The sequence below is a fragment of the Podarcis filfolensis genome, assembly GCF_964270895.1.
Source record: "Podarcis filfolensis genome assembly, chromosome: 18".
NCBI lineage: Eukaryota > Metazoa > Chordata > Lepidosauria > Squamata > Lacertidae > Podarcis > Podarcis filfolensis.
In genome coordinates this window covers 8,560,984-8,701,096 of record NC_139622.1, presented here as the reverse complement: position 1 = coordinate 8,701,096, position 140,113 = coordinate 8,560,984, and the positions used below count along the sequence as shown (strand labels likewise).

Below are 140,113 nucleotides of genomic sequence, written 5' to 3'. Positions count from 1 at the left end.
GGGTTAAAACTCATTCTCCCTCTCTAGCCCATTAAGGGTTAAGCGACGCCCTTTGGCCCTTTTAAGGGTTAAAACTCCTTCTCCCTCACTGGCCCTTTAAGGGTTAAGCGACACCCTCTGGCCCTTTTAAGGGTTAAAACTCATTCTCCCTCACTGGCCCTTTAAGGGTTAAAATTTCTCCCTCACTGGCCCTTTAAGGGTTAAGCGACGCCCTCTGGCCCTTTTAAGGGTTAAAACTCCTTCTCCCTCACTAGCCCTTTAAGGGTTAAGCGACGCCCTTTGGCCCTTTAAGGGTTAAGCGACGCCCTTTGGCCCTTTTAAGGGTTAAAACTCATTCTCCCCTATGGGGAAAAAAAATCTCCCTCTCCTCCGCCTTTGAAGGGTTAAACCCATTTCCACCTTTTCCCCCTCCGGCCTTTTACGGGTTAATCCAATTTTCTCCTCTCCCGTCGCTCCGAGTCCTCCGAAAGGGTTAACCAAAAAAATCTCTTTCTCTCTCCACACTCCCCCCTCCTCCCCCGCCTCTTGGCTACGCCGCGTCCTTCCAGATTGACACATTTTCTCCGGGCGGCCGCCTCGGACCAATCGGAAGCCCTCTCTCCCCGCCCCACGTGGGGACCGAGCGCTTCCCCTTCCATCCTCGCTTCCCGATTGGCTGCGGCGCGCCGGACTGTAGCGAAAGAGAAGCAGCCAGACCCCACGTGGAGCTTGGCGCTCGTTCATTGATCGCCCTCCCCCGCAAGGCTGCTGTGTGGGGGGTGGCGGGGGGGGGGGGAGGAAGAGAGAGAGGAAGAGAGAGAGAGGGGGGGGTTTTTTCTCACACCCATTCAAAGCAACGGGCCTGCGTCCCACCCACCCACCTCCCTAGGATCCTGGGGGGGCCCGATCCTGGCTTGCAGTGGTTTGGTGAGTGCCTTTATCGGGGGGGGGGGCGCTGAGGTTTGATGGGGGGGTCGTTAGCCGAGAGGAAGAAGGCCTTTTCCTGATGCCTGATTCCCCCCCCCTCTCTCTTCCTACCTGCTAGTAAAAGGAGACCCTTTTGTTCGGCCTGGGAGATTATCAATGAAGACGGGGTGGGGGGGATTTTTTTGGCGAGGGTGGGGGGCGCGGTGAGAGGGAGGACTGCAAGCCACCCGAGGAGGAAATGGGATCTATTCTCCTTCTTTTTTTGGGGGGGGGGTAATGAGAGTTTCTTGGGGAGTTCAAAAGAGAGAGACTCAAAACGGGCATCTGGTGGGGGGGGGGAGAACTTGCGGGGGGTGGGGGTTACTTTAAGCAGAGTATTTGGGGGTTTTGTTGAGGGGGGGAGAAGTTTTCTCCCTAGTTGTGGTCTAATTGTCCTTTCCTAGGGCCTTATGCTGGTTTCTGCCTCCCCCCCCCAAAAAAATACCCATTTGCGTCTATTTGATTTCCCCCTCTTCTCTGCCCCCACACCTGCCAACTCACCTGTATTTCCCCGAGGATGAGGACCACCTAGGTGCAGGGGGGGCGCTCATTTTTTCTTGGGAGCCACCCCCCCCAAAAAAACCAACCACTGCCAACCGCTACCCAGGGTCTTAAACTTCTATTTAACCTCCTTCCTTCCTTGCTGCCCCCTCCCAAGCCGAAGGAATTAAGAGGCTGCACCTGAGCATGTGCAAAGTGCATTCACATCACTTGCCCTTGAGCATGCGCAAAGTGCATTCCCATCGCTTGCCCTTGAGCATGTGCAAAGTGCATTCCCATCGCTTGCCCTTGAGCATGTGCAAAGTACATTCCCATCCCCCATGCTATTAGAGGGAAGGAAGTGTCAAAAAGGGCATTTTCCCTGCTTGGAGATCTGATACTATTTTCCAGTGGGAAGATCCCCCCCCCAAGAGTCATTTAGCGCGTGAACCGCAAAGAAAGATAGCTCAGTCGGTTAGAGCTCGGTGCTGATAAACGCCAAGGTTGCAGGTTCGATTCCCCGTAAGGGACAGAACTCTGCATATTCCTGCCTCCATTGGGAAAGGACTTATTGGGAATAAAAAACACAGCAAACGTGCAAATCTGGGTGGCTATTGGGGGTGTATATATCTGGGACACGGGTGGTGCTGTGGGTTGAACCACGGAGCCTAGGACTTGCCGGTCGGCGGTTCGAATCCCCGCAATGACGGGGTGAGCTCCTGTTGCTCGGTCCCTGCTCCTGCCAACCTAGCAGTTCGAAAGCACATCAAAGTGCAAGTAGATAAACAGGTACCACTCTGGCGGGAAGGTAAACAGCGTTTCTGTGCGTTGCTCTGGTTCGCCAGAAGCGGCTCAGTCCTGCTGGCCACATGACCCAGAAGCTGTACGCCGGCTCCCTCGGCCAGTAAAGCGAGATGAGCGCCGCAACCCCAGAGTCGGCCACGACTGGACCTAGTGGTCAGGGGTCCCTTTACCTTATATCTGGGCGTACATTAGGGCCAGTGGGACTGTCCCAACTGGGCACCAGACAACACCACTGGTTGGTTGGGAATGTAATGGGGTTTCTTTACAGAGGGGCCCCCAAGTCTTTGCCTGACCACAAATTCCCCCCAAAATCCCAAGTGGGTTTGAAGATGCCCAGGTAGTCCAGGTATGCTGATCTAAGTTGTATGGGATCGACGACAAAATCCAGTGCCCCAAAGCATCCCTTCCTCTCTGGGTGCCCCATTTCTCCAATACAGGGCCAGCAGGAGATCCACCTTTCATTTTATGGTCTTTCCCCGCAATCCCCACTCCTTGCAAAGGTGAGGTTGCAATTCTGCGTCCAGGGCAGCTGTCTACCAGCTCCATCTGGTATGCAGGATGAGATCCTATCTACCTGCAGACTGTCTGGCCAGAGTGGTGCATGCTCTGGTTATCTCCCGCTTGGACTACTGCCATGCGCTCTATGTGGGGCTACCTTTGAAGGTGACCCGGAAACTACAACTAATCCAGAATGCGGCAGCCAGACTGAGGACTGGGAGTGGCTGCCGAGACCACATAACACCGGTCCTGAAAGACCTACATTGGCTCCCGGGATGTTTCCGAGCACAATTCAAAGTGTAGGTGTTGACCTTTAAAGCCCTAAACGGCCTCGGTCCAGTATACCTGAAGGAGCGTCTCCACCCCCATCGTCCAGCCCGGACACCGAGGTCCAGCTCCGAGGGCCTTCTGGCAGTTCCCTCCCTGCGAGAAGCGAGGTTACAGGGAACCAGGCAGAGGGCCTTCTCGGTGGTGGCGCCCTCCCTGTGGAACGCCCTCCCATCAGATGTCAAGGAAAAAAACAATCTGACTTATAGACATCTGAAGGCAGCCCTGTTGAGGGAAGTTTTAAATGTTGTGTTTTAATATTACATTGGCCTCTTTTTTTCAACAATGAGGACTGGAATCTTACATGATCTTTAGGAGAAGGACAGTGGCTCCAGTGCATTGGAGACTGGGGGTCCCAGATTCAGTTCCCTGAGGCGGCCCTGCAAGCCAGAATACGCAATATTGTGCTATATGGACCAAGGACCCGATTCTCGGCACCCTGAGTCCTTTGTCTGAGGCAGCCCTCTTCCGGCCGAGCTGCCGGTTCTGAGTTCGAATCCCCCCCAAACCAGGAATTCAAACACCTACTGTGTGGTTTTGGCTTCGATCTGGCCACAATCCTGCACCCTGTTTACTAGGGAGTGAGTTCCCCTGAACGCACAGGTCATTTCTCAGTCATCCTGCCTGGGATTGGCTCTCTTTTAACCCGTTCCTCTGAGCTTCTTCTTCCGTACGCGGGGAAAGCAAACCTTTCTCGGTTTTTGCTAAAAAGCCTGCCAGCAAAATACTCTCGCTCCTTCCTCTCTGTCAGCCCCAGACTGTGCAGGGGTAACGAAAACTATATTCCACACTGAGCATGCTCCAGCAGAGACGATTTCCCTCTTAAGTAGAACACCCACCTGCAGGAGCAGTCTATCTTTATATACCACCTGGTGGCAAGAGAGGGAAAACAACCAGTAAGGGGGACTTTTTCCCTCTGTGGGCTGCTCATGGTTTGAAACTGGATAATGTTGGGAGCCGCCCAGAGTGGGCGGGGTATAATTAATTAATTAATTAATTATAATAATAATTTATTAGTTCCCCGCCCATCTGGCTGGGTTTCCCCAGCCACTCTGGGCAGCTTCCACAGAGACCAAAAATACACTAAAATGTCACACACTAAAAACTTCCCTGAACAGGGCTGCCTTAAGATGTCTTCTGAATGTCAGGTAGTTGTTTATCTCTTTGACATCTGGTGGGAGGGCGTTCCACAGGGAGGGAGCCACCACCGAGAAGGCCCTCTGCCTGGTTCCCTGCAGCTTTGCTTCTCGCAGTGAGGGAACTGCCAGAAGGCCCTCGGCGCTGGATCTCAGCATCCGGGCAGAACGATGGGGGTGGAGACGCTCCTTCAGGTCTACTGGGCCGAGGCCTTTTAGGGCTTCAAAGGTTGGTGCCAACACTTTGAATTGTGCTCGGAAATGTCCTGGGAGCCAGTGTAGGTCTTTCAAGACCGGTATTATGTGGTCTTGGCAGCCATTCCCAGTCACCAGTCTAGCTGCCACATTCTGGATTAGTTGTAGTTTCCGGGTCACCTTCAAAGGTAGCCCCACGTAGAGCGCATGGCAGTAGTCCAAGCGGGAGATAACTAGAGCATGCACCACTCTGGTGAGACAGTCTGTGGGCAGGGAGTGTCTCATCCTGCGTACCAGATGGAGCTGGTAGACATCTGTCCTGGACACAGAATAGACCTGCGCCTCCATGGACAGCTGTGAGTCCAGAATGACTCCCAGGCTGTGCGCCTGGTCCTTCAGGGGCACAGTTACCCCATTCAGGACCAGGGGGTCCCTACACCAGCCCGCCCCCTGTCCCCCCAAAACAGTACTTCTGTCCCACAACCTTGGCAACATCAGCACCACGCGCTAACCAAAGCGAGTGGAATTGGCATGCTTCGGTTCTGCGATTTGGTGGGTGCTGTTGGCGCCACTGAAGGGAGCAATAAAACTGCAGAATTTGGGGTGGAGGTCTGCCACCTGTCCCAAAATGCGAGCTTGTAAGACCCCTACCCAAATGCCCAATTTAATCTCCATGAAGTCTGCCTCGCTGATCTGGCCTCCCCCAGGCTTGAGAAAAGATACACTTTACATGCCCAGAGGCGCTCTTGTCCTATTAAAATATTTTAACTGAAGTGTGTGGGGGGGGTTTATGCATGGAGAGAAAAAATTCTAGGATTGGAGCCCTGATTCAGCCCCCCCCTTCTGCAACCCCCCCACACGGACAGGAGGAGAAATTAGCTCACCTTGCAAGGTGCATTCGCTCAGTATGGGGTTAATAATGCCGGCCTACATGGGTGGCACTGTGGGTTAAACCACAGAGCCTAGGACTTGCCGATCAGAAGGTCGGCGGCTCGAATCCCCGCAACGGGGTGAGCTCCCGTTGCTCAGTCCCTGCTCCTGCCAACCTAGCAGTTCGAAAGTACGTCCAAAGCGCAAGTAGATAAATAGGTACCACTCTGGCGGGAAGGTAAACGGCGTTTCCGTGTGCTGCTCTGGTTCGCCAGAAGCGGCTTAGTCATGCTGGCCACATGACCCGGAAGCTGGACGCCAGCTCCCTCGGCCAGTAAAGCGAGATGAGCGCCGCAACCCCAGAGTCGGCCACGACTGGACCTAATGGTCAGGGGTCCCTTTACCTTTTTTACTCTTGAGTAAGGCTTAACCAGTTGCAACCCATCGGTTCCCAGTTCCCAGTTTGCTTCCCAACAGGTGACCAGGGTTTGGTTCGTCGCAGAAAAACAGGATCGAGAGTGAAATTGCAGAAACAACATTCCTATGGTTTTGCTCGAAGGATGTTCCCTCAAAACCGGCCACCGGTGAGTTTATCCCTGATTTAAAGGTCCCGTGGAAAATGTCTGTTTCCTAATTCTTTGGAAAGGGAGGAGGCCGCCAAACCGTCTTAAACATAGTCCGTTTTGAACTGATTTTCGCCTTTCAAAATGCTAACGACCAACAAATTTCACATGCTGCCAACTTGCACAGTTACCGTATTTTTCACTCTATAAGACGCACCAGACCACAAGACGCACCTAGTTTTTGGAGGAGGAAAACAAGAGAAAAAATCTTCTGAATCTCAGAAGCCAGAACAGCAAGAGGGATCGCTGCGCAGCGAAAGCAGCAATCCCTCTTGCTGTTCTGGCTTCTGGGATAGCTGCGCAGCCTGCATTCGCTCCATAAGATGCACACACATTTCCCCTTACTTTTTAGGAGGGGAAAAGTGAGTCTTATAGAGCAAAAAATACGGTAACTTTTTTTTTGTGTGTGTGTGGTGAGGAGAGGTTTTGTAAAGGCCTTTTTTTGGACAGTACTCTGCCCTCCTCAAACCAGGGATATTCCTTTCTTTTTTTGTAATAAAACAACAGAGTGAAAAGAGATCTAGCTATATATTTCTGCCCCCCCCAAAAAAAGATAAAAATAAACAAGTGTCGGTCACTGGTTCTGTGTTTTATGATTTTTTAATTTTTTTATTGTTTATATTGATATCAATATCCATGTTGTTACATATATATAAATATATAAAGGAGTTGTTGGTTTAGAAATACTTTGATCTATAAACAAAACAGCTTCAATCTGCAAACAGCATGTTTCCTTAATTGTTTTGCAATAAAACCTCAGAATGGTTTATATTAATCAAGGGATCAGCCGTCTCCCTGTAAGTAAAGAGGGGCCGTCTTCCCAGGGGAGTTAAATCTGGCGGGGGCCGCACCCCAAAGTTTCTGCCCCCTCCCATTCTCTCATTCCCTGCCTAGCAGGCTGAAGCAGCCAGGCCGTAGCTCATCAGGTATAGCTAGGTCGCAGGTCGCTGTGATTTTTAGCTCTAGGTGATCAGGCAACAAGGGACGCGGGTGGCGCTGTGGGTTAAACCACAGAGCCTAGGGCTTGCCAATCAGAAGGTCGGCGGTTCAAATCCCCGCAATGACAGGGTGAGCTCCCGTTGCTCGGTCCCTGCTCCTGCCCACTTAGCAGTTCGAAAGCACGTCAAAGTGCAAGTAGATAAATAGGTACCGCTCCGGCGGGAAGGTAAACGGCGTTTCCGTGCGCTGCTCTGGTTCGCCAGAAGCGGCTTAGTCCTGCTGGCCACATGACCCGGAAGCTGTACGCCAGCTCCCTCGGCCAGTAAAGCGAGATGAGCGCCGCAACCCCAGAGTCGGCCACGACTGGACCTAATGGTCCGGGGTCCCTTTACCTTATACCATTCAAGTGATCCATCATTGCATCCATCAAAACTTATTTACACTGTTGAATTTATCTTAAGGCTGCCGGCGTTTTCAGCTGTACAAAATTATTCCCCCCCCATACATTCAATATTTCCAATCTTCTCTAAACGTATGTTCTTCTTGTTCTCTTATTCTATATGTTAAGTCTGCGAGTTGTGCATATTCCGTCAACTGAAGTTGCCATTCTCCTTTCGCTCGTTTTACATTTTTTTGGCTAACGAAACACGGGGGCGCAGTAGCGGCATACATAAATCACCTTTTTTGACAACCTGGGAATCAGGGTGCGCCAATCTCTCTCTGAGGTTGGGTGACCGCTTGTTGTGGTGGGGTTGGTCTGGATGTCCTCTGGGGGGCCCTCCGGCTCCGCTGCACTGTGAACACTCCGAAGACCCGGCGAGCTCCTGTTTCCTTCCGGTCCGACGTCGGTGGTGATTGGCCTTTTCACTACCTGTCTCTCTCAGGGTCACCTGCAGGCAGCGCCCGTGGTCACGGCCGCTGCGACCAGCGTCGTCTCGACGGCCCCCCAATCCTTGAAGCTGACTTACCCGGAGATTTTGGACCGGATCAAGGAGGAATTCCAGTTCTTGCAAAACCAGTACCACAGGTAAAAAGGCCAGGTTCTTTTTTGGGGTGGGTGGGGTTCATAATCAGTGGGACGTGGGTGACGCTGTGGGTTAAACCACAGAGCCTAGGGCTTGCTGATCAGAAGGTTGGCGGTTCGAATCCCCGCAACGGGGTGAGCTCCCGTTGCTCGGTCCCTGCTCCTGCCAACCTAGCAGTTCGAAAGCACGTCAAAGTGCAAGTAGATAAATAGGTACCACTCCAGCGGGAAGGTAAACGGCGTTTCCGTGTGCTGCCCTGGTTCGCCAGAAGCGGCTTTGTCCTGCTGGCCGCATGACCCGGAAGCTGTACGCCGTCTCCCTCAGCCAGTAAAGCGAGATGAGCGCCGCAACCCCAGAGTCAGTCACGACTGGACCTAATGGTCAGGGGTCCCTTTACCTTTACTGGGGTTCATAATGACCTGTCTTATGTATTTCTAATAATATAACCCAGGAGTCGGCAAGGGGTCGGATCCTCCGTGGGCCGGACTGGTGCCGCCCGACGCCAGAAATTGCGTCTGCGCATGCCCAGACGCTGAAAATTACACCTGCACAGAAGCGATTTCCAGCACCGCGTACATGCGCAGACGCGATTTCCGGTGCCGTGGACATGCGCAGAAACGGCTTCCGGCACTGCGGACATGTGCAGATGCGATTTCCAGCGTCTGGGCATGCGCAGAAGCGATTTCCGGCGCCTGGGCATGCGCAGAAGCGATTTCGGACGCTACAGACACGCGCAGAAGCGATTTCCGGCATCTGGGCATGCGCAGAAGCGATTTCCGGTGCCATGGACATGCGCAGACATGATTTCTGACATCTGGGCATGCGCAGAAGCGATTTCTGGAGCCGCAGAAGAGAGTCCCCGCGCCACGCTGCGCTGGTTTAGCACAGCGCATGGGGACTCGCTGAGCGGGGGGCTCAGTTGGGGGGAGGTTCGTGGGCCAGTTAAACAGCCTCTGTGGCCGCTTCCAGCCCATGGGCCTTAGGTTGCTGACCTCTGGTATAACCAGATCGGTAATTTTTGATACGATTTTTGATCTTCCCATGTCCGTTCCCTTCTCTTTGCAGCTTGAAACTGGAATGTGAGAAACTCGCCACGGAAAAAACAGAAATCCAGAGGCATTATGTCATGGTAAGCGCTCTACAGGGGCAAATGTGGGGTTTCGGGGGCGGGGTGGGGAAGGCTTGGATGGTGATGTAAAGAGGGTCCACCTAAGCCGTGACATGGGTGGCGCTGTGGGTTAAACCACAGAGCCTAGGACTTGCCGATCAGAACGTCGGCGGTTCGAATCCCCGTGACGGGGTGAGCTCCCGTTGCTCGGTCCCTGCTCCTGCCAACCTAGCAGTTCGAAAACACGTCAAAGTGCAAGTAGATAAATAGGTACCACTCCAGCGGGAAGGTAAACAGCATTTCCGTGCACTGCTCTGGTTCGCCAGAAGCGGCTTAGTCCTGCTGGCCACATGATCCGGAAGCTGTATGCCGGCTCCCTCGGCCAGTAAAGCAAGATGAGCGCCGCAACCCCAGAGTCGGCCACGACTGGACCTAATGGTCAGGGGTCCCTTTACCTTTACCTTTACCTTTAAGCCGTGACTTACCACACTCTTATATGCACAGGATCTGTTCTCTTGCTTCAGAAAAATAAAATAAAAATCTTTGTTTTGCAGTACTACGAAATGTCCTACGGTTTGAACATCGAAATGCACAAACAGGTACATTTATTTATATATGTGTTTATTTATAGATGTGTTTGTGTATGTATGTGTTTGGCTCTGATCTGACAAGGCCCCTCCATGTGTTGTTGTTGTTTAGTCGTTTAGTCGTGTCCACCTCTTCGTGACCCCCTGGACCAGAGCATGCCAGGCACTCCTGTCTTCCACTGCCTCCCGCAGTTTGGTCAAACTCATGTTGGCTGCTTTGAGAACACTGTCCCACCATCTTGTCCTCTGTCGTCCCCTTCTCCTTGTGCCCTCAATCTTTCCCAACATCAGGGTCTTTTCCAGGGAGACTTCTCTTCTCCTGAGGTGGCCAAAGTCTTGGAGCCTCAGCTTCAGGATCTGTCCTTCCAGTGAGCACTCAGGGCTGATTTCCTTAGGAATGGAGAGGTTTGATCTTCTTGCAGTCCATGGGACTCTCAAGAGTCTCCTCCAGCACCGGAATTCAAAAGCATCCATTCTTCGGCGATCAGCCTCCGTGTGTAGGGGGAAGCAAAATCACGCAGGGTCTCTGCCCCCAAGATCCTCCAATCTAGACAGCAAGCGAGCCTTGCTGAAAATAGCAATTTCTGGCGTCTGCTTCCGAGCCTCACAACCTTGAGGACACTTGAAGGGGGATGTACAAATGTAACGAACAATGGCAATCGATCAATATTCAAGGAAAGGCTGTGGGGCCTGCTCTGTTTCCTAGGGCTGCCGTACGCCCCGTGTTTTCCCGGGAATTGGATAGCATAATGGCGCCCGGCCATATTTTATCTCTCATTTTCCAAACAAATTTACGCATCCGGTTAAAGTTACCAAATAAGAATATCAAACCCCTTCTCCTTGCCTCTCCGTAGTTGCTTATGCCCGATATCGCCGCATATCCGATTTAAATCTATTTATTATTTGTCCTTTTCCGCTCAGTTCAAATTATTAGTTGGCTGCTTGTTTTAAATCCACCCCTGCTGGCGTTTTAAAGCTGTTTACAGTTTTCTCGGGCCTGCCAACCGTAGAAGCGTGGCGTGTGTTGTGCGAGAGAGCAGGGCCTTTTCGGTGGCTGCCCCCAGATTGCAGCATCGCTTCCTGAGAGAGGATAAGACTGGCGACCTCTTTGCTGTGCTTTCTATGGCCTCGAACAGCTACAAAGCAAGCTTGGGCAAATTCTGGGAGGAGGAGGCTACAAACAATGCCTGCGTTCTCTCTCCACCGTTCAGAGGCAGCAATTGCCTCTCAATGCTCCTCTTCCGACCTTTCCCAGAGGCATTAATGTGTTGCATTTGTGGCCCACCTACAAGGAGCCCCAGGTGATATCCACACCTCTCCCCCCCTTGCAATTTCATCCAAAAACAGCCCTGCCAGGTAGTCAGCCTGAGAGAGAGTCAGCCATTGGCCCCGTACGGCTACTCACAACATAGCTGTCAACTTACAGATTTGAAAATAAGGGACCAGCAGCCTCGAAAATAAGGGATCAGCAGCCAAAATAAGGAATTTTCCAAGCACAGGTATGTTCGACTTCTAAGCCCCTCCGAGCCAAAGGCAGAAAGCCCAGCCAGCAGCCAAACGAAGCCTCAAGCGGAGGTTCCCACAGCGCAGCAACCCGGCAAAGGGGATGCAGCAAGGAAAACCACCATCACCTCTCCGCTGGGAAGCGCTGAGCAAAGGCGAGTCCCCAGGCAACGCGGCTGATTTGATCGGCACAAGGCATGCAAGCTCCACCCCCCAGTCATCCTTAGACTCCTTATTGAGTGAGCAACGCAGCCAAGCAACAGAGTTGGAGCCTCCCTCCTCCCTGGCCGGCAGGGAGGGAGGGAGAGGAGCTGCTTCCTTTGAAACCCGGGAAATTTAAGGGACATCATCAATAAGGGACAGCAGCGGGACACGGCGCTGGGATAAGGGACTTTCCCGCCAAATAAGGGACGGTTGACCGCTATGCTCACAAGGGACCGAGCCATAGCTGTCAACTTTCCCCTTTTCTTGTGAGTAATCCTATTGGGAATAAGGGAATTTCCCTTTAAAAAAGGGAAAGTTGACAGCTATGGGGGACCGAGCGGGTTAGGATTCGAACCCTGCTCCCCGTCCCCCCGATGCTCTCAAACAGGGGTCAGCAAATTTTTCAGCAGGGGGCCGGTCCACTGTCCCTCAGACCTTGGGGTGGGGGCAGACCATATTTTGGAAAGGGAAAAAATTGAACGAGTTCCTATGCCCCGCAAATAACCCAGAGATGCATTTTAAATAAAAGAGCACATTCTACTTGTGTGAAAACACCAGGCAGGCCCCGCAAATAACCCAGAGATGCATTTTAAATAAAACCACACATTTTAATATTTTAATGTTTCAATATTTTAATGTTGTATTTCAATTTTGTTTTTAAGTTGTATTCATTCAACTTGTTTTTATTACTGCTTGTGAGCCCGGCCCTGAGGCCGGGGAGGGCGGGGTATAAATAAAAATTATTATTATTATTATTATTATTACTCATGTGAAAACACCAGGCAGGCCCCACAAGTAACCCAGAGATGCATTTTAAATCAGAGGACACATTCTACTCGTGTAAAAACACGCTGATTCCCGGACCGTCTGGGGGCCGGATTGAGAAGGCGATTGGGCCGGATTTGGCCCCCGGGGCCTTAGTTTGCCTACCTGTGCTCTTAAACCACCTGGCACCTGGTGCCTGCCCAGAAGAGGGTGTGTGTGTGTGTGTGTGTGTGTGTGTGTGTAGGAAGACCCCGTCCGTCCGATCTGGGCAGAAGCCTATGCATGGCTCAGGACCATCTGGCAGAACCTCCATCTGGTCTTTTTTCCAACTCGTCGTCCTCCCCACACGCTTCGTCCTTTTAATTTCGCTCCCGCTTGGAATTCTCCTACTGCCAGCTCTCTCCACAACCACTGCCCCCCCCCTTGTTCATTTCCTCTGGCAAGATTTACAGCTGACTTCAGGTGCCGCTGGCCGGCTGCCAACAGCCTGTATGCGCTCCTTGGGGGGGGGGGTTCCCCCTCCTTCTCGCTCTCCCCCCAAACCCTCACCTTTTAACAAGGGCTCGTAACTCTAGGCTCTTGACAGCCCCTGCGTGACAAATAGGAGCTGGGCTTTTGCGGGGATGGCCGCTTTAGGAGTTATCGCCTTGGCCGTGCCGACGGATCCTTCTTGCTCACCTCCAACCCACAAACTTCTTTTTTCCCCATTTTTTTTAATTAATTTTCCCAAAAAAATTAAAAACAAACATACATACATCCTAAGGTAAAGGTAAAGGGACCCCTGACCATTAGGTCCAGTTGTGGCCGACTCTGGGGTTGCGGCGCTCATCTCGCTTTACTGGCCGAGGGAGCCGGCGTACAGCTTCCGGGTCATGTGGCCAGCAGGACTAAGCCGCTTCTGGCGAACCAGAGCAGCGCACGGAAACGCCGTTTACCTTCCTGCCGGAGCGGTACCTATTTATCTACTTTCCCTGGTGTGCTTTCGAACTGCTAGGTGGGCAGGAGCTGGGACCGAGCAACGGGAGCTCACCCCGTCATTGTGGGGATTGAAACCGCCGACCTTCTGATCAGCAAGTCCTAGGCTCTGTGGTTTAACCCACAGCGCCACCCGCGTCCCTACAGATTAATTTTACCTGTAGCCTAAGTATTATTATTATTATTTTGGAGAGGGGGCATGCAACGAAATGCTTTGCTGTGGTTTTGCAAAGAAGCCAAACTCTGGTTAATCGCTCTTGCCTTTTGGGCGAAGGCGGGAGAGCGATTTCTGCGTGCAGAAGCAGGCTGTCGATAAATATATATATATATTTTCCCCGCAGGAAAGGGGAGAGGTCTCTGGGAGAGGAAGCTGTGGGGGCTGCGGAGAACCAGGGGTGGGGCGGGGGGAAAGCCTGCCGAGTCGGCCCTGATCGTTTTTCATACCCCAAGCGTTAAAGTGCCACTAAATTGAACATTAACGAGCGCGAGTGAATTGGAGGCTGGCTCTTTCCCCCAGGAGCCAACCCTGCCCATCGGTGCATTAAGGAGGGAGAATCCATTACTGCCAGCCCCGGGAGAGAATTAAATCTTTCCCAGAAAGTACCTGCTGGCGGTGCCTCGATTCCTCTATTTCTGCCTCGGTTTCCCCCCGCGTGCCCCTCTCCCTGTGTTTGGCGGATGTGCGATCGAGCATCTGGTCTCTCTGCCGCGAGGTTTTCGTTTCCCGCGAAGCGGCGTAGAAACGGGAGACTTCTAAGCACCCATGGGTTGCATTTATAGGAATGTGCAGCCAGACTGCAGCAGAGACATCACCTTGCCGACAAAGGTCCGTATAGTTAAAGCTATGGTTTTCCCAGTAGTGATGTATGGAAGTGAGAGCTGGACCATCAAGAAGGCTGATCGCCGAAGAATTGATGCTTTTGAATTCTGGTGCTGGAGGAGACTCTTGAGAGTCCCATGGACTGCAAGAAGATCAAACCTCTCCATTCTGAAGGAAATCAGCCCTGAGTGCTCACTGGAAGGACAGATCCTGAAGCTGAGGCTCCAAGACTTTGGCCACCTCATGAGAAGAGAAGACTCCCTGGAAAAGACCCTGATGTTGGGAAAGATGGAGGGCACAAGGAGAAGGGGACGACGGAGGACGAGATGGTGGGACAGTGTTCTCGAAGCTACCAGCATGAGTCTGACCAAACTGCGGGAGGCAGTGGAAGACAGGAGTGCCTGGCGTGCTCTGGTCCAGGGGGTCACGAAGAGGCGGACACGACTAAACAACAACAACAATGCAGCTGGACTAGGGTGTCTGTGGCCTGGTGGGGAGGAATCACGAGGGCCAGTTGAAAGCGTTGGGGGGCCGGCCACACGAGGCTCCTCGTCCCTACTCTGAATGAAGGTGCCGCTGCGACAAGTGGGAAGGTAGTGGCGCCTAGTGGTTGTGTGAGGAAAACGGGGAGAAGCGAGGCCGGTTGCTCTTTTATTTATCTAAGTGTATACTTCACAAACGGGACGCGGGTGGCACAGTGGGTTAAACCACAGAGCCTAGGGCTTGCCAATCAGAAGGTGGGCGGTTCAAATCCCCGCGATGGGGTGAGCTCCCGTTGCTCGGTCCCTGCTCCTGCCAACCTAGCAGTTCGAAAGCACGTCAAAGTGCAAGTAGATAAATAGGTACCACTCCGGCGGGAAGGTAAATGGCGTTTCCGTGCGCTGGTTCGCCAGAAGCGGCTTAGTCCTGCTGGCCACATGACCCGGAAGCTGTCTTCAAACAAACGCCAGCTCCCTTGGCCTGTAGAGCGAGATGAGCGCCGCAACCGCAGAGTCGTCCACGACTGGACTTAACGGTCAGGGATCCCTTTACCTTTACCTTTACCTTTTATACTCCACAAAGAAGACAATGGAGAAAACAATAAAATTATCCACTAAAGAAAATTACCTACGATAATTTAAGTTTTATAAAAAAGGGAACAATTGATTAAAACTGAGCCTCTGGGGAGGCTTGTCTCAGGAAGAATGTTTTTAGCAGGGACCACAAAAGAGAATGGTGCCTGCTTGTCGTCAAGTGGCAGGGAGTTCCAAAGGCACTTGCAAATTCTTGCAAATTCAGAGCAGGTGTTAACCTGCCACGGATCGAAGTGGCCAAATGGGAATTGAGGGAGGGGAGAAGGTCTCAACTGATCCCAAGCCGTTAAGGGGATTTATATGGCCCCCGATTTAACTGTTTGCCACCACCTGCCCAGCTGTGTTTTCTGTCTAAGCCTGCCATCTTCCTTTTCCTCTCTTGTCTCTCCTCCTTGCCTTTGCAGACGGAGATTGCCAAGCGACTCAACGTCATCTGTGCTCAGCTCATCCCATTTTTGTCCCAGGAGGTGAGTGTCTCGTCTTCACACATGCTCTTCTAAATATGCCAGCCATGCCCTTTCGCCATTGACTCCATTCCTTCTCCTTCCTGGTTTTCCATCCTCCTTCAACAGATGCAAGGGGACTGCTAGCCAGAACATTCATTAGTCTTGCTATTGTTACAAGCGAAGCCTTCAAACTGAACTTTGCAGTGCGGGGTACTTGGCTCGGGATGCCAGCCATGCCCTTTCGCAATCGACTCCATTCCCTCTTCCCAATTTTCCTTCCTCTACAGCAGATGCTCAGCATGCTGTAGATGTGAGGGCCTGATACTATTAGTGGCAGGATGTGTAGACGGTTGCAAGTGAGACACTCAACCGAAGTTTACAGCAGTGGGGTACTTTGGCTCTGGATGCCCGCCGGCCATGCCCTTCTAGAAGGCACTCCATTCCATCCCCCTCAGCACCAACACTTTGAATTGTGCTCGGAAACGTCCTGGGAGCCAATGAAGGACCGGTGTTATGCGGTCTCGGCGGCCGCTCCCAGTCCCCAGTCTAGCTGCCGCATTCTGGATTAATTGCAGTTTCTGGGTCACCTTCAAAGGTAGCCCCACATAGAGCGCATGGCAGTAGTCCAAGCGGGAGATAACCAGAGCATGCACCACTCTGGTGAGACAGTCTGCGGGCAGGGAGGGTCTTCAGATGTCTTCTAAAAGTCAGGTAGCTGTTTACTTCTTTGGCATCTGGTGGAAGGGCGTTCCTCAGGGAGGGTGCCACCACCAAGAAGGCCCTCTGCCTGGTTCCCTGCAACCTTGCTTCTCGCAGGGAGGGAACCGCCAGAAGACCCTCGGGAGATGGACCCCGGTGTCTGGGCAGAAGGATGGGGGTGGAGACGCCCCTTCAGGTCTACTGGGCTGTTTAGGGCTTTCAAGGTCTGCGCCAACACTTTGAATTGTGCTCGGAAACATCCTGGGAGCCACTGCAGATCTCTCAGGACCGGCGTTACGTGTTCCTGGCAGCTGCTCCCAGTCCCCAGTCTAGCTGCCACATTCTGGATTAGTTGTAGTTTCTGGGTCACCTTCAAAGGTAGCCCCACGTAGAGCGCATTGCAGTAGTCCAAGCAGGAGATAACCAGAGCATGCACCACTCTGGCCAGACAGTGCGCAGGCAGGGAGGATCTCATCCTGCGTCCCAGATGGAGCTGCCCTGGACGCAGAACTGACCTGCGCCTCCATGGACAGCTGTGGGTCCAAAATGACTCCCAGGCTGCGCACCTGGTCCTTCGGGGGCACAGTTAACACATTCAGGACCAGGGAGTGTCCCACACCTGCCCGCCAGCCTTTGATGGCCCCCCGAGCTTCTGTTTTTATTTTCTGATGCACTCGTTAAATTATCCTTCCCTCCCTTTTTTCCTCCAGCATCAACAACAAGTGGTGCAAGCGGTCGAACGAGCCAAGCAGGTGACTATGGAAGAAGTGAATGTTTCAATCGGGGTATGTGGACCCCCACTTCCCTCCCACACTCTTGGGGGAGCCCAAAGCCTTCCTCTCCTCCCCACCCCACCCCACCCCATACCCTTTAACTATGGGGTTGCGTGGCTTTGAGCTTCTGGGTGTTGCTGAACTAGAACTCCCATCCGTGTCCCTCGAAATGGGGAAAAAACGGTTCACGAAAAGAACGCTTCCTCTGCAGCGTTGGGGAGCTTTTTAGTTTATAATAATAATAATAATTTATTATTTGTACCCCGCCCATCTGGCCGGGTTTCCCCAGCCACTCTGGGCGGCTTCCACAGAGACCAAAAATACACTAAAATGTCACACATTAAAAACTTCCCTGAGCAGGGCTGCCTTAAGATGTCTTCTGAATGTCAGGTAGTTGTTTATCGCTTTGACATCCGGTGGGAGGGTGTTCCACAGGGAGGGAGCCACCACCGAGAAGGCCCTCTGCCTGGTTCCCTCTAGCTTTGCTTCTCGCAATGAGGGAACCGCCAGAAGGCCCTCGGAGCTGGACCTCAGTGTCCGGGCAGAACGATGGGGGTGGAGACGCTCCTTCAGGTATACTGGGCTGAGGCCGTTTAGGGCTTTAAAGGTCAACACCAATTGTGCTCCGAAACGTACTGGGAGCCAATGCAGGTCTTTCAGGACCTGTGTTATGTGGTCTCGGCGGCCACCCCAGTCCCCAATCTAGCTGCCGCATTTTGGATTAGTTGTAGTTTCCAGGTGACTTTCAAAGGTAGCCCCACAGAGAGCGCATTGCAGTAGTTTATAAAAATTATGCATGGGGGATAGAGCAGGGGTTTTCAACCTTTTCAAGTCCACGGCTCCCTCTACCAACTACAGTGGTACTTCGGATTACATACGCTTCAGGTTACATATGCTTCAGGTTACAGACTCCGCTAACCCAGAAATAGTGCTTCAGGTTAAGAACTTTGCTTCAGGATGAGAACAGAAATCGTGCTCCAACGGCGCGGCGGCAGCAGGAGGCCCCATTAGCTAAAGTGGTCTTCAGGTTAAGAACAGTTTCAGGTTAAGAACGGACCTCTGGAACGGATTAAGTACTTAACCCGAGGTACCACTGTATGTCGTGGGACGCGGGTGGCGCTGTGGGTAAAACCTCAGTGCCTAGGACTTGCCGATCGTATGGTCGGCAGTTCGAATCCCCACGGTGGGGTGAGCTCACGTCGTTCGGTCCCAGCTCCTGCCCACCTAGCAGTTCGAAAGCACCCTTAAATGCAAGTAGATAAATAGGGACCGCTTTATAGCGGGAAGGTAAACGGCGTTTCCGTGCACTGCGCTGGTGGTGGCTCGCCAGAGCAGCTTCGTCACGCTGGCCACGTGACCCGGAAGTGTCTCTGGACAGCGCTGGCCCCCGGCCTCTTAAGTGAGATGGGCGCACAACCCTAGAGTCGGACACGACTGGCCCGTACGGACAGGGGTACCTTTACCTTTACCACTGTATGTCATTTCTGCGGCACCCGTGGGGGGCTCAGGAGACCAGTTATGACCGCAGAGATGGCAGCCCCTCACTCCTTTTCGAACACCCTCCCTTGTGGAGCGTTCCCCCAGCCTCCCCTCTTCTCCCCTCTCCTGGGGAGTCCTCTGGGCAGCCGCTGCCGCCCCCCCCCCCAGTCTCTGAGCTGCCACCCCCGCCCCAAAGAGAGGTGCCTCCTCAAACTGCCCCATAGGGGCCTGGGACTTGCCTGCCCGTTCCCAACAGCAAGGGCTGGCGGACTGGGCTCCCTTGCCCGCTTGCTTGCTTAATCCGAGGCCAGCTCAGATCCTGGCGCCCAGCACCCCCTGGCCAGCCCCAGGGGCACCATTCGCACGGGGAGCTTGCAGCCGGGGCTGCTGCAACAAACAGCTGTGCAAGCCTTTGGGAGGCAGAGACGCCAGAGGGCATCAGAGGAAGGAAAGAGGGACAGAGGCCCGTGTTGACCGCATCACCCCTGACCATCATTCTAGGCACCCCACCGAAAACCACTGGCTAGAGAAAATCTAGGACCGAGGGAACTGACCGCTGGGCGATTCAGGGCAGAGAAAATAAAGGCCCTTCTTCCTTTAGCTTAAAAGTTAGACCGTGGGAACTCGATTCGCCACAAGGCAGCGATGGCCGCCAACTTGGGATGGCTTCAAAAAAGGATTAGGCAAATTCGCCAAGCAGGGGGCTTTCGCAGTTGTAGCCGGGAAGGCTTCCAGAAACCATTTTTGGGAGGGGGGCGGGAAAGTGGTCTTCCGTTTGGGTCTTGCGGAAAAGGATGCTGCGCCAGACGGTCTGATCCGAGACGCTGCCCTGGAGTTTTTATGGTTCTTAAGAGGACTGGTGAGATTTGTAGCTTGGGAGGGGGGGAGCTCCTCCCGATCTAAGAAACCTGCCCCCCTTTCTGCTCTCCAGGAGAACGAGTCACCTTGAGGCTAGCCATACAAGTGTTCTCTTAAGCTGGAGCAGACACACGGGGTATCACTGCTATAGAAAGTTTCGCAATGATGTCGACAGGCTCTTTCTATTTATGCACTGAAAGGTTTTTTCCCCAGTCGAAACCCCCCCTTTTTCTTCTCCATCGCGCTGGGCAAATCGATGGCCAGCCTGAGACCCGTGGCCAAATATTTTTCAGGTTGGAATATTTAACACACACACACACCCCCAGCACAAAACACCTCTGCTCGATGCAAGCACAATATCCCTGGGAAACAGTTGTCCAACTTCTGCTTTCAATACCTCCAGCATCGCCTCCTAAGGCAGCTGTCCAACAGGTCTTTATTATCATCCTTCTAATGGGTGGCACTGTGGGTTAAACCACAGAGCCTAGGACTTGCCGATCAGAAGTTCAGTGGTTCGAATCCCCGCGACAGGTGATCTCCTGTTGCTCGGTCCCTGCTCCTGCCAACCTAGCAGTTCAAAAGCACGTCAAAGTGCAAGTAGATAAATAGGTGCCACTCCGGTGGGAAGGTAAATGGTGTTTCTGTGCGCTGCTCTGGTTCGCCAGAAGCGGCTTAGTCCTGCTGGTCACATGACCCGGAAGCTGTATGCCGGCTCCCTCAGCCAATAAAGCGAGATGAGCGCCGCAACCCCAGAGTCGGCCATGACTGGACCTAATGGTCAGGGGTCCCTTTACCTTTACTTAACGGCCTTTCAGATATATTACGGATTATGTCGACACAGTGGTACCTCTGTTGTCGAACACAATCTGTGCCAGAAGACTGTTCGACTTCCGAAACGTTCAACAACCGAGGCGCAAAGGGTGGTCGTCAAAGTCATTGGGGGAAATTGAAAAAAAAAAAACGCAACGGAAACCGTTCGACTTCCGAAAAGTGTTCGAAAACGGAAGCGATTACTTCCGGGTTTCCGGCGTTCGGAAACCAAAACGTTCGGCTTCCGAGACGCTCGGAAACCAAGGTTTTCCACTGTGTAAAGAAATATATAAACACACATACACACACCACCGCTGAACACTTTTTTGTATCGTGTTCTGCTTCGTATACAGTTTTCCAGAGCAAAATTTATTTGTTAACAAGCGTATACTTCTGGATTGTAAAACGAAAACCCAGCCACAACTCCCGAAAAGCAGTCGAAAAACCCTCCGGTGTTTTCATAACGCGACGCTTGATTTGCACGTTAATTCCGCATAGGTGTGCGTGTGTAAATGTGTTTTAACGCGCTCTCTTAAAGCGTGCTTTTTGTGTGTGTGTACAAGATGTGGTTGCTCGAACGAGCGATGCAGAATTTGGGGATGGTGCAAATTTTGAGAGGTGGTTCTGCAATTTCCTAGGCTTCCTAGGCTCGCCTTTAAATGCAAACGGAATCTGATTTCTCCCGGGTTTCTCACTCACGAGAGCTCAGCACGGATTCCACCCTGAATCTTACAGAGAGGGAGGGAGAAAGGGGAGCCCTTTTAAAGGTGTCTTGGCAGGGACGGCAGATTGCTCCATTGCCGCGGTTAATGAGCGGATTAGAAAAGGCTCTAACCGGAGGGACGCGGTAATGATAATGGCTGTGGGTAATTGGATTTAGCGCAAGAGGCTGGGGAGTCCTGAGTGGGACGTCTGGAACGGGGAGGAAAGGGGCACGTGATCGTGCACAGCGTCGGAAAGACTGAAACTGGAGCCGGCGAGCTCTAGGAAAGGATGGCAGGTTTGTGTCTGCCGAGAAGGACTTGGCAGCGGGAGGTTTTCACGCGTTCTGAGTGCCAGCCAGCCGTCCCTGTCCCCAAGTACCGTTTTCAGGGTGCCAGCCAGCCATACCCTTTCCAAAGCACTCCATTTTCAGGGTACCAGCCAGCCATACCCTTTCCCCAAACACCATTTTTAGGATACCAGCCAGCCATGCCCTTTCCAAAGCACTCCATTTTCAGGGTTCCAGCCAGCAGGCCCTTTCCCCAAGTACCATTTTCAGGGTGCCAGCCAGCCGTACCCTTTCCCCAGGAACCATTTTCAGGGTGCCAGCCAGCCGTACCCTTTCCCCAAGCACCATTTCCAGGGTGCCAGCCAGCCACGCCCTTTCCCCAAACACCATTTCCCAGGTGCCAGCCAGCCGTGCCCTTTCCAAAGCACTCCATTTCCCGGGTGCCAGCCAGCCGTACCCTTTCCCCAAACACCATTTTCAGGGTGCCAGCCAGCCGTGCCCTTTCCAAAGCACTCCATTTTCAGGGTTCCAGCCAGCCATGCCCTTTCCCCAGGCACCGTTTCCAGGCCTGGAAAAGTAGCCACTCAAGCCCTTTCCCAATACACTCCATTCCAATCCCCTCCCAACAGATATAAGGCCTCTGATGACCGCATAGTCCTGGTAGCAGAGTCTGTGGGCTGTTTTTATCTTGAGGACTAGACACTTGACTCCATTTTTCTTATTTCTCCTTCTTCTAAATGGAAACAGTTGATAAGGGCTGAGCTCGATTTTACGCTCTGTTATTTATTTGGAGTGTTTGCTCCCCGCTCTCCGGCCAGGAAAACCTCCCAGAGCGGCTTTCGCACAATCGGAACAAGACAGTATCTACCCGCAGACTTATTATTTCAAAAAACAAACAACCCGTGCCTACGACACGCAAGGAAAAAGGAACATGGAGGGTAGAGGAAAACGCTGCTATCACACAGTGCAAAGGCAAAGCACACAGACTGGACAGTGTCCCTCTCTGCTTAATATTCAGAGTGTACCAGAGTCATTCTTAAAATAAAATCGTGGAAAAGAGGGTTTTTTTTTAAATAAAAAAGGGGTTTCTGTTTGAGTGGCTGGGGCAACCCAGGCAGGGCACAAATAATTAATAAAAGTGTTATAATTTTTCTTCAGTGTGTTGAAAGATAGTGAGAGAATGGAAACAGCTCTGAGTGGCGGCTGCAGAAATCCCGAGCGGGGAATTGGTTTGCGGTAACGTGGTTAACCTGTGAGGCAGCTGCTCCTATTGGTTCCTTTTTGTTAAAAAAAAGTGTTTTCTTTCCTTTATAGCAGAACGAACGGGCCATATTTAATTTAAAAGGCTCGAGAAAGCGAAGGCTGACCCAGTTTCTTGAGCACGCATGTTTTTTTCTGATGAGGAGGGAGTTAAGGAGCGAAGGAGATGAGCAAACTCTCCACACCCCCTCCTCCTGGGAGGCAGTGTGGCTTAGTGGTTAGAGCACCGGATTTGACCTGGGAGACCCAGGATTCAAATCCCCACTCAACCATGAAGCTCGTGGCCTCGACATGAGGCCAGGAAACTGCCTCTTGGTGAGCTGGTTGTCAGAAAGGAGATGCTGACAAAACATCAGGAAGAACTTTCTGAAATTAAGAGTTGTTTGACAGTGGAACAGACTCCCACTAGAAGTGGTGAACTCTCCTTCCTTGGAGGTTTCTAAGCAGAGGTTGGACGGCCGTCTCTCATGGATGCTTTCGCTGAGATGCCTTCATTGCAGGGGGTTGGTCTAGATGACCGCTGGGGTCCCTTCCAGCTCCCCGGTCCTGTGCACAGCTGTCAAGCGTCCCTTATTTGGCGGGAAAGTCCCTTATCCCAGCGCCGTGTCCCACTGCTGTCCCTTATTGACAATGTCCCTTAAATTTCCCGGGTTCAAAGGAAGCAGCTCCTCTCCCTCCCTCCCTGCCGGCCAGGGAGGAGGGAGGCTCCAACTGTGTTGCTTGGCTGCGTTGCTCACCCAATAAGGAGTCTAAGAATGACTGGGGGGTGGAGCTTGCATGCCTTGTGCTGATCAAATCGGCCGCGTTGCCTGGGGACTCGCCTTTGCTCAGCGCTTCCCAGCGGAGAGGTGATGGTGGTTTTCCTTGCTGCATCCCCTTTGCCGGGTTGCTGCGCTGTGGGAACCTCCGCTTGAGGCTTCGTTTGGCTGCTGGCTGGGCTTTCTGCCTTTGGCTCGGAGGGGCTCAGAAGTCGAACATACCTGTGCTTTGAACATCCCTTATTTTGGCTGCTGATCACTTATTTTCGAGGCTGCTGGTCCCTTATTTTCAAATCTGTAAGTTGACAGCTATGGTCCTGTGATTCCACATTTGGTTTCCCCCTCCTCTCTTCTATAAACCCCCTTCTGTCTCCTCGCAGCATCAACTCCAAGCTCAGCACCTTTCGCACCACGCGCCTCCTATCCCACTGACCCCTCACCCGTCCGGCATGCAGCCGGCCAGTCTGGCCACCCTGGGCAGTGCGTCCGGCTTGCTGGCGTTGTCTGGAGTGCTGGGCGCCCAAGCCCAGCTCCTCGCCAAGGATGACCGAGGTCTTCTCGACACGGACCACAGAGGTACCAAAGTCTAACCTTTCCTCTCTTTTTTAAAAAATAATTTTTATTAAGTACAAATTAGAAAACATAGTACATATTTACAACAAAAGAAAATACAAAAGAAAAAGAACAAAGATAAAACCAAGGGAAAAAATGAGAGAAAACTTTGTCTCTTTTCATATTTACTTTTATTTGTACCTCTATAAAATGCTATTCACAATAAAGGAGTGAAATGAATGATATCAGAAAAGTGCTGCTTGCTTGGGCATGTTCCGGTTGCCAAGATTAAGATGTGGCTATAAAGATTTAAAAGGACGTGGGTGGCGCTGTGGGTTAAACCGCAGAGCCTAGGACTTGCTGATCAGAAGGTCAGTGGTTCGAATCCCCGTGACATGGTGAGCTCCCGTTGCTCCGTCCCTGCTCCTGCCAACCTAGAAGTTCGAAAGCACGTCAAAGTTCCAGTAGATAAATATGTACCGTTCCAGCAGGAAGGTAAACGGCGTTTCTGTGCGCTGCTCTGGTTTGTCAGAAGCGGCTTAGTCCTGCTGGCCACATGACCCGAAGCTGTACGCCGGCTCCCTTGGCCAATAAAGCGAGATGAGCGCCGCAACCCCAGAGTCATCCACAACTGGACCTAATGGTCAGGGATCCCTTTACCTTTTTATAAAGATTTAAAATTAAGTGCGTTTTCGCTTTGGGTGTGTGTATAACGTCCGATCAACTCTACGGTCTATACAGTGCTGGATTTATGTTTAAGCTAAACAAGCTATAACTTAGGGCCCCAGTCTCTTTGCCCCCCCCCAAATATACTTCTTCTTAATTGTATTTCACTGTTAATATACTTCTTCTTAATTGTATTTCAGTTCAACAGTTACTTTGATAAAATACATATTTTGTTACGTGCAAATGGCTTTAGATACCTATTAGGTCCATCAATTACCATATAGCATAGATTCAACACAAAAACACAGCGGCAATTTGTTGTTGTTGACAAAGGACAGCTGGACATATAAAGGGCCCTATTACCTTCAGTAGCTGAGCGCATCATTGAACCTAAATTCGGCCCTGTTCATATATACATAAAAAAGCAATTCTAGTGTGTGAACTACCGTATTTTTTGCTCTATAAGACTCACTTCCCCCTCCTAAAAAGTAAGGGGAAATGTGTATGCGTCTTATGGAGCGAATGAAGGCTGCGCAGCTATCCCAGAAGCCAGAACAGCAAGAGGGATTGCTGCTTTCACTGCGCAGTGATTCCTCTTTCTGTTCTGGCTTCTGAGATTCAGAATATTATTTTTCTTGTTTCCCTCCTCCAAAAATTAGGTGCGTCTTGTGGTCTGGTGCGTCTTATAGAGCAAAAAATACAGTACATTTTTTTTAAAGGCTAAAATTCTTCAAAACATAGGAGTGAAATATCACCAGAAATTTATAAGTTGCAACAAGAATTAATCCATGTAAAACTGTGCCCCTCTGACGTATGCACCCTAGATGACTGCCTAACGATAGCATCCCGTCTTGGCAGTGATGCCTAGTGGTCAGGGCAGTGATGAGAGAGTTGTAATCTATCAATATCTGGAGGGAGCTGTTTGGGCTTTTGCAGCCTTTGGGGCAGGGAAAACCTTTCTGTTTCAGCTGTGCTCTGTTTACGCTGTTAATATTTCCTGCGCGACCTTGTGTTAATAATAATAATAATAATAATAATAATAATTATTATTATTATTATTATTATTATTATTATTATTATTATTTGGAGTGTAACCAATCCCTCCCAAAACACTTCAAATGCATATGCAGGCAGAATCTGTGTGCATAATTCAAACGCTCCCCAGGCAAGAGATGAATATTGCAAATATTCGGGGGGGATGATATTTTGTTGTCAGTCCTTGGGGGGAGAAGAAGAAAAATTTCAAGAAATCTACCCTGTTCGATGGAACAAATATACTTTATCGCTTTGGGGAAAAGTTGTATTTTTTTAATGGAAATATACCGTATTTTTTGCTCTATAAGACGCACCAGACCACAAGACGCACCTAGTTTTGGGAGGGGGAAAACAAGAAAGAAAATATTCTGAATCTCAGAAGCCAGAACAGCAAGAGGGATCGCTGCGCAGTGAAAGCAGCGATCCCTCTTCCTGTTCTGGCTTCTGGGATAGCTGTGCAGCCTGCATTTGCTCCGTAAGACGCACACACATTTCCCCTTACTTTTTAGGAGGGGAAAAGTGAGTCTTATAGAGCAAAAAATACGGTGTATACTAAAATAAAGGTTGCGCAGATAACATCCTCGCCGATAACTTCAGACCGGCTCACGTTCGTTAAGTCAGAAGTAAGTAACTTGCCGCTAGTTCCCTGGGCTTAATCGGTTCACAGCCTAGGGGAGCAACCTGCCTTTTGTAGACCGACTGGTCGCCTGGGGTCAGCGGCTGCTCATCTTTAGGCGGCGGCGGCAATGACAAGTTACCTAACCTTTTTTGTTGTTTATTTCATGGAAGGGAGAAATGTGCTGTTCAATAACATACACACCCCACAAAAAAAATCCTGTTAGCCATTTAAAAACAGGGATACTGATGATAGATAGATAGATTAGATAGATGATAGATGATAGATAGATAGATAGATAGATAGATAGATAGATAGATGATAGATGATAGATAGATAGCGATAGATAGATGATAGACAGATAGATAGATAGATAGATGATAGAAATAGATAGATATTTTTTTTTAAATATTTTTATTTTTCCATATAAACACAGTACAACAAACATAAACATACAAAAACAAAAACAAAACAAAAAACATGTATCATTTCATATCCTAATTTCATATCCTGTCTTCCCCGACTTCCTCATGCCTCCCCTTTCTGTATTCCAAATTCTTATCGATTGTTCAGCAAATCTTCCCTTATTTTAATTTAAATTTAGACTATTCTTCCTTATTTTCCTTGTCTTAACCATTGCTAATAGTAACCATTTACTTTCCAGTCCAACATCATTCTAACTTTCATTAACTTTATAATATTTCTTTAAATAGTCCTTGAATTTTTTCCATTCTTCTTGCGCTGCTTCTCTTCCCTGGTTTCGGATTCTGCTCGTCATTTCTGCCAAGCCCATATAGTCTATCACCTTCATCTGCCATTCTTCCAGTGTGGGTAGTTCTTGCGTCTTCCAGTACTTCGCAATGAGTATTCTAGCTGCTGTTGTAGCATACATAAAGAAAGTTATATCCGTCTTTAACACCCCTTGGCCGACAATACCCAAGAGAAAGGCCTCTGGTTTCTTGGGGAAAGTATATTTAAATACCTTTTTAAGTTCATTATAGATCATTTCCCAGAATGCCTTAATCTTCGGGCAGGTCCACCAAAGATGAAAAAATGTACCTTCAGTTTCTTTACATTTCCAACATTTATTGTCAGGCACATGGTAAATCTTTGCAAGCTTGACTGGGGTTATGTACCACCTATATATCATTTTCATAATGTTTTCTCTTAAGGCATTACATGCCGTAAATTTTATCCCGGTGGTCCACAACTTTTCCCAATCAGCAAACAAAATATTATGACCAATGTCCTGAGCCCATTTAATCATGACCGATTTAACCGTTTCATCTTGTGTATTCCATTTCAGCAGCAAATTGTACATTTTGGACAAATTCTTAGTACTGGGTTCTAACAGTTCTGTCTCCAATTTTGATTTTTCCACCTGGAAGCCAATTTTACTGTCCAGTTTAAACGCTTCATTTATTTGATGGTAGTGGAACCAGTCTCTCACCTTCCCTTTTAATTTCTCAAAACTCTGCAATCTCAATTTGTCCCCTTCCTTTTCCAAAATTTCCCAGTATCTTGGCCACTTGGACTCCATATTTAACTTTTTAACTGCCTTAGCTTCCATTGGCGACAGCCACCTTGGAGTTTTATTTTCCAGCAAGTCTTTATATCTGTCCCAGACATTTAGTAGTGCTTTTCTGACAATATGATTTTTAAAACTTTTATGTGCTTTAACCTTGTCATACCACAAATATGCATGCCACCCAAAAATGTTATTAAAACCTTCCAAATCCAAAATGTCTGTGTTTTCAAGAAGTAGCCATTCTTTCAGCCAGCAGAAAGCTGCCGCTTCGTAGTAAAGTTTAAAGTCTGGCAGGGCAAACCCCCCTCTTTCCTTTGAATCCGTTAGTATCTTAAATTTAATTCTGGGCTTTTTGCCCAGAAAAGGATAGAAATAGATAGATAGATGATAGATAGATAGATAGACAGACAGACAGACAGATAGATAGGTAGATAGATAGATAGATAGATAGATAGATAGATAGATGGATAGATAGATAGATGATAGATAGATAGATAGATAGATAGATAGATAGATAGATAGACAGACAGACAGATAGATGATAGATAGACAGATAGATAGATAGATAGATGGATAGATGATAGATAGATAGATAGATAGATAGATAGATAGACAGACAGATAGACAGACAGACAGATAGATAGATATAATATTATTTTAACATTTTGCTCACAAATATCAATTCTGCTGTTCTTTTCCTCTGTGCATGCCTGCACCATTGTGGCTGTTTTTGAGATACTGAAATCTTTCTCTCTCTCTCTCTCTCTCTCTCTCTCTCTCTCTCTCTCTCTCTCTCTCCCTCCCTCTCCATCGTTTCCCTGTTGCTGATCCGCGTTGCCATGGCGACAGAGAGAGACCCGGGTCCCGTAAGTCTCTTTTTTTCCTCCCACCCGTTCCCTTCCATTCTTCAATCCTTCCCCCCGCCAATTGTTTAGCCGTACGGACGCCCCTTTCCTTTTCCCCTCTTTTCTCGAGAAATCACTTTTAAACAGAGAGAGATGAATAATTTTTTTGGGGGGGTTGTGCATTTTGGAGAGTGTCTGGGTTCCCCCCCCCTTTATTTTATTTTTAAAGCTCTGTATGTGTTTGGAGCTGGGGGGGGGGGGAGGAGATGGAGAAGAATGAGTGGGAAAAGCCCGTCAAACAAAACATTTGCTGTAAAGGGTTTGGGAGGCAGCCAATTTGCGCTTTTGAAAATTTTGTTTGCTTCCCCCCCCCTTGTTTTTCCCCCCAGGAGGGGGGCACTGAGCACATGACAACCCCCTTTCTTGTTGGTATGTGTGTGTATGTGTATATGTGTGTGTATATATATATCTATATATATTTATATATGTATATATGTGTGTGTGTGTGTGTGCGCGCATATATATGTGTGTGTGTATTTATTTATTTATTTATTAAATATATTTATTTATTTTATTTATTAAAAATTTATTTAATCGCTTTTTCAATACAGACACCAACCACAAAAAACACACACAACAAAAACCCACAATAAACCTAATAACACAATTTAACAATTCAGATTGGAGTAGTGATATATACCTATAACGACACCCTTTTAACAATATTTCCCCACCTCTCCTCCCCCTACTTCCCGCCTTATCGCTCAAGTATTCCTTCCAGATTTCTTCGTATTTATCCCTTCTTGATTTGCGTCGATATGCAATCCGCTCGTAGGCAACTAGTCTGTCCGTATTGTCAATCCATGTCCTCAATGGGATCTTTTTGGGGCTCTTCCAATTCATCAAAACAAGGTTTTTTTTTTTGCTTCTAATATGGCACGGTACATCCATTTTTTTGACCCCTTGTAATCTCCCATGTTTCTCATATATATATATATATATATATATATATATATATATATATATATATATATATATTTGGGGGAGGCGGGTGCTGCTGCCAAAATATCAAGACAGACAAAAGGAAGCCATTTTTTGCGCGGTTGAACTATGGAACTCACTGCTGGGTGAGCTCAGGTGTCTTCTAAAAATCGGATAGACGTTTATTTCCTTGACGTCTGATGGGAGGGCTTTTCACGGGGAGGGCAGGTGCGGCGACTGAAATACTAAAACAGACACTTGCTTCTCTTCCCTCCTTCCCCAGAGCTCCTTAGCGCTGTCCAACGGGGAGCGAATGCGAGCCATTTCGGAGTATCTGAACAGCAGCAAAAAGAGGAAAACAGAGGAGAAAGAATATGCCACAGATTACGTACGGCGGGCTGGGTTTGGGGGCTTGGGGAATGGAAAACTAGGCACACACCGCAGTGTTCATAACAGTGACAATTACAGTAGTACCTTGGTTCTCAAACTTAATCCGTTCCGGAAATCCGTTCCAAAACCAAAGCGTTCCAAAACCAAGGCGCGCTTTCCCATACAAAGTCATGCAAAAGGGATTAATCCGTCCCAGACTTTTAAAAACAACCCCTAAATCAGCAATTTAACTATTCAACAAGACCACTGATCCCTAAAATGAAAGCAGTAATCCATGTGCTGTACAGTGGTACCTCGGGTTGAGTACTTAATTTGTTCCGGAGGTCCGTTCTTAACCTGAAGCTGTTCTTAACCTGAAGCACCACTTTAGCTAATGGGGCCTCCTGCTGCTGCCGCGCCACCAGAGCCCAATTTCTGTTCGTATCCTGAAGCAAAGTTCTTAACCTGAAGCACTATTTCTGGGTTAGCGGAGTGTGTAACCTGAAGCGTATGTAACCCGAGGTACCACTGTACTATAAAATAAATAAGACAGTATTGTAGATGATAAAAATAATAATAATAAAAAAATTCTTACCTGCACTGATAATAGTCATTGTTTGGATGGGGGGCTTTTATCCATTTCCACAGTCACACAATCAATCAGTAGCTGAACTGGGTTCCACACAGCCACGAAAACAAATTAACTGAAAAAGCCACAAAAATGCAAAATAAATAGCAAAAACAAAAGCGCCAAACTTAATCCGTTCCAGAAGTCCGTTTGACTTCCGAAATGTTCGAAAACCAAGGCACAGCTTCTGATTGGTGCAGGCGCCCCGGAAACAATAGCCGACAGCCGCACCCGACGCTCAGCTTCTGAAAAACGTTCGAAAACCAGAACACTTCCAGGTTTTCGACGTCTGGGAACCAAGGTGTTTGAGAACTAAGGTACCGCTGTAATTGCACATTTATTGAAAGTATTTAGTTTAACGAATTCACAGAGCTGGTTTTGGGGGAGACTCATAGCTTTCATTTTCCCCCTTTTCTTTACAGGGCAGCGACGGAGACAAGAGCGAAGAAAATTTGGTGGTTGACGAGCTTTGCGTGCGTATAATAGAACTTCTCGCGGGCGTATAGATATTTCCAAGTTAATGACAGTAGGCTATAGTCTGTGGGTTAAACCACAGAGCCTAGGACTTGCCGATCTCTTCCCTTCATAAAAGGGAAGAGAAAGGAAATAAAAGATCAGGCTGAATTCAAGAAGGGGGTTAGTCCCGCTTCACAAACTGAAGCCTGTTTTGCTCATTCAGTGCACCAATATTGGCTGCTGAGAATTTTTGTTAGAGCTCTGCAGAAAGCAGATATCTGAACAGGAATCATTCACCGCATTTTTCGCTCTGTAAGACGCACCAGACCACAAGACGCACCTGGTTTTTGGAGGAGGAAAACAAGAAAAAGAATATTCTGAATCCCAGAAGCCAGAACAGCAAGAGGGGTCGCTGCGCAGTGAAAGCAGCGATCCCTCTTCCTGTTCTGGCTTCTGGGATAGCTGCGCAGCCTGCATTCGCTCCATAAGACGCACACACATTTCCCCTTACTTTTTAGGAGGGAAAAAGTGGGCCTTATAGAGCAAAAAATACGGTAGTTGGAAAGGACCTCTGATATACCTGTCTGTCTGTCTGTCTGTCTCCCTCCCTCCCTCCCCCTCTCTCTCTCTCTCTCTTTTTCTGTTTTCCCCATACCAGGATCCCTCCTCGCCCCACAGCGTCAATTCCTTCTCCTCCCGGGAAAACGGTGTCGATAAAATCTCCCTGCAGAGGAAAGAGTCCATGCAGCTCAGTCCCACATCCTGCAGTTCCTCCCCACCCCGGATCACCAAGGAGGTGGTCACGGTACGTGCATAATTTCTTGGGATCTATGCCTTCCTGCGTTCAGGGGATCCAGGAAGCATTTTTTGGGGGGAAAGCCCCGACAACTGAGGCACAGAGCAGCCCGTTCTCGTCCTGTTTCCACGAATGTCCTGGCTTTTTTTGATGGATTTCGTACGTTTATATGCCGCTTAGAGTAGGAAAACAACCTCGCAGGTAAACTGGTCCCGAGTTGCGAAGGGCTTTACACGCTGGTAGTGACACCTTGAACCTTGAAAACACTGTAAGCGTCCAGCAGAGCTGGTCGGAACAGACGGTTCTTCAGATATTCAGAGCTCACCATGTTTGGTGCCTCCAGCTAATGATTATGTTATATTTATAATATAATAAATTTGCTTCCATCAAATTACGAAGCCACAGTAAAGCTTAAAAACTTCCCTGTACAAGGCTGCCTTCAGGTGTCTTCTAAAAGCCTGCGCCATTGTTTATTTCCTTGACATCTGATGGGAGGGTGCCACTACCGAGAAGGCCCTGCTACCTCACGTCATAGCTGTCACCCATCCCTTATTTGGCGGGAAAGTCCCTTATCCCAGCGCCGTGTCCCGCTGCTGTCCCTTATTGATGATGTCCCTTAAATTTCCCGGGTTTCAAAGGAAGCAGCTCCTATCCCTCCCTCCCTGCCAGCCAGGGAGGAGGGAGGCTCCAACTGTGTTGCTTGGCTGCGTTGCTCACCCAATAAGGAGTCTAAGAACGACTGGGGGGTGGAGCTTGCATGCCTTGTGCCGATCAAATCGGCCGCCTTGCCTGAGGACTCGCCTTTGCTCAGCGCTTCCCAGCGGAGAGGTGATGGTGGTTTCCCTTGCTGCATCCCCTTTGCCGGGTTGCTGCGCTGTGGGAACCACCGCTTGAGGCTTCGTTTGGCTGCTGGCTGGGCTTTCTGCCTTTGGCTCAGAGGGGCTCAGAAGTTGAACATACCTGTGTTCTGAAAATCCCTTATTTTGGCTGCTGATGCCTTATTTTCTAGGCTGCTGGTCCCTTATTTTCAAATCTGTAAGTTGACAGCTATGCCTCATGTCTCGCAGAGACACAACCACCAGAAGACACACACACACCCCGAGCTAGACCTCAGTTGTCGTCGTGATTTTTTCTTCTTTTAAGAGTGGGAAGGACTTTGTCCTCTCTCCCCGAGCGTCTCTGAGAAAGGGATGGGGGCAGAGGTGTAAATAAATGAAATTAAAGCAGTAATACCTTCCAGGTAGAGAAAGCGGGCACCCCCGGTTTGAAGTCCAGCACCCCGACTTCCCAAGGCGAAGGGACGGCGCAGGGATCCTCCAGCAGCAGCACGCCCCAGCTCCGTCCAGGGGTCGCGAAGCAGACGGTGGAATCTCTCGGTAATGGGGGGGGGGTCAGAAGCGGGTCTGTGATTTGAGCGGGGCAGAGTGGGCAGGACTAGCCAGCAGGACTAAGCCGCTTCTGGCGAACCAGAGCAGCACAAGGAAACGCCGTTTACCTTCCCGCTAGAGCGGTACCTATTTATCTACTTGCACTTTGACGTGCTTTCGAACTGCTAGGTGGGCAGGAGCAAGGTCCGAGCAACGGGAGCTCACCCCTTCGTGGGGATTCGAACTGCTGACCTTCTGATCAGCAAGTCCTAGGCTCTGTGGTTTAACCCACAGCGCCACCCGCGTCCCATCCCTTTACCTTTATCTCTCATCTATTCCTTGATCCTTTTCTTCCACTTCAGCCCTGAGCCTGCGAAATCCACTCACGGTCCAGAGCTCCTACCAAGCCGCCTTCAACGTGGCGCACGCGTCTGTCAACGGCGACATGGCGAGCGCGGGGCCTTACGCGGGGCTGCACCTGGTAACCCCCCAGCTCAATGGGGCAGCAGTCGTGGGGGCCGCCAGCTACGGGCGCTCCCCTCTGGTGAGTGTTTCGGGCATTGCGGCTTAGGGAAACGAGAGGGGGCTGCCCTATGCTGAGCCAGACCCTTGCTCCTTCTACCTTAGTGCTGCCTACACTGGCTGGCAGCATCTCTCCAGCATTTCAGGCCGGGGGAACATGCTCAGCCCAGCCTATAGATGCTGTGGGTTGAGCCTGCCAATGAGCCACCACGCTTCCTCAAAGCAAAATGCAAGATTCCAGTCCTCAAGTTTCTGAACGAAAGCTAAGTCCGACCCGAGTCGAAGCCCATCTAGACCAGTGCTGCGTACACTGGCTGGCAGCAGCTCACCAGCCTTTCAGGTGCCAGGCTTAGCCGAACCCAGAGATGCCAGGGAGTTGCACCCGGGACCAGCTGAAGACTGGCCACTCTGACACTGAATTAAAACCTTCCACCTAAAACTAAAAAGTGTCTGGTCTTCATGGTTGTGAAATTGAGGGCGGATTGAAAGCAGCAAATGATTTATTTCTTGAGAAGTGGCATATAGCCCATGGGAAGATGCCTTTTTCGTTATCCTGCATTTGTAAGAAACTGATCTCTTGGCATGGTGGCGCTTTGAAACTCACTGCTTATTTCGGCACCAGCTGAAAACATTTCCCCACCTGTTCAAGCCCAAACCAGGTGTGTAGAATATTAGCCTGTGTTCAAGTCTGGTTGTGTAGCTTATCATAGAATTGTAGAGTTGGACCGGATCACACCGCCTGCGACCCCTGCTGGGTCGTTGATTCAAATTATTATCTGGATCTTTTAACTGTCGCTGCTGAAGGAATGGGTTTCTGTGCAGGGACCCAAAATCCCCATTTTCCCTTTTCCAAGGGAGCGTTTCTAAAATGCTTTAACTTGAGCTCTTGAGCCCAAACCCAGCTGTATGAACAAGTGCTCAAAGCTCTCTCCCTTATCAGTCCATGAAGGCCGGTAACGACGGATGGCCTTGTCCGTTCCAAAGTGGAACAGGGATGGCACGTCTGGGCCTTATCTTACGTCCTGACCACAAAGATGCACAGACCTAGTCCGGGAACAGCGCCAGAGTGTGTTCTTGGAGTTGGTGACCTCTTGCTCCAAGATAAGAGTATAGGGGGGACAGGAATACCCTTTTATGGTTAAGAATACCGGAGCAGGAACATATGTGATGTCAACCTGCATGTATAGGCTGACGTGGTTGGATTCCTGGGGAAGGAGGGAGAGGGTGCCTGGATGATATATATACTGCATGAAATTTCTCATTTCTTTGGACTCGCTGTGGACTGACCACCATGTGCCTTGTGCTATCAGGAGAGCAGAATAAAAGAACTCTTTCTCTGAACCAACCCTCGGTGTCATTTGACTTCCTTCCTCCTGTCCGGGAGCAACGCAGAGCCAACCAATCGGTAAAGTCTAATAAGGCTACACTGCGACAAGCTCCCTTCCCTACTGCTCTCCCAGAACCTGGAGAGGCATGAAAAGGGCAGAGGATAGGTTGGCTGACGTAGGCACAGTCTCCAATTGCTTGGGGGAAAACCCTGGAAAGGAGGGAACTATGGGGAGACAGGCGCTTCCAGCCCCACCGACTGGTTTAAATGGAGAAAGACCTGCCAGAGATGAGCTGCTCCGCCCACTAGGCAATGACACTCTGCCAAGTCTGCGTTTTTGCCAATAAAGAGTTTGCTCCCACTTTGATTCGGTGCCGGCTAGCTTTGTGAAACTCAAGTTGCTTCCTGTTAACCAAAGCAAATCCTCTCCTCTGGTCTGACCAGGTCGCCTACGACCCCCACTCTCACCTGCGGGTCCCGGGATTGTCGACAGGGATGCAGACAGGTGTGCCTTCAGCAAAGCCGTAAGTGATGGCGTGGGGGTCTGTGTGCGCAGCAAGGGACAAATTTGGGGATTGAGGAGGGTGGCGTGCCACGGCCGAGCCTCGAAAGCGAAGCAACGATGGCAATAAACCGTGTCTAAAAATCTCCCCTTTGCCTTCCTGTGTCTGAGCCTCTGAAGCTAACAGATGACAATAATAATAATAATAATTAATAATAATTTATTATTTATACCCCTCCCATCTGGCTGGGTTTCCCCAGCCACTCTGGGCGGCTTCCAACAAACACTAAAATACAATAACCTATTTAAACATTAAAAGCTTCCCTAAACAGGGCTGCCTTTAGATGTCTTCTAAAAGTTTGGTAGTTATTTTTCTCTTTGACATCTGGTGGGAGGGCGTTCCACAGGGCAGGCGCCACCACCGTAAAGGCCCTCTGCCTGGTTCCCTGTAACTTGGCTTCTCACAGTGAGGGAACCGCCAGAAGGCCCTCGGTGTTGGACCTCAGTGTCCGGGCAAAATGATGGAGGTGGAGACGCTCCTTCGGGTATACTAGACTGAGGCCATTTAGGGCTTTAAAGGTCAGCACCAACACTTTGAATTGTGCTCCGAAACGTACTGGGAGCCAGTGTAGGTCTTTCAAGACGGGTGATATGTGGTCTTGGTGGCCGCTCCCAGTCACCAGTCCAGCTGCCGCATTCTGGATTAGTTGCAATTTCCAGGTCACCTTCAAAGGTAGCCCCACGTAGAGCGCATTGCAGTAGTCCAAGCGAGAGATAACCAGAGCATGCACCACTCTGGCGAGACAGTCTGCGGGCAGGAAGGGTCTCATCCTGCGTACCAGATGGAACTGCCCTGGACACAGAATTAACCTGCACCTCCATGGACAGCTGTGAGTCCAGAATGACTCCCAGGCTGCGCACCTGGTCCTTCAGGTGCACAGTTAACCCATTCAGGACCAGGGAGTCCTCCACACCCGCCTGCCTCCTGTCCCCCAAAAACAGTCCTTCTGTCTTGCCAGGATTCAACCTCAATCTGTTAGCCGCCATCCATCCTCCAACTGCCAACAGACACTCACACAGGATCTTCACCACCTTCACTGGTTCCGATTTGAAAGAGAGGTAGAGAGGTAGATAATAGACAATAATAGATTGAGAATTTCTATCTGCTTTTTCATGCCCCTGCTTTCTTCAGAAGATCATTGGGCACTGCTGGCTTTGAAATGTAACCTGTTTAGCCTTAAATAAATAAATGGTGGTTCACAACAGCCCAGGAAGTAGGTTAGGGAGAGAGGGACCGGCTTAAGGTCGCCCTGGGACTTTCCTGGCCGATGGGCAAACTCAAACCCTCTTGTCTTCTCACCTGATGATTTTCAGATTGCGGCTGCCATCACCGCCGAGTGATGGAGCCAAAGGGTCCCCAAATATCTCGCAAACAATGGCATGGAGAGTCTTTGAGAAAAGAACACAGCACTCCAGACCATAGCTGTCCCTTATTTGGCGGGAAAGTCCCTTATCCCAGCACTGTGTCCAGCTGCTGTCCCTTATTGATGATGTCCCTTAAATTTCCCGGGTTTCAAAGGAAGCAGCTCCTCTCCCTCCCTGCCGGCCAGGGAGGAGGGAGGCTCCAACTGTGTTGCTTGGCTGCGTTGCTCACCCAATAAGGAGTCTAGAACGACTGGGGGGTGGAGCTTGCATGCCTTGTGCCGATCAAATCGGCCGCGTTGCCTGGGAACTCGCCTTTGCTCAGCGCTTCCCAGCGGAGAGGTGACGGTGGTTTCCCTTGCTGCATCCCCTTTGCCGGGTTGCTGCGCTGTGGGAACCACCGCTTGAGGCTTCGTTTGGCTGCTGGCTGGGCTTTCTGCCTTTGGCCCGGAGGGGCTCAGAAGTTGAACATACCTGTGCTGGGAAAATCCCTTATTATGGCTGCTGATCCCTTATTTTCGAGGCTGCTGGTCCCTTATTTTCAAATCTGTAAGTTGACAGCTATGCTCCCGACCCAAACATTGTTATTTGCAGCTTCCCGTTGTGTGGACAGTTCTGTGTTTGGGGGGTGGCAGAGAGGCCTGGAATGGAGTTTACGGGAAAAGGGCTTGGCTGGCAGGGCAGGAGAGGCCTACGCCGCAACAGCGTTTTGCAAGGTCTCCCTTGTTTGGCGCAGAACTTTTCCTTAAGTTGTGCTGTTATTTAGTTCAAGGGCAGCAAAGATTTTAGAGGATTGGCAGTTCACGGCGCCTTCCTGTGCCTCTGGAGGGGGGCCTCACCCCGCAGGGAATGGCGGTCCGGGGTCTTTTTGTGAAGCCCAGGGGGCTGTTCCGTTCCCACCCAAAGCCTGCTCCCCGCTTCCCCCGCAGAGCGTATTCCTTCCACGTCAGCTCCGATGGGCAGATGCAGCCGGTGCCCTTCCCGCCCGACGCCCTCATCGGCTCGGGCATCCCTCGCCACGCCCGCCAGCTCCACACGCTGACGCACGGGGAGGTGGTCTGCGCCGTCACCATCAGCAATTCCACGCAGCACGTCTACACGGGGGGCAAAGGCTGTGTGAAGGTGTGGGACGTGGCCCAGCCAGGCTCAAAGACCCCCGTGGCACAGCTGGACTGCCTGGTACGTACGAGGACGGGGGTGTGGGTGTGTGCACGTTGGTTTGCATGACTCGGTTTCCCCGGCGCATCCCTAGAGTCTCCCAGGACTTGGGTGCTCTCGTGGTCCTTGCAAGATGGTTTCCTGCTGCGGCTGCCATTTTTATTGCTTCCTGTTGTTTAAAAGAAATATATCATCATCATTCCTTCTAGCACAGATCTTTGAGGGTGAGTTCCAATCATTCAAAACGGCATTTTCCATGTGCAAGAGGGGAGAAAACCCAAAGGGTCAACCCGCTAAAAATTAAGCAGTTAATGAGATATGGGCCTGGAATTATGACTTTCTGTTTGGGGTCAGGTCAGGGAAAGAGGACACGGAATGGAGTCTCTGACAAAGGCTGTGGCTGGCGGGCTGCAGCCGTGAGCAGGATCACTCCATTTGCAATTTTATATTCTAACCTAGAGTAAACCTTAAGCTGCTTAAAGGCTGGAATGGGGTCGGGGGGTGGGGTTGAAGCAAACATGGAATGGAGTTTCCGACAAAGGTTGTGGCTGGCAGGCTGCAGCCCTGAGCAGGATCACTCCATTTGCAATTTTATATTCTAACCTAGAGTAAACCTTAAGCTGCTTAAAGGCTGGAGTGGCAAGTATCTGGAATGGGTCAGGTGTGTGGGGGGTGCGGACATGGAATGGAGTCTCTGACAAAGGTTGTGGCTGGCAGGCTGCAGCCCTGAGCAGGATCACTCCAGCTGCAATTTTATTTTCCAGGCATGACTTAATAAACCTTTTGCCTCTTCGGTTGGCCTAGAATTCAGACGTGTGGGATATTTCTGTGTTGCGTGTGCTATTTCTATCGCTTACGAAAGAAACTGGGAATATCACCATTCCCTCTACAGTCGAATCCCGAACGCCTTGCAAGTCGAACCTTTTGGCTCCTGAACGCCGCAAACCCGGAGGTGCCTGTTCCGGTTTGCGAACGTTCTTTGGAATCCAAACGTCCGACGCGGCTTCCGATTGGAGCTTCCTGCAGCCAATCGGAAGCCACGCTTTGGTTTCCGAACGTTTTGGAAGTCGAATGGACTTCGGAATGGATTCCGTTCGACTTCCGAGGTACGACTGTATTCATGATCTTGAGGGGTGAGCGCTGAAACTGGGAATATCGCCATTCCCTCTACAGTCGAATCCCGAACGCCTTGCAAGTCGAACCTTTCGGCTCCCGAACGCCACAAACCCGGAAGTGGCTGTTCCGGTTTGCGAACGTTCTTTGGAACCCGAACGTCCGACGGAGCTTCCGATTGGAGCTTCCTGCGGCCAATCGGAAGCCGCACTTTGGTTTCCGAACGTTTTGGAAGTCGAATGGACTCCGGAATCGACTTCCGAGGTACGACTGTATATGCGGTCTTCAGGGGTGAGCACTGATCGTTTTTGCCATTCCGAAAGGCGGGAACCGCTTCCTTAAACCCCTTCCTCCCTTGTCACAGAACCGAGAAAACTACATTCGGTCGTGCAAGCTCCTCCCCGACAGCAGAAGTTTGATTGTGGGCGGGGAGGCCAGCACCCTCTCCATCTGGGATCTGGCGGCGCCGACTCCCCGGATCAAGGCGGAACTGACGTCCTCTGCCCCGGCCTGCTATGCCCTCGCCATCAGTCCCGATGCCAAGGTCTGCTTTTCCTGCTGCAGCGATGGCAACATCGTGGTCTGGGACCTGCAGAACCAGACCCTTGTTAGGTGAGTGTTACCTGCTGGCAGTCTGTCTTCAAGAGGCGGGCTGGTGTGGGGACTCCCTGGTCCTGAATGGGGCAACTGTGTCCTTGAAGGACTAGGTGCGCAGCCTGGGAGTCATTTTGGACCCACAGCTGTCCATGGAGGCGCAGGTCAATTCTGTGTCCAGGGCAGCTCCATCTGGTACGCAGGATGAGACCCTTCCTGCCCGCGGACTGTCTCGCCAGAGTGGTGCATGCTCTGGTTATCTCCCGCTTGGACTACTGCCATGTGCTCTATGTGGGGCTACCTTTGAAGGTGACCCGGAAACGACAATTAATCCAGAATGCGGCAGCTAGACTGGGGACTGGGAACGGCTGCCGAGACCACATAACACCGGTCTTGAAAGACCTACATTGGCTCCCAGGATGTTTCCGAGCACAATTCAAAGTGTTGGTGCTGACCTTGAAAGCCCTAAAGGGCCCAGTATATCTGAAGGAGCGTCTCCACCCCAATTGTTCTACCCGGACACTAAACAACCAACTTTGGAAATTACTGCTTTAGTGGGACACCGGTTTCAGAACAAAGGCCTTTTGGCCAGCAAAAATGTCACCCTTCTGTGATGACCCCTAAGTGTTGTCATTTAGTCGTGTCCGCCTCTTCGTGACCCCCTGGACCAGAGCATGCCAGGCCCTCCTGTCTTCCACTGCCTCCTGCACTTTGGTCAAACTCATGCTGGTAGCTTTGAGAACACTGTCCCACCATCTCGTCCTCTGTCGTCCACTCCTCCTTGTGCCCTCCATCTTTCCCAACATCAGGGTCTTTTCCAGGGAGTCTTCTCTTCTCATGAGGTGGCCAAAGTCTTGGAGCCTCAGCTTCAGGATCTGTCCTTCCAGTGAGCACTCAGGGCTGATTTCCTGAAGAATGGAGAGGTTTGATCTGCTTGCAGTCCATGGGACTCTCAAGAGTCTCCTCCAGCACCAGAATTCAATTCTTTGACGATCAGCCTTCTTGATGGTCCAGCTCTCACTTCCATACATCACTACTGGGAAAACCAGAGCTTTAACTATACGGACCTTTGTCGGCAAGGTGATGTCTCTGCTTTTTAAGATGCGGTCTAGGTTTGTCATTGCTTTTCTCCCAAGAAGCAGGCGTCTTTTAATTTCGTGGCTGCTGTCACCATCTGCAGTGATCATGGAGCCCAAGACAGTAAAATCTCTCACTGCCTCCATTTCTTCCCCTTCTATTTGCCAGGAGGTGATGGGCCCAGTGGCCATGATCTTCGTTTTTTTGATGATGAGCTTCAGACCATATTTTGCGCTCTCCTCTTTCACCATCATTAAGTAAGAACTGCTTCATTTGCCAGTCAGGGGTTCTGAGCATAGCTGTCAACGTTTTCCTTTTTTTAAGGGAAATTCCCTTATTCCGAATAGGATTCCTCGCAAGAAAAGGGAAAAGTTGACAGCTATGGTTCTGAGTGCTTTCAGAAAATAGCACCTGGTGCTTTGAAGGCCCAAAGTTCAGGTGTCTATTGGGGCTTCAAAGCACCAGCGCTGTGTGAGACCCAGATGATCGATTATTCCAATGTGTCTAATCTGTCATTCCTGGAATATTGGGTGACTCCCTTCTCCTTTTATATCTTTCTTTCCAGGCAGTTCCAGGGGCACACGGACGGTGCCAGTTGCATCGACATCTCGAACGACGGCACCAAGCTTTGGACGGGAGGCCTGGACAACACCGTGCGGTGCTGGGACCTCCGCGAAGGGCGCCAGCTTCAACAGCACGACTTCACCTCACAGGCATGGGGAGGGGGGCAAAGGAGGGGGCAGAAGGGGGAGGAGTCTCACCTGGTTGAAGTGGGTGTGGCCTCTGGGCAGCCATTAACAGTCGCCAATGATAGACGCAGCCTCCCAGAACCCTCTTGAAAAAGACATCTGTGTTAGCGTCTATCGCTTTCTTGTGGTGGTGAGTTCCATACGTTAACGAGTCCTTGTGTGAACAAGGACTTCCCTGAATCTCTTACGAATTTCTAGATTTATGAACAAGCAAGAAAAAGCTTTCTTCTATCGGCAATGGGCATAACTTTATACATATCACATCGTGGTTTTTTTTAAAAAAAATGCCTTTTTTGTTGTTTTCAAAATCCTTTTTGGCATGGGGAGGTGCTAAATCCCCGGGGGATTTTCTGCCGTGTTTTCTTTAGCTTAAAAACAAGAATTCATAAATGTGAGGCGCAGAGAGGGGTGCTACAGTCTCCCCCCAAAAAATCCCCAAACTCCTGGCAATCTTCTTTCCATCCACTCGCCCTCTGGTTTCTCGGAGATTTCAGCAGGTTGTTGCCTGTCAATAATGAGGACTGGAAACTTGGGTGCACGTGTGAGAGAAATCACTGCGTCCCAGACAACCGTAATAATTACACCATCTCGCCTCCATCCGCATTGGAACTAGAAAAGGCAGAGGCTTGCGGAACCCACAGGATTCTGGCCACCACTCGGCCACAACCCTGGCGCATCCCTGCTTTCAATTCTCTTCCCTCTGGCCCCATCAGTGATGGCTGGTGCTCACTGAAGCCCCAATTGGGCGGGAGGTAGGGAGCTGACCAGTAGGTGGCGCTAAAGCTGTTGTAGTCGTTTAGTCGTGTCCGACTCTTCGTGACCCCGTGGACCAGAGCACGCCAGGCACTCCTGTCTTCCACTGCCTCCCGCAGTTTGGTCAAACTCATGCTGGTAGCTTCGAGAACACTGTCCCACCATCTCGTCCTCCGTCGTCCCCTTCTCCTTGTGCCCTCCATCTTTCCCACCATCATGGTCTTTCCCAGGGAGTCTTCTCTTCTCCTGAGGTGGCCAAAGTCTTGGAGCCTCAGCTTCAGGATCTGTCCTTCCAGTGAGCACTCAGGGCTGATTTCCTGAAGAATGGAGAGGTTTGGTCTTCTTGCAGTCCATGGGACTCTCAAGAGTCTCCTCCAGCACCAGAATTCAAAAGCATCCGTTCTCCGGCAATCAGCCTTCTTTATGGTCCAGCTCTCACTTCCGTACATCACTACTGGGAAAACCATAACTTTAACTATACGGACCTTTGTTGGCAAGGTGATGTCTCTACTTTTTAAGATGCTGTCTAGGTTTGTCATTGTGGAGCTAAAGCTAATGGCAGGCAGAGCCACTTCCTGACAGGTTGTAGCGAGAAGTCAGGCTGGAAGTAGGTTTTGCACTGCTCCATTCGCCCTAATGGCTCAGCTGCCACTGTCTCCCATCTTTCCACCCAACTCTTGCCCTTCCAGATATTTTCCCTGGGTTACTGCCCCACGGGGGAGTGGTTGGCGGTCGGTATGGAAAGTAGCCACGTTGAAATCCTTCACGTCTCAAAGCCCGAAAAGTACCAACTCCATCTCCACGAGAGCTGTGTCCTCTCCCTCAAGTTCGCCTCCTGCGGTAAGCCTGGGGTTTCTGCTATAATTATTATTATTGTTGATTTATATACTGCCCTTCATCACAGCGTCTTGGTGCGGTTCAGGGAATAAAATTACACAAGAGACATATTTTGTACTATGAACAGCTCAAATTGCCAAGTGCAGCTTTTAAATCGGGGGAGGAGGTAAAGAGTAGACAGACCGACAGGTGCTTCTACAGGATAGGGCCCCTTCCAGCCATAGCTGTCAACCATCCCTTATTTGGTGGGACAGTCCCTTATCCCAGCACCGTGTCCCGCTGCTGTCCCTTATTGATGATGTCCCTTAAATTTCCCGGGTTTCAAAGGAAGCAGCTCCTCTCCCTCCCTCCCTGCCGGCCAGGGAAGAGGGAGGCTCCAACGGAGTTGCTTGGCTGTGTTGCTCACCCAATAAGGAGTCTAAGAACGACGGGGGGGGGGTGGAGCTTGCATGCCTTGTGCCGATCCAATCGGCCGCGTTGCCTGGGGACTCGCCTTTGCTCAGCGCTTCCCAGCGGAGAGGTGACGGTGGTTTTCCTTGCTGCATCCCCTTTGCCGGGTTGCTGCACTGTGGGAACCACCGCTTGAGGCTTCGTTTGGCTGCTGGCTGGGCTTTCTGCCTTTGGCTCGGAGGGGCTCAGAAGTTGAACACACCTGTGTTCTGAAAATCCCTTATTTTGGCTGCTGATCCCTTATTTTCGAGGCTGCTGGTCCCTTATTTTCAAATCTGTAAGTTGACAGCTATGGTCAGATGACATTATTCTCTTTATTGAGAGGCAGCAAACAGCCTGTTTCTCCCCCTTTACAGGGAAATGGTTTGTAAGCACTGGCAAGGACAACTTATTGAACGCCTGGCGAACACCGTACGGGGCCAGCATATTCCAGGTAAGAGAGAGCCAGGGTCAGGCCGCTGATGGGTGAGAGAGGAGACCTATGCAGAGTGGCTGTGGACCAACAATTCATTTATCCGTAAGAATTGGTGGTAATTCGTCTAGCTTCCTAACGCACATTCCTTTCTCCGATCAAATAAGTTCGCTGGAGAGTTGTTCCTTTTCCAGACAAAGGGTAGGCAACCTAAGGCCCGGGGGCCGGATCCGGCCCAATCGCCTTCTAAATCCGGCCTGCGGACGGTCCGGGAATCAGCGTGTTTTCACCATGAGTAGAATATGTCCTTTTATTTAAAATGGATCTCTGGGTTATTTGTGGGGCATAGGAATTCGTTCATTTTTTTCTTCAAAATATAACCCAGCCCCCCACAAGGTCTAAGGGACAGTGGACCGGCCCCCTGCAGAAAAAGTTTGTTGACCCCTGTTCTAGACGGTCAAGGGTCCAGAAACCGAGCCTGATGAGGAACGGTTGAAGGAGCTGGGTATGTTTAGCTTGGGAGATAATGAGAGCCACCTTCAAATATCTCCAGAGATGTCGCATGGTGGATGGGGAAAATTTGTTTTCTTCTGCTTCAGAGGGTAGGACTCGAACCCACAGCTTCAAGTGATGGTTCCGACTAAACATTAGGAATAAATTTTCAGCACGGGGAAAACGGACTCCCTCTGGAGATGGTGGACTCATTCCTTGGAGGCTTTTAGGCAGAGGTTCGATGGATGCTTTAGCTGAGATTCCTGCATTGCAGAGGGGTTGGGATGGATGACCTTTGGGTTCCTTCCAACTTTTTTGCTTCCATTGTTTTCCTAGCATTTATCTGTTGTTGTTGTTGTTTAGTCGTTTAATCATGTCTGACTCTTCGTGACCCCCTGGACCAGAGCACGCCAGGCACTCCTGTCTTCCACTTTGGTCAAACTCATGTTCATAGCTTTGAGAACACTGTCCCACCATCTCGTCCTCCATCGTCCCCTTCTCCTTGGGCCCTCCATCTTTCCCAACATCAGGGTCATCTGCATATCTGAGGTTGTTGATATTTCTTCCGGCAATCTTAATTCCGGCTAGGGATTCATCCAGCCCAGCCTTTCGCATGATGAATTCTGCATATAAGTTGAATAAGCAGGGAGACAATATACAGCCTTGCCGTACTCCTTTCCCAATTTTGAACCAATCAGCTGTTCCACATCCAGTTCTAACTGTAGCTTCTTGTCTCACATAGAGATTTCTCAGGAGACAGATGAGGTGATCCGGCACTCCCATTTCTTTAAGAACTTGCCACAGTTTGCTGTGGTCGACACAGTCAAAGGCTTTTGCATAGTCAATGAAGCAGAAGTAGATGTCTTTCTGGAACTCTCTAGCTTTCTCCATAATCCAGCGCATGTTTGCAATTTGGTCTCTGGTTCCTCTGCCCCTTCAAAATCCAGCTTGCACTTCTGGGAGTTCTCGGTCCACATACTGCTTGAGCCTTCCTTGTAGAATTTTAAGCATAACCTTGCTAGCGTGTGAAATGAGTGCAATTGTGCGGTAGTTGGAGCATTCTTTGGCACTGCCCTTCTTTGGGATTGGGATGTAGACTGATCTTCTCCAATCCTCTGGCCACTGCTGAGTTTTCCAAACTTGCTGGCATATTGAGTGTAGCACCCTATGTAGCACCCTAGCATTTAGGGTTTTAGTTTTAAAGTTTTGTTTCCTGAGGTTCGGGGCGAGAACGGTGACCTCCTGCTCTTGTGAAAACCAAGCCCGGCTTCCTTTCAACATTAACCCTTTCTCTCCCCCCTTTTTATAAAAACTACTTTCAGTCCAAGGAATCTTCGTCGGTCCTCAGCTGCGACGTCTCCACCGACGACCAGTTCATCGTCACCGGTTCCGGAGACAAGAAGGCGTCCGTCTACGAAGTGATGTATTGAGGACAAGTCGGTCTCCTCGCCGAAAGAGGGGCGGATGAGCCCCATAGTGTTTCCCCACCCCCCCAGCCAAAGAATACACTTAAAACAAACTTAGCCTGGAGAGCAAAGTTGGACCTCCTTTCTCCTGCTAAGCACGTTCCTTTCGTGGATGAGGGTTTTTGTGTGTGCCTGCGTTTGGGGAAAGAGACGCGGATTTCAGAAATGGGACTCTGCTGCTGCTTTTAATTCTCCCCGATCTGATTTTTTTATTTTTATTTCTGGTGGGTTCAAGAGGGAATAGGGTTGTCTCTTTCCCCGCAACTCACTCTCTCCTTAATTGTGTGTTCAAATCTAAACTCTCGGAACTGTTTCTTGTGTGTTTTGATCTCTCTTTTTTTAGAATCTTTAAAATAAAAACGGGATGGGTTGTTTTGTGGCACAACTCGGCTTCTGTTCCTTTTGTTTGGGATATTTCTCTCTGCCTGTCTTTCGTCTCTTTCTTACTAGCCGTCCTCCTCTCTGTGTCTTTCTCTCTTTCATCTTTTCTGTCTCCTTCCTTCCTTCTTTCCCTGGGGAGCTTCCAGGGAGAGAGGGACAGGTCTGAAGGTGTTTTTCCAAACGACGGGATGCGACTGACCTTTAATCCCAGAATTCTCTGCGCTGTCAAGAAACTCCATCTTCCCATGCAAGCAAGAGAACATACCGTATTTTTTGCTCTATAGGACTCACTTTTTCCCTCCTAAAAAGTAAGGGGAAATGTGTGTGCGTCTTATGGAGCGAATGCAGGCTGCGCAGCTATCCCAGAAGCCAGAACAGCAAGAGGGATTGCTGCTTTCGCTGCGCAGCGATCCCTCTTGCTGTTCTGGCTTCTGAGATTCAGAATATTTTTTTTCTTGTTTCCCTCCTCCAAAAACTAGGTGCCTCTTGTGGTCTGGTGCGTCTTATAGAGCAAAAAATACGGTATATTGTGGTTCAAGGTTCTTTTCCAGACGGGCAAAGATATTCAAGGAACGTGGCTGGGGCATGTGCCCTGGGGAACAGCCCCCAAGGGCCAGACAAGAGAGATTTGCGGCCCTCCAGCCCTCTACTCCCCCCCCCACGGATGAATGCTTATAGCACCCTGTGGAAATGAGAATGGATTTTACTGCGTTCCCCTTCAAGGCGAGATTGCCCAAATCGGTTGAGGCACCTTGTGGGCTCGGCTCTCGTGGTCTGTGCCAAAGAGCACGTGGAAGGCAAGGTAAAGGTAAAGGGACCCCTGACCATTAGGTCCAGTCGTGGCCGACTCTGGGGTTGCGGCGCTCATCTTGCTTTACTGGCCGTGGGAGCCGGCGTACAGCTTCCGGGTCATGTGGCCAGCAGGACTAAGCCACTTCTGGCGAACCAGAGCAGCACACGGAAACGGCGTTTACCTTCCTGCCAGAGTGGTATCTATTTATCTACTTGCATTTTGACGTGCTTTCGAACTGCTAGGTTGACAGGAGCAGGGACCGAGCAACGGGAGCTCACCCCGTCATTGCGGGGATTCGAACCACCAACCTTCTGATCGGCAAGTCCTAGGCTCTGTGGTTTAACCCACAGTGCCACCCGCGTCCCTTGTGGTCCCGGCTCTCGTGGTCTGTGCCAGAGAGCACATGGAAGGACCCGGGGTCAAATCTCCGACATCTCCAGGTAGGGAAGGGAAAGGCGTCCGGTCGAAACCCCGAAGGACTTGCTGACAGTCGACAGAGGGCTTGCCCACGCCAGAATTCACTGTGCGCACACAGCCATTTACGTTCCTGTATAATTTCCGTAAATTCGCATAGCCTTACTCTCAAAACACCACCAATCTCGACGCTTCGCCTTGTATATTCAGGCTTACACAATACGGGGGCAACCCGATAAATTTGGGGAGAAATGGGGCTCCAAACCACACCACATGGGGTTGCAGATTATTCAGTGTTTTTTGGGCTCACGTATCAAGCGACGCTTCTCTTTGTAGACCTGTTATTTCCCCAACACTTGAACATTTCTTTTTTTGGCTGGGCTCATAACTCTGCCCAGTGCAGAATGGAGGCATGTATTTTCCCTCCCTCCCGCCCCCTTTTGACCCCTCGGATTTTCCCAAACCCAGAAAACTGCATAAAGCAAACCACATTTTTTTTAAAGAATAATAATTCTGCACTGGATATATCAGGCAAGAATCTGCATGGCAGCAGGGTTCGTCTAGATGACTCTTGGGGTCCCAACTCTTCAACATTGTAGGAATTGTGTGCTGAGATTTTACAATTGCTCCCATTTCTTTTCCAAACTATTAGTAAGGCTATAGCTTTTATATAGAGATTGAGAGAGAGAGAGCGATCCCTCAGGTTTGCACAAAACCAGAAAATTCCATTGATACTTAATTGTCATCATTGAATAAACAAATTGGATGGCAGAGACAAACTCAAAAAACCTCATTATCTGCCTATATAAATGGAAATGTAATGATGTCGTCACACTGCAATTCGACAGCAGAGCAAGAATGGTCTGCTGACCCAGGTGAACTGTTCAATGCCTGTTCCCCCCCTCCTTACCTACAGCAAGTTTTTATGGGGGGGGAGGCCCTTTACCTGTGTTTTTCCCCATTTTATATTGGAACAGCCAGCCCTCCCCCCACCCAAAAGAGCCCTGGGTAGTGAAGTTTGCTCAGGGTACTGCGATACTCGAAGGGCTTCGTCAATCCTTTCTCGCAGGGGATTCTGGGAACCGTAGCGCAGAAACCCTGGTGAAGTTTGAAGGAACTGGGTGAGGTTTGGGGAGAAGGGCGCCGCAAGCCAAACGGGACCCCTCACTCTGCCTTTTCCCTCTCTCCCCTTCCGGCCTGACGAAGGCAGCCTTTCCTAGACCCCAAAACTTCCCCGTCTCTCTGCCATAGTTGTCAACTTACAGATTTGAAAATAAGGGACCAGCAGCCTCGAAAACAAGGGATCAGCAGCCAAAATAAGGGATTTTCCCAGCACAGGTATGTTCAACTTCTAAGCCCCTCCGAGCCAAAGGCAGAAAGCCCAGCCAGCAGCCAAACGAAGCCTCAAGCGGTGGTTCCCACAGCGCAGCAACCCGGCAAAGGGGATGCAGCAAGGAAAACCACCGTCACCTCTCCGCTGGGAAGCGCTGAGCAAAGGCGAATTCCCAGGCAACGCGGCCGATTTGATCGGCACAAGGCATGCAAGCTCCACCCCCCAGTCGTTCTCAGACTCCTTATTGGGTGAGCAATGCAGCCGAGCAACACAGTTGGAGCCTCCCTCTTCCCTGGCCGGCAGGGAGGGAGGGAGAGGAGCTGCTTCCTGTGAAACCTGGGAAATTTAAGGGACATCATCAATAAGGGACAGCAGCGGGACACGGCGCTGGGATAAGGGACTTTCCCGCCAAATAAGGGACGGTTGACAGCTATGCTCTCTGCGACTTTTGAGCCAGTTCTTCCAGTTAATGAACGGTGGCTGCTGCTTTTGCGGCCGATCGCGTTGGGGATTTATTTAGCGGTGTGCAAGGGGTTGAGCTGGATGAGCTCTGGGGGTCCCCCCGGCACTGATAATCCATTCTGTGATTGCTTCTCCCCCTTACCCACCCCACGCGGACCCACAGATCCAGCCGCCGTTTTCCAACACGTTTAATTAGGGGGCGATTTAAGACGGCCGATTTCTTTAGCACGCGCCAGAGGGGAAAGTCGGTGATGCTTTTAAACGTCCGTGTGGTGGGAAGGGGCTGGCAGGAGACGTAGAGAAGGGCAGCGGTTGGTCTCTTGCTTGTCAATCAAAGTGTGAGGAAGGGAGAGAATCTCATTTGTTCATGGGGGGTGGGTGGCAGGGAGACCCCTCTAGGTGAGCAAAACTGCTTGGGGACCCCGTGATTCCAGCGCAGCTTCCTGAGAAGTTTCGCCGCTGCTTTCAATTTGAAAAAGGGAGGTTCCTAGTCCTCATGAGGCGGCGAGCGACGTCAAAAGGGAAGATCACTAGATAGGATTTCCTGGCCAAGTCTCCAACCATCAAGTTCATGGCTGTCAGAGGGAGGTGGGAGCTAGAGGCTCCGGCTGGGGGAGGGAGTCCGGAAAAAAAATAATAAAATTACAAGGACAGCCAAGCCGCCCCCTTCCTTCCTTCCTTCCTTCCTTCCTTCCTTCTCAGTACACCAGTTCATAAACGGTGGCCTTCTTGTCTCCCGATCCCGTCACGATGAATTTGTCGTTGGCCGAGATGTCGCAGCTCAGCACCGAAGACGACTCTTTGGACTGCCGAAGGAAAGCAAAGGGAGAATTCTTAATTTCGCGGCTCGGAAGCACGAGCGGCCTGCCTCGATTGGGACGTTTTTGACGTGTTTCCAACGGGGGACAGCCGTGCGCCTCCTACAAACGGACATTACCAGTGCCGGATTTATGTATAGTGGTACCTCAGGTTAAGAACTTAATTTGTTCCGGAGGTCCGTTCTTAACCTGAAACTGTTCTTAACCTGAAGTGCCACTTTAGCTAATGGGGCCTCCTGTTGCTGCCGCACCGCCAGAGCATGATTTCTGTTCTCATCCTGAAGCAAAGTTCTTAACCTAAGGTACTATTTCTGGGTTAGCGGAGTCTGTAACCTGAAGCGTATGTAACCCGAGGTACCACTGTATAAGCTAAACAAGCTATAGCTTAGGGATCCACTCTCTTGGGGGTCCAAAAAAATTTAAACAGGAAAAAAACCACTGAATCTACATTTCCAAAATATAAGATAAAAGACAAATATAATAAAACCTACGGACAGGAACAGTGTTTTGTGTTGTGTAGGCTCCTATGATATAAGTAATGGGTCTCGTCTGCTCCCTCAATTATCACTGATTTGCTCCTTTCTATATATAGGGTGCCTACATTCTGCATGGACTGGTTGCAGGGCAACATGCGCAAATGGCTTTAGATACCTATGAGGTCCATAAATGACCATATACAGCGGTACCTCAGGTTACATACGCTTCAGGCTACAGACTCCGCTAACCCAGAAAGTGCTTCAGGTTAAGAACTTTGCTTCAGGATGAGAACAGAAATTGTGCTCCAGCGGCGCGGCGGCAGCAGGAGGCCCCATTAGCTAAAGTGGCGCTTCAGGTTAAGAACAGTTTCAGGTTAAGAACGGACCTCCGGAACGAATTAAGTTCTTAACCTGAGGTACCACTATACGTAAATCCGGCACTGGTAATGTCCGTTTGTAGGAGGCGCACGGCTGTCCCCCGTTGGAAACACAACGCCAGGTCAAAAACGTCTTAACCCAAGGTTAAGTTCTTAACCCAAGGTACCACTGTATTCAACACTAAAAAACAGTGACAATTTGCTGTTGACAAAGGACAGCTGGACATATAAAGGGCCCCATTACCTTCAGTAGCCGAGGGCCTCATCAAGCCTAAATCCGGCCCTGGACATTACATAGGTCAAACCAACTTGTAGAAACTCAGAATTTTTTTTTTTAAAGCATGGACAACTCCCTTCTGCATGTGAGCAAACCTCTCAGGTTTGTGGTTGGTGGGGTTGATAGGGGGCGCCCCCCCGTGTTAAGGGACCCTCTGTGAGAACAGGGTGCTGGACCAGACGGGTGCCACCTGCGAGGGCCTGGGTTCGAATCTCCCCTTGGGCAGCGAAGTTCACTTAGGGTCACCTCTCGGACTAGCCTAACCTAAATGGTTGTTACGAGGATAAAACAAGAGAAGGGAGTTGGGGTATAAATGTAATATAGAAATTGGGGGGCCCCACACTCTGAACCCCATGGATAGCTCCAGCCCCCACCATACCTGAAATATGCTTGCACCGTAAGGCGTTCGCCAGGCATTGAGGAGATTATCTTTCCCTGTGCTGATAAACCATTTTCCTGTAGGGAGAGAGAGAAAGGGGGAGACATTGGTGGGTTCAGAGCCCATAAGGGATATTCCTTCCTCTTCTGGAAAGCCAGAGCAGTGCACGGAAACGCTGTTTCCCTTCCCGCCAGAGTGGTACCTCTTTATCTACTTGCACTCTGACGTGCTTTCGAACTGCTAGGTTGGCAGGAGCAGGGACCGAGCAACGGGAGCTCACCCATTGCGGGGATTAGAACCGCTGACCTTCTGATCAGCAAGTCCTAGACTCTGTGGTTTAACCCACAGCGCCACCTGCATCCCTACCTCATCTTTAGCAGTTTGCATATAAAGAACCCTGGGAATTGTAGCTGACTCCTCGCAGCGCTACAGTTCCCAGCGGCGGCAGAAAAGCTCTCTTTTTCCTGCTCGCTGGGTGGAGGTCCAGGACGGCGGAAATAGCACAAATCGGAGGAGGTGTTTCCCGACTCCCTGAAGCCCCGGACCACCACACCGGCGGGCTTAAGCTAAGCTGGAACCCTTAGGGCAGGGAGACGGCTCACACACCTACCACAGGACGCAAACTTGAGGGAGAGAACGCAACTCTCATGCAGGTGGAGCTGGTACTTTTCCGACTTGGTGACGTGAAGAATCTCAACGTGGCTGCTCTCCATTCCAACCGCCAACCACTCGCCCGTGGGGCAGTAGCCCAGGGAGAAAATCTGCAGGCGAGAGTGGTCAGTGTCAGGTCAGTGCACGCAAAGAAAATGTGGGGAAAATAATGTATAAAAAGGTAAAGGGACCCCTGACCATTAGGTCCAGTCGTGACCAACTCTGGGGTTGCGGTGCTCATCTCGCTTTACTGGCCGAGGGAGCCGGCGTACAGCTTCCGGGTCATGTGGCCAGCAGGACGAAGCCGCTTCTGGCGAACCAGAGCAGCGCACGGAAACGCCATTTACCTTCCCGCTGGAGCGGTGCCTATTTATCTACTTGCACTTTGACGTGCTTTCGAACTGCTAGGTTGGCAGGAGCAGGGACTGAGCAACGGGAGCTCACCCCGTCGTCACGGGGATTTGAACTGCCGACCTTCTGATCGGCAAGTCCTAGGCTCTGTGGTTTAACCCACAGCACCACCCGCGTCCCTCTTAATTATTATTTATAAATAAATAAGTAAAGAAATAAATTATTATATAAAGAATGTCTAGATGGCATTTAACACCATCAAAACTTGCTGAAATGCATAGGACAAGATCTCTAGCGAGTGTTGGAAATGTAAAGGAAAGGAAGGCACAGTCTAATATCGACTTACCGCCACCTCTTCTTACCGTCGTTCCAAGTCGCGACCGCGGCAAACCCGGAAGTAACCGGCAGGTTTGCCGCCGTCTGCGCATGCGCAGGAGCGCCGATCGTCGTTCCCACATGCGCAGAACCAGGCGATCGCCGTTCACACATGTGTAGAAGCAGGCGATCGTCGCCCGCACACAACAGCGCCTCTCCCAGCGACGCGTTTCGACCTCCGGATGCAGCTCCGGAACGGATTATGTTCGCAAAGTATCTTTTACCGTATGTGGTGGACTTGTAATGAGGTAACGGCTTTCTGGGAAATGGTATATACAGCTATACCTCGTGTTACATTTGCTTCACGTTGCGGCTTTTCAGGTTACGAATGCGGCAAACCCAGAAGTGTTTACTTCCGGGTTCGCTGCACACAGAGAAGCGATCTGCTCACTTTGTGCATGCCCAGAAGCGATCTACCGTGCTTCGCGCACTCGCAGTTGTGGCGCTCTACTTACGGACTTTTCAGGGTGCGAACGGCACCCTGAAACGGATCGTGTTCAACAGCCTCGTTGAGCGCTGCGAGGCAGGAAAGAAACATTTCCTATTGATCCCCTTCCGGAATGTGCCAAGCAAAAGAGGTGGTTTTAAACAAGTGCGTTGTGCATGTCACACACCCAGCCGACCCCCCCAAAGCTGACCTGAGAGCTGAAGTCGTGCTGTTGAAGCTGGCGCCCTTCCCGTAGGTCCCAGCACCGCACGGTGTTGTCCAGGCCCCCAGTCCAAAGCTTGGTGCCGTAATTGGAGATGTCGATGCAACTGGCGCCGTCCGTGTGGCCCTGGAACTGCCTGGGAAGGAAGGGAGAAGAAAGTCACCCTATATCCCAGGAATAACAGATTAGACACGTTGGAATAAGCGATCCGCTGGGTCTCGCACAGTGCTGGTGCTTTGGAGGCCCAATAGATAGCTGAGTCCTGGGCCTTCAAAGCACCAGGTGCTGTTTTCTGAAAGCATTCAGAACCCCTGGCTGGCAAATGAAGCAGTTCTGACTTATGGGACTCCCCTGCATCACAGAGGAATGGGCTGGGTCTTGCACAACCTTTGAAGCCCCAATAGACAGCTGAGCTCTGGGCCTTCAAAGCACCAGGTGCTGTTTTCTGAAAGCATTCAGAACCCCTGGCTGGCAAATGAAGCAGTTCTGACTTATGGGTCTCCCCTGCATCACAGAAGAATAGGCTGGGTCTTGCACAACCTTTGAAGCCCCAATAGACAGCTAAACTTTGGGCCTTCAAAGCACCAGGTGCTCTTTTCTGAAAGGAAAGGAAAGGAAAGGAAAGGAAAGGAAAGGAAAGGAAAGGAAAGGAAGGAAGGAAGGAAGGAAGGAAGGAAGGAAGGAAGTCTGTTCTCAGAGATCTCCAGGGGTTGACTTGATGATTCTAACGTTTTAATATTGCAAACTGCTTTGAGGATTTCCCCACCCACGCACCCTACAACCAAGGGGCACATAAGTGCCAACTCCTCTGAAACAGCATATAAATCTCGTGAAATAAACAGATACAGTGGTGCCTTGGTTCTCAAACACCTTGATACTCAAACAACTTGGAACCCAAACACTGCAAACCCGGAAGGAAGTGTTCTGGTTTGCGAACTTTTTTCAGTAGTCGAACGTGCTCCGTTTTGAGTGTTACGCTTCCGATTTGAGTGTTACACTGAGTTCTGTCTGCTTTTGCTATTTATTTTGCGACTTTCTGGCTCTTTTGTTTTTGTGGCTGTGTGGAACCCAGTTCAGCTACTGATGGATTGGCTGTGTGACTGCAGTACATTGTTTATTGCTTTCATTTTATGGATCAGTGGTCTCGTTCGATAGTAAAATTCACATCAAATTGCTGTTTTTAAAAGTCTGGAACGGGTTGATCCGTTCTGCATTACTTCCTATGGGAAAGTGCGCCTTGGTTTTGGAACGCTTTGGTTTTGGAGTGGACTTCCGGAACGGATTAAGTCTGAGAACCAAAGTACCACTGTAGAATAATTATTGCAGGGTTTCTCTGGGTGTGCGCCGTTTATCCGGGTGTTGAGGATAGGAGGGCGTTTCTGTTATGTACTGAAGTTCTCCCCCTGGGCCAGCAGGGGGATACTGTAGATAGTTATGCAAATAAGGGATCGAAAGTGACGTTCAGTGATTGGATAGTTTTAGAAAGTTGTTACAGTTACGTTGTACTGGAGCTCTATGTAAACAGGCTGACTGAACCCTTCAGTTCAGTTCTGTCCTGGCCTGTGAATAAACAAGAGCTGTTTGAAGAATCACTGTGTCGTCTGATATGTTCACCCACAACTTAACAGCTTCGTGGATGACCGTACATCAAAACTCGTTCACCAATAAATCTCACCTGACCATAGTCTGGTTCTGCAGGTCCCAGACCACGATGTTGCCATCGCTGCAGCAGGAAAAGCAGACCTTGGCATCGGGGCTGATGGCGAGGGCATAGCAGGCCGGGGCAGACGAAGTCAGTTCCGCCTTGATCCGGGGAGTCGGCGCCGCCAGGTCCCAGATGGAGAGGGTGCTGGCCTCCCCGCCCACAATCAGACTCCGCCCATCTGGGAGGAGCTTGCACGACCGGATGTAGTTGTCCCGGTTCTGGGTGGGGAGACAAGAGGCAAGAGAATGACACGGAAGCAGGACGCCACGTCCCAACCACGAAGATCTTTCATTGGAAGATGGGTGGCGGCTAACAGATTGAGGTTGAATCCTGATAAGACAGAAGTACTGTTTTGGGGGGACAGGGGGCAGGCAGGTGTGGGGACTCCCTGGTCCTGAATGGGGTAACTGTGTCCCTGAAGGACCAGGTGCGCAGCTTGGGAGTCATTTTGGACTCACAGTTGTCCATGGAGGCGCAGGTCAATTCTGTGTCCAGGGCAGCTCCATCTGGTACGCAGGATGAGACCCTCCCTGCCCGCGGACTGTCTGGCCAGAGTGTTGCATGCTCTGGTTATCTCCTGCTTGGACTACTGCCATGCGCTCTACGTGGGGCTACCTTTGAAGGTGACCCAGAAACTGCAACTAATCCAGAATGCAGCAGCTTGACTGGGGACTGGGAGCGGCTGCCGAGATCACATAACACCAGTCCTGAAAGACCTACATTGGCTCCCAGGACATTTCCGAGCACAATTCAAAGTGTTGGTGCTGACCTTGAAAGCCCTAAATGGCCCAGTAAACCTGAAGGAGCATCTCCACTCCCATTGGTCTACCCGGACACTGAGGTCCAGCTCCGAAGGCCTTCTGCGGTTCCCTCACTGCAGGAACCAGGCAGAGGGCCTTCTTGGTGGTGGCGCCTGCCCTGTGGAACGCCCTCCCACCAGATGTCAAGGAAATAAACAACTATCTGACTTGTAGAAGGCCCTCAGCCCTGTTTAGGGAAGTTTTAATGCTTGAGGTTTTATTGTATTTTTAATATTCTGTCGGAAGCCGCCCAGTGTGGCTGGGGAAACCACCCTAAATTTTTAGTCTGGCATGGATCTTAATGATTCCTTAAATGTTTTAAACTGTTTTTTATTTTAGCAGGCGGAGTTTCTTTTAAAAGACAGGAAGTAATAAAAACGGCAGCCGCAGTAGGCAACCATCTTGCAAGGACCACGTGAGCACCCAAGTCGTGGGAGACTCTAGTGATGCGCCTGGGAAACCGAGTCACGCAAGCCAACATGCACACACACCCACATCCATCCTCGTACGTACCAGGCAGTCCAGCTGTGCCACAGGGGTCTTTGAGCCTGGCTGGGCCACGTCCCACACCTTCACACAGCCTTTGCCCCCCGTGTAGACGTGCTGCGTGGAATTGCTGATGGTGACGGCGCAGACCACCTCCCCGTGCGTCAGCGTGTGGAGCTGGCGGGCGTGGCGAGGGATGCCCGAGCCGATGAGGGCGTCGGGAGGGAAGGGCACCGGCTGCATCTGCCCGTCGGAGCTGACGTGGAAGGAGTACGCTCTGCGGGGGAAGCGGGGAGCAGGCTTTGGGTGGGAACAGAACGGCCCCTTGGGCTTCGCAAAAAGACCCCGGGGGCCGCCATTCCCTGCGGGGTGAGGCCCCCCTCCAGGGGCCTAGAAAAGCGCCGTGAACTGCCATTCCCCTAAAATCTTTGCCGCCCTTGAACTAAATAACAGCACGACTTAGAAAAGTTCTGCACCAAACAAGGGAGACCTTGCAAAATGCTGTTGCAGTGTTGGCCTCTCCTGCCCTGCCAGCCAAGCCCTTTCCCCGTAAACTCCATTACAGGCCTCTCTGCCACCCCCCAAAAAACCCAAACACAGAACTGTCCACACAAGGGGAAGCTGCAAATAACAATGTTTGGGTCTGGAGCATACCTGTCAACTTACAGATTTGAAAATAAGGGACCAGCAGCCTCGAAAATAAGGAATCAGCAGCCAAAATAAGGGATTTTCCGGGCACAGGTATGTTTGACTTCTGAGCCCCTCTGAGCCAAAGGCAGAAAGCCCAGCCAGCAGCCAAACAAAGCCTTAAGCGGTGGTTCCCACAGCACAGCAACCCGGCAAAGGGGACGCAGCAAGGGAAACCACCGTCTCCTCTCCGCTGGGAAGCGCTGAGCAAAGGCGAGTCCCCAGGCAACGCGGCCGATTTGATCGGCACAAGGCATGCAAGCTCCACCCCCCAGTCGTTCTTAGACTCCTTATTGGGTGAGCAACGCAGCCAAGCAACACAGTTGGAGCCTCCCTCCTCCCTGGCCAGCAGGGAGGGAGGGAGAGGAGCTGCTTCCTTTGAAACCCAGGAAATTTAAGGGACATCATCAATAAGGGACAGCAGCAGGACACGGCGCTGGGATAAGGGAGTTTCCCGCCAAATAAGGGACGGTTGACAGCTATGGTCTGGAGTGCTGTGTTCTTTTCTCAAAGACTCTCCATGCCATTGTTTGCGAGATTTTTGGGGACCCCTAAGTGCCATCACTCGGCGGTGATGGGAGCCGCAATCTGAAAATCATCAGGCGAGAAGACAAGAGGGTTTGAGTTTGCCCATCGGCCAGGAAAGTCCCAGGGCGACCTTAAGCCGGTCCCTCTCTCCCTAACCTACTTCGCAGGGCTGTTGTGAACCCCCATTTATTTATTTAAGGCTAAAACGGTTTGCATTTTGAAGCCAGCAGCACCCAATGATCTTCTGAAGAAAGCAGGAGGATGAAAAAGCAGATGGAAATTCTCAATCTATTATTGTCGCATTGTAGCCTTATTAGACTTTACCGATTGGTGGGGTCTGCGTTGCTCCCGGGAGGGAGGGAGGAAGTCAAATGACACCGAGGTTGATTCAGAGAAAGAGTTTATTCTGCTCTCTGGATAGCAAAAGGCACTTGCGTGGTCAGTCCACAGCAAGCCCAAAGAAATGAGAGATTTCATGCAGTATATATATCCTCCAGGCACCCTTTCCCCCCCTTCCCCAGGAATCCAGACACGTAAGCTTATACACGCAGGTTGACATCACATATGTTCCTGCTCCTGTACTCTTAACCATAAAAGCTTGTTCCTGTTCCTATACTCTTATATTGGGGTAGGAGGTCACCAACTCCTGGCGCCGTTCCCGGGTCTCTTGTCAGACTTGACAAGGCCTGTGCGTCTTTGTGGTCTTTGCCGTCAGGATGTAAGATAAGACCCAGACGTCTCATCCCTGCTCTACTGGAACTGGCAAGGCCATCCATTGCCGTCACAGACTGATAAGGGAGAGAGCTTTGAGCACTTGTTTATACAGCTGGGTTTTGGCTCAAGAGCTCAAGTTAGAGCATTTTAGAAATTCTCCCTTGGAGGAGGAAAAATGGGGATTTGGGGTCAGTTTCAAACTGACTGCACAGAAACCCATTCCTTCAGCATCTGTTAGCTTCAGAGGCTCAGACACGACAACGCAAAAGGGGGAGACTTTTAGACACGGTTTACTGTCATCGTTCCTTTGCTTTCGAGGCTCAGATCGCTCAGTTCCAGCCCCGATGAAGCGCCCTCTCCCCATAGAGGCACCGGCCGGCCTTTTACTTACGGTTTGCCACCCGGAACGGAAGACAGGGAAGCTGAGGTGGTCGAAGCCCGTAAGTGGGGGTGAGATTCAAAGGCTACCTGCAGACGGAATCAAGAAGAGGCGCTGTCAACAGAGAGAGGCTGTTGCTGAGTGGTTAGAGCACCCGCTTGGCGCACAAACCCGGGCTAGCCCTTGGGATCTGTGGTTAAAGAACAGCAGAAACCAGCATCTGCCCTATGGAACTCCCTGCCACTTGAGAGGTTTCCCTCACTGCACTCTTTCTGACACCGGCTCAAATTCTTGGTCACACACATTTAGGGAGCCGGCACAAGCTTCAATCCGCTTCTCGCCTCTCGTTTTAACCCTAAATTACCGCCGTTGATTTTCCTTATCTTTTTTTTTGTAAACAGCTTTGAGGCTTTTGTTTAGAAACAAACAAACCACCAGAAGGTAAAGGGACCCTTGACCATTAGGTCCAGTGGTGACCGACTCTGGGGTTGCGGCGCTCATCTCACTTTATAGGCCGAGGGAGCCGGCGTACAGCTTCCGGGTCATGTGGCCAGCAGGATTAAGCCGCTTCTGGTGAACCAGAGCAGCGCACGGAAACGCCGTTTACCTTCCCGCCGGAGCGGTACCTATTCATCTACTTGCACTTTGACGTGCTTTCGAACTGCTAGGTTGGCAGGAGCAGAGACCGAGCAACGGGAGCTCACCCCGTCATTGCGGGGATTCGAACCGCCGACCTTCTGATTGGCAAGTCTTAGGCTCTGTGGTTTAACCCACAGCGCCACCCGTGTCCCATATATTTACTTGCAGGGGGTAAAAACAGCCTCTCAGCTTACCATGGGGGAACGTCCGTACAGAACCGTCCCACTAATTTGCGGGGAGAGGTGTATGCTGACGTACGATCGTGGAGCGGTGAGATCGCCGTTGAGTGTGGCTTGGGACATTAGCCCGAAGGATGAAGCATATGAACTGGCCATGCTCAGGGGGCTCCGGAGGGCTAGGAAGAAAAGAAAGATTGGGGGGGGGGAGGAGACTCCATAAAGCCGAATAGATTACATTATGCTGCTATTTTATTTATATGCAAAACAGGCTTCTGGGGCAAACTTGCAAATGAGAAGCAGATCCGTGCAAATAGAAATATAAATGCGGCTGCAAAATTGACACAAACCGTTTCCAAGGTACAGTGGTACCTTGGTTCTCAAACTTAATCCGTTCCAGAAGTCCGTTCCAAAACCAAAGCGTTCCAAAACCAAGGCATGCTTTCCCATAGAAAGTAGTGCAAAACGGATTAATCTGTTACAGACTTTTAAAAACAACGCCTAAAACATGAATTTTACTCTCTAACGAGACCATTGATCCATAAGATGAAAGCAATAATCAATGTGCTGTAATATAAAATAAATATTGTATTGTAGATGATAGAAATTAAAATTATTTTTTTTTTCTTACTTGCTCTGATTGTTTGGAGGGGGGGCTGTTATCCATTTCCGCAGTCGCACAATCAATCAATCAGCTGGACTGGGTTCCACGCAGTCACAAAAAACAAATTAACCGAAAAAGCCTCGGAAACAAAACCGCAAAATAGCAAAAAACAAAAGCGCCCAACTTAATCCGTTCCAAAATGTTTGAAAACCAAGGCGCGGCTTCTGATTGGTGCAAGCGCCCCGGAAACAATAGCCGACAGCCAAATCGGACGTCCGGCTTCCAAAAAACGTTTGAAAACCAGAACACTTACTTCCGGGTTTTCAGCGTTTGAGAACCAAGGTACCGCTGTATTCCAAACCAAACAACTCTCTGTGTTTCTGCCAAAAAGGGCATCCCTTAAAACATCGACAGTGGCGCACTGGTTAGAGCGTCAGAGCAGGACCTGGGAGATTTCTCTACACCTTTTTTTTCACTATATATTGGAAATTTTCAATAAAGTATAATTTTTTTAAAAAAGAATTGCACAATCGACTTACTGATGGCATCTGTGGTAGGTGGCTTAGAGGAGACCTGCTGGAGTTGAGGGGCGCAGCTGGGACCGAGGCCGGGAGTTAAGGAATCGTGGGGCGGAGACAGGCTGGCAGATTTGCATGGGGCAAGGTTGTCGTCATTCTGTGGAGGGAAAGGAAAAAGGGGGTGTCCGTTTTAAGGAACGAGGCTCTAACCTCCGAGGCACCTCTTAATAATCATAATCATAATAATAAAGCTACAAGAAGCCAAGTTACAGGGAACGAGGCAGAGGGCCTTCTCGGTGGTGGCGCCCGCCCTGTGGAACGCCCTCCCACCAGATGTCAAAGAGAAAAATAACTACCAAACTTTTAGAAGACATCTGAAGGCAGCCCTGTTTAGGGAAACTTTTAATGTTTAATAGGTTATTGTATTTTAGTGTTCTGTTGGGAGCCGCCCAGAGTGGCTGGGGAAACCCAGCCTGATGGGTGGGGTATAAATAATATATTATTATTATTATTATTATTATTATTATTATTATTATTATTATTAAAATACCCCACCCTTCCCAGTTCAAAAACCAGGCTCAGGGCGGCTAACCACAAATTAGAACACTTTAAAACACTTAATTATAAAAGCAGCATGAAATACAGTATAAAAATATGAATACATGGTTACATACGCTTCAGGTTACAGACTCCGCTAAACCAGAAAGAGTACCTCGGGTTAAGAACTTTGCCTCAGGATGAGAACAGAAATTGTGCGGCGGTGGGAGGCTGCGTTAGCTAAAGTGGTGCTTCAGGTTAAGAACAGTTTCAGGTTAAGAACGGACCTCCGGAATGAATTAAGTACTTAACCCGAGGTAATGGAACGTAATGTAACGTAATGTAACGTAATGTAACGTAATGTAACGTAATGTAACGTAATGTAACGTAACGTAACGTAATAAAATAAAATAAAATAAAATAAAATAAAATAAAATAAAATAAAATAAAATATAAAATAAAATTTTCAGGGAATCAGGGATGAGTGGGTAGCCAAGATCTTGGGGGGTGGTACGTGGAAGAATTGCAACTGGGCTTTCTGTCTGTTTTGCCTTCTGCTTTTTTGGTGGGGGGGGGGGAAGGAGGTAGGAAAAGCCTTTTTGCCGCACAGCAGGGCTGTCGTTATTCAGGGAGCGGAGACCGTGCTAATCCGATTGAGCTCAGCCACTCACCCAGTGTGCATTTGGGGGGAGAGCCTGCCCTCCAGCCTGTCTGGGGAGTTAGGGAGGGAGGGGGGCGGGTTGGCAAATGAAGCCTTGAGGATTTGACAGACGGATCAATGCCGTCTTCCTTCCTTCCAGCCGCTGTCCTCCTCCTGCACTGATGTTTCAATCCAGAGATCTTGGCAGGTTGCGGGGAGATCAATAGGATTTGCTTTTCTCTCTCTCTCCCTCAGTCGCACTGTGTGTTTTAAAAACACACACACACACACACACCACAAGGGAAGGAGGGAGAGAGGCAGAAATGCAGCCTGCCAGAAAGAAAGAAAGAAAATAAGGAAGGAAGAGAAGGAAGGAAGGAAGGAAGGAAGGAAGGAAGGAAGGAAGGAAGGAAGGAAAGAAAATAAGGAAGGAAGGAAAGAATGAAAGAAAGAAAATAGGAAGGAAGGAAGGAAGGAAGGAAGGAAGGAAGGAAGGAAGGAAGGAAAGAAAGAAAGAAAGAAAGAAAGAAAGAAAATAAGGAAGGAAAGAAAATAAGGAAGGAAGGAAGGAAGGAAGGAAGAGAAAGAAAGAAAGAAAATAAGGAAGGAAGGAAGAAGGAAGGGAAAGAAAGAAAGAAAGAAGGAAAGAAGGAAAGAAAAATAAGAAAGAAGGAAAGAAAAGAAGGAAGGAAGGAAGGAAGGAAGGAAGGAAGGAAGGAAGGAAGGAAAGAAAGAAAGAAAGAAAGAAAGAAAGAAAGAAAGAAAGAAAGAAAGAAAAGAAAGGAGGGAGGGAGGGAGGGAGGGAGGGGAGGGCAAAAAACCCCTCCACGAAAAGAATTATGACCACTTCAATGACCTCTGTTTGGGACGCTCTCCTCCCAGTCTAACCCAGATGGTATGCCAAGCCCCCCCCCACCTCTGCAATTGCCCCCCCCCACAAGCCCCTCGCTCCCTGCAAGGCGGCGCTAATAGCAATTAATTATACATTAAAATCCTCTGAGGAATCTCAAAGCTCCCCTGTGGGCCACTAATTAACCGAGCCACGTGGCCCCCCCTGTGCATTTGAGGAGGGGGCTGGTTTGGGGGAGGGGGGGTGAAGGCAAGCACACAAACCCAGAGGAGAATAAGGGGAGGGGCGGATCCGCAACTCAGAAGCAGGAGGAGGCGCATCTCAAAATGGAACCCAGGCGTCCGGCTCTGGCAAGGAGGCGAATCTGCTTGTCTGAAAATTGCAAAACCGGGACGACTTTCAGAGGGGATTTTTTGCGGGGCGGGGGGCATAAGGAAGAACAGAACAAAAGCTTGTGGGGTCAGAGATGGCGAAAAGAATATTGCACAGTGAACAAGTTCCTGCAGAGATGAGTTCCCTCTTAAGTAGAACATCCACCATCAGGGGCAGTCTATCTCTGGATAACACCCAGAAATAATTTATTACTTATACCCTGCCCATCTGGGAAACCCAGCCAGAGGGGCAGGATACAGTGGTACCTTGGGTTAAGTACTTAATTCATTCCAGAGGTCCGTTCTTAACCTGAAACTATTCTTAACCCGAAGCACCACTTTAGCTAATGGGGCCTCCTGCTGCTGCCGCGTGATTTCTGTTCTCTTCCTGAAGCAAAGTTTTTAACCCAAGGTACTATTTCTGGGTTAGCGGAGTCTGTAACCTGAAGCGTCTGTAACCCGAGGTACCACTGTATAAGTAAATTTTTATTATTATTATTATTATTATTATTACTATTATAGTGCAAAGCTGCAGAAATGTGTGCATTAGGGAAAACGGCTCACGGAAATCCCTCTTTTCAGAGCAAGTCACATCAAAACGTTGATAGGTTTTCATCAGAACTTGGGGGCGGGTAAAGGTAAAGGGACCCCTGACCATTAGGTCCAGTTGTGGCCGACTCTGTGGTTGCGGCGCCTATCTCGCTTAACTGGCCGAGGGAGCCGGCGTACAGCTTCCAGGTCATGTGGCCAGCAGGACCAAGCCACTTCTGGCGAACCAGAGCAGCGCAAGGAAACGCCGTTTACCTTCCCGCCGGAGTGGTACCTATTTATCTACTTGCACTTTGTTGTGCTTTTGAACTGCTAGGTTGGCAGGAGCAGGGACCGAGCAACGGGAGCTCACCCCGTCATTGCGGGGATTCGAACCACCGACCTTCTGATCGGCAAGCCCTAGGCTTTGTGGTTTAACCCACAGTGCCACTCGCGTCCCTTTGGGGTGGACACAACCTGCAACTCTGCAAACATGGAAAAGACTGGCGGGTGGGTGGGAAATGAGAAACAGTCGTGACCCCTTTGCCCATTCCTAGGTGGAAGAGACCCTGGATGTCTGAACCCCTGGATCGCGGCTGCCAGCCAGGGTAGACAACAGCCAGCTAGATGGGTTTGGCAGGCGATATGCACCCCGCTTTGCTTACCGGGCTCTGCTCTTTCGCTTTGAGGGGGGTGTCGCTCCTGCTGGACGGCAGAGAGGCAGGGCTGCCCGGGAGCTCCCTCCGGACCGGAACGACCTTCGTGGCAGATGCGCAGGGTGGACTGCCATGTTCGGAAGCAGGGTCCTGGGCAAAAGAGAGAGTGAGGATTGCAGGAAGGAAGGGGCAAAGTGCTCAAATGAATTACTGTATTTTCGTTCTGTAAGACGCACTTTTCCCCTCCTAAAAAGTAAGGGGAAATGTGTGTGCATCTTATGGAGCGAATGCAGGCTGCGCAGCTATCCCAGAAGCCAGAACAGCAAGAGGGATCGCTGCTTTCGCTGCGCAGCGATCCCTCTTGCTGTTCTGGCTTCCGTGATTCAGAATATTTTTTCTCTCGTTTTCCTCCTCCAAAAACTAGGTGCGTCTTGTGGTCTGGTGCGTCTTATAGAGCGAAAAATACGGTGCTTTAAAAAAACCAAAAACTGGTCAATTCCAGTCCCTATTATTTCGTTCGTTCGCTTGTTCGTTCCTTAGTTCATTAAATTTGTTGGTCTCTGTGATGATACATTTTACACATCACTTGGGAAGACAGGCGAACTAAAGCCAGTGTACTGGAAGAAGCAAAGATCACCGGTGTCGAAGCAAGGATTCTTCAACATCAACTTTGTTGTGCGGACGCCTGACGATTGTCTTCCAAAGCAACTACTCTACTCCGGACTTAAAAATGGAAAGCGTAATGCCGGTGGTCAACAAAAGAGGTTTAAAAGAAGTTTTGTAAGGAGAACTACAGTATACGAAGTGTTACAAAGTAGAAAAAGATAGAGTTATGAGTTTGAAATGTAATGGGGAAGATAAGAAATGCATACTAAGAGATTAGACTGGAAATTTTTCAGACAGGATTGATGGAAGTAAAAAAAAATGGAATAAGATGCAAGAGTATGTTTAATTACTGCTGAAAATGATGTGTTAGAAATCTAATAGAAAATTTACATACAGAACAAAAGAGGTTTAAAGACTCTCTCAAGGCAAATCTTAAGAAATATAGTATAAACACCGACAACTGGGAAACACTGGCCTGCGAGCGCTCCAGTTGGAGAACAGCCTTGGCCAAAGGTGTCATGGGCTTTGAAGACACTCAAACTCAGGACGCAAGGGAGAAACGTGCCAAGAGGAAGGCACGCTTGACAAACCCTCACCGGGATCAACTCCCACCCGGAAACCAATGTCCCCACTGTGGAAGGACGTGGGGATCCAGAATTGGCCTCCACAATCACTTACGGACTCACTGTTAAAACCGTGTTTATGGAAGACAATCTTACTTGGCTACGAGGGATCGTCAAAGAAGATCTAGGATATAATATGGAAATGGCTGTGTGGAATGCAGATATGAAATTCACAGCATGTTATACACCGAAAGAAAACTATTTGGAAATGATGCACAGGTGGTATTTGACACCTAGCAAGTTAGCAAAAATGTGCAAATCAAAATCAAATATATGCTGGAAACATAAGGAGAAAGAAGGTACTTTTTATCACATGTGGTGGCCTTGTAAAAGCTTTCTGGGAAATGATTTGTAATGAATAGAAGAAAACGTTTAAGCTTTTCTTTTAGGGATAATTGCTACAGAGTTCCTGAAAGTCCTAGGCTCTGTGGTTTAACTCACAGCGCCACCCGCTTCCCTACAATGCAGCTTGTAAACGGGCAATAAGCTCAGCTTTGGACAGAGGAAAAGCTTCCCTCATTCCCTTGCCAACGGTAGAATTCATGGACCTCTTCATCCTGTACGCAGTTAAACTATGGAACTCCTTGCCTCAGTAGACAAGGATGAGACCGCCAACCTGGACGGCTTGAAAAGGGGATTGGACAAATTTATAATCCAAGGAGAGGGGGGCTTCTTTTTTCCCAGGCGCCCCTCGGATCGTGCCATCAGTGATTTCAAAAAACCTTTGAGAAAAAGCACACCTCGGTGTTAGGTGGGGGGCAAGCCCTGTGTCTTGCCTCGCTTCAATTTTTTATGAATATGTTTTTTAAAAGCAAAGGGGGTGGGGAGAGACAGAGAGGAAAAAATAAACTCCACGACCCGCATGAATTATGCAGATTTGCTCTGCCGGTGTTTGCCGTCTTGCAGAATTGAATTCTGCCTCCGTCTCTGCAAACCAGGATGCCAACGTACCTCGTCCACGACCAAATTGTAGTCGCTCCTCTCCCCGTCGCTTTCCTGCAAGAGAAGGGGGGGAGGGGCTGGGTCCTTATGCGTCTCAATACCTCGTCGGGCGCAGCTCTCGAACCCAGCTCCCAAAAGTAAGTTATATTCAGGAGTTGACCCGCCGAAACGAAGAAACCTGAGTTAGTCATGGCCATTAACTGCGACTGGTCTAGACGAGGGCAGGAATGAGAGTTTCCAGGGTCTCCATTGGAGGCAGGAATGAGAGTTTCCAGGTTCCCCATTGGAGGCAGGAAGGAGAGTTTCCAGGGTCCCCATTGGGGGTTGGAATGAGAGTTTCCAGGTTCCCCATTGGAGGCAGGAAGGAGAGCTCCCAGGGTCCCTGAGGGGGCTGGAATGAGAGTTTCCAGGGTCCCCATTGGAGGCAGGAATGAGAGTTTCCAGGTTCCCCATTGGAGGCAGGAATGAGAGTTTCCAGGGTCCCCACAGGGGGAAGGAACGACTGCTAAGCCGGTTTCAGACATGCCTCGAGCCTCAGAGAGTTCTGACAAGTTCGCGTTCCACCTTTTGCTACCAGCCCCCCTCTAACGAATCTGGGGCGATCGACACAGAGTCCACCCGGTTTCCTTTAGCCCATGGCTGTCAACTTACAGATTTGAAAATAAGGGACCAGCAGCCTCGAAAATAAGGGATCAGCAGCCAAAATAAGGGATTTTCCCAGCACAGGTATGTTCAGCTTCTGAGCCCCTCCGAGCCAAAGGCAGAAAGCCCAGCCAGCAGCCAAACGAAGCCTCAAGCGGTGGTTCCCACAGCGCAGCAACCCGGCAAAGGGGATGCAGCAAGGAAAACCACCATCACCTCTCCGCTGGGAAGCGCTGAGCAAAGGCGAGTCCTCAGGCAAGGCAGCTGATTTGATTGGTGCAAGGCATGCAAGCTCCACCCCCCCGTCGTCCTTAGACTCCTCATTGGGTGAGCAACGCAGCCAATCAACACAGCTGGAGCCTCCCTCCTCCCTGGCCGGCAGGGAGGGAGGGAGAGGAGCTGCTTCCTTTGAAACCCGGGAAATTTAAGGGACATCATCAATAAGGGACAGCAGCGGGACACGGCACTGGGATAAGGGACTGTCCCGCCAAATAAGGGACGGTTGACAGCTATGCTTTAGCCCTCACAACAACCTTGCGAGCCGAGTCAGTTGGCTCAAGGTCACCCAGCGAGTTTCGTGCTTGGTTGGGGAACTGAACCGGGGGTCCTTCAGTGCTCTGGCCGCCAAGCCGACCCTTTCCCGGGTTCCGACATGGGGTGGCCGGGGCTGGATCCGGAAGCGACACTTACGTAGAGCCTCACCTCCTCCTTGGCCTCCTGCTTGCGCTTTGCTCCGGCGCTGTCCAGCGGCTCCTCGCCTTGCAGGCTCTCGGGGGGAGAGGCCGAATTGCTCTTTGGGGAAGAGGAAGAGAAGAAGAAATGCAAAAATTCATTGGGGGTGTCTCCAAGAGAGCAGGGTGCGAGAGGGCGAAGGAGGGGGCTGGGTGTTCATCAGTATGCAGATGATACCCAGCTCTATCTCTCTTTTAAATCAGAACCAGTGAAGGCGGTGAAGGTCCTGTGTGAGTGCCTGGAGGCGGTTGGAGGATGGATGGCGGCTAACAGATTAAGGTTGAATCCTGAGACTGAAGTACTGTTTTGGGGGGACAGGGGGCGGGCAGGTGTGGGGGACTCCCTGGTCCTGAATGGGGTAACTGTGCCCCTGAAGGACCAGGTGTGCAGCCTGGGAGTCATTTTGGACTCACAGCTGTCCATGGAGGTGCAGGTCAATTCTGTGTCCAGGGCAGCTCCATCTGGTACGCGGGATGAGACCCTACCTGCCTGCGGACTGTCTTGCCAGAGTGGTGCATGCTCTAGTTATCTCCCGCGTGGACTCCTGCAATGCGCTCTATGTGGGGCTACCTTTGAAGGTGACCCGGAAACTGAAATTAATCCGAAATGCGGCAGCCAGACTGGGGACTGGGACTGGCCGCCGGGACTACATAACACCGGTCCTGAGAGATCTGCATTGGCTCCCAGTACGTTTCCGAGCACAATTCAAAGTGTTGGTGCTGACCTTTAAAGCCCTAAACGGCCTGGGCCCAGTATATCTGAAGGAGTGTCTCCACCTCCATCATTCAGCTCAGACACGGAGGTCCAGCTCCGAGGGCCTTCTGGCAGTTCCCTCATTGCGAGAAGTGAGGTTACAGGAAACCAGGCAGAGAGCCTTTTCGGTGGTGGCACCCGCCCTGTGGAACGCCCTCCCTTCAGATGTCAAAGAGATAAACAACTACCTGACATTCAGAAGACATCTTAAGGCAGCCCTGTTCAGGGAAGTTTTTAATGTGTGACATTTTAGTGTATTTTTGGTCTCTGTGGAAGCCGCCCAGAGTGGCTGGGGAAACCCAGCCAGATGGGTGGGGTACAAATAATAAATTATTATTATTATTATTAGAGAGAGAGAAAGCGAGTGTTTCCGGCATCAAAAACGCTGCCCGTCCTCACGAAAATTAATTCACATTTTAGCGAGCGTTCATCCTAAAGTAGGATTTTTATTTCTTGCAAATAACAAACGCAAGATGAAAGAAGGTGGACTTTTGGGAGCTAGCCGACCTGACCGGAAGAGTCCACAACCAGAAGGAGGAGGATTACCACCAAGCGGAATGGAAGAAATTTAAAGACTATTTAGCTAAATATGTTAAGATAATTTCAACAGAATTACTTGCGAGCATCAGATTGGCCTAGGATTTAAATACGTGATGTTGTAGAATATTACGGTTAAAAAAAATATGCAAAGAAAGAAAGATGTTAATTGACTAAGTAAAATAGTTTTGGAAAACTGCTACAATGATTTATATGGAAACTCAGCCAGGGGGAATCAAGGAAGTCACCCAACAACGTTAACAAAAGTGGAATTATTACAGCTAGGATAAATGTTTGTTTGTTTTCTTTTTGATGTTTTCTTTTTATTTGCTTGTTACAAATTTGGAAAACTAATAAAAAAAATTGAAAAAAATAAAATAACGAATGCATGCATTTATAACTGACACTTCTCCCTCGCATTGCTCTCCGTGGCGCTGCTCTTGGGCCTGATCCGGAGGCTCCAACTGGTGCAATCATAATAATAATAATAATAATAATAATAATAATAATAATAATAATAATAATATATTACTTATACCCTGCCCATCTGGCCAGGCCTCCACAGCCACTCTGAGTGGCTCCCAACAGAATATTAAAAACACGAGAAAACATTAAAAACTTCCCTAAACAGGGCTGCCTTCAGATATCTTCTGCAAGTCAGATAGCTGTTTATTTCCTTGACATCTGATGGGAGGGCGTTCCACAGGGAGGGAGCCACCACCGAGAAGGCCATTTAAGGCTTTATAGGTCAGAACCAGCACTTTGAACTGGGCCTGGAAACTAATCGGTAGCCAATTGGATCAGGATCGGTGCAATATGCTCAGTCTTGCTCCAGTGAGCAACCCGGCCGCTGAATTTTGCACCAGCTGAAGTTTCCGAACCGTCTTCAGAGGCAGCCCTATGTAGAACGCACTGCAGTAATCTAACCTTGAGGTTACCAGTAACAGAATATATTTTATGACACTTGAGTCACCCAGATCAGATGGAAGCAGATAGTCATATCTATCGCAGAAAGGCTTACCCGACTTGACGCATGTTCTGGAACAGGCGAGCCCAGCCAGGAAGGTATTCAGATAACCGAGGGAGGCACACAAAGAAACAAAGACATTTAGTTAGACACCCCTCCAAGCAAAAATATCACCATGCGGCGATAACGAGAGCGTTGAGTTGCGGGCCAGGGAGGATCATGGGAAATGGGGGAAAGGGCTATCGTTAATCCAAGACAGCGTCCGGATGCGAGTTTTGTTGTGATTCAACGCCAGCCCCCCAAAGGGGAGAAGAGAGGCGCTGCTCCAGAGTCCAGAATCGTAACGTTGGAAGGGACCTCCCCACCGCTAGGGTCATCTAGTCCAACCCTCTGCAATGCAGGAACCTCAGCTAAAGCATGCATGTAAATAAAGGAGATAGCTTCAAGAACACTATCCAACCATCTCGTCCTCTCTTGTCCCCTTCTCCTTGTGCCCTCCATCTTTCCCAACATCAGGGTCTTTTCCAGGGAGTCTTCTCTTTTCATGAGGTGGCCAAAGTCTTGGAGCCTCAGCTTCAGGATCTGTCCTTCCAGTGAGCACTCAGGGCTGATTTCCTTCAGAATGGAGAGGTTGGATCTTCTTGCAGTCCATGGGACTCTCAAGAGTCTCCTCCAGCACCATAACTCAAAAGCATCCATTCTTCGGCGATCAGCCTTCTTTATGGTCCAGCTCTCACTTCCATCCATCACTACTGGGAAAACCAGAGCTTTTACTATACGGACCTTTGTTGGCAAGGTGATGTCTCTACTTTTTAAGATGCTGTCTAGGTTTGTCATTGCTTTTCTCCCAAGAAGCAGGCGTCTTTTAATTTCGTGGCTGCTGTCACCATCTGCAGTGATCATGGAGCCGAAGAAAGTAAAATCTCTCACTGCCTCCATTTCTTCCCCTTCTATTTGCCAGGAGGTGATGAGACCAGTGGCCATGATCTTGGGTTTTTTTATGTTGAGCTTCAGACCATATTTTGCACTCTCCTCTTTCACCCTCATTAAAAGCTTCTTTAATTCCTCCTCACTTTCTGCCATCAAGGTTGTGTCATCTGCATATCTGAGGTTGTTGATATAAGACTCCCTGGGAAAGACCCTGATGTTTGAAGCTCTGAAGAAGGGGGGGGGCGATGCTGTTAACCCTTTAAAGGAAGTGAACGGAGAGGGAGGGGAGGTTGTGATTGGGCTCCATGATCACTGCAGATGGTGACAGCAGTCACAAAATTAAAAGACGCCTGCTTCTTGGGAGAAAGGCGATGGCAAACCTGGACAGCATCGTAAAAAGCAGAGACATCACCTTGCCAACAAAGGTCCGTATACTTAAAGCTATGGTTTTCCCAGTAGTGATGTATGGAAGTGAGAACTGGACCATAAAGAAGGCTGATTGCCGAAGAATGGATGCTTTTGAATTCTGGTGCTGGAGGAGACTCTTGAGAGTCCCATGGACTGCAAGAAGATCAAACCTCTCCATTCTGAAGGAAATCAGCCCTGAGTGCTCACTGGAAGGACAGATCCTGAAGCTGAGGCTCCAGTACTTTGGCCACCTCAGGAGAAGAGAAGACTCCCTGGAAAAGACCCTGATGTTGGGAAAGATGGAGGGCGCAAGGAGAATGGGACGATAGAGGACGAGATGGTGGGATAGTGTTCTCGGAGCTACCAGCATGAGTTTGACCAAACTGCGGGAAGCAGTGGAAGACAGGAGGGCCTGGCGTGCTCTGGTCCAGGGGGTCACGAAGAGTCGGACACGACTAAACAATAACAACAGTGTGTGCAGAGAGCCTTTTTCCGTTTGCAGCAAAGAGCCACAAGCACAAAAGCCGCTCTCTCCTCTTGCCCGTTTCCAGCAAATGGATTTTGGAAGAGTCGATGTCTCCGACTGTGGAGGCAGAAGCCAAACCATCCCAGCTGGCAGCCGTCAACAGACCCCCCCACCCCCACTCCACCCCCCCAAATTTGTCTAATCCTCTTTGGAAGACACGAGAGTCCCGCACTTTGCCTTGCATGGGTAAAATAAAGAGAACGGGCTTGGCTAGAACCTTTATAATCCCTGACATGCTGGCTGTCTACTTGCAGGGAGTGGTCGTTCACCCCTTTCTCCTTTTTCAGAAGGGGGGAGAGGTCTCCCCGACCTGTAACTCTGAAGCGAGGCAGCCCGTTCTCCTTCTGCACATGTAGACACAGCCGCATTGAGCTTTTTTTGGGGGGAAATATTATTATTATTGTAAAAGCATCGATAACACGGTCGCCTGAGGAAGAGACTCCTCGCCGTAGGTGCCCAGGCGGCTTTTGAAATCAACACAGATGTATTAGGCAGCGGTATGGAGGGAGAGAGACAGAGAGAGAGAGAGAGAAAGAAGGCCTTTATTCCCTCCCACCCACCCAGAACAGAGAGGAAATTTGCCAAAATGGGGGGGGGGGCTGGATGCAATCCCACAATGCAAGCCTGCCAAAAAGCTTTTCTAGGCTACATTTGGCTTTGATCACAGCCTGCATGCAAAGCAATTTGTAACAAAGGAGGGGGGGGCGAGAGAGAGCCCCACCCCCAAAAACACACACTTCTAAGAGCCAGCTGGGGCGACTCCAGATTCCACACGCTTGCCCCCATTGCTCCACAAGTCTAGACAGGTTCAACCTCAACTCTGCATTTCCCTAAAATTGGTTTCTACCTGAGGTGTAAACACAGAGATTTTATATTCTATCTATCTTTGGGGGGGGCGGGGGTAGAGAAGCAGGATTACGCGCCTCCCCGCATAAATCTTGCAAATTAGGCATGTATTGAGGGACGTGGGTGGCGCTACCGATCGGAAGGTCGGCGGTTCGAATCCCTGCAATGACGGGGTGAGCTCCCGTTGCTCGGTCCCTGCTCCTGCCAACCTAGCAGTTCGAAAGCACGTCAAAGTGCAAGTAGATAAATAGGCACCGCTCCAGCGGCAAGGTAAACGGCGTTTCCGTGCGCTGCTCTGGTTCGCCAGAAGCTGCTTCGTCCTGCTGGCCACATGACCCGGAAGCTGTACGCCAGCTCCCTCGGCCAATAAAGCGAGATGAGCGCCGCAACCCCAGAGTCGGCCACGACTGGACCTAATGGTCAGGGGTCCCTTTACCTTTACCTTTAATGATAATGATAATAAGTGCCAATTAAAAAAAATCTTGAGTCCCCCGCTGCTATGAAAAAGCACGCCTTGGTTTAAGAACACTTTGGTTTAAGAACGGACTTCCAGAACGAATTAAGTTCGTAAACCAAGGTACCGCTGTATTGTTTTAGTCTCCTGGTAAACCACCTGGAGAAGTTATTGTTTGTTGTCGTCGTCTTACAATCAAGGGGCGCATAGTTCTTATGGGGGTAGGTAATCACAGAATAGGGACGCGGGTGGCGCTGTGGGTTAAACCACAGAGCCTAGGACTTGCCGATCGGAAGGTCGGCGGTTTGAATCCCCGCCACAGGGTGAGCTCCTGTTGCTCGGTCCCTGCTCCTGCCAACCTAGCAGTTCGAAAGCACGTCAAAGTGCAAGTAGATAAATAGGCACCGCTCCAGCGGGAAGGTAAACGGCGTTTCCGTGCGCTGCTCTGGTTCGCCAGAAGCTGCTTCGTCCTGCTGGCCACATGACCCGGACGCTGTACACCGGCTCCCTCGGCCAGTAAAGCGAGATGAGCGCCGCAACCCCAGAGTCGGCCACGACTGGACCTAATGGTCAGGGGTCCCTTTACCTTTAAAGGTATAAGCTTCTGGGTCATGTGGCCAGCATGACTAAGCTGCTTCTGGTGAACCAGAGCAGCGCAGGGATCTGGGATTTGCAAGCTGTGGGGGGGGGGGGGCTTGGCAAGGCTCCCAGACCACAGCCTTAATCTATCAGGCTGCGCCTCTCATTTTAGAAATCAACAGCCCACGCTAGAGTTTAGCCACACCGGACCACGCAGCTGTTCCCCGGATCAAAAATAGTGCCAGTCTCCCCGGCGTGTTGGAGACACTTAATTAGCAAAGTTATTATTATTATTAGTTGGGCTGTTTCCTCCTGAAGAAACAGCTGCAGCGTGGAAAGAGGGGGATTGGGTGGGGGTGGGTGGTCGGAGGGTGCGAGAGGAGCACCCCTCATGCAGACCCCGCTGCAAAGGTCTCTCACCCACAACTGGAAAGAAGCTTGAAGTACCTGTATTCCTATCCCTCTTGCCCATCAGACAAAGCACACTTTGATTGTAAGCGCTTTGGGGCAGAGATTTCTTCCATCGGCCGACCTTATGCTTTTTAATGTGAACACCAGTGGGGAGAGAGGAGGCTTTTATCCTTGTTAGGAGCGGTCGCAGCACTCGGGGCTTTTTTAGCTTACGAGGAAAAAGGCAAACGAGAAGAGAAACGATAGACGTATTGCAAAGTCAGTCGTAGCACAGAGAGCACAGAGAGAGGAAAGCTCTCCTTACTCTCTTGTAACACAGTTGGAGACAAGTTATGTGCCTGGGTATAATTGTGGTCCCATCACCTCCTGGCAAATAGAAGGGGAAGAAATGGAGGCAGTGAGAGATTTTACTTTCTTGGGCTCCATGATCACTGCAGATGGTGACAGCAGCCACGAAATTAAAAGACGCCTGCTTCTTGGGAGAAAAGCAATGACAAACCTAGACAGCATCGTAAAAAGCAGAGACATCACCTTACCAACAAAGGCCCATATAGTTAAAGCTATGGTTTTCCCAGTAGTGATGTATGGAAGTGAGAGCTGGACCATAAAGAAGGCTGATGGCCGGAGAATGGATGCTTTTGAATTGTGGTGCTGGAGGAGACTCTGGAGAGTCCCATGGACTGCAAGAAGATCAAACCTCTCCATTCTGAAGGAAATCAGCCCTGAGTGCTCACTGGAAGGACAGATCCTGAAGCTGAGGCTCCAAGACTCATGAGAAGAGAAGACTCCCTGGAAAAGACCCTGATGCTGGGAAAGATGGAGGGCACAAGGAGAAGGGGACAACAGAGGACGAGATGGTGGGACAGTGTTCTCGGAGCTACCAGCATGAGTTTGACCAAACTGCGGGGGGCAGTGGAAGACAGAAGTGCCTGGCATGCTCTGGTCCAGGGGGTCACGAAGTGTCGGACTAAACAACAACACAATTGTGGGAGGGGAGAGTGCTCTTGGGTTCGAATTCTGCCGGGACTGGCGGCTGATAGCTCCCACTGCCCGGCTGCGTTCGTGTTACAGAGCTTCCGAAAACACAGTTCTTTTTATTATCTCGCTCCTTTGAGGTGCCCCTGCGAGAATGGGACTCGATTTGTCCCCCGTTGGACGGATGCAGAAGGCTCCTCTTATTAAATCTGCATATGCACAGCCCCTGAGCTGCACAACCCACACCCCCTGGGCTTCAGTGGGGAATTTGAACCCAAGACCCTCGCCCAACCTGTGGCTGCCAAGCTTGCTTCGAACGCACGCACCCTCCCCGCTTACCTTGGTGGTTCTCCAAGTCACGAGACGACCTCTCCTCCTTCGCCGCCAGCGCTGTCTGAGCTGCCAGCACCCCGGACAGCGCCAGGAGCCCAGAGGAGGTGCTGACTGCTACCAAGTTGGAGGTTTGTGGGCCCGAAGGGTGTGGGGTCAGCGGGATGGGAGGAGCATGGTGGGAGAGATTCTGGAGCTGCTGCTGCTGGAGAAAAAATGAGAAACTCCTGAAGACGGGGAAGGGTTTGGGAAACCGGCTGGGTGCCTACCGTATCTTTTGCTCTATAAGACTCACTTTTCCCCTCCTAAAAAGTAAGGGGAAATGTGTGTGCGTCTTATGGAGCGAATGCAGGCTGCGCAGCTATCCCAGAAGCCAGAACAGCAAGAGGGATTGCTGCTTTCACTGCGCAGCGATCCCTCTTGCTGTTCTGGCTTCTGAGATTCAGAATATTTTTTCCTCTTGTTTTCCTCCTGCGACTTGTGGTCTGGGGCGTCTTATAGAGCGAAAAATACGGTACTCTGGCTTGGGCTGCGCTGTCCCCGAAGGAACAGGATTGCAGCTTGGGGTCGCTCCGGGATCCAATTCTGTCACTGGAGGTGGTAGCGGCAAGAAGGGCGGAGTCCCTGGTCCTGAATGGGGTAACCGTGCCCCTGAAGGACCAGGTGCGCAGCCTGGGAGTCATTCTGGACATACAGCTGTCCATGGAGGCGCAGGTCAATTCTGTGTCCTGGGCAGTTCCATCTGGGACGCAGGATGAGACCCTCCCTGCCCGCAGACTGTCTGGCCAGAGTAGTGCATGCTCTGGTTATCTCCCACTCGGACTACTGCCATGCGCTCTACATGGGGCTACCTTTGAAGGTGACCCGGAAACTGTGACTAATCCAGAATGCGGCAGCTACACTGGGGACTGGGAGCGGCCGCCAAGACCACATAACACCGGTCCTGAAAGACCTACATTGGCTCCCAGTACGTTTCCGAGCACAATTCAAAGTGTTGGTGCTGACCTTGAAAGCCCTAAATGGCCCAGTATACCCGAAGGAGCATCTCCACCCCCATCGTTCACCCCGGACACTGAGGTCCAGCTCTGAGGGCCTTCTGGCAGTTCCCTCCCTGCGAGAAGTGAGGTTGCAGGGAACCAGGCAGAGGGCCTTCTCGGTGGTGGCGCCCGCCCTGTGGAACACCCTCCCACCAGATGTCACGGAAATAAACAACTACCTGACTTTTTGAAGACATCTGAAGGCAACCCTGTTTTGGGAAATTTTAAATGTTTGATATTTTATCGTGTTTTTAATATTCTGTTGGGAGCTGCCCAGAGTAGCTGGGGAAACCCAGCCAGATGGGCGGGGTATAAATGATAAATTATTATTATTATTTCCACTCCTGTCGTTTCAAGCAACTGGATAGAGCCATAATGTTTGCTCTTTTATTGTGGTTTTTAGTGTTCTGTTGGGAACCGCCCAGAGTGGCTGGGGACGGGAGGGATATAAATAATCAATTATTATAATCTGTTTTTAGTCTGGTTTCCGGACATTTGAAATTCCTGCTGTCAACATTTCTCCTGCCATCAAGTGGTATATATGAATTTTTTCATCTCCGCCAAGCTAAGCAGTTGGCCCCTTATCTCTCTCGCCCTGACCTAGCCACTGTGATCCACGCGACGGTCACCTCCAGACTGGATTATTGTAACTCGCTCTATGTGGGGCTGCCCTTGAGACTGACCCAGAAACTCCAGCGGGTGCAGAATGCCGCGGTGAGACTCCTTACGGGATCCTCGCTGCGAGACCACATTCATCCGGTGCTATACCAGCTGCACTGGCTCCCGGTGGAGTACAGGATCAGGCTTAAGGTGCTGGTTTTAACCTTTAAAGCCCTATACTGCCTAGGACCCTCGTACCTACGGGACCGCCTCTCCTGGTATGCCCCACAGAGAAACCTACGGTCTGCAAATAAAAACATCCTGAAGGTCCCAGGCCTCAGAGAGGTTAGGCTGGCCTCAACTAGAGCCAGGGCCTTCTCGGCTGCGGCTCCAATCTGGTGGAACGCTCTGCCACAAGAGACTAGGGCCCTGTGGGACTTGACATCTTTCCGCAGGGCCTGCAAGACAGAGCTATTCCACCAGGCCTTTGGTCAGGGCGCAGCCTGACTCCCTCCTCTGGCAACCTGCACAGAATTTTGCTTAATGGTTGCCATCAACTTGATTTTAATTAATTTTTATAATGAAATATTTTTAGAATGTTGGATTATTTGATTGTTGTTAGCCGCCCTGAGCCCGGCTTCGGCTGGGGAGGGCGGGATATAAATAAAATTTATTATTATTATTATTATTATTATTATTATTATTATTATTATTATGAAATAAATAAAGGAAATAAAACTGCTATTCTTCTCCTAGCCCATTGCGGATGTGCCAGTTCCCTCTCTTGGGATTTTTGTCTACTTCCGGGTAGCTAAGCATCCCTAAATGCCCATTCTCTGCCTTCTTTGCCTCAGCAAGATAAGCTTTGCAAGAGATGAGATGGCCCAGCAAGAAGAGCAGCTTTGCAAGAGAGGAGCTGCTCCAAGGAGAACTCCTTGCAAAGACAAATGAATTGCAAACAGGAAAGAGACAGCCTTTAGTCTGATCCGGCCACTCACCCCAATAATGCTGTTCAGCTCTCCCATCGTCACCTGCTTTGCCCGATCCATAGCTTGCAACACCTGCTGTTGGTGCTGGAAGGAGAAAAAAATACACATCAGGAAATTTAGGGAAGTCTTTGTTCCTCTCTCGATAATATTTTAAAGGGGGAAAACCTGGATGTACATTTCGAAAATATAAGATATAAAATATAAAAGATAAAAAGCAAATAAAACAAAACCTACATACAGCAACAATGTTTTGTGTTGTGTCGGCTCCTCTGATGTAAATCATGGCCCCCGCCTGCTCCCCAAAATATCCCTGGTTTGCTCCTTTCTATATATAGGGTGCCGACATTCTGCATGGACTGGTTGCATGGCAACATGAGCAAATGGCTTGAGATACCTATGAGGTCCATAAATGACCATATAGCATATAGGTAAAGGTAAAGGGACCCCTGACTGTTTAGGTCCAGTCGTGGCCAACTCTGGGGTTGCGGCGCTCATCTCGCTTTATTGGCCAAGGGAGCCGGCGTACGGCTTCCGGGTCATGTGGCCAACAGGACTAAGCCTCTTCTGGTGAACCAGAGCAGCGCATGGAGATGCCGTTTACCTTCCCGCTGGAGCGGTACCTATTTATCTACTTGCACTTTCAAACTGCTAGGTTGGGACCGAGCAATGGGAGCTCACCCTGTCGTCGCGGGGATTCGAACCGCCGACCTTCTGATCGGCAAGTCCTAGGCCCTGTGGTTTAACCCACAGTGCCACCCGCGTCCCTCCATATAGCATATACCGATCACGAAAAATAGCGAAAATTTGTGTTGACAAAGGACAGCTGGATATATAAAGGGGCCCATTACCTTCAGTAGCTGAGGGCCGCATTGAACCTAAATCCGGCCCTGGGGGCGAACCATTCCTCAGTCTGCCGAGGGCAGTTTGAGGTTTTGTCATTGCTAACTGCTTTCGATATGAAACACAAACAAATTTCTTTTACCTCTTGCGTCAGGAAGGGGATGATTTGGGCGCAAATAGCGCTGAGTCGTTTAACAATCTCCGCCTGGAAAACGAAAGAGACGGTGGTCTCAGTCACATCAGAGTTGAAGCTGTTGCAGGAATTTATGTATAGGTTGGAGGGTTTGCCCCTCCAGCAGATATCATGTACATGCAGCCCACTACCAAAACCAGCACAATCGCTTTTGTGACTTTTGTGATTTGTCCCCACAAAACACTTCATCACAGTTTCTTCCTGTCTATTCAAAGGGCCTCTGCTGCACGATACCAAATGTAAGAATTCACTGATCAGTGTATCTCTGTACTGGCTCACTGGGAAAACTTCAGAAATTCATATAGACATGTGAGCTCAGCTCCTCAGCAGCCCCTCTGCCTGAGTGATAATCCCTGGCATCCTGATACCTGAGTGCCAGACAGGTAGCCATTCCAGAAATAACAAACCCAGATGAAGACAAAAGGGTGTGATGAACTTGGCTGGGAAACAGTGAAATGTAAATATCTCTTTTGTTTCACTTGATGGGTGTTTGGTGGAGGGCAAGGAGAACCATGGGGCAGGGTCCAGGATGCTCAGATTACTGCCACCAGACCTCCCCTTTCATGATGTATGAGTGATGTAGTTTGGGGGGGTGTAACATGGGGATTATAAGGGGCGCAGGTGGCGCTGTGGGTTAAACCACAGAGCCTAGGACTTGCCGATCAGAAGGTTGCTGTGCTCATCTCGCTTTATTGGCCGAGGGAGCCGGTGTACAGCTTCCAGGTCGTGTGGCCAGCAGGACTACGCCGCTTCTGGCGAACCAGAGCAGCACACGGAAACGCCGTTTACCTTCCCGCTGGAGTGGTACCTATTTATCTACTTGCACTTTGACGTGCTTTCGAACTGCTAGGTTGGCAGGAGCTGGGACCAAGCAATGGGAGCTCACCACGTCGCGGGGATTCGAACTGCCGACCTTCTGATCGGCAAGTCCTAGGCTCTGTGGTTTAACCCACAGCGCCACCCGCATCCCTATTTAAATGTATAGGACATTGTTAAAAAATGAAAAATAAAATATTAAAAAACAACACCACGTTGCCCCACCTCTCGTTTTCTCCAGCCCCAGCATCCCTGACGGATGCCAGTCGCGGCTGCTGCAAAAACAGCTTGCCTCCTAACATACCTCTCTAGATTTGCAAGGAGAAGAAGGGGGGGAAATATACAGTGGTACCTCGGGTTAAGTTCTTAATTCGTTCTGGAGGTCTGTTCTTAACCTGAAAGTGTTCTTAACCTTTAGCTAATGGGGCCTCCCGCTGCCACCACGCCGCGGGAGTACGATTTCTGTTCTCATCCTGAAGCAAAGTTCTTAACCCGAGGTACTATTTCTGGGTTAACAGAGTCTGCAACCTGAAGCGTATGTAACCTGAAGCGTATGTAACCTGAAGCATATGTAACCTGAAGCGTATGTAACCTGAGGTACCACTGCATTGGCCAGGAAGCAACAAGCAAACAAGTGACTTTCGCTCCGAGGCTCCCTGTCTTCTCCCAAGCAAATGAACACACAGGACGGCTGGCAGCCTTGCCATTTTCCCCGGGCACCTTGCCAAGCTTGTTCTCCCAGGCAGCCGCTCCCAACCCCCCCATGATGCCCTGGATTGATAAACCCAGAGACAGGAAGCAAATTACAAGCGGGGCGGGGAGATCTGGGGAAACCAGAGAGAGAGAGACTTCTGATGGATCAACACACAGAATACAGAGGCCTGGAAGATTTTCGTGCCTTAAGATTTCCCCTCCCCGACTCTTCCCTTGCTGGAAAGAAACCAAGAACGTTAGCTATCTCTGCATGCTAAAAGCGGTTGTTGTTGTTTAGTCGTTTAGTCGTGTCCAACTCTTCGTGACCCCCTGGACCAGAGCATGCCAGGCACTCCTGTCTTCCACTGCCTCCCGCAGTTTGGTCAAACTCACGCTGGTAGCTTCGAGAACACTGTCCCACCATCTCGTCCTCTGTCGTCCCCTCCTCCTTGCGCCCTCCATCTTTCCCAGCATCAGGGTCTTTTCCATGGAGTTTTCTCTTCTCATGAGGTGGCCAAAGTACTGGAGCCTCAGCTTCAGGATCTGTCCTTCCAGTGAGCACTCAGGGCTGATTTCCTTCAGAATGGAGAGGTTTGATCTTCTTGCAGTCCATGGGACTCTCAAGAGTCTCCTCCAGCACCAGAATTCAAAAGCATCCATTCTTTGGCGATCAGCCTTCTTTATGGTCCAGCTCTCACTTCCATACATCACTACTGGGAAAACCATAGCTTTAACTATACGGACCTTTGTTGGCAAGGTGATGTCTCTGCTTTTTAAGATGCTGTCTAGGTTTGTCATTGCTTTTCTCCCAAGAAGCAGGCGTCTTTTAATTTCGTGACTGCTGTCACCATCTGCAGTGATCATGGAGCCCAAGCTAAAAGTGGTTAGGTCAGGCAGACTGCTCCTGGCCTCTCCCGAGACATCGCTTTGTATCGCTCGTAAATAATAGTTTGTGCCCGCGACGGTCTCCCGGTGGTTAAACGCCACCCTGCTTTCCTCCGCGGCTGCAAGAAGTGTTTGGGAGGATCTCTGCTTTCCCTCAGCCTAACCTTCCTTACAGGGTCGTTGTGAGGATCAAATGAGGAAAGGGGGAGAACCATTTTGAAGCATGTGGTGGAAAAAGCGGGATATAATTGCAATGCAATGCAATGCAATGCAAAATAAAATAATAAAATAAAATAAAATGCAACGACACCACTCTGGAGGGGCTCTTTAATTTGATTTGATTTTAATTTACCCCATGTGCTGGCTGGGGCTGAATGGAGTTTTATTCCAAAGCAGCTGGAGGTGACATAAGGATGTAATTTAAATTCAGGGCTCAGTCTCTGGATTCATGTTTTTAATAAATGCCCGGGGTCACGTCTCCGGAATAAGCGAGGGCATGCTATAGGCAAGAGTGTTCCTGAGCATGCAAATCCCTCGCTTGGGGGGTCGCCACCACCCAGACAGTGGAAGGAAAGGCTATGGGACACCCCCAGAAGGAAATCTGTTACGCCGGAAAATAAATGTGTGGCTTCCCTCCCCACCTCGTGTCATTTTCCGTAGGATGCATATCAAATATCAATGATGACAGCCCCATTTGGAGGTCTTTGAAACCCAGCCTCTCCCTTGTTCCCTCTTAAGCCCTCAGTCCTCGCCACTAGTCAGAAAACAAAGCCTGAAACATCTGTCTCTGTGTGTGAGACGCCATTAAATAAATAAATCAGAGGTCTCTGCCCCAAGGAGTGTACAGTTCCCATCTCCTCCTCCAGAGGAACCCAAAAGTCGCATACCTGCTTATGCATCTCGATGTTCAAGCCATAAGACATCTCGTAATACTGAAACAGATCAAGAACAAATACCGGTAAGGGAGGGAGGGAGGGAGGGAGGGAGGGAGGAAGGAAGGAAGGAAGGAAGGAAGGAAGGAAAGAAAGAAGGAAGGAAGGAAAAGAAGGATGGAGGGATGGAGGGAGGGAGGGAGGGAGGGAGGAAAGGAAAGAAAGATGAGGGAGGGAGGGAGGAAAGAAAGAGGAAGGGAAGAAGGGCGGAAGGGAGGAAGGGTGGAAGGGAGGAAGGAAGGAAGGAAGGAAGGAAGGAAGGAAGGAAGGAAGGAAGGAAAAGAAAGATGAGAAAGAAGGGAGGGAGGGAGGGAGGGAAGGAAGGAAAAAAGAAAGAAAGAAAGAAAGAAAGAAAGAAAGAAAGAAAGAGGAAGGAAGGAAGGAAAAGAAAGATGAGGGAGGGAGGAAAGAAAGAGGAAGGAAGGAAGGAAGGAAGGAAGGAAGGAAGGAAAAGAAAGATGAGGGAGGGAGGGAGGGAAGAAAAGAAGAAAGAAAGAAAGAAAGAAAGAAAGAAAGAAAGAAAGAGGAAGGAAGGAAGGAAGGAAGGAAGGAAGGAAGGAAGGAAGGAAGGAAGGAAAAGAAAGATGAGGGAGGGAGGGAGGGAGGGAAGAAAAAAAGAAAGAAAGAAAGAGGAAGGAAGGAAGGAAGGAAGGAAGGAAGGAAGGAAGGAAGGAATAGAAAGATGAGAAAGGAGGGAGGGAGGGAGGGAGGGAGGGAGGGAGGGAGGGAGGGAAGAAAGAAAGAAAGAAAGAAAGAAAGAAAGAAAGAAGAAGGAAGAGAGGAAGGAAGGAAGGAAGGAAGGAAGGAAGGAAGGAAGGAAGGAAGGAAGGAAGATGTAATAGATAATAACCTGAAAAAATGCAAGCCCGTAACCTGAAAAAATGCAAGCTGTAACCCGAGGTATGACTGTAATAATAATAATAATAATAATAATAATAATAATAATAATAATAATATATTTATACCCCGCCCATTTGGCAGGGTTTCCCCAGCCACTCTGGGCTGCAATGTTCCGAGACAGACGGATGCCAACAATATAACAAACAAACAAAGAAACAAACAGCAGCTCTTACCATCACATAATGCCTCTGCATTTCTGTCTTCTCGCTAGCCAGTTTCTCACATTCCAACTTCAAGCTGCAGAAAAAGAGAGCGTTATTTGCAACCTCCACACTGTGTTTTTTTTTTGGGGGGAGACCCTCGCTCCCCAGCCCCCAAATTCTTCCCCCAAACAACCAAAGACCGCATGCAAAATGACTGTGGGGTTCTCAGTGCTGGGTATGACACCCAAGTGAAGTTTTTGACATTTCCCCCAAGATCGGAAATTTAGACAGGGTGGAGGGACGGTGAGAAGAGGAGGGGAATATGGGGGGGGCGGGGGGGGAGAGAGAAATGAAAGGAACACACGAGGAGACGAGAAAATGCCTCTTGCATCTAATCCCCAATACGGGTAGGGAGTTTGTGGAACAACGAAAAATAAAATTGAGAGCGGGAGATTATATATGCACGATCTCAGTGGCAACATGCCTTTTTCTATAGTCACGGGATCCTGAGTGCCTTTTGAAAAGGAAAAACAAAACACTTATGTCTCCGTATCCCGGAAAGGATTGCGGCTGGCCGGAACTCGGAAGACACACACGCTCTAGGAGACGAGGACGTGCTGCAACATTTTGCTGCAGACCCTGCCTGCTTCGCCTCTGCAGCCTAGTGGTTGGAGCAGCGGTCCCCAATTTTATTTGAGGCCACCGCCTGCCCTGGTTTCCATAAACTCACCCCCGGTTCCCTAGTATCCCCCAGTGCCCTGTTATCCGGAACAGCGGTTTTCACGAAGGCAGATAATAACGCGACGAAATTCAAAGCCCTGGCAATTAATTGCACATTTATTCAAAGTTCAATTAAAACTATTCAGTTTAATTAATTGAGCAAAATGGATGAACTGGAGTCAGCGATACCAGATTTACAAAGTCGGGTGGTTACCATATTTTTCGCTCTATAAGATGCACCAGACCATAAGACGCACCTAGTTTTTGGAGGAGAAAAACAAGAAAAAAAATATTCTGAATCTCAGAAGCCAGGACAGCAAGAGGGATCGCTGCGCAGTGAAAGCAGCAATCCCTCTTGCTGTTCTGGCTTCTGGGATAGCTGCGCAGCCTGAATTCGCTCCATAAGACGCGCACACATTTCCCCTTACTTTTTAGGAGGGAAAAAGTGAGTCTTATAGAGCAAAAAATATGGTATTTACACACACAAACCCGACTCTTAGCGCCCCCCAGGTAATCTGCCTCCAGGGGGTGCTAGCACCCACGTTGGGGACCACTGCGTTGGACTGGGACTTGGGTTCAAATCCTCCCACTCAGCCACAAAGCTCACTGGGCTAGACGCCGTCTCTCAGTTTAACCCGCTGGGTTGTGGCCTGATCCAAGCTGCGGCAAAAGATTGAGAAACTGGTATGTTTGGGTCAAAAGTCAGTCCTGGGATGACCAGTTCTAACCTATTTCTCAGGGTCTTTGGGAGGTAAAACTGGGTGGAATAACCACATATCCCTGGAGGAAAACTGGGACATAAGTTTAGAAAACAAATGGAGATTCAGAATGCAGACTTCCTGTCTCAAAAGTTCAAGGCAGCGAGAAAACCTTAACCTGGAAAAAAGGATGGAAGACTGAAGAAACCCCAACTAAAGAATCATGGCAAGAAAAATTGATGGACTATTGATGGACTATGCCGAACTGGCAAAATTGACATATAAGCTACGGGAAAAGGATAACTGTGATTTTAAGGATGAATGGGAACCTTTCGCAAAGTATCTGAAGATGCAACAAAGCGAACTGGACTCCTTGGTAGGTTTTGAATAAGCATTCACCATTTTTTTTACTGATAATAATCAGCTAAACAGTTTGAGGATCTATAGAACTTTGTAACATGCAGAAAACAGCATTATTGGAGAAACCAAAGACTGGAACTGAGGGAAGTCGGGGGTTGGGGTGAGGGTGGGGGTCTGTGGGGGGGAGGGAGGAAAAATGGGGGGGGGATAAGGATATGTTTTTGGATAATATGTCTTGTTATAACTTTGAATAATAATAATTAAAAAAATCGAAGCCATTTTTTAGAAGTCCAATATAGATTGGCAGCGACGATTAATTGGACTTGTGAACCGTTGTTGTTTATAACGGAACAGAACCTCAAAGTGACTTGCAACAAAATGCAAAAATAAAATCAAATCAAAACTAGAATGATAAAAGGCTAGAAGCATTTGGATCCATAAAATTGAGGTTCCATAAGATTCATAAGATTGAGGTTGAATCCTGACAAGACAGAAGTACTGTTCTTGGGGGACAGGAGGCGGGCGGGTGTGGAGGACTCCCTGGTCCTGAATGGGGTCACTGTGCCCCTGAAGGACCAGGTGCGCAGCCTGGGAGTCATTTTGGACTCACAGCTGTCCATGGAGGCGCAGGTCAATTCTGTATCCAGGGCAGCTGTTTATCAGCTCCATCTGGTACGCAGGATGAGACCCTCGCTGCCCGCAGACTGTCTCACCAGAGTGGTGCATGCTCTGGTTATCTCCTGCTTGGACTACTGCAATGCGCTCTATGTGGGGCTACCTTTGAAGGCGACCCGGAAACTACAATTAATCCAGAATGCGGCAGCTAGACTGGGAACTGGGAGCGGCCGCCTAGACCATATAACTCCGGTCCTGAGAGATCTGCATTGGCTCCCAGTACGTTTCCGAGCGCAATTCAAAGTGTTGGTGCTGACCTTTAAAGCCTTAAACGGCCCAGTATACCTGAAGGAGCATCTCCACCCCCATCGTTCTGCCCGGACACTGAGGTCCAGCGCCGAGGGCCTTCTGGCGGTTCCCTCATTGCAAGAAGCAAAGCTACAGGGAACCAGGCAGAGGGCCTTCTGGGTAGTGGCATCCGCCCTGTGGAACGCCCTCCCATCAGATGTCAAAGAGAAAAAGAACTACCAAACTTTTAGAAGACATCTAAAGGCAGCCCTGTTTAGGGAAGCTTTTAATGTTTAATAGGTTATTGTATTTTAGTGTTTTGTTGGAAGCCGCCCAGAGTGGCTGGGGGGACCCAGCCAGATGGGTGGGGTATAAATAATAAATTATTATTATATTATTATTATTATAAAAGGGTGGTCTAACACATCCCACCCATAAAAGGAGACCAATAAATAATAAAGCAAAGCATGTAGAATCGTAGGAGACACCCCCCCCAATAAAATCATCTAGTCCAACCCCCACTGCAATGCAGGAATCTCAGCCAAAGCATCCCTAACAGATGGCGATCCAACGTCCAAGGAAGGAAGGAATGGATCCTCCAAAATCGCCCTGCGGAAATGCAAGGTTGTGTTCAGAGGTAGACTGCCCCTGAACTCTGAAGCTCCACTTTAGCCGGCACAGCTGGCGGCCATCACTCTTTTTTTCCTTTCCTTCCCTGCAAATACCTGTGATACTGAGCCTGTAGGAACTGGAACTCTTCTTTGATCCGGTCGCAGATTTCCAAAACCGAGAACTTGAAAGGCTGTCCGGACTTTGCAGGAGAGGAGCAAAAGAGCAGGAACGAGGCAGGGAGAAAAGAATGATCAAATAACGCCGTGTTAGAAACTATCCCCATCGCCTTGCATATAGACAAAATACGTCCTCTGGAATCACAGAATCATGGACCATCTATTCTTGAGCTGCCATAAGTCCGGGTTTATCTTGGACACGTCCGGGATTCAGGCAGCGAAATGACCTTCGGGTACCATTTTTTCTGAATCTGCAAAAGGCCTGGATTTATGGGTTTTCACTTTTGGGAATACAGCGGTACCTTGGTTCTCAAATGCCTAGGTACTCAAGCAACTTGGAACCCAAACACTGCAAACCCGGAAGGAAGTGTTCCGGTTTGTGAACTTTTTCCGTAAGTCGAACATGCTCCGTTCTGAGTTTAACGCTTCCAATTTGAGTGTTACGCTGAGGTCGGTCTGTTTTTGCTATTTATTTTGCGTTTTTGCGGCTCTTTTTGTTTGGAACTGTGTGGAACCCAGTTCAGCTACTGACGGATTGATTGTGTGACTGCAGTACATTGTTTATCGCTTTCATTTTATGAATCGATGGTCTCGTTCGATAGCAAAGTTCATGTTACGTTGCTGTTTTGGGGGTTGTTTTTAAAAGTCTGGAACGGGTTAATCTGTTTCGCATTACTTTCTATGGGAAAGTGCGCCTTGGTTTTGGAATGCTTTGGTTTTGGAACGGACTTCCGGAGCGGATTAAGTTTGAGAACCAAAGTACCACTGTGTGGCAAACCGTAATCTAAGTCCAAACCCCAGGAATCTCAGCTATAGAATCACTGACAGACAGCAACCCAATCTCTGCTTAGAAACCACCAACCAGCTTCTGAGAGAGCCCGTTCCACAGCTGAACAACTATTAGCACCCAAAGTTGTTTCTGATGTTCAGTCGGAATCTCCTTGCCATCAACTTGAACCCAGTGGTTCACGTCTGACCCCCTGGAGCGAGAGGAACCAAGCTGCCTCCATCTTCCACGCGACAGTGCTTCAGATACTTGAAGATATTTGAAGGGACGGGGGTGGCGCTGTGGGTTAAACCACAGAGCCTAGGACTTGCCGATCAGAAGGTCGGCGGTTCGAATCCCCGCGACGACGGGGTGAGCTCCCGTTGCTCGGTCCCTGCTCCTGCCCACCTAGCAGTTCGAAAGCACGTCAAAGTGCAAGTAGATAACTAGGTACCACTCCGGCGGGAAGGTAAACGGCGTTTCCGTGCGCTGCTCTGGTTCGCCAGAAGCGGCTTAGTCCTGCTGGCCACATGACCCGGAAGCTGTACGCTAGCTCCCTCGGCCAATAAAGCAAGATGAGCGCCGCAACCCCAGAGTCGGCCATGACTGGACCTAATGGTCAGGGGTCCCTTTACCTTTACCTTTACCCTATCTCCTCTCAGTCTCCAGGCTATACGTACTCTTAGCTCCTTCGACTGTTCCTCATCCAGCTTGGTTTCCAGATCTTGCTCTCTCCCTCCTCAGCACATTAGTTTGCTGGGGACCCACGACTCCCAGCCTGGTTCCTTCCTCACGTTTGAGGAAGAAGCCTCGGAGACGCTTCTGAAATATCAGTGGGCTCGTAAAAGTGGGAAGAGGGTCCTTAGGGGTCATCTAGTCCAACCCCAAACCCGGGTCAAGGGAGGAAACGCCAAAAGCTCGCAGTTCCCTGACAGCTTGTAGCCTCCTTCAACTCCTCCAGCGAGGGATGGACCCCACCTCTCTAGGGCATGGACCCCCTTGCCAAATAACCTTTTCCTAACGCTTAACCGAAATCTGCAACTTGTTCACGGGCTTGGGGGGGGTTGCAGAAACCCCTTTGGGTATTGAAAGCCCAACCAGTTTCGCTGCCTTCCCCTCAAGCCATTCCCAGGGAGACACCTGCGGAGGAGAACGGCCCCTGAGCATGGTAAGAGTGCCGTCCCCTTGGCAGCTGGAAAACCATGTCCGAAAAAGTTACGGTGCCCAAAAGTTATGTAGGGCAGGAAGACCCCACAATTTGTGTGTATGAGAGAGAGATATTCCAAAACATCTCTCTTTCGGACAAAGAGGCAGTGGTTGTGCAGTGGTTAGAGCGTCAGGCTAGGACTTGAGAGATCAGGGTTCCACTCTGCACTATTTATTATTAAGATCTTGGAGCCTTTCGCAACATAAAAATGCAAGATTAAAAAAAAGCAAAGCGCATCATAAGAAGAAAACCCAGGAAGTTCATTTCGGGTCAACTTATTTCTGCGCCCATGAGTTGTTCTGAACTGGGCCCACAGCACAGACTCGGCTTTAAGAGCTGCCCTCGGGAGAGGCTGCCTGCCGCTTCTCTCGGTGAGTCCCTGTTCCTGCCAACCAGCCTCAGCAGGGAGAAGCTAATTCGGCCACGGCCATTCGCCAGGCACGCCCGGATCAAGGAACCCCCGCTGAAGCAAATGAGGCAGCAGGAATGTCTACCTGGAAGCGAGGTTCCCTGCTGCACCCCTGAGTGAGTCGCCGCTCCTTGCAGCTAGCGGCTCGCATTCAGTTTGTCGCCAGACCCTGTCCCCCAAACAACGCTAAATTTCCCCCCTCTATTTTTGCATTTTAAACTGCAAATTGAAACATCCCTAATTCGTTTGGGGAGGACCCCATTGGAGAAAAATATACCGTGCAAAAAGACACAACAGCAACACTCTAAGCACAACATTAATCCATAATTATGGGTTGGGAGGCAAAACTGCCTCTGCTATCCAGTATATCAGAGAAGCAATAGGATTTCAAGGTGTAATTCATCTTCTCAAACCAAGGTTTCTGCACAGGTTTCCCGAGCGAGGAGCCCCCTTCAACACAGACTTACTTCTGAGTAAAGATGCCTAGGGTTTCAGGGTCTACTTGGTTTTTTAACCTGCAAAGGTTTAAAATCGTGGCACAGTTTAAACCCCCTTCTCCCCCCCCCTCCAAAAACACAAAAACCCAGATTCTTTCACCAAAAGCTATTGCTTTGAATTATTTCCCCAGATTTCTCACGACATTTTGGCATGTTCCTTCAAACAACAACCCCCCCCCAATAAAACAACACCCCAAATATTGATACTTACAGCATGCCGTCCTTGTGGATACATCCTGGGGGATAAACCCCCCCTCCAAAAAAACCCAAAAACCCACCCGAGCAGAAAGGAGAGACTCCTTTTTTTCTTCTTTCAGATTATCCAGGGGGGAAATAACTCGAAAAGCAAAAGGTGGGGGGAGAGAGAGAAAACTCCCCCCCCCGTTTCGAAGCTCCACAGATCTAAGTAGAGGGTTGTTGGGTTTTTTCCCCTTTTAATCAATTAAAAAGAATTATATCCCTTAAAAGAAAACCGTGCCAAAAAACAGTATTTCCTTTGCGAAGGCTGGAAGTAGCAGAGGAGGAAATTTCGCCCCCATTGGAATGTGGGGGTCGGGAGACTCACTGGGGTGGGAGCAAAAGGAGATTTTGTGCAATTGTTGGAAAGAAAAGGGAGGAGATGTTTGGAGGTTTTTTGTCGGGGGTGGGAGCCCGGCTGGCCGGGGTGGGGTGCGTGGAGGGAAGGGAGCTGGAGAGGGAGAACGCAAACAGAAGGTCAGGCGAAAATCTGGCCGGATTTCAACAGCAGTCCCTGTCTGCAAAAGGAGCTGCTATTGCGAGCCCAGGGGAAGATGATCTTTCAAACGCGAAGCTTAAGGTGGATCTTCCAAACCGAAGAATGACGAGCTTCCAAACCGCTGCGGCTTATCACGCTTTCTGGGAGGGAGGCAGTAGCGGCTAGTGGTTAGAGCTGAGGACCGCAGGAGGGGAGGGTGTTGTTCTAGTGGTCGGATGCTGTTTGCTGGCTTCCCAGGTGACCACAGGACGCCAGATCTCACAGGCCGCTGGCATGGCGCTGTGGGTAAAACCTCAGTGCCTAGGACTTGCCAATTGTATGGTCGGCGGTTCGAATCCCCGCGGCGGGGTGAGCTCCCATCTTTCGGTCCCAGCTCCTGCCCACCTAGCAGTTCGAAAGCACCCTTAAGTGCAAGTAGATAAATAGGTACCGCTTTATAGCGGGAAGGTAAACGGCATTTCCGTGCGCTGCGCTGGTGCTGGCTCGCCAGAGCAGCTTCGTCACGCTGGCCACATGACCCAGAAGTGTCTTCGGACAGCGCTGGCCCCCGGCCTCTTAAGCGAGATGAGCGCACAACCCTAGAGTCGGACATGACTGGCCCGTATGGGCAGGGGTACCTTTACCTTTTTATTTCCCCCCGCAAAATTCAAAGACCCCTGCTTCTTGGGAGAAAAGCAAAGACAAACCTAGACAGCATCTTAAAAAGCAGAGACATCACCTTGCCAGCAAAGGTCCGTATAGTTAAAGCTATGGTTTTCCCAGTAGTGATGTATGGAAGTGAGAGCTGGACCATAAAGAAGGCTGATTGCCGAAGAATGGATGCTTTTGAATTCTGGTGCTAGAGGAGACTCTTGAGAGTCCCATGGACTGCAAGAAGATCAAACCTCTCCATTCTGAAGGAAATCAGCCCTGAGTGCTCACTGGAAGGACAGATCCTGAAGCTGAGGCTCCAAGACTTTGGCCACCTCAGGAGAAGAGAAGACTCCCTAGAAAAGACCCTGATGTTGGGAAAGATGGAGGGCACAAGGAGAAGGGGACGACAGAGGACGAGATGGTGGGACAGTGTCCTCAAAGCTACCAGCATGAGTTTGACCAAACTGCGGGAGGCAGTGGAAGACAGGAGGGCCTGGCGTGCTCTGGTCCAGGGGGTCACAAAGAGGCGGACACGACTAAATGACTAAACAACAACAATTTTTGCCCACCTCCCCAATTTCTGAGCAGCGCCGGACTCCAGGAGACCTTTTGTTTCCTTTTGGGAATAGGTCGCGACTGGGTGTCGTAAGTTAGGGTTGCCATGTGTCAAAAAGGGGAAATCCGGATGCAAAAGTTGTTGAGCTTTCTTTGCAACCCCCCCCCAAAAAAATCTGGGAAATTAACAGATGTACAGCAGCACTTCATAAGGACTTCATAAGGATCTGTGGTGTATCGACTCATATATGCAACAAGCTTCTACTACAGCCGGAGCCTCGGGTTCAAACAGAAACCAGCCGTCGTGCTCCGGCACTCTCTCTCTCCAGCTCACCGCCTTTAACAGCCTGCAACCTCTTCCCCTCACAGCCGGAGCCTCGGGTTCAAACAGGAATCAGCCAGATTCCGTGCGCTGCTCTGGTTTGCCAGAAGCGGCTTAGTCCTGCTGGCCACATGACCCGGAAGCTGTACGCCGGCTCCCTCGGCCAATAAAGTGAGATGAGCGCCGCAACCCCAGAGTCGGCCACGACTGGACCTAATGGTCAGGCGTCCCTTTACACCGTGACTAACTTATTTGAACTCTTAAGAGCAGAAGAACAAAGGAAGAACTTGCTGGGATCGGGCCGACGGGCCATTTAATTCAGCATGCCTTGTCTCACAGAGGCTGACTAGATTCTTCTTGGACCCAGGATCTGAGCCCAAAAGCAATTTTCCGGCAACAAGAATTCAGAAGTATCGCCGTCTCTGGCCATGGAAGCAGAGCGGAGCCGTTGTGGCTTGTAGCCACCCAACGACATGTCCGCCATGATTTTGCCTAATCCTCCTAATCCAGTGGGAGAGAGTTCCACAGACTAACTTTCTCTTGTCTCCCCTGAACATTCAACTGGACAGCAGCATCTATGCATCTTGAAGGCACCGGACTGAGAAAGGCTTTGTGCTCTTCTTTGGTTAGTGGGAAGAATATTTTCGGGATTTTTTAAGTTCACGCGTTGAAAAGAAGGAGCTGGTTTTGTAAGCTGATTGGGGCAGAGACTCTTGTAATTCCACATCATACAGTAACTCAGACTACTGCTATTTTATCTTTTTCTTGGTAAAGTGCCTTATTTATTTTCACAATCAAGAGGGGTATACATTTCACCGAATAAAGAAATAAAACCCCAGTGTTGTCCCACACAACGTCTGCAAAGAGTTTATTTAAACATATATATTTATATACACAGTATAACAGGAGATACTTTTTATTAAAATAGCACCGGCTAAGTGGAAAGGGGAAATTCCGTTCCACCTTAAATTGCCTTTCTGAGCTTCTGCTACTGTAGGCTTCCGCTGATTGGCTGCAGCGGGGCAGGCGAGGTAGCCAATCAGCGAAGCCGGATCCCACATGGGTCTATGACGTCAGAGCTTGGGGAGACTAATCAGGAGGGAGAGAGGCAGGAGGCTTAAACGACTGGGAGAGGGGCGGGGTGCGTGTGCTGGGGAGAGTTGTCCCGCGGTGCATTCTGGGTATTGTAGTCTCTTCAGCCTCCCAGCGCAAAAACCTGCAAAAAATTTCAATTTTTTTTGCAAATGCAGACCTTTTACACGGAAACAAGTTATAACTTTATATACTATTAGAGGGATGTTTGGAAACGATGGTAATACAAAGGGTGGATAACAAACGACCATTTTCCCTTTTCCCTATTTGCATTTATTTTGTTTCGCAAAAATATTTCTTTGAAATCAAGTCTGTCTTTGCAGAGGCAGCGTTTGAAGGAAATCCCAGTCCTGTCGTAATCATATAGTTTTATATTTGCAACCTTATGCCTGTTTGCTCAGGAGTACGTGGGCTGTAAAAATTACGGTTTTTTATTATTATTTTTAAGTAAAAATAGAAATATACTGGGAGTGTAAGGGCAGGGCAAAGGCTATTTGAAGCTTGTTCCTTACATTCCTTTTACTGTATGTCTGAGCAAACCGCCCTGTCATTTTTAGAGGTCACAGAGCTTGTCAATTTGCTTGCAACTCATAGCTGTCAACTTACAGATTTGAAAATAAGGGACCAGCAGCCTCGAAAATAAGGGATCAGCAGCCAAAATAAGGGATTTTCCAAGCACAGGTATGTTCAACTTCTGAGCCCCTCCGAGCCAAAGGCAGAAAGCCCAGCCAGCAGCCAAACGAAGCCTCAAGCGGTGGTTCCCACAGCACAGCAACCCGGCAAAGGGGATGCAGCAAGGAAAACCACCGTCACCTCTCCGCTGGGAAGCGCTGAGCAAAGGCAAGTCCCCAGGCAACGCGGCCGATTTGATCGGCACAAGGCATGCAAGCTCCACCCCCCAGTCATTCTCAGACTCCTTATTGGGTGAGCAACACAGCCAAGCAACCCAGTTGGAGCCTCCCTCCTCCCTGGCCGGCAGGGAGGGAAGGAGAGGAGCTGCTTCCTTTGAAACCCGGGAAATTTAAGGGACATCATCAATAAGGGACAGCAGCAGGACACGGCGCTGGGATAAGGGAGTTTCCTGCCAAATAAGGGACGGTTGACAGCTATGTTCCAGCTTGCACTTCGGTGTTTTATTCCATGTGGAATTGCTGCTCCATCCGATAAGAACACAATAAGAACCTGCAGCACCCCAAAAAGCCCGGCCTCCTCTTTTTGTCACGGCGGCCGACCAGAGGTCTGCAAGAAACCCTCAAGAGGGACCCGAGTGCGAGAGCAGCTCTCCCCTCCTGCGGTTTCTGCCAACTGGTTTTCAGAAGCATCCTGGCCTCTGCCTGGCCACGGAGGCAGGGTGGCAGAGCCCACGAATTTGCCAATTCCTTCTCCTAAAGGTTGATTGCCGTCACATTCTGGTGGCAGGGAGTTCCACAGTCTAAGCACACACTAGTTGGAGAAGCGCTGGTCTGCACTGCTTTAAGCTGATTCCTCATATCTGTGCTTGCATGTGAGTTCAGTAGGGTGGGCCCGATTTTGTGAAGATCCCTTCTAGGTGAGGTAAGACAGGACCCGCTCCCCATTGACACCCTTTTTCGTTGTTGTTTAGTCGTTTAGTCGTGTCCGACTCTTCGTGACCCCCTGGACCAGAGCACGCCAGGCACTCCTGTCTTCCACTGCCTCCCGCAGTTTGGTCAAACTCATGCTGGTCACTTCGAGAACACTGTCCCACCACCTCGTCCTCTGTCGTCCCCTTTTCCTTGTGCCCTCCATCTTTCCCAACATCAGGGTCTTTTCCAGGGAGTCTTCTCTTCTCCTGAGTTGGCCAAAGTATTGGAGCCTCAGCTTCAGGATCTGCCCTTCCAGTGAGCACTCAGGGCTGATTTCCTTCCGAATGGAGAGGTTTGATCTTCTTGCAGTCCATGGGACTCTCAAGAGTTTCCTCCAGCACCATAATTCACAGTGGTACCTCGGGTTAAGTACTTAATTCGTTCTGGAGGTCCGTACTCAACCTGAAACTGTTCTTAACCTGAAGCTCCACTTTAGCTAATGGGGCCTCCCGCTGCTGCCGCACCGCTGGAGCACAATTTCTGTTCTCATCCTGAAGCAAAGTTCTTAACCTGAAGAACTATTTCTGTGTTAGCGGAGTCTGTAACCTGAAGTGTCTGTAACCCGAGATACCACTGTACCACCAAACTCATCCTTTCAATTCATTTTCAGTCCCGGGCCATCGCTGCCATTCAGCAGCACAGCCATGGGCAGTGTGAAATGGCGAAAAGAGACGAGTTCGAGACACGACTGAGACACCCCTGGCGAGTAGGCTGCCTCACCTTTGCTTAGATACCTCTTGCAAAGGTAGAGGCAACCCTATTAGGCCTGCCCTGACTGCTCATACCCTTAGGGTGCTTCTGAAATTTAGCCAAAATCTGTCCCACTTCACCTGCCATTTCCATCTAGTTTGTCCCAGTCCTGTTCTCTGGAATAACAGAGGAAGAGGACTTGTCCGATGGACTCAACAGGATTTGCTTCCGCAAGTAGAGATCGAAAGATCCGCCAGTCTCAATTCTCGCCCTTTCAAGGAGTTGGGCCTACACAGTTGGGGGACCGGGATTCTTTTAAATAAAAATAAAAATCCTATGTCAACATTATGAACAACCTCGTACCATAAATAACAACAACAAGCATTTATTTCCTAGACCCACGTCCATCTGGCTGGGTTGTTCCAGCTACAGGGGCTTCCAACAAAATGTAAAGAGGTTAAAAAACAAAACGTCGAACATTAAAAGCTTCCTGGAATAGGGAAAGCAAGCAAACTAATTCTTCTGGGTTTGTAACTGGACTGTCCACACCTCGTTCCAACTTCTGGGTTGTTGCTTCCTGGACGTTAGCGAACTCTTGCCACTTGGAGGGGCTCTCTTGTTCAACGAAAGCGGTGCAAAATTAAAACCCTGGGTCGTTAAAAAATAAAATAAAATACTAGCCCAAAAGTGTGGCGACAGGGTATTGCATCAGACCATATACAAAGCAAACACAATAGCCAAATCTCTAAGTCCACAAAGACTTTCCATTGCTGATATCCTGAACATCCACATCTTTCAGAGTGACACTGTTATGTACTGAGTTGAATAGGATCCAAACTGCAGCAGTCGGATTGGTCCTAGAACAATAGGATCCAAAAGGCAGCAGTCTGATTGGTCCTAGAACAATAGGATTCAGAATGCAGCAGTCTGATTGGTCCTAGAACAATGCAGCAGTATGATTGGTTGGCAGGAACCACCCAATCATGCTCCAGATAGAAGTGAATCCACAACCTGATTGGCTTACAGTAGAATTCCGGAATTAGCCAATCATGTGCAGCCCATTGTGTAAATAATGTATATAAAGCAGATGCTTTGAGGGGACATTCATTCATTCCTCCTCACCACTACGAGCTGAATAAAGAGCATGAAATCACTTTGCGACCCTGAGTATATTTCAACAAGTTTCCAAAAATAATTCAGAGAGCGCAGTACAGTACTTACTCCAATGATTTCTGCACACGTTCAAAGATATCACATAGGTGCAGTTTCTACATCGTCACCAACATATTAAAAACCTCTCAACAGTACACTCATGATAGAATACACGGGTTTGTTTTTTCCTTAAAAAAATTAAAGGAATAAAATACTTAACTGAGGTTCTGCCCCCACTAACAGAAACCCTGGCTATGCCCATGGGGGGGGGGGTTGAAGCTGGTTAACCCCCCCCCCAAGATAGCCAGACGATTAATGATGAGCAAGGAGACTCGATGCGCTAGTAAGGTACCACCAGCAGCAGCGGACTACATTTCCCAGAAGCCCTTGCATGCATAGCTAAGGCCCCCCCCCTTCTCTCTCTCCCTCCCTCCCTCCCTTTCTTCCTCCTCCCCCCCCCCCTCCCTGCGCTGTCAATCAAAGTAACGTGGGGTCCTCGGCCTTCCGCGCTCCTGAGTGGTTGGCTGCTATAATTGCACCCCATTGATCTAACCCTGGCAAGGTTTTATGCTGGCTATCAATCAAGCATTAGCAAGAGAGGCAGGCAGGCAGAGAGGGAGAGAAAGGACGGTTCCTCTCTCTCTCTCTCTCTCTCTCTCTCTCTCTCTCTCTCTTTTCTCCAGCTCCAAGAGCAGCCAGGATAAACCTCCCTAGCGCCCGCCATCAGCAAAAGGCCGCCTTCCAATAAAAAAACAACAACAATAAAAAATAAAATAAAATCTGCTTCGCTTCCTCTCCTCTGCTCTCCATCTCCCCCTTTCCCCGTACCCAAAGCCTCCTCCGCCTTGGGAAAAACGCCAGGGAAGAATAAACGAGGAAGGACGCCACGGCCTCTGAGCACATGCAAAGTGGTTTTCTAAAGATGCCGGTTTAAGACTGGCGAGCTAGGAGCTGGGAAAACAGGGTTTCAAAATGCCCAGTGCTTTTTTCCCCACCCTAAAAAAATGTTTAGGGGTACTCATTTTCCTACTCATATTGAAGTGTTGTTGTTTAGTCGTTTAGTCGTGTCCACTTCTTCGTGACCCCTTGGACCAGAGCACGCCAGGCACTCCTGTCTTCCACTGCCTCCCGCAGTTTGGTCAAACTCATGCTGGTAGCTTCGAGAACACTGTCCCACCATCTCGTCCTCCGTCGTCCCCTTCTCCTTGTGCCCTCCATCTTTCCCAACATCAGGGTCTTTTCCAGGGAGTCTTCTCTTCTCATGAGGTGGCCAAAGTATTGGAGCCTCAGCTTCAGGATCTGTCCTTCCAGTGAGCACTCAGGGCTGATTTCCTTCCGAATGGAGAGGTTTGATCTTCTTGCAGTCCATGGGACTCTCAAGAGTCTCCTCCAGCACCAGAATTCAAAAGCATCCATTCTTCGGCGATCAGCCTTCTTGATGGTCCAGCTCTCACTTCTATACATCACTACTGGGAAAACCATAGCTTTAACTATACGGACCTTTGTTGGCAAGGTGATGTCTCTGCTTTTTAAGATGCTGTCCAGGTTTGTCATTGCTTTCCTCCCGAGAAGCAGGCGTCTTTTAATTTCGTGACTGCTGTCACCATCTGCAGTGATCATGGAGCCCAAGAAAGTGAAATCTCTCACTGCCTCCATTTCTTCCCCTTCTATTTGCCAGGAGGTGATGGGCCCAGTGGCCATGATCTTCGTTTTTTTGATGTTGAGCTTCAGACCATATTTTGCGCTCTCCTCTTTCACCCTCAATAAAAGGTTCTTTAATTCCTCCTCACTTTCTGCCATCAGTATTGAAGTACTGCAATGAGGGCAGACTTAGATTCCCAAAATGTTTAGGGGTATGCGTACCCCCCAGGAAAAAAGCACTGGAATTGCCCGCTCCTCACTCGGCCGTGAGGACCACAAGGCCTGGGGTTTTGAAATGTGGCCTCACAGACCTTTCTGTCTGAGCCCCAGAACCTCTCGGAAGCAGAGCTATGGGTCTTCTTTCTCCGCCGCAAAAATGTCCTGCCCTAAGTGTTCCGAAATTTAAAGGCTGGTTAAAAATGAACAAAGGAAAAAAACAACCCCGGTTTGGATATATAGTCAGAATTCCATCAATGGAGGGAGGGAAAAAGGGAAAGGACTTCAGCTTCTCCCTGGGGGAGTCTGGGGGCGCTCTGTCTGCGCTCAGAGACCACACACATCTTCCTGCTGCTTGGAGGAAACTCCCATCTGCTTGAAAATTTGGTTTAAAACAAACCCAAAAACGTTTGGATTTTATTATCCAGACTTTATATATAAAGGGGGGGTCCCTTTGAATGCTACAAATGTGATTATTGGAGGGCTGCGAGGAAGGCAGCAAACAGGAAAGAGCCCTGGGAAGGCTGGGGGCACTCTGTGCATGCTCAGAGACCACGTGTGTCTCCCTGCTCATCAAGGGGGAAGGGGCGGTGCTGAATGGGCACAGAATCAGAGTTGGAAGGGACCCCATGTTTCATCTAGTCCAGCCCCTTGCGACGCAGGAATCATTTGCCCAGCGTGGGGCTTGAACCCTGAGATGAAGAGGTGTAGCGCTCTACCAGCTTGAGCTATGTTCAAAGGAAGGTAGACTAGGGCCAAGTATATTTCCTTAATTGGAAACTACAAGAAGTACCAACAGTGGAGGAATGGCAGATGATGGGTTTTTGGGAGCTAGCCGAAATGACCGGAAGAGTCCGCGACCAGAGAGAGGAGGAGTACCAAGAGGAATGGATGAAATTCAAAGATTATTTAGCTAAATATGGTTAAGACAACATAAATTGTCACTTGCGAGTACCAAATAGGCCTAGGATTTAAAAATGCGATGTTGTAAAATGTTAAAGTTAAAATGAAAAGAAAGAAAGATGTAAATCTTATGTGAAAATAGTTTTAGAGAACTGCTACAATGGACTATATGGAAACTCAGCTAGGGGGATTAGAAGAAGCCATTTAACACTGTTTAAAAAATGGAATCATTATAGTTAGGATAAATGTTGGTTGGTTGGTTGGTATTTTTATTTTATTTTTTGTTTGATAAAAAATTGGAAAATCAATTAAAAAAATTTGGAAAAAAAGAATATTTACTTAGGCTTCTCTCGCCCCTGGAAGAGATGAATTCGCTGGTTTCCTGGAATGATCAGGAGAGCAAGGTGTGTTGAGGGGGGACGGCACGCCGTGTGGGACCCCTCCACCCCCTGAAATATTGCAGGAGCCAGATGTACTTGCCTCTGCCACCTACCCTGGCATCTGCGCCGTCTAAATATTTAATACATCGCATTTCGCCCTAATCTTTTATTAATCACGCTATTTACTGTTTTTGCCAAAAAAAGTGTGGCGGCTGTGGATCAGAGACGGGTGTGGGAAGGAAAAGCTATTGCTCTGTGTGTCTGGAAAGGGCTGTGTGTCTTCCATGCCTTGTTGTCGTTGTTTAGTCGTTTCTTCTTGTCTGACTCTTCGTGACCCCCTGGACCAGAGCACGCCAGGCCCTCCTGTCTTCCACTGCCTCCCACAGTTTGGTCAAACTCATGCTGGTCGCTTTGAGAACACTATACAACCATCTCGTCCTCTGTCGCCCCCTTCTCCTTGTGCCCTCCATCTTTCCCAACATCAGGGTCTTTTCTAGAGAGTCTTCTCTTCTCATGAGGTGGCCAAAGTCTTGGAGCCTCGGCTTCAGGATCTGTCCTTCCAGTGAGCACTCAGGGCTGATTTCCTTCCGAATGGAGAGGTTTGATCTTCTTGCAGTCCATGTACACATTTGATTGCACCCCACTGTATAAGTCCAACACAATCATCAAATTTGCGGATGATACAACAGTGGTGGGGCTCATTAGTGAGAACAATGAGACTGCTTATAGGAAAGAAGTACAGGGGTTAATTCAATGGTGTAAAGAAAACAATCTTATGCTTAACACCAAAAAAACCAAAGAACTCATAATTGACTTTAGGAGAAAGAAAAGTGTATTTTTACCATTGTACATAAATGGCGAGGAGGTGGAGAGGGTTGGTAGTTTTAAATACCTGGGCATTTATATCTCTGAGGACCTCTCATGGACTGCAAATATTAATATGGTTGTGAGGAAGGTGCAGGGGAGGTTGTATTTCCTGAGAATGCTCAGGGGACTGAATCTATCTCAGCACCTACTTCTGTCCTATTATCACAGTACCATCGAGAGTGTCTTAACCTATAGTGTATTATCGTGGTATGGGAGCAGCTCCGAAACGGATAAAAAAGCTTTACAGAGAATAATTAAAATTGCCCAGAATGTTATTGGGCTCCAACTACCAACCCTGGATGAGATCTTCACGTCTCGCACTTTGAAGAAGTCACACAATATCCTGAGAGATCCCACCCATCCTGCTCACAACTTCTTTGAACTGTTGCCTTCGGGCAGAAGATATAGGACAATGAAAACACGAACCACACGCCTTCTGAATAGTTTCTATCCAAGAGCTCTGATTGCACTAAATAATGATCTCAGGGCCAGTTGCAAGAAATAGCAAGCAGGGAGTAGGAAGGAATGAGATAGGTTTTAGGTTATGTTATGCCTTTAAATAGGTTATGTTATATTCTGGATTATGTTATGTTTTATAGATTATGTCTGAATAGGATGAGAGTGTTGGAGATACGTGTAAATGTGTATGTGAACCCGGTCTTTGGGGGGGTGTTTGATTTTCGTTGTTGTGTATACTGTGTATATACGGACAATGACAATAAATTTATCTTTATGGGACTCTCAAGAGTCTCCTCCAGCACCAGAATTCAAAAGCATCCATTCTTCGGCGATCAGCCTTCTTTATGGTCCAGCTCTCACTTCGATACATCACTACTGGGAAAACCATAGCTTTAAGTATACGGACCTTTGTTGGCAAGGTAATGTCTCTGCTTTTTAAGATGCTGTCTAGGTTTGTCATTACTTTCCTCCCAAGAAGCAGGCGTCTTTTAATTTCATGACTGCTGTCACCATCTGCAGTGATCATGGAACCCAAGAAAGTAAAATCTCTCACTGCCTCCATTTCTTCCCCTTCTGTTTGCCAGGAGGTGATGGGACCAGTGGCCATGATCTTGGGTTTTTTTTATGTTGAGCTTCAGACCATATTTTGCACTCTCCTCTTTCACCCTTATATTTAAAGATAGGATAGCTGCTTATTTCCTTCACATCTGAAGGGAGGACGTTCTGCCTGGTTCCTTGTAACCTTACTTTTCGCAAAGAGGGAACTGCCAGAAGGCCCTCGGAGCTGGATTTCAGTGTCCGGGCAGAACGATGGAGGTGGAGACGCTCCTTCAGGTATACTGCGCCGTTTAAGGCTTTAAAGGTCAGCACCAACACTTTGAATTGCGCTCGGAAACGTACTGGGAGCCAATGCAGATCTCTCAGAACCGGTGTTATGTGGTACCGGCAGCCACTCCCAATCACCAGTCTAGCTGCCGCATTCTGGATTAATTGCAGTTTCTGGGTCTATCCTCTGTTCAGACAGTAGAGCCAGTGAAGGGTGAAGCCTGGGGAGACTTCTGAGGGCCGGATAGAGAGGAAGGGAGGGCCGAATTGGTCTGCAGCTCTCTCCCCCCTAGCTTTTGTTGGAGAAAACAAGTCAAGGTGCATGAAAATAGTCTCTAAGTGTCCCTGGCTGTCTCCCAACTGCCCACATCTTGTGAGGATGCCCAAGCCAGACTTTGGAAATGGTTGTGCTTCAAAACCTCCGAAGATAGAGATTCTTGCATTGTAAGGGGTTGGTCTACAGGACCTTCAGGGTCCCATCCAGCTCTTATATGATTCTGTGAATCAACAGCAAAGAAAAAAGGCTACTGCAATTCTAGGCTGCATCAACAAAAGTGCCCAGATCATGAGAAGTCAAGGTAAAGGTAAAGGGACCCCTGACCACTAGGTCCAGTCGTGGCCGACTCTGGGGCTGCGGCGCTCATCTCGCTTTATTGGCCGAGGGAGCCGGCGTACAGCTTCTGGTTCATGTGGCCAGCATGACTGAGCCGCTTCTGGCGAACCAGAGCAGCGCATGGAAACGCCGTTTACCTTCCTGAGGTGCTTTCGAACTGCTAGGTTGGCAGGAGCAGGGACCGAGCAACGGGAGCTCACCTCGTCGCACGGATTCGAACCGCCGACCTTCTGATCAGCAAGCCTTAGGCTCTGTGGTTTAGACCACAGCGCCACCCATGTCCCATTTAGGAACAGTTAAAAGGTAAAGGGACCCCTGACCATTAGGTCCAGTCGGTACCTATTTATCTACTTGCACTTTGACTTGCTTTCGAACTGCTAGGTTGGCAGGAGCAGGGACCGAACAACGGGAGCTCACCCCGTCGCGGGGATTCGAACCGCCGACCTTCGGATCGGCAAGTCCTAGGTTCTGTGGTTTAGACCACAGCACCACCCACATCTCTATACATGAGAAGTCAAAGGGACTTGGAACCTGCCCTGAAATCTTCGTGCTGGCGATGCGAGTCTTTGCGGTTCTGTCGAAAACAAATAAATCCTTGTTTTGCGGACGTGATCCCTCCTGCGTCCTTGTGGAGGGCCTCGCTCCAGAAAGAGCCGCAATGGCTTTCGACCTTATCCTTCCAGCTCCTGTTTTCCCTTACAGCTCTTGAGTGGCGTCTCAATTATTGATGTCCCTCCTTCTCTCTCTCTCTCTCCAACTCCCTCTTAGATTCAGCTACTGCATTAGTGATGCTCAGGGAGACGAAGGCCGGTTGCTATGCCTTGACAAATCATTCCCCCAAATCCACCGGCAACGCCAGGCAGTAAAAAGAATAATAATTTTTTTAAAAAAACCGAGGAAAGAGGAGAGAAAAATCAAGATTTGGCCAGGCTTTATCAGTCAATGGGCATAATAACAGGTCAGCCTGGCCAAATTCTGCAATGGTTCGTTTCCTGTATTTACTCAGTTTCTTTTTTTTAATATATAATAATTTTTAACATATAAATTAGAATACATACCACAAAACTTCACCACTTATACAATCCTTTTTGGACTTCCCTCAGCACCTCTGATGATCCGCCATTTTAACCACTTCTTATGCATTTCTTAAATTCATATTGCTTTTAATTATCTTAACTAACCATCCTCCCCTTTATCCATTTTTGCAATAGTTCCAGTAATTCTCCTCACAAAACTTCTTGCAAACCTACAAACGTAGTCTGATCGTCACAAATAGTCTGTAAATTTACACCAGTCTTCTGTGAATTTCTGGTCCCGCAGATCTCGAATCCTTCCTGTTAGTTTATCGAGTTCTGCATAGTCCATTAATTCCATCCTCCATTCTTCTTTTGTCGGTAGTTCTTGCTTCCATTTTTGTGCCAATAATATTCTTGCTGTTGTTGCATATAAAAACAACTTACATTTCTTTCTATTTATATCACTTCCTACAATGGCCAGTAAAAATGCTTCTGGTTTCTTTATAAATGTATATTTCAACATTTTTTTCATCTCATTATATATCATCTCCCAGAAGTTACTGTATTTAATCCGTTTCTATCCTGCATTTTCTCCAAAGGCACAAGGCAGTGCAAACGGTTCTCCTCGCTCCTTATTCCGTCATCACAGCAACCATGAGAGGTCATAGAATCATAGAATCATAGAGTCGGAAGAGACCACAAGGGCCATCGAGTCCAACCCCCTGCCAAGCAGGAAACACCATCAGAGCACTCCTGACATATGGTTGTCAAGCCTCTGCTTAAAGACCTCCAAAGAAGGAGACTCCACCACACTCCTTGGCAGCAAATTCCACTGTCAAACAGCTCTTACTGTCAGGAAGTTCTTCCTAATGTTTAGGTGGAATCTTCTTTCTTGTAGTTTGGATCCATTGCTCCGTGTCCGCTTCTCCGGAGCAGCAGCAAACAACCTTTCTCCCTCCTCTATGTGACATCCTTTTATATATTTGAACATGGCTATCATATCACGCCTTAACCTCCTCTTCTCCAAGCTAAACATGCCCAGCTCCCTTAGCCGTTCCTCATAAGGCATCGTTTCCAGGCCTTTGACCATTTTGGTTGCCCTCCTCTGGACACGTTCCAGTTTGTCAGTGTCCTTCTTGAACTGTGGTGCCCAGAACTGGACACAGTACTCCAGGTGAGGTCTGACCAGAGCAGAAGACAGTGGCACTATTACTTCCCTTGATCTAGATGCTATACTCCTATTGATGCAGCCCAGAATTGCATTGGCTTTTTTAGCTGCCGCGTCACACTGTTGGCTCATGTCAAGTTTGTGGTCCACCAAGACTCCTAGATCCTTTTCACATGTAGTGCTCTCAAGCCAGGTGTCACCCATCTTGTATTTGTGCCTCTCATTTTTTTGAGGTAGGCCAGGCCAGGCGGTTGCAACTGAACACCTGTTCTCCAAGGCCCCCCTAAGTGGGCTTCATAGCTAAGAGGGGGGATTTGAACTCTGGTCCTAATCAAGTGCTTTTAATTATCAGAGTGCAATGGAGAGAGCCTGATGGATTGGCCCAAGGGGGGGCACCTACACCTGCATTTTCCCCTCGAGGTAGTCAAGCCTAGTGGGAAGGCCCTCGGTGCTGGACCTCAAGTGTCTGGGTAGAACGATGGGGGTGGAGACGCTCCTTCAGGTATTCTGGACCGAGGCCGTTTAGGGCTTTAAAGGTCAGCACCAAGACTTTGAATTGTGCTCGGAAATGTCCTGGGAACCAACATAGATCTTTCAGGACCAGTGTTATGTGGTCTCGGCGGCCGCTCCCAGTCACCAGTCTAGCTGCCGCATTCTGGATTAATTGCAGTTTCCGGGTCACCTTCAAAGGCAGCCCCACGTAGAACGCATTGCAGTAGTCCAAGCGGGAGATAACCAGAGCATGCACCGCTCTGGCCAGACAGTCCGCGGGCAGATAGGGTCTCATCCTGCGTACCAGATGGAGCTGCCCTGGACACAGAATTGACCTGCGCCTCCATGGACAGCTGTGAGTCCAGAATGACTCCCAGGCTGCGCACCTGGTCCTTCAGGGGCACAGTTACCCCATTCAGGACCAGGGAGTCCCCCACACCCACCCGCTCCCTGTGCCCCAAAAACAGTACTTCTGTCTTGTCAGGTTTCAACTTCAATCTGTTAGCCGCCATCCGTCCTCCAACCGCCTAAGAATACTAAAAAACATTCTTCTTCAGATCAGCCTACCTAGAGGCTTAGAAAGTCCCAGTGGATTTTAATCCGTTTCAGCCTTGTAACTTTTGTATGTTTTAAAGTAGGGTTGTAAATTTTATTATTATTATTTCACTGTTTTATATTTTGTAAACTGGGTGTGTGCGCACGTTTGTCTGTTTCAAACCCAATCAAGCGGTGTAGAGTGTTTGAAAAATAAATATTTTGTGAAAGAAATACCATACTTTTCCGTGTATGAGACTAGGGTTTTTTTTTTTTAACTAAAAAATAACGTTAAGAAAGGGAAGGTAGTCTTATACACGGGGGCAATCGCCCCATTTTCTTAATTTTGAGCCCCCCAAAATAGGGGGCAATCTTATACATGGGAGCGTGTTATACACGAAAAAATACGGTACATGTTCCGGGAGCCACACCCTGAGATATATGTATGAAGGGCGATATATTATTATTAATGATAATAATAATAATAATAATAATAATAATAATAATAATAATAATAAATATAACATGAACCACCCAGAGATATTTTTATGAAGGGCAGCATATTATATCACCATCACCATAAATAAATTAACAATTTATTAACAAATTAATAAATTAATTAGAGAGCCAATGGTGTGTCAAAGAGCTATTTAACTCAAGTTGTTTTTCTTTGAGACTTTTGGACGTCTCGGTTTCCAGATTTCCTGTATGAAACAAGAGGAGGCGGTGTATGTACATCTTATCTCAAGGGATAACTGGCCCAGGAGCCAAGATGCCGCCTGAGGCTATATAGGGCCAAGAGAACACCCATTGGCTCACTTCTGTCACCTGACAGCCAGGAGGACACCCATTGGCTCATTTCTAGCACCTGGCAGCCAACCAGGCAGAAGCTGCACTACCACCACCGGCCCACTAGGGGGAGCTCTAGCAGATCCCGGGGTGAGGTTTTGTCTCCCTCTGGTGGCAATAAACAGTCAACACAAGGAAAACAGCTGCAATTTTAACCAACCATCTGATTTCTTTTATTTGAAAAAGGCACAGCTAAGACACCCTTAATACAGAATTAATTTCTCTCAGTTCCTCTTAATATATAGGTCAAGTGATTAATAAACACATGAAGCAAACAAAGGTTTCTTTTTTCTTTTCTTCATTCCTTCCTTTTTTCCTCCTCTCTTCCTCTAAAGGAATATATACAAACACGAAAATCTCTCTCTTTTTTTTGTCTTAAAATTTCTTTCATTAAATGGGGTTGGGGATAAAGAGTCAAGCTAGCTTACAGAAAGAGAAGACAAAGTTGCAGTATCCTTTTCAAAAATAAAACGACAACAGGGAGAGTTCAAAACAAAAACATTAAAAAGTGAGGAGGGGGGGTTGAGAATTGTCGTATTTTTCTCCCCCCTTACCACCCTTCTCCCCTTTCCCACAACTCAAACCTTTCAGGGGGTGAGGAAGAAATAATGAAAAGGACATCAGCCGCTGGGATACTGGAAAGAACCTAGATTTGCAAGAATGTGGGTCACAGATAAGGAAGGGGGTGTTTTTTGGGGGGGGAGGGAACCGACACCACGTCAAAAGTCACCCGGAAGGAGGAATATGGGATGAATATATTTATATATTTATAGATATAGATATATATAAAAAAATTCCGATTCTGTGCTACCTTAAAAACGAGACACATGCAAAAATAAAAATTAAAAAGGACAAAAAGGTGCTCATTTGTCTAAAACCGCACCGGCGGGGAAGGGGATCTGAAGAATGTGTGCATCGCGAGAGAGAAAGAAAGAAAAAGAAATCGCTTGTGGGAGCCGCTATGCGCAGAAACGGCGGGGGGAGTTAAGCAACGGGGAGTCGCCGCCTGGATTAAATTCGAATCGGGAAGTCTGGCGGATAATGGAGGTTCTCGCGGGAAACGGGGCGAGCGGGGAAGGAACGTGAGGGCGGGCAAAAAACTTCCTAGGTGCTTGTTGGCACGTGCGTAGTGCTACGCACAACAGGGGCGGCGTTCGGGAATGCCGGGTTTTTTTTGCCGGCAGCTTGACGGACAGGTTCCCTTCTGGGGGCGGGGCTGCAACCTGCTGGTGGGCGAGGCAAACGGGCAGCGGGCGAGTTTTGACACCCACCCTCTCCATTGAGGCGAGCGGGACATGTTAGCAAAGGGCACCTTCCAGCAAGGCCAAAGGACTCGGGAATGGTGCGGAACGGGATCAGCAAAGGATTGTGGGTTGCGGAGGCTTCTGGGGGGCCGAACGAAGACGTCTCGGGGGCCACCACCAGCCCCTGAAGGTACGTCCTTCCCAGGTTAACCAGAAGCGATGCACGCTCAAGGTTTGGAGGAACATAAAAGCACGGTTCTCCGTTCCGCAAGCCACCTCCTCTACTGGTTTGGTGGTTCGGAAAACATCACTTGGGGCAAATGTTGGTTTTCAGGAGCCAATTTTTCTGCTTGCTTTCTTACTAAAACCTTGAGGGCTGCAACAGAAGAGAGGCCGGATTTCCTAACACTTAGGTAAAGATGAAGGACCCCGGACGGTTAAATCCAGTCAAAGTTGACTATGGGGTTGCGGCGCTCATCTCGCTTTCAGGCCAAGGGAGCCGGCGTTTGTCCGCAGACAGCTTTCCGGGTCATGCAGCCAGCAGGACTAAACCACTTCTGGCGCATGACGGAAACCAGAGCGCACGGAAACGCCGTTTACCTTTCCGCCACAGCGGTACCTATTTATCTACTTGCACTGGTGTGGTCTTGAAATGTTAGGTTGGCAGGAGCTGGGAGAGAGCAACGGGAGCTCACTCCGTCGCAGGGATTCGAACCGCACCACTTAATGCAGGGCTCGCAAACCGTTTCAAGCCACGGGGCACGCATGGATTTTGCACCAGTCCCGAAATGGCTGCGGCAAAGAGTGCAACATAGCACAAATTGGCTGCCCACAGAGCTGAGCACGTAGAAGCACAAACTGGGCAGGAAGAGCAGTTTCTCGCACACTACGAATTTTTGAGGGCGTTATTTACGGAGACCTTTCGCGAGTGCCGTAAGAGCTTGTGACGGGACACCCTGGCGCCCGTGAGTGCTGCACTGGTGACCCCCTGAACTTGCTGTTTATTTAATTTGTCAAGCTGCAATCCTAACCCCTTACTCGGAAGCAAGCCCTACTGAATATGATTTGCTTCTGAGTAGACCCAGTTAGGACTGCACCGTCGGTCACCTAAAACAGGGCGGTGGGTTTTTAAAACTTCCAAGAAGTCTCAAAATGACTAGATGTGAAAAGGGTAATTTTTGTTGTTGGACAACCAGGACTCGGAAGCTTTTCCCGATCGACTACAAAGCATTTAGCCACCCCGTGATGAATTCCCGCCTAGAGCCTGATTTTCCCCCCTGCTACCTGCCAGGACCGGTTGTTCTCCATTTTGTAAAACTCAAAAAAGCAGCCCCTCTCGTACAGTGGCTCAGGACGACCTCCCCCTCCATTCTGCACAAAGCCACTGTTTGGATTTCTGCCACGCTAGGCGAAAAACAGCAAGCGGTTATGGGTGGCCCTGGAGCATATACAGAGTTCCCGGCAAGCTGCTGGCAGGTGGCGGTGGTGGCAATTTTGTCGAGGGAAGCTAGCGTTTCGACGCAAGCATTCCCGTGCAGAAAAATCAAAATTAATCAGGGTGGTGTTCACCTGCAATTCATTGCAGAGTGATCAGGATTGTGCCTCTGGGTATAATTGCTCCGGCAACGGGGGGCTGGAATTCCAAAAGGGGGGGGGACCCAAAAACGTTATTGCTGCAGAGGTGGGCGGGGCAGGCTAAACTCCTCCCCCTGCCCCGCCCCCCGCCAAACAACACCAACGGGTCCACCGAGCGCTAGCCGGAGTGGATACCGCAACTTTTATCGAGCTTTCCCCTTTTGTGCCACCGCCGCCCCAGGATCCCCCCCGCCGAAACCGGGTCTAATCCGACTTCTCCCCGTCGTCGTCCTGGTGGGCGTCCCCGTCGTGGCCATTCTTGTCTTCCTTGGAGAGGTGGGCTTGCGAGCCGAGGGCGGACAGGGACAGCAGGCCGGTGCTGGCGCTGACGGCCGGGAGCGACGGGGGCTGCAGCCCCACGGGCAGCGGGGTCAACGGCAAGGCGAGAGCTTGGAGCTGGGAGAGCTGGTGAGCCTGAAGCTGCTGCTGTAGGGAAACGAGAAAGGAGAGGAAGAGGGGAGGGGACAAAGGGATGGGTGAGTAGGGCTTGCAAAGAGAGAGCCGACTGCAAACCACCTCTGCAAAAAAATCACATTATCCGTTCTGTTTGCATGTGGGCAAAATGGAGTATTTCTACAGCAGAGGGAGCATGCTTCGTTTTTTTTAAAAAAAGCTCTGGGATGCGGAACCTGCGGCCTTCCAAATTTTGCCGGACTACAAAGTCCATCCTCCACGAGCACTAGTAGCAGGTGATGGGAATTGTAGTACAGCAACTCTCGGAGCCCCCGTTCCTGGTTCGGGTGAAGCATCAGGGACGGCAAAGCTCTGGGATGCGGAACCAGTGGCCTTCCAAATTTTGCCGGACTACAAAGTCCATCCTCCACGAGCACCAGTTGCAGGTGATGGGAACTGTAGTACAACAGCCAGAGCCCCCGTTCTTGGTTTGGGTGAAGCATCAGGGCGGCAAAGCTCTGGGACGCGGAACCTGTGGCCTTCCAAATTTTGCCAGACTACAAAGTCCATCCTCCACGAGCACCAGTTGCAGGTGATGGGAATTGTAGTACAACAACAGCCAGAGCCCCCGTTCCTGGTTCGGGTGAAGCATCAGGGACGGCAAAGCTCTGGGATGCGGAACCTGTGGCCTTCCAAATTTTGCCGGACTACAAAGTCCATCCCCCATGAGCACGTTGCAGGTGATGGGAATTGTAGTACAACAACGCACGGAGCCCCCGTTCCTGGTTCGAGTGAAACATCAGGGACAGCGAAGCTTTGACCCGCCACCAAGAGGGAGTTGTCGGCAGAGTGGGAAGAAAACCCGGAAGTTTGCCCCAAAGGGCAACTTAATGGGAGGGCACCCCAACCAGACATCGAAACGACGACTGGCCGTGCACAGTAGTCAAGGCATGTTCATCAACTGATGTGGGGTGGAGAAGGGAAAACAATGGGGGGAGGGAGGGGGAGTTAACAGGTCAAATCCATGTCCAGGGCAGCTGCCTACCAGCTCCATCTGGTATGCAGGCTGAGACCCTCCCTGCCCGCAGACTGTCTCTCCAGAGTGGTGCATGCTCTGGTTATCTCCCGCTTGGACTACTGCCATGCGCTCTACGTGGGGCTACCTTTGAAGGTGACCCGGAAACTACAACTAATCCAGAACGCGGCAGCTAGACTGGTGACTGGGAGTGGCCGCCGAGACCATATAACACTGGTCTTGAAAGACCTACACTGGCTCCCAGTACGTTTCCGAGCACAATTCAAAGTGTTGGTGCTGACCTTGAAAGCCCTAAATGGCCTCGGCCCAGTATATCTGAAGGAGCGTCTCCACCCCCATTGTTCTACTCGGACATGGAGGTCCAGCTCCGAGGGCCTTCTGGAACGAGGCAGAGGGCCTTCGCAGTGGTGGCACCCACCCTGTGGAACGCCCTCCCACCAGATATCAAAGAGAACAACAACTACCAGACTTTTAGAAGACGTCTGAAGGCAGCCCTGTTTAGGGAAGCTTTTAATGTTTGATGTATCACAGTATTTTAATATTTTTTCGGAAGCCACCCAGAGTGGCTGGGGAAGCCCAGCTGGATGGGCGGGGTATAAATAATAAATTATTATTATTATTGGAGAATCTTGGGAAAGACCATAGCCGGCCAGAATCCCGAACAGTGACAAACTACACCGCAACACTTTGTTGCGGGTCCTACACCTTAAAGTATCTTTGGTCTGTGGGGAAAAAGGTAAACGCCTCTGTTAAGAAGGTCTTGTGGTCCCCAAGAACTTGTGTTCACAGGAGCCACTTTTAGAAACACGGGGGTGGGGCGGTACCATCCCAGAAAATACCCAAGATGCAATTTCCCCAATGAGCCAAGCGCTCGGTGGCCCGATATCCCCCACTCCAGAAGGGAGAGACTTTGTTATCCTAGGCCATTTTTCGGATTAAAAAAAATCTAAACCCTATACAGTTTGGACCTTGGCGTTTTTCTCAGCAGCATGTGAAATAGCGTATTTTTTGCTCTATAAGACTCACTTTTCTCCTCCTAAACAGTAAGGGGAAATGCATGTGCGTCTTATGGAGCGAATGCAGGCTGCACAGCTATCCCAGAAGCCAGAACAGCAAGAGGGATTGCTGCTTTCACTGCGCAGCGATCCCTCTTGCTGTTCTGGCTTCTGAGATCCAGAATATTTTTTTTCTTGTTTTCCTCCTCCGAAAACTAGGTGCGTCGTGTGGTCTGGTGCATCTTATAGAGCGAAAAATACGGTAGCTTTCAAAAAAAAACTCCACAACTCTGACCTGAAACCACCCCCCCCCTCAAAAAAAGCGGTAGATCACTGCCAGTTTTTAATTCTGGGAGAGTCGGCCATCCCTGGTATAACCAAATCAGTCATTTTTGATTGAAACTACTCTGAAAATTTATTATTCCAAAAATGAAACCTTCATCTGGTTGTAAATATTAAGATAACGTGCCAACAAGAACAAGTCTTTCTGTAAAAAAAGAAGATTTAAATCAAGTCTGACTGACTACCCTGGGTTTTGTTAACGCCATTATTGGGTGGGGCAGACAAAACAGTTCTTCCCCTTTTGGGTAGCCGGTCTGGAGAGGACGTCTTCGATGGCAACTCGCGGAGGAGCCAAGGTGGGTATTTAAGGAGGATGGGAAAGGGAGGGTTGGGGGGAAACGACAGGAGTGTACTAACAAACCTGAAATTTAGGGGCCACGGGAAACTGAGCATCCCAGGGCTCCTTGCTGATGTTGTCATGGGCCGCAAGAATGCCATAAGAAAGCAATCAAAAGTGGTGTCAGATCCCCAGTCCGTGCTGCGTTTACACTGGGTCGCTTGTTACGTCTCTCAGCCTAGCCAACAGGGGTGGGCTCCCTGGTAGCTCCCAAGAGGTTGTTGGGCCACAAAACCCATCAAGCTTGACCACTGGGCATGCTTGCTGTGGCAGAAGGGAGTTCAACCACCGCTGGAGGCGCCAGCAAGCCCTTTTAGCGCTGACCTATAGGGTTGCCGCGAGGATAAAATGGCTGGGAGCCATGCCCTGCTACCCAGAAGCCAGGATAACAACATGAGAAGTAACGCATAGCTCAATTCACAAGAGGTTGCCCGTTGAGCTTCTGAATGAGTCACTGTTCTGCCTTGCCTTGCCTCCGCTAAGGGAGTAGATACATGTGGCACATCAGGTACGGCAAGAGCAAGCAAGACTCGCAGCGGGGCGACCCCCCTCGAGGGTTCCTGTCGTCTCCCTGCACGAGTCTCCGATTTCGGACTCTTTTCAGAGTTTGGCCCCAAGTGTGACGGAGTCGTTGGGACAGCTCCTTCAGGAGCTGAGCCAAATGGCGCTTGCTTCCCGGGAAAGTAAGGACCGTAGCCAACGAAGAGGCCCCCCCCCCCCGCAGAGCAGTGACTCATTCGGAAGGCGACGGATACTATCGAGGGCCTCAGATTACAGCTCTCAGCTGCCCCCCAGCCAGTATGAAACTGGGAGCGGATGGGAGCTGTACTCCAAAACCCCTGCGAGGCAAAGTTTGCTTTAAACAAGTAAACCTTTGCGGGTGTAAGAGTAGCAGACATTCACCCATATCCCCTCCAGGTTGGAGTTTACAACACAGGAATGCAGGTACAGTGGTACCTTGGTTGTCGAACTTAATCCGTTCTGCGAGTCCATTCGACTCCCGGAACCATTCGAAAACCAACGCGTGGCTTCTGATTGGCTGCGGGAGCTTCCTGCATCCAATCGGAAGCCGCGCTTGATGTTCAGTTTCCGAAAAAACGCCCGCAAACCGGAACACTCACTTCTAGGTTTGCGGCGTTCAGGAGCCGACCTGTTCAACAACCGAGGTACCACGGTATGAATAATAACAACAATCAGTGCTTTTTTCTGAAAAAAAATGTTTAGGGGTGCTCTCATTTTGACTCGAGAAAACCACCGTTTTATAGTTCAAACTGGGAGCAATAAATACAGTAGACGGGCAAAAGTACAAATATTCACGAAATGTTTCGGGGTATGCGTTCCCCAAGAAGAAAAACCACTAATAATAAGAAGCGATAGTGGTTTATTTGCACATTCTCAGCAAGATGCAAAAGCACCGTGCAGGATTCTCCCCCCTTTTAGTTATCGGAGTAAGCTCTCCCCAGTCCTAGCCCAACGCTAGCCACTATGCTCTCCTCCCTCTCAGGGGAAGGAACGCCAATGCTCTTCCCTCCTACCCACCGCCCAGTTCCCGTACGGAACGCCACGGACCCGGATGATAGAGTTGAGTTCCGGCGCCGTCACTTGCTTGGCTCGTTCAATGGCTCCGAGGACCTGTTGTTGATGCTGGAGAAATAGAAAGCAAATAACAACAAAACCACACACATATTCCACTGGTGGGGCAGCAAGGAGGTCCAGGAACAACGGGTCAGCAAGGGACGCGGGGAGATCAACGGGCGGAACAGTTTCAAAGAGGGACTTGGCAGCGGTCGAGCCAAAATAAATGCCGGAGCGAGGGTGAGATTTGCCCGGGACTCGGATTTCTGGAGCTCCTACGCACCCAGCCGTGTTACAAGCAGAACGTCAGGTCTTCCCAAGACGTTCACCTCTGGTTCAGAGGTAGATTGAGCCTCTGAACATCAGCAAGGAGCCCTGGGGTGTGCAGTTTCCCATGGCGCCCAAATATTTCGGTGATATCAGGCATCCCGAAATCTAACCATCCTAGAGTGCACTTTGGAGAGGAAGGCCTGGGGTGTGGTTGTGAGCATGCAAGGAGCCCTGGGAGGTATAGTTCCCAGGGCACCATGTTTTCCCTGCTGAGTTCTCAGGTGCCCTGGGAAACTCAATATCCCAGGAGCACTGGTGTCCGGCACACTGTTATTCAGTGTGTCAGGTATGGGGTGAAGGGCAGGAGGCTTTCAGGTTGGTAGGGAGAGAAGGAATGGGGTTGGTGCCCTGTCACACTAGGCCCTGTCACACTCCCAGTGATGTCACCAAGAGTGTGCCAAGTCACCAAGCCCAAAAGCAAGCCGAGTGACGTCTGCCCTCCTTAGGAAAGATGAAGTTGCTCTAGAAAGTGGTGGGGAATATCTTTGTTTTTTCAGTGATGAAATCCAACCCCATTCTCCCCCATTTGCAAAAAAGAAGAAGAAGAAGGGAGAGAGGAGTTACCTCTTGGGAAAGATAGGGCAACACTTGAGCACAGATCCCGTTTAACCTCTTGACAATTTCGGCCTGAAATGGAAGACAGAAAGAGTCAACGTGAAGACAGAAGGAGTCAATGTAAAGACAGAAGGAGTCAACGTGAAGACAGAAAGCTTCAACATGAAGACAGAAGGAACGTCAATCGAAAAGATGCCAACTCAAGTCTTTCAAACACCGTGGTGGCAGTGGTGCAGGCCAGGGCTGATGTGAGGTGCAGCCCAAAACATCTGGAAGACACCAGTTTGGGGGGGAAATGTACACTAGCCACTTTTGTGACTTAATCTCACCTCACCTATGAATTCACAAATCTTAGCTCTGGAATACAGGGATTGTAGACACTGGCTTATTTTACAGGGTCATTGTAAACGTTTGATGTTACAGAGGATTTGATATAAAAAATATGGGATGTGGTATATACAGTGAAACTAAGGAGCGTCGTTAAGTCAGGGAAGGAAGACCGCTTAATCGTTTTATTGGAAAACTGAACGCTTTCACCACTGATGCAAAAACCCCAGTATATTTTAAGAGAAAAGCGTGCCTAAACTGTGCATTTTAGGAGGGAAAGGGTATGCAAAAACGAGTATTTTGATGACAAAATGAATACAAATATGCATTTGTTTCTGGGGGAGAGAGAGCATTTGTTGTTGTTTAGTCGTTTAGTCATGTCCGACTCTTCATGACCCCCTGGACCAGAGCACGCCAGGCCCTCCTGTCTTCCACTGCCTCCCGCAGTTTGGTCAGACTCATGCTGGTAGCTTCGAGAACACTATCCAACCATCTCGTCCTCTGTCGTCCCCTTCTTGTGTCCTCCATCTTTCCCAACATCAGGGTCTTTTCCAGGGAGTCTTCTCTTCGCATGAGGTGGCCAAAGTCTTGGAGCCTCAGCTTCAGGATCTGTCCTTCCAGTCAGCACTCAAGGCTGATTTCCTTCAGAACGGAGAGATTTGATCTTCTTGCAGTCCATGGGACTCTCAAGAGTCTCCTCCAGCACCATAATTCAAAAGCATCAATTCTTTGGTGATCAGCCTTCTTTATGGTCCCGCTCTCACTTCCATACATCACTACTGGGAAAACCAGAGCTTTAACTATACGGACCCTTGTTGGCAAGGTGATGTCTATGCTTTTTAAGATGCTGTCTAGGTTTGTCATTGCTTTTCTCCCAAGAAGTAGGCGTCTTTTAATTTCGTGGCTGCTGTCACCATCTGCAGTGATCATGGAGCCCAAGAAAGTGAAATCTCTCACTGCCTCCATTTCTTCCCCTTCTATTTGCCAGGAGGTGATGGGACCAGTGGCCATGATCTTAGTTTTTTTGATGATGAGCTTCAGACCATATTTTGCGCTTTCCTCTTTCACCCTCATTAAAAGGTTCTTTAATTCCTACTCACTTTCTGCCATTAAAAATACTAATTTTTATTTTTAAAAAAAGAAACCACAGCTCAATGAAGACCTGAGCAGGCTCCTAAGTCAAAAACGGACTTGTTCCATTCTTCTAGGGAGACAACAGAGGGGCTGCTTCAGCTAACCGACACTGCGGTCTGGGGACAGGCTGAGTTAAGGGTGAACCACCATGAGGACTACAAAGCTGCGTCTTACCTGTTTGTGCATTTCAATATTGAGCCCATAGGACATCTCGTAGTACTGGAAGGGGCAGAGGAGATGGAGAGGAAGAGTTAGGATTTGAGGAAGGAAAACAACAACAGCAAAATAGGGTAAGAATCACCTTAGCCTTCTTCTGATCCTTCGGCTATTTCAGATACACCAACCCTGTACCTGGAAGCTCCACTTTGCTACCGCAATGAGACGTCCGTGAGGATGAGTTTGCACGGATCAAGACTCAAGGCTCATCCCGTATCTACAGTGGTAGCTCGGGTTACATACGCTTCAGGTTACAGGCTCCGCTAACCCAGAAATAGTACCTCGGGTTAAGAACTTTGCTTCAGGATGAGAACAGAAATCGTGCTCTGGCGGTGCGGCGGCAGCGGGAGGCCCCATTAGCTAAAGTGGTGCTTCAGGTTAAGAACAGTTTCAGGTTAAGAACGGAACTCCAGAACGAATTAAGTACTTAACCCGAGGTACCACTGTAATCTAGATAACCACACGGCAGACCTCTGCGTGTCTTTGTTTTGTTTTTAACTAGGCTAACGGTAGCTAATCATAGCAGCAGCAGCGAATGATAAATTCATTCGGCCGGAAGAGACTTGTTCCGCTGGCGAAATCTTTCGTGCCTGCGGGTCACCGTTAAGAATCGTGGAGTTGGAAGGGGACACCCGCCCCCCAAAGATCATCTAGTCCATGGGTAGGCAAACTAAGGTCCGGGGGCCGGATCCGGCCCAATCGCCTTCTAAATCCGGCCCACGGACGGTCCGGGAATCAGCGTGTTTTTCATGAGTAGAACGTGCCCTTTGATTTAAAATGCATCTCTGGGTTATTTGTGGGGCATAGGAATTCATTTGTTTTTTTCCCTTCCGAAATATAGTCCGGCCCCCCACATGGTCTGAGGGACAGTGGACCAGCCCCCTGCTGAAAAAGTTTGCTGACCCCTGACTAGCCCATGGGCAGGCAAACTAAGGCCCAGGGGCTGGATCCGACCCAATCACCTTCTAAATCCGGCCCGTGGACGGTCCAGGAATCAGTGTGTTTTTACATGAGTAGAATGTGTGCTTTGATTTAAAATGCATCTCTGGGTTATTTGTGGGGCATAGGAATTCGTTCATTATTATTAATTTCAAAATATAGTCCGGCCCCCCACAAGGTCTGAGGGATGGTGGACCGGCCCACGGCTAAAAAAGTTTGCTGACCCCTGATATTCTAGCCCAAACCCTTGCGATGCGGGAGTCATAGCTGAAGACAGCCAACCTCTGCTTACAAAACTCAAAGGGGTGCGAGTCCACCACCTCTTGAGGAAGCCTGTTTCACTGGTGATCGGCACTTATCTCCAGAAAGCTCTCCGTAACGTTTCGTTGCAATCTCCCTCTCTTGCAATTTGAACCCGTAGGTTCGGGGCCCTGCGCTTTGGAGAAGCAGAAAAGAAGCTTACTCCCCTCTTCCCTTCAGATATTTGAAGCTGGGCTCTCCTCTCTCCTCTCAGTCTCCCCTTTCCCAGGCTAAACACACCCAGCTGCTTCAACCGTTCCTCATAAGGCTCGGCTCCCAGACTCAACCTTCCAACTTGTCAATATCCATCTTATAGGTAAAGGTAAGGGGACCCCTGAGCATTAGGTCCAGTCATGGCCGACTCTGGGGTTGCGGCGCTCATCTCGCTTTATTGGCCGAGGGAGCCGGCATACAGCTTCCGGGTCATGTGGCCAGCAGGACTAAGCCGCTTCTGGTGAACCAGAGCAGCGCACGGAAACACCGTTTACCTTCCCGCCGGAGCGGTACCTATTGATCTACTTGCACTTTGACGTGCTTTCGAACTGCTAGGTTGGCAGGAGCAGGGACCGAGCAACGGGAGCTCACCCCGTCATTGCGGGGATTCGAACCGCCGACCTTCTGATCGGCAAGTCCTAGGCTCTGTGGTTTAACCCACAGCGCCGCCTGCGTCCCAATAATAATAATAATAATAATAATAATAATAATAATTTATTATTTATACCCTGCCCATCTGGCTGGGTTTCCCCAGCCACTCTGGGCGGCTTCCAACAAAACACTAAAATACAATAACCTATCAAACATTAAAAGCTTCCCTAAACAAGGCTGCCTTCAGATGTCTTCTAAAAGTTTGGTAGTTATTTTTCTCTTTGATCCATCTTATACTGGACAGGTTTTAACTTCTTTATGGTTCTACGAAGTCGCTTGTACAACTCTCTTGCCATCCCTCACCACCACCACCACCACCACAAATTTGCTCCAAGGGATGCTCTGGAAGTTTTTTTTCGGGGGGGGGGTCACATAGAGGGCATCCAGACGTCCCACTGTGCAAGTGGATTTGCCAGTCAAGCTTTTAATGGCACAATCGCATTTTATTTTATTTTTCTGGTGGGGAGGGTGTTCTTGGAAAACACATTGCGAGGGCAGCCATCCTCTTAAGGAGGCGAATGGGGGGGAAATCCCAAGCGAATCTAATCCCACCTTCATGAGGACTAGGCGCTTTTTCAAAAAGACAAAAACGAAGATTCCTTTTTTGCGGCTTCTATGCGGCCTCTGCATAGAATCCTGCCGAATGTGGAATCAGTTGGTGGTTTGGCTTTTTCCCCTATTATTTTCTTCGCTCTCGCCACCTCCACCCCCCTTCTATAGCTGATAAGTTTCCTGGGTGATGTGGATAATTCATCTCCCTCTTATCTCGCCGTTCCAGGGGAAGCGCCGACGCGCGGCTGGAGCTCTGGAAATCTTTTTCAGCCGCCCTTAATGACACCTTGGCGGAGGGAAACAAAAAGCCATCCAACTGGAATCACAAACACACAAACACAGCCAGGGACCTTAAGGCTTCTGGGCCCACCCTAGCCCGGAATATTCCCCATCCGCTCAGCCTAAATCACGCTAATTGAAAGCCCTAAACGGCCCTGTATCCCTGAAGGAGCGTCTCCACCCCCATCGTTCTGCCCGGACACTGAGGTCCAGCTCCGAGGGCCTTCTGGCGGTTCCCTCCTTGCGAGAAGTGAGGTTACAGGGAACCAGGCAGAGGGCCTTCTCGGTGGTGGCGCCCGCCCTGTGGAACGCCCTCCTTTCAGATGCCAAGGAAATAAGCAGCTATCCTATCTTTAGAAGACATCTGAAGGCAGCCCTGTTCAGGGAAGTTTTTAATATTTAACGCTGTATTGTTTTTAACACTCGACTGGGAGCCGCGCAGAGTGGCTGGGGAAACTCAGCCAGATGGGCGGGGTATAAATAAATAATAATAATAATAATAATAATTATTTCAATAACCGTTTCGCAAACCAAAGTGCCAATTCGGGGTGCTGAGCGAAAATTCCGCCCCGAGAGGTCCCACCAAACATTGCCCCATATGCTCTCTTTAAGTTTCTAGCCCTTAAGAGGAGAAATCCAATGCTTATATCTCTCCTACCTGCCAAATTAGACCCTGCTTCCCTTGATTGTGATTTTATGTAAACTGTGTTACTTTTATTGTTAGCCGCTCTGAGCCCGGCTTTGGCTGGGGAGGGCGGGATATAAATAAATTATTATTATTATTATTATTTGATAGCCAATTTATCCTTTTTTTTTGGTTGGCGGATGACGACACCCTTTAAGCTTTCCAAAAAGTACTTTTTTCCATTATGGAATTTATTCATTTTCAGTAACAACCTTCCAACGAACGACAAATAAAATCGATCCAAATTACAATAATAACAATATACCAATTATATATTCAAATTATAACAATTTTCCTGGGACTTCCCATGTTCCAGATGTAAAAACCCCACACACTTGCTACCGAATGATGAGGAATGGAATCTTACTTTTAAATAATAATAATAATAAAAATACTAAAGTTTTATTTACACCCCGCCCTCCCCGGCCAGAGCCAGGCTCAGGTCAGTTAACAGCAGTAAAATTACAGTAAAAACATAATGGGAGGGGGGGGGGACAATTTAAAATGCAGGTTAAAATGCAATTTAAAATGCAGGTTAAAATGCAATTTAAAATGCAGGTTAAAATGCAATTTAAAATGCAGGTTAAAATGCAATTTAAAATGCAGGTTAAAATGCAATTTAAAATGCAGGTTAAAATGCAGCCTCATTTTAAAAGTAGCCCATGGATCAAAACCGTAAGGGGAGGGAAACATAAGGGTCAGACTGAGTCCAAACCAAAGGCCAGGCGAAACAGCTCTGTCTTGCAGGCCCTGCGGAAAGATGTCAAGTCCCGCAGGGCCCTAGTCTCTTGTGACAGAGCATTCCACCAAGTCGGGGCCAGTACTGAAAAGGCCCTGGCCCTAGTTGAGGCCAATCTAACCCCCTTGCGACTTGGTGTCGTTATCCGTGGCACATGGCTCCCGCTTGGCATTGCGGAAGCCCCACACCCGACCCCAAAAGGCATCTCTTGTGGGGGGAGCTGGTTCTGTCTGAAACCCCAGCCAACGTTGACAATACAATGGGAGCTGTATTCTCCGAGCTTTCCAAGGCAAGAAGGAGTTAAAGGCTCTTCAACCTCGGCTAGTTTGAAAACGGTGTCGCCCCGCCGGGGCCTTGATCTTGTGTCCGTCCCCGCAACCCCCCTTGTGGCTTTGCCGTCTCCTGCCCCGGCGAGCGCCCAGCCGCGAGTGCGAAACTTACCATCACGTAGTGGCGCTGCATCTCAGACTTTTCGCTGGCGAGCTTGTCGCATTCCAACTTCAGGCTGCCGGTTGGGTTGGGGGGAAACGAGCGCCATGGAGGAACGGGGGTGGGGGGAGAAAGAGAGATAATAATAATAATAATAATAATAATAATAATAATAATAATAATAATAATAATTTATTATTTATACCCTGCCCATCTGGCTATGTTTCCCCAGCCACTCTGGGCGGCTTCCAACAAAACACTAAAATACAATAACCTATTAAATATTAAAAGCTTCCCTAAACATCATCGCTAAGAGGAAGAACAACACCACACCTTTTACATCTAATAATAATAATAATAATAATAGTAATTTATAATTTGTACCCCGCCCATCTGGCTGGGTTTCCCCAGCCACTCTGGGCGGCTTCCACAGAGACCAAAAATACACTAAAATGTCACACATTAAAAACTTCCCTGAACAGGGCTGCCTTAAGATGTCTTCTGAATGTCAGGTAGTTGTTTATCGCTTTGACATCTGATGGGAGGGTGTTCCACAGGAAGGGAGCCACCACCGAGAAGGCCCTCTGCCTGGTTCCCTGTAGCTTTGCTTCTCGCAATGAGGGAACCGCCAGAAGGCCCTCGGAGCTGGACCTCAGTGTCTGGGGTGGAAGATGGGGGTGGAGACGCTCCTTCAGGTATACTGGGCCAAGGCCATTTAGGGACTGAAAGGTCAGCACTAATACTTTGAATTGTGCTCGGAAACGTACTGGGAGCCAATGTAGGTTTTTCAAGACCAGTGTTATGTGGTCTCGGCGGCCACTCCCAGTCACCAGTCTAGCTGCCGCGTTCTGGATTAGTTGCAGTTTCCGGGTCACCTTCAAAGGTAGTAAAATCAATGAAAGCGATCTCAAAATACCGTATTTTTTGCTCTATAAGACTCACTTTTTCCCTCCTAAAAAGTAAGGGGAAATGTGTGTGCGTCTTATGGAGCGAATGCAGGCTGCGCAGCTATCCCAGAAGCCAGAACAGCAAGAGGGATTACTGCTTTTACTGCGCAGCGATCCCTCTTGCTGTTCTGGCTTCTGAGATTCAGAATATTTTTTTATTTTCCTCCTCCAAAAACTACCGTATTTTTCACCCCATAGGACGCACCGGCCCATAGAACGCACCAAGTTTTTTGGGGGGGGAAATAAAGAAAAAAAAATTATTCCCCCCCCCATGCGCTTGCGGGGCAGGCAGCGGGGAGAAGCGCTCTTCTCCCCGCCACCCGCCTTCAGATCAGGTCCGGGGACAGCGGGAAGACGTGCTGCGCCTCCCAGCTGTCCCCCGACCTTGTGGGGCTGGCGCTGGGGCTCTCCTGAAGCCTGGAGAGCGAGAGGGGTCGGTGCGCGCCGACCCCTCTCGCTCTCCAGGCTTCAGCGAAAGCCTGCATTCGCCCCATAGGACGCACACACATTTCCCCTTCATTTTTGGAGGGGAAAAAGTGCATCCTATAGGGCGAAAAATACAGTAGGTGTGTCTTGTGGTCTGGTGCATCTTATAGAGCGAAAAATACAGTAAATAAATAAATCCGTTTCAACCATCGCTGGCTGGTTCCTCCACGGACATCTCAATCTATCCTCCATCAAGGGATGCAAGAAGAATAGGTAGAAGGACACAGTCTAGGTTGGGGGGGTGGCTTCTGAAGAGGGGCGTGGCTTGGGGAGAATTGCAGGGGGCCTGATTGTGGGGTCCAGAGGGCCACATTTACTCCTCAGGGCTGAGGCTCCTCATCTCTCCCTTGATTTTTTTTTTGATTTTTTTTTTTTTTTGGAACAAGCTGACATAACCATTAATAAGAACTTGGCGTTTTCCACAAAGGGAGTCAAAAGGAAACTTGCCTGTGATACTGAGCTTGCAGCAGCTGGAACTCATCCTTAATCCGGTCACAGGAATCTGACGTTGTGAACTTCAATTGCTGGGGCAAGTGCGAAGAACCCTGGAATATAACCATTATTTTAACCATCTGACAACGGCAGAGATGGGTAACAGGCAAGCCTGGAAAAGGACCTCCCCATCTTCCTTACTTAACCCGAGGAACGAAAACGGGGGACATAATTAGGCGCCGAATTCTCTCCCCGTCCCCAGGCAGGCTTCAGTAAAACTACTTGCCCAGCCATCAAACAAGGGGAGGTGGATATAGTGCTGCTGGGAATGCGTGACGTCATTGGCACAGACCAGTAGGCGCTGATTCCAGATTTGGAACTCCAAATCGGTGGAGGCCATTTCCACCCCATCAAATTTGATGGTGTGTGAGTACTGTGAACAGCAGCAGTAGTGAATATATGCTACGTACTGTCAAAAATCTTGCAATTCCTCCACAGCAAAGAGGCCACACTATACATATAATGCATTGTATAATGCACTGCTTGCAAGAGCCAGGATGTTGCAGCAGCGAGCGTTCCGGACTATTCTCTGGGAAACCAGGGTTAGAATCTCCACTCGGGTGGTGACCTCAGACCCTCAACCTAACCTACCTGACAGGGTTGTCGTGAGGATAAAATGAGGAGAAACATGCATGCCACCTAGAGCTCCTTAGACGAAAGTTGGGATATAAATGCAACTACTATGTGGGTGGCGCTGTGGTCTAAACCACAGAGCCTAGGGCTTGCCGATCGGAAGGTCGGCGGTTCGAATCCCCGCAATGACGGGGTGAGCTCCCGTTGCTCAGTCCCTGCTCCTGCCAACCTAGCAGTTCGAAAGCACGTCAAAGCGCAAGTAGATAAATAGGTACCGCTCCGGCGGGAAGGTAAACGGTGTTTCCGTGCGCTGCTCTGGTTCGCCAGAAGCGGCTTAGTCCTGCTGGCCACATGACCCGGAAGCTGTATGCTGGCTCCCTCGGCCAATAAAGCGAGATGAGCGCCGCAACCCCAGAGTCGGCCACGACTGGACCTAATGATCAGGGGTCCCTTTATCTTTTTATGCTATCCAAAACATGATTGTGCGATCCCAAGAAGCTGGCTGGTCACTGCAGGAGCTGCTTCCGGAAGGGGGGGGCTGGATGTAGCGGGGGGGGGGTCCTTCACACACAGCAGGAGATTGTGTGTCCAAAAACACTCCCCCCGTATTTTACTTCATTTTGAAAAAGCGTTCGCACGGAAATCTAGTTCATCAGGATGAGGACTGCAGCCTGGCTTGCTAGCTTTCTACAGGAGGGGAGCCCAGTTTTATTTTGTCAGAATGTTTAGGGGACCCAAACCTGCTGTGCTTAGATAAGGAGTGCGTGGAGCCTTGTATCACATCTCTGTGCAAGCTCGATCCAATCTGCTGCCTTTCAAGGCTCCACCCCAGCACCTTTAGATCCAGATATTTTGGATATTTTAATTGCATTTGTCTCCCTTTTCCTTCTCAAAGGAGCTCAAGGTGGCAAACTGGTTTCTCTCTTCTGTCCTCATTTAATCCCAAGTAACAGTGCTAAGAGAGGGACGCAGGTGGCGCTTTGGGTTAAACCACAGAGCCTAGGACTTGCCGATCAGAACGTCGGCGGTTCGAATCCCCGCGACGGGGTGAGCTCCCATTGCTCAGTCCCAGCTCCTGCCAACCTAGCAGTTCGAAAGCACGTCTAAGTGCAAGTAGATAAATAGGTACCGCTCCGGCGGGAAGGTAAACGGCGTTTCCGTGCGCTGCTCTGGTTCGCCAGAAGCGGCTTAGTCCTGCTGGCCACATGACCCGGAAGCTGTACGCCGGCTCCCTCGGCCAGTAAAGCGAGATGAGCACAGCAACCCCAGAGTCGGCCACGACTGGACCTAATGGTCAGGGGTCCCTTTACCTTTACCTTAACAGTGCTGAGAAGGAGCGACCGGCCAACTAGGTCACCGAGAGAGAGAGCTTCCTGGCCTAGTGGGAGAATTCGAACCCTGGTCCTGGTCCCAGCCTGATGCTGTAACCACAACTTCACAAATAACCACCATATAACTATTTCACCGCCCTTCATTCAGTCTTGGGATAAACTCACAGCTTTGTTTGTTTGTTAGAAAACAAAACAAAACCCTGCTTTTAAAAATTACCTAATGTTGCAAATCGCCTTGAGGAAATGAGTAAATCAAGGGCGATAATACTAAAAACAATATAATAATAATAATAATAATAATATTAACTTACTTGCTATGCAACCCTTCACCCTAAGGTGTGTGTGTGTGTGTGTGTGTGTAACAGCACTAAAAACAATGCACTCATCCGATCACTCCTTCGAGGGGACCCCTCCCTCATTTCTCAAGGCACTCCAATGAGCCACAACCCCCACAACTGCACCCCAAAGACCCCCCCCCCGCAGCTGCTCCACTTCCTGGGCCAAAAGCCAGCCTGGAAACTTTCTCTCCCCTGTCGCCACCCCCACCCCCCAGCCCTGGACACGTGCAGGAGGAAGGCGACAGCCGCTCCCCTTTCTCACATCCGGGCTGGGGAGTTTCCCTTGAACACCCCAACCCTCCCCAAGCACCCCAACCTCCTCCTTCCCTCCCTCTTCCCCTCCTTGCACCTTAATCTTCCCCCTGTTCTCCTTGACACCCAAACCCCTCCCTGGCACCCCAAACCCCTCACACCTCCCCCAAATTCCCCCTCTGGGCACCCCAACCTCTTCCTGCCTCCTTGCTCTCTTTACAACCAGTTGCTCTTCCGCCTGGCGCCCCGATCCTCCCTGTGGGCACCCGAATCCTTCCCCCTTTCCTTAGCACCCCAAACCCGTCCTTCCTTCTTTAGGCACCCCAATCCTCTACCCCGGCACCTCAAACTCCCCATTACCCCCCAAATTTCCTTCCCTGGCACCCCAACCCCTCCTAATCTCCTCTCCTCCCTCGACCCCCCTTTGCACCCCACCCCTTTCCGACACCCCAATCGTGGCCCCCCTCTTTCCCATAGCACCCCACTCCTCCCCTCTCCCGGCACCCCAACCCCCTCCTTCCTTCTCCGGGAACCCCAACCCTCTCCTCCCTTGGACCGCAACCCCCCCTACTCAGCACCCAACCCCTCCCCCCCTGGCACCCCGCCCTTTCCCTCCCCCCCTCCCGGACGGACACCCCAATCCCTCGCGCCCCCGCCCTCTTTGCACCCAAGCCCCCCCCGCTTCTCCCCCCCCCCTCACCGAGTGCCGGCTTTGAGGAAACATCATGTCAGGCCCCGATCCGAAGCGCAGGGCTGCGGCGGAGCGCGCTTCCTCCCGCTTGCGCCAAAGGCGTCCGCAAAGCAGGCCCGGAGAGCGCTCGCTCGCTTTCCTTTCCCCCTGGCTTTTCTGGGCTGCTCCGGCGGCTCCTTCCTCCGCAAGCGGCAGCTCCGGAGGTGGAAAGAAGAAGGGGCGGAAAAGGAGTAAAAATAAGACCCCAAAACCTCGCGAGGCGCACGGCCTCCTTGCTTTTTGCGCCTGGGAAGCAGGCCCCTGGAGATGCGTCCTTGGCGAGGTTTGGCGAGCTTGGGCGCAGACGCACACGCGCGCCCCTCTCTCTGCGCTCCTTTCACTCCCGATCTCGCTCCTCCTCTCGCTCCGGGTCTTGCTCCCGCTCTCCCCGGCTCCGGATGCGACCCTCCCCGCGGACTCCGGCCTGGCCCCAGCCAAAAAGGAGACGGACACCCGTGCGCGCCGCTCCGCCTTCCCCCAGCTATTGTTTAATGGCGGCTGCGGAGGCGCCTCTCCTCTCCTGCGGCTGATCGCCAGCACCACCTGCCGTCGGGACGCGGCAGCTCCGAGGGCGCGCGCACACGCCACCCACAGCAACACCCCCAAAAATACCCCCCCACCAAAAAAACCCCATCACCCCACCAGTTATGGATGGATGTGCAGGGATAGGGCGCTAGGAAGAGAGGGTCGGGTGCTAAGGGAAAGAGAGGCTTGCAGAGGCAGCGGCGATATTCTGTTGTTGTGTTTATTATTATTATTATTATTATTATTATTATTATTATTATTATTACTGCCACTTTTAATTTTTGCTTTTCTGCCCCTCTTCTTTAAGTCTTTTGTGCCTTATTTTATCCCCATGTTTGTATCTTATGCTAGTCTGTGGCGGTAATCAAGTTTGTAATGTTGGATTCTTGGGAGAAGGGCAATGACAGGCCTAGATAGCATCTTGAGAAGTAGAGACCTCACCTTGCCAACAAAGGTTCGTATAGTTAAAGCTCTGGTTTTCCCAGTAGTGATGTATGGAAGCAAGAGCTGGACCATAAAGAAGGCTGATGGCCGAAGAATGGATACTTTTGAATTCTGGTGCTGGAGGAGACTCTTGAGAGTCCCATGGACTGCAAGAAGACCAAACCTATCCATTCTGAAGGAAATCAGCCCTGAGTGCTCACTGGAAGGACAGATCCTGAAGCTGAGGCTCCAGTACTTTGGCCACCTCAGGAGAAGAGAAGACTCCCTGGAGAAGACCCTGATGTTGGGAAAGATGGAGGGCACAAGGAGAAGGGGACGACAGAGGACGAGATGGTTGGATAGTGTTTTCGAGATTACCAGCATGAGTTTGACCAAACTGTGGGAGGGCAGTGGAGGACAGAGGTGCCTGGCGTGCTCTGGTCCATGGGGTCACGAAGAGTCGGATACGACTAAACGACTAAACAACAACAACAACAATGTTGGATTAATAATAATAAGAATACTGTAATAATAATAAGAATACTGTAATAACAATAATAATAATTTTATGTGAGTTATAACCACTTTTAACTATTTGCTTTTCTCCCCTCTTGTTTAAGACGTATGTGCCTTATTTTATTTCCATGTTTGTATCTTATGCAAGTCCGTGACCATAATAAAGTTTGTAATAATAATAATTTTCTGTGAGTTATACCCACTTTTAACTATTTGCTTTTCTCCCTCTCTTCTTTATGTCTAAGCCTTATTTTATCTCCATGTTTGTATCTTATGCTAGTCTGTGACCATAATAAAGTTTGTTTTTGGAAGATAATCTTTATTGATTTTATGATTACATGCTATACATATACACATTACTTTACATTTAATCCTAAGAGTTGACTTCCCTCCTTCCTTCTTCTGGCTTTGTAATGCTGGATTGATAATAATAATAATTTTATGTGAGTTATAACCACGTTTAACTATTTGCTTTTATCCGTCTCTTCTTTAAGTCTTGTGTACCTTATTTTATTTCCATGTTTGTATCTTATGCTAGTCTGTGACTGTAATAAAGTTTGTAATTATTATTATTATTATTATTATTAGACTGGGAGAGCGAACACCTGCTGCAGGTGCAGGCAGGATAATGAGGACTGGAACCTTGTTTTGCATGGTTTTTTTGGGAGGTAATGCCAGCCCTAGAGACATCACCTTGCCAACAAAGGTCCGTCTAGTTAAAGCTATGATTTTCCCAGTAGTGATGCACGGAAGTGAGAGCTGGACCATAAAGAAGGCTGATCACCGAAGAATGGATGCTTTTGAATTCTGGTGCTGGAGGAGACTCTTGAGAGTCCCATGGACTGCAAGAAGATCAAACCTCTCCATTCGGAAGGAAATCAGCCCTGAGTGCTCACTGGAAGGACAGATCCTGAAGCTGAGGCTCCAAGACTTTGGCCACCACATGAGAAGAGAAGACTCCCTGGAAAAGACCCTGATGTTGGGAAAGATGGAGGGCACAAGGAGAAGGGGACGACAGAGGACGAGATGGTGGGACAGTGTTCTCAAAGCAGCCAACATGAGTTTGACCAAACTGTGGGAGGCAGTGGAAGACAGAAGTGCCTGGTGTGCTCTGGTCCAGGGGCTGTTTAGGGCTTTAAAGGTCAGCACCAACACTTTGAATTGTGCTCGGAAACGTACTGGGAGCCAATGCAGATCTCTCAGGACCAGTGTTATGTGGTCCCAGCAGCCACTCCCAGTCACCAGTCTAGCTGCCGCATTCTGGATTAATTGCAGTTTCCGCGTCACCTTCAAAGGTAGCCCCACGTAGAGCGCATGGCAGTAGTCCAAGCGGGAGATAACCAGAGCATGCACCACTCTGGAGAGACAGTCCACGGGCAGGGAGGGTCTGAGCCTGCGTACCAGATGGAACTGGTAGACAGCTGCCCTGGACACAGAGTTAGCCAGCGCATCCATGGCCAGCTCTGCCATTTAAGTTCAGTTATCCACGTATCTGTAAAAGTTTGCAGGGTATTTTTTTTTAAAAAAAGAAAAACTCAAGAAAATTCAACAGCATTTTAATGTGAATTTCTTTGGATACACACTTTGGTATGCAATTGTGCCGAATATTCACATTTTCTGCAAAGCAATTTGCCCTAAGATAATGCATTTTTTGTTTGCTTTTTAAAAAAAAACTATTACATGCATCAAAAGACACACTTTACCCCCCATTACGTGCATTCCCATAAACATGGCTTGGCTGGAGGCCTGAAGGGCAAAATCTGGAGAAATGTTAATTTTGGAAGATGACTGTTTTTGGTGTGAACCATGTTTCAGGAAGTGTGAACTTTCAATCCAGGCTGAATATTAAATGTCTCTTCCATTCCTACAATACATCGCAACCCACAGACTAAGGTAAAGGTAAAGGGACCCCTGACCATTAGGTCCAGTCGTGGCCGACTCTGGGGTTGCAGCGCTCATCTCACTTTATTGGCAGAGGGAGCCGGCGTACAGCTTCCAGGTCATGTGGCCAGCATGACTGAGCCGCTTCTGGCGAACCAGAGCAGTGCACAGAAACGCCGTTTACCTTCCCGCCGGAGCGGTAACTATTGATCTACTTGCACTTTGACGTGCTTTCAAAGTGCTAGTTTGGCAGGAGCAGGGACCGAGCAACGGGAGCTCACCCCGTCCATTGCAGAGATTCGAACCGCCGACCTTCTGATCGGCAAGTCCTAGGCTCTGTGGTTTAACCCACAGCACCACCTGCGTCCCTAACCCACAGCCTAGGGGAGTTTATTTTGTGAAAAGGTTATTTGTGAGATGTTGTGGGTGCCAAAATGTTTTAGATCTGCATTCAGGAATCCTAGAGGTTAGGGTGGTCTTTGGGGGGCTGATGAAATACAGAGAGGATCCCTTTAGAAATGAGATAGAATCCTTCCCTGTTGTCCGAGAGGACCATGTCCCACATGCCTCAACCTCAAGGGGCTTGACCTGACCTTGTCCCAGAATGTGGGTTCCAATGGCAGGTCTGCGGGGCTCTGGGAGGAAGAGCCAGTGGAATCAAGCCCCTTGAGGTTGAGGCATGTGGGACATGGTCCTCTCAGCTAACAGGGAAGGACTCTATCTCATTTCTAAAGGGATCCTCTCTGTATTTCATCAGCCCCCCAAAGACCATTCTAATCTCTAGGATTCCTAGACGCAGATCCAAAATACTTTGGCACCCACAACATCTCACAAATAACCTTTTCACAAAATAAACTCCCCTAAGCGGTGGGTTGCGATGTATTGTAGGAATGGAGGAGACATTTAATATTCAGCCTGGATTGAAAGTTGAACCTCCCTCATTCACAATTTCCAAAACAAGGTTCACACCAAAAACAGTCATCCTCCAAGATTAACATTTCTCCAGATTTTGCTGTTTAGGTCTCCAGTCATGTTTATGGGAATGCACATAATGGGGGGAAAGTGTGTCCTTTTATGCAAGGAATAGTTTAAAAAAGCACGCCAAAAATGCATTATCTTACAGCAAATTGCTTTGCAAAAAAATGTGAATTTGTGGCACAATTGCATACAAAAGTGTGTATCGAAAGAAATTCACATTAAAATGCTGTTGAATCTTCATGAGTTTTTCGTTGTTTTTTCTTTCTCTTTAAAAAACAACAACAAGCCTGCAAACTTATAGAGATATGTGGATAACTGAACTTATGATGGGAAAAAGAAGAAGCTGGAAGGCATAAAAGTGGACAATTTGTCTATCCATGTCTATGCCGTAGGCATGGGTGACTTCAACTACCTTGACATAGACAGGCTGCATTTGTGTCCCTGCCATAACCAAGAGGTAAAAATGTCTAGTTGCCCCAAAGAACTGTGTCCTAGAACACCTGGTGGCCTCAGGGGGGCTCAGGCGGGGCCTCCTCTTAAGTGGCCCCCTGGACGCTGTGCAAGATGTCAGTATTGTTGAACCAGTTGGGAGCAGTGACCGCAGTGCTATTAAATTAAAGACACGCCTACAGGGCCAACTGCCAACGTCAGAAGGTGGTGTGGTTGCTCAAGAGTAAACAGGCAAGACTCTGGCCTGTCTTTTCCAGGCTTTATTCTTGGTGCAACCTATTTACAGTGAAGAGCATCGTAAGTAATAATAATAATAAGAATAATAAGAATAATAATTATTATTATTATTTATACCCCGCCCATGTGGCTGGGCTTCGCACATTCCTCTCAAAGTCATATTCAAAGCTTCCCTACAAAGGGCTGCCTTCATATGTTTACAGAAGGTCATAATATTCTTTGTTTCTTTGACATCTGGTGGGAGGAGGTTCCACAGGGAGAGCGCCACTACCGAGAAGGCTCTCTGCTTGGTTCCCTGTAACCTGGCTTCTCGCAGTTAGGGAACCGCCAGAAGGCCCTTGGTGCTGGACCTCAGTGTCCGGGCAGAACCATGGGGGTGGAGACGCTCCTTCAGGTATACTGAACCGAGGCCGTTTAGGGCTTTCAAGGTCAGCACCAACACTTTGAATTGTGCTCGGAAACGTACTGGGAGCCAATGTAGGTCTTTCAAGACCGGTGTTATGTGGTCTCAGCAGCCGCTCCCAGTCACCAGTCTAGCTGCTGCATTCTGGATTAGTTGTAGTTTCCAGGTCACCTTCAAAGGTAGCCCCACGTAGAGCGCATTGCAGTAGTCCAAGCGGGAGTTTACCAGAGCATGCACCACTCTGGCGAGACAGTCCGCGGGCAGGGAGGGTCTCAGCCTGCGTACCAGATGGAGCTGGTAGACAGCTGTCCTGGACACAGATTTGACTTTCACTTCCATGGACAGCTGTGAGTCCAAAAAGACTCCCAGGCTGCACACCTGGTCCTTCAGGGGTACAGTTACCCCATTCACGACCAGGGAATCCTCCACACCTGCCCGCCTCCTGTCCCCCAAAAACAGTACTTCTGTCTTGTCAGGATTCAACCTCAATCTGTTAGCCGCCATCCATCCTCCAACCGCCTCCAGGCACTCACACAGGACCTTCACCGCCCTCACTGGTTCTGATTTAAAAGAGAGGTAGAGCTGGGTATCATCCGCATATTGATGGACACCCAGTCCAAACCCCCTGATGATCTCTTCCAGCGGCTGCATGTTGATATTAAAAAGCATGGGGGAGAGGACGGAGCCCTGAGGCACCCCACAAGCGAGAGCCCAGGGGTCTGAACACTCATACCCCCCACCACTTTCTGAACACGGCCCAGGAGGAAGGAGCAGAACCACTGTATGACAGTGCCCCCGGCTCCCAGCTGTTCATGTCTGGCTCAATCGCTAGCAGAATCTGGGAGTGGTCAGCCTTTGTACCTCCCCCAGCATAAAAGCCGTGTGACCCCCCCAGCCTTTTCCGCCCCTCCCTGCCCCGAAGCCTACTGCGCAGAATGGGCGCTGGCAACGGCGCACTTCCCGCCTCTCTGGTTTGCTCAGGAAAACAACAACAACACATTTGTGTGGATGCATTAGCAGTTTATTGTGAATTAATCTTGAGATACAGAGCTGCATGCAAGTTTGCCAAACCGGCGCATCTTTGCAAAGCGATTCCCCCAAAATAAGGCATTTGGGGCAGGCTCCTTTCACTGCTACGCACACTGACAGACACACCTCATTCCAGTATCTGCATTTTTGTGCACTAGGCTCGCCTGGAGAGCCAAACTGCAAAATTCAGAGGAGGGCGAATTTGAAAAGATGGCTGCGTTTGGCATCTTATTCCAGGAAGTGTGAATGAGGGAGGTTCAATCTGAATTTAATTTCCCCTCTGTCCCTCTGGTACATCACCACAACCATTAGCCTGGAGGAGTTTGGCATGTGAAATGGTAAACTGGTATCTTTTAACCCCCCCCCCCTTTTAAAATGCATTTTGGTGCCAAGGTATTTTGTATGATTGTCTGGGAATCCCTGAGCTCAGACCAGTGTTTTGGACGTCGAGGAAATGCACAGAGGAAGTCCCCTAGGGTTGAAATGAAATATCTCCTCTTGAACAGGGTGAGAAATTCCCACAGTCCTGACCCTCCGGTGTCCCAGAAGGCAGCGTCCAAATCTATACCAGGCTGAAGAGGGAGGATGGAGGAAGGTGCAATCATCTAAAGGGAGGTGCGGTTAATCTTTTGGCCATTCAGATGTTGATGGATGTTGATTGATGGCCATGTTGCCTGGGGCTGATGGGAGTTAGAGTCCAACAACATCTGCAAGGTGACAGGTTCGCCTCCCCTGATCCAGAGGACCAGGAGGAGATCTGTGGAGCTTTGGTCAGTCCAGACATTTGGACAACGGTGGAGAACCTTTGGTCCTCCAAAGGTTGCTGGAGTCCCATCAGCTGCAGCAAACATGGCCGATGGCCAGGGATAATGGGAGTTGCATCTCAGCAGCATCAAGAAGGCCAGAGGTCCCTTTTCCCTGCATTAGGAGAAACCAGGTAGGGTAGGAGGAGTCGCTTCAGGGCGTCAGAGGCGTGTGGCGCTCTGAGAGATTGTTCCGGCCGTCTGGGGACAGGGAGAGAGAAGGGACAGAATAGTTCCAAAGGAGAAGAAGGGCACCTTTTTCAGATGAGAGAGATGGAGCAGTGAAGGTCGGGGGAAGAGGTACGATGGGGAACACGGTCAGGGAAAGGAGGCGAGCGGTTTTCTTGAAGGGGATGGGGAGGGGCTGAAGGAACTTGTGGAAACTGAATCGTGTACGAAACACCTGATACTTTTTGCAGCTGTTGAGGGGGGTCAGTGTGTGTGTGTGTGTGGTTGCAGGATTCAAGCCAAACAGCTTATGTAGCAAGCAGAAGCATTAAAGGCAAGAAGAAGGAGGAGGTCTTCCTTCTCCTCTTCACTTGGTCATGGTTTTCTTGATCCAAGGAAGGTACTGGGCGATGCGAGTGTAAACGGCAGGAGGGCAGGGGTTGCTGTAGGAGAGGATTCCATGCGCTACGCCATTGCACACCAAAGGATCACCCATCTCCCCCTGTGGAAGGAAGGAAACAAAGATGGCAGGTGGGGGAAGATTTGGATCCCCCTCAAGGAGACTTGGGAGCTAATGTAGGTCTTTCAGGACGGGTGTTATATAACGTATTGGTTTCGGAAGCACAAGTAAGCTGAGATGGCATACCAAGTGCAAACCAGGCCCGGGATTGTATTCCATGCCACTCCTGCTCAGAGTAGACACATTGACCTTATTAGCTATGGTGCTGTTCCTTTCCCAGGATCTGCCTAAACCCCCAATAAAGCTCAGTCAGTAGAGCAGGAGACCCTTAACCTCAGGGTTTGGGGTTCCATCCCCACGTTGGGCAAAATATTCCTTCATGGCAAGGGAGCAGACCTCCCCCACCTCAGGGGTCCCCTTTTCATGCTGCACATCCTGTCCAATAACGAGGTGCTTCCGCCCCCTTCCTCTGGTTCTATCACCTGCTGTTTCTGCTGCCCCTTACCTGGTCGAAAGCCTCAGAGTCTTCATGTTTGCCTGCGCAGATCTTTCCATCATCGATCTTGGGATAGAACTTCTGGCACTTGCTTCTGTCATAGATGTTGACTTTGGCCTTATAGAGCTTGACATCGCAATCGTTCTGTTCCAGGCCCCAGCCGGCCACACTGCAGGCTGTCCCGTCAGAGAGGTCACTGCTAGATGTTGGCAATGGCAGGATGCGAATGTTTTTATTCAGACGAACCTTTGACTGCAGCTGGGGAAAGGAGAGGGAGATGAGGCTGAAATGAGCGCCTTATAGTTGCAATAGGACGCCCTTGAACTCTGTTCCTTTGTGAATGTAGAACTGCATTCATAATAATGAACTCTAATAAATAGTGAGAGTCCCATGGACTGCAAGAAGATCAAACCTCTCCATTCTGAAGGAAAACAGCCCTGAGTGCTCACTGGAAGGACAGATCCTGAAGCTGAGGCTCCAAGACTTTGGCCACCTCATGAGAAGAGAAGACTCCCTGGAAAAGACCCTGATGCTGGGAAAGATGGAGGGCACAAGGAGAAGGGGACGACAGAGGACGAGATGGTTGGATAGTGTTCACGAAGCCACAAAGATGAGCCTGACCAAACTGCGGGAGGCAGTGGAAGACAGGAGGGCCTGGCGTGCTCTGGTCCAGGGGGTCACGAAGAGGCGGACACGACTAAATGACTAAACAACAACAACCATAAATAGTGATAATAATCCGATCATACTAATGACCAAAGAGCTGGATTCAGCTGAACGAGTCCATTATATTTCACACATGGGGATGGAAGGAGACATTTAGCTCCTTCTGCCTTCAGGATCGGGGCCCTCGGGTTGCTTGCAGAGTGAGAAAAAGGCTTGGGGTGAGATACCTTGAGCAGACGGATATCATTTGAAAAGGTGTTGTTCTTAAACACACAATCTTTGTGCGGGTAGCGTTTGTCCACTCTGTAAGTTTCTCCGTCATGTTTGACGTCATGTGCTCCCAGGACAACCTTATGAACACTGGAAAGGAAGCAACAGTCAGGGTCAGAGATCCCAAGAATCAGTGCTCTCCCAGTCCCTGTGCAAAAGAGCAGCCTCAACCCCATGGCCCTTAATAACAAATTATTATTTATAGCAGTAGTACACCGCCTATCAGAATGGGTTGCCCCAGGCACTCTGGGAGACTTCCAACAGAATATAGAAGAACATCAGACATTCAAAGCTTCCCTACAGAGGGCTGCCTTCAGATGTTTACAGAAGGTCATAATATTCTTGGTTTCTTTGACATCTTATGGGAGGGCGTTCCACAGGGAGGGCAGCCCTCCCGAGAAGACCCTCTGCCTGGTTCCCTGTAACTCTACTTCTCTCGGTGAGGAAACCGCCAGTAGACCCTCAGAGTTGTATCTCAGTGTCTGGGCTGAATGATGGAGAAGGAGAAGAAGCCTGGGAGACAGGGCAGAGCCCTGTGGCACCCCACAAGTGAGGGCCCAGGGATCCAAAGACTCATCTCTGAACACCACTTTCTGGACTCGGCCCAGGATGAAGGAGAGGAACCACTGTATAACTGCCCACAACTCCCAGCCCTCCTAGATGGTCCAGGAGGATGTCATGGTTGATAGTATCAAAAGATACATTCAGCAGAACCAGGAAGCAGGTTTCCCCTCTGTCCCTAGAGATCATTGACCAGCGTGGCCAAGGCAGTTTCAGTCCCACAATGGGGCCAGAAGCCCAGCTGGGAGGGGTCCAAATGGTCCGCATCCTCCAGGCGTGCCTGGAGTTGTTCATCGAATACCCACTCCCCAAGAATGGAAGAGTTGAGATGGGGCGAGAGATGGCCATAGCGACCAGGTCCAAAGGTGGTTTTTTTAGGAAGCAGTTTCTTTCAGCGGTCTGGGAAGGCTAACTCACAAAGGGAGGCATTCACCACCCCGCGGAGCCCATTGCCCAGCCCTGTCTGGCTCGCTTTTATGAGCCAGGATGGGCAAGGATCAAGGAGATAGGGGGTTGATTTCACTCCAGGCAGCCTGTCCACATCCTCAGAGGTAACAGGTTGAAATTCATCCCATGCAACTTGACTAGATGGAGCAATGGCACATTCCTGCCCTGCCCTGCTCCCTTCCAGCAATTAGCTTTACCCTGAATGATCACCACTCCTAAAAAAAGAGGAAGGCCTTAGGGATACTTACTTTCTGCAGCGTGCAGAAGTCATGACCCACTGTTGTCCCACGAGGAATCCTCCACAGATGTAACGGTTCTGGTAATCCAGCAAGGCAGCCATGTAGGGTCTGGAGTGAGGAATGGCTCCATTCGGGCAACGATTCTGCCTCTGTAGTGGATCTGCAAGAAGGAAACGCAGAGATAAACTGCAACTCCTGCTGCTTACAAATTCTAGAGCATTGTTATTTTTGAGCCCAATTCAAAATTCTGGAGCTGTCTTTAAAGTTTACTGCATGCATGGGGTTGAAGGAGAATGTTATGAAAATGTTTTACAGATGGTACATCACCCCGGTGAAATTGGCAGAAATGTATAAAACATGTAACAAATGTTGGAAATGTAAAGAAAAAGAGGGAACATTCTACCATTTGTGGTGGGAATGTAAGAAAGTTAAAAGCTTCTGGGAAGCAATTTATAATGAACTGAAAAAGGTTGAAATGCACCTTTGCTAAGAAACCAGAAGCCTTTCTTTTAGGGATTACAGGGAAAGATATAAGAAGAAAAGACTTCAAACTCTTCCAGTATGCAGTTACGGCAGCAAGAATTCTTTTGGCCCAGAAATGGAAACAAGAGGAAATACCGACGATTCAAGAATGGAGAATGAAATTGACTGACTATGCGGAACTGGATAAATTGACTGGGAAAATAAGATATGTTCGAAACCAAAAGTTCATCGAAGATTGGGAAAAATTTGTTGATTATCTGAAAAATGTGTGTGAAGTGCAAACAACGCTAGTGGGGTTTCAAGAAGCACTGTAAAAACTTTTTAAGAGGTATTGCTGAATGTAAATAAAATAAAGGAGGGAAGACAAATGGCAATGCATTTAAAGAAATGCGCACTAAAGGGCAAAAATGGATGATTGTCAGGGAAGCTGAAGGAAGTTCAAAATATGAATTTTGTTAAAATGTGGTAAGATTTGGATAAATGATTTGAATGTATGGAAAATTAATAAAAATTTATTTAAAAAAAAAAAATTCTGGAGCTGTCTTGGCCCTCTATATCTGAAGGAGAGTCACCACCCCCATCGCCTGAGGTCCAGCTCTGAGGGTTTTCTGGCAGTTCCCTCGCTGCGAGAAGCCAAGTTACAGAGAACCAGGCAGAGGGCCTTCTCGGTGGTGGCGCCTACCCTGAGGAACGCCTTCCCATCAGATATCAAGGAGATAAAGAACTACAGTGGTACCTCGGGTTAAGTACTGAATTCGTTCTGGAGGTCCGTTCTTAACCTGAAACTGTTCTTAACCTGAAGCACCACTTTAGCTAATGGGGCCTCCCACTGCCGCCGCGCCGCCGGAACCCGATTTCTGTACTTATCCTGAAGCAAAGTTCTTAACCTGAAGCACTATTTCTGGGTTAGCGGAGTCTGTAACCTGAAGCCTATGTAACCTGAAGCGTATTTAATCCGAAGTACCACTGTATGTCACTTTTGGAAGACATCTGAAGGCGGCCCTGGATTGCGAAGCTTTTAACATTTGATGTTTTACTATGTTTTTATATGTGCCAAATAAAAGCCATGGGGGCAGGAGAAGAGTTCACTGTCCCAACCTGGAGATCCGAATTTTAGGGATGGGGAACCTTCATCCCTTGTGCAATGCAAAGCGGGTGCCCTGCCATTGATCTAGGCATACAAACGGCACTCACACCCTAATAATGATGATGATGATGATGATGATGATGATGATAATAATAATTTATACCCTGCCCATCTGGCTGGGTCTCCCCAGCCACTCTGGGCGGCTTCCAACAAAACACTAAAATACAATAACCTATTAAACATTAAAAGCTTCCCTAAACAGGGCTGCCTTCAGATGTCTTCTAAAAGTCTGGTAGTTATTTTTCTCTTTGACATCTGGTGGGAGGGTGTTCCACAGGGCAGGGGCCACCACCGAGAAGGCCCTCTGCCTGGTTCCCTGTAACTTGGCTTCTTGCAGGGAGGGAACCGCCAGAAAGCCCTCGGAGCTGGACCTCCGTGTCAGGGCAGAACGATGGAGGTGGAGACGCTCCTTCAGGTATACTGGACCGAGGCCGTTTAGGGCTTTAAAGCACCGTAAGCCTCAGAAACAGAAGGAATGAGGTTGGCTTGGCTCCCAAGTGTAGTAGAAATGGGCTCGTGAGTTAGCGGGTTTTACTCACCTGTTTGGGCCAAGGAAAAGGACAGCAGTAGCAGAAGAACCTGACGGAGTCTCCACATCTCGATGTTTGCCAAGGAGGGAAATGTCTGGCGCTTAACTCTTCAGCCTCTTGACTCCGTAGCTTTTATTACCTCCACCCTCTTGACCCCACCTTCCCCAGGAAGCCACAATCTAGACTTGAGATCTGATGGGCGAATCTTTACTACCCCACCCACCCATCGATGGCCATCAGATAGCAAGACAGTTTGTGGGGTTTTGTTTTGTTGGGGCCAGATAAGGAGACTGGGGAAAGGGGAAACAGAGTGAACCCTCAGTGTCGAAATACTTTTGGGGGTGTGTGCGAAGATTGGGGTGCTGCCTTGCTGTATGCAGAGAACCTCACCCTTACCAATAGAAAGGCATCATGCAGAATCTAAATCCAGACACAGGAATCCAAGTTGCCTGACCTTCTCTTTGGAGGTGGGTTGGCAAGGAGAACCGTTGTCGAGTCATCACCTGCGTACAATGGTACCTTGGTTTGCATACATCTTGGTTTGCATACGTTTTGGGTTACAAACACATCAACCCCGGAAAAAAGAAACCTCTTTTTGGATTACAACCCATTTTTTTGGATTACGAACAAATTTGTTATGGAGGCCCCATTGGCGAAAGCGCGCCTTGGGTTACAACCTGTTTTGGTTTACAAACGGACCTCCGGGGTCCCTTTACCTAAGAGCTGATCTGGGTAGTTCACTGCCCCATAAGTTGCAGTTGTGCCCTCATGCCGCAGCTATACCCCGGAGGTGGCTTGCCCCAATGTATTGTGTCTTGCCTGATTATTTTCTCTTATGTTTCTCTTATGATGGAGAGTTTGGCACGTCTGGGGGCCTGGCTGTGCAACATTAGAACTCAATGACATCCATCAAAGATGTTAGAAACTGGGCGGTGAGCTCAAGAGTTTAACTATGCAGTGCT

At 49.5% G+C, this 140,113-nt stretch overlaps 4 protein-coding genes across 17 annotated transcripts; 1 reads left to right on the top strand and 3 right to left on the bottom strand.

The window, feature by feature from the left end:
- Positions 1 to 658: 658 nt before the first annotated feature.
- On the top strand, positions 659 to 46,049 carry LOC310753319 (transducin-like enhancer protein 1). Of its 2 annotated transcripts, none has more exons than XM_083594475.1 (21): positions 659 to 906; positions 5,733 to 5,839; positions 7,702 to 7,844; positions 8,908 to 8,971; positions 9,505 to 9,549; positions 15,282 to 15,344; positions 16,733 to 16,774; positions 23,332 to 23,527; positions 28,198 to 28,214; positions 29,458 to 29,562; positions 30,594 to 30,644; positions 31,286 to 31,432; positions 32,664 to 32,799; positions 33,153 to 33,334; positions 35,084 to 35,163; positions 37,493 to 37,742; positions 39,199 to 39,446; positions 41,071 to 41,218; positions 42,697 to 42,847; positions 43,651 to 43,727; positions 45,521 to 46,049. In XM_083594475.1, exons 2-21 carry the CDS (start codon positions 5,816 to 5,818, stop codon positions 45,626 to 45,628), a joined length of 2,277 nt encoding a protein of 758 aa, XP_083450601.1. In that variant the 5' UTR covers positions 659 to 906; positions 5,733 to 5,815; the 3' UTR covers positions 45,629 to 46,049. The 2 variants fall into 2 exon arrangements, with proteins under 2 accessions (XP_083450601.1, XP_083450600.1); XM_083594474.1 differs by having other exon boundaries at positions 777 to 906; positions 16,733 to 16,807.
- Positions 46,050 to 49,219: 3,170 nt separating this feature from the next.
- On the bottom strand, positions 49,220 to 90,711 carry TLE2 (TLE family member 2, transcriptional corepressor). 7 transcript variants are annotated; one of them, XM_083594500.1, is made up of 20 exons: positions 90,068 to 90,711; positions 86,915 to 87,000; positions 83,539 to 83,602; positions 82,421 to 82,465; positions 79,089 to 79,151; positions 78,116 to 78,190; positions 75,490 to 75,685; positions 70,076 to 70,092; positions 67,723 to 67,824; positions 66,400 to 66,444; positions 64,229 to 64,369; positions 60,659 to 60,794; positions 59,534 to 59,694; positions 58,713 to 58,789; positions 56,420 to 56,669; positions 55,077 to 55,324; positions 53,390 to 53,537; positions 51,981 to 52,135; positions 51,375 to 51,451; positions 49,220 to 49,853 (listed from the first exon to the last, which is right to left on the bottom strand). In XM_083594500.1, exons 1-19 carry the CDS (start codon positions 90,089 to 90,091, stop codon positions 51,421 to 51,423), a joined length of 2,064 nt encoding a protein of 687 aa, XP_083450626.1. In that variant the 5' UTR covers positions 90,092 to 90,711; the 3' UTR covers positions 49,220 to 49,853; positions 51,375 to 51,420. The 7 variants fall into 7 exon arrangements, with proteins under 7 accessions (XP_083450626.1, XP_083450625.1, XP_083450621.1 ...); XM_083594499.1 differs by having other exon boundaries at positions 51,985 to 52,135; positions 67,735 to 67,824; positions 90,068 to 90,709; XM_083594495.1 differs by having other exon boundaries at positions 51,985 to 52,135; positions 90,068 to 90,708.
- Positions 90,712 to 106,752: 16,041 nt separating this feature from the next.
- TLE5 (TLE family member 5, transcriptional modulator) lies at positions 106,753 to 127,055 on the bottom strand. 6 transcript variants are annotated; one of them, XM_083594944.1, is made up of 7 exons: positions 126,410 to 127,055; positions 123,171 to 123,268; positions 121,303 to 121,366; positions 116,681 to 116,725; positions 115,055 to 115,117; positions 114,155 to 114,229; positions 106,753 to 109,908 (listed from the first exon to the last, which is right to left on the bottom strand). In XM_083594944.1, exons 1-7 carry the CDS (start codon positions 126,434 to 126,436, stop codon positions 109,687 to 109,689), a joined length of 594 nt encoding a protein of 197 aa, XP_083451070.1. In that variant the 5' UTR covers positions 126,437 to 127,055; the 3' UTR covers positions 106,753 to 109,686. The 6 variants fall into 6 exon arrangements, with proteins under 6 accessions (XP_083451070.1, XP_083451068.1, XP_083451069.1 ...); XM_083594942.1 differs by having other exon boundaries at positions 114,125 to 114,229; positions 126,410 to 126,990; XM_083594943.1 differs by having other exon boundaries at positions 106,753 to 109,905; positions 114,125 to 114,229; positions 126,410 to 126,990.
- Positions 127,056 to 132,851: 5,796 nt separating this feature from the next.
- On the bottom strand, positions 132,852 to 139,681 carry LOC310753526 (granzyme B(G,H)-like). Of its 2 annotated transcripts, none has more exons than XM_083594912.1 (5): positions 139,161 to 139,681; positions 137,001 to 137,151; positions 135,702 to 135,834; positions 134,818 to 135,066; positions 132,852 to 134,354 (listed from the first exon to the last, which is right to left on the bottom strand). In XM_083594912.1, exons 1-5 carry the CDS (start codon positions 139,216 to 139,218, stop codon positions 134,220 to 134,222), a joined length of 726 nt encoding a protein of 241 aa, XP_083451038.1. In that variant the 5' UTR covers positions 139,219 to 139,681; the 3' UTR covers positions 132,852 to 134,219. The 2 variants fall into 2 exon arrangements, with proteins under 2 accessions (XP_083451038.1, XP_083451039.1); XM_083594913.1 differs by having other exon boundaries at positions 134,830 to 135,066.
- Positions 139,682 to 140,113: the final 432 nt, after the last annotated feature.

Bases quoted from the DNA above. Each gene is read 5' to 3' on its own strand.
- LOC310753319 (XM_083594474.1), top strand. From the start codon at position 5,816: ATGTTCCCTCAAAACCGGCCACCG. The intron at 5,840-7,701 runs GTGAGTTTATCC...TGTCTCTCTCAG, and splicing joins TCCCTCAAAACCGGCCACCG to GGTCACCTGCAGGCAGCGCC. The intron at 39,447-41,070 runs GTGAGTGTTACC...CTTTCTTTCCAG, and splicing joins CAGAACCAGACCCTTGTTAG to GCAGTTCCAGGGGCACACGG.
- LOC310753526 (XM_083594912.1), bottom strand. From the start codon at position 139,218: ATGTGGAGACTCCGTCAGGTTCTTCTGCTACTGCTGTCCTTTTCCTTG. The intron at 135,835-137,000 runs GTAAGTATCCCT...CTTCCTTTCCAG, and splicing joins ACTTCTGCACGCTGCAGAAA to TGTTCATAAGGTTGTCCTGG. The intron at 134,355-134,817 runs GTAAGGGGCAGC...TTCCTTCCACAG, and splicing joins ACTCTGAGGCTTTCGACCAG to GGGGAGATGGGTGATCCTTT.
- TLE2 (XM_083594496.1), bottom strand. From the start codon at position 90,091: ATGTATCCACAAGGACGGCATGCT. The intron at 66,445-67,722 runs GTAAGTGTCGCT...CTTCTCTTGCAG, and splicing joins AGGAGGAGGTGAGGCTCTAC to GAAAGCGACGGGGAGAGGAG. The intron at 51,452-51,984 runs GTAGGTGTGTGA...CTCTCCCTACAG, and splicing joins CCTCAAGTTTGCGTCCTGTG to GAAAATGGTTTATCAGCACA.
- TLE5 (XM_083594942.1), bottom strand. From the start codon at position 126,436: ATGATGTTTCCTCAAAGCCGGCACTCG. The intron at 123,269-126,409 runs GTGAGGGGGGGG...GTTATATTCCAG, and splicing joins TTCCTCAAAGCCGGCACTCG to GGTTCTTCGCACTTGCCCCA. The intron at 109,909-114,124 runs GTGGGTAGGAGG...GTTTCCCTACAG, and splicing joins TTCCGTACGGGAACTGGGCG to CAGCAGCTTCAGGCTCACCA.